The sequence below is a fragment of the Mesoplodon mirus genome (genome assembly GCF_964341445.2).
Source record: "Mesoplodon mirus genome assembly, chromosome: 1".
In the NCBI taxonomy this organism is placed as follows: Eukaryota; Metazoa; Chordata; class Mammalia; order Artiodactyla; family Ziphiidae; genus Mesoplodon; species Mesoplodon mirus.
This window is the reverse complement of record NC_138976.1, coordinates 7,860,427-7,975,101: the sequence shown is the minus strand read 5'-3', so window position 1 is coordinate 7,975,101 and position 114,675 is coordinate 7,860,427. Positions and strand designations below refer to the sequence as shown.

Here is a 114,675-nt window from a genome sequence, read left to right as displayed (position 1 = left end):
TCCCCAACTCGCTCAGTCCACTGCAGCTGGCGTCCTTGCTGTTCCTTGAACATACCAAGCACGTGCCCACCTCAGGGCCTTTGCACTTGCTGTTCCCTCTCCCTGAAACACTGTCCCCCTAGATAACCACAGGTCTCGCTCCTCATCCTTTAAGTTGCAGATCAAATGTTGCACGGCAGTGAGGGTTTCCCATCTCATTGTAAACAGTCCTCTCCCCACACCAGCAATTGGACCTTGGGCGCATGTCCCCATCTGACATACTATATATTGTTTATTCTGTCTGTCTCCCTCTTTACAACAGAAGTTCCATGAGGGCAAGGGCCTTGCTTTGTTTGCTGCTGAATCCCCATCGCTTAGCACTGTGCCTGGCCCATGACAGGCATTCAGTAAGTGCTCATGCAATGAATGAATGGACTTAACCACTGGGCTACACAGCCTGGGGTCTCATAGGTTGTGATTCTGAGTCTCCAGGGTGTGGGTGTTGGGGGCATTCTGAGCCCAGGGACAGGGTCTCTGAAGAGGGCAAATGACTCCCCAAGGATACAGGGAGGTGACCAGGGTCAGTGGTCCTGCCAGACTCTATTCTAGAAGAGGGAAATCCCTCAAAGTCTCCTTCTCTTTCCCCGAGGAAAGGTCCTGGTACCTGCCGCCTCCTGGGTGATGTTGACCTTCTTGATAAAACCCAACGATGCCCAAGGTCTAGAGAACCCGTGAAGACCACCTAGGAGGCAGAAGGATTCCACCTGGCCAGGATTCTAGAACCTCTGAGTTGTAGGGACTCTGAGTTCATAGGAAGAGAAACTGAGGCCCAAGCAGGGGAGAGACTGTCCAGCACCGCATGAACCACAGTGGGAAGCAGAGGCAGGAGACCCTGCACCAGACCCCCAGGATGGGCCAGAAGCAGGAGAGGCAGGCGAGGGTCTAGTCCTGTGCCCCTGCCTCGCTGTGTGACCTGGGGCAAGCCACACAACCTCTCTGGGTCTGCTTGCCAGAGAGGAAGCCCTGTGCGCGCCTGCTGCGCATGTCCAGTAGGGCTCTGCACCCCCCCAAGCCCCCCCACTGTGGAGCCGCCAGGCCTTCCTGTTTACTCGAGGCCCCTCTCGCGTCTGGGAGGCGACAGCCTTGGCCTCCTCTGCTCCCCGCTTCCGCTTCCTTCCTCTCCCACTTCAGTGCCTCCGGCCAGGCCCTCAGGAGCCCCGAGGCCAAGACTTAGGGGCTCAGTACACGGGAGGCATCTGAGGACACCTCCCTATCTGGAGGCCCACCCTGTCTGAGACCCTGGAGTTACAGAGGCACTGTACCAGTCCTCTGGATGGTTAGAATGTTCCAACATCTTGCAACAAGCCTGGAGTGTCCCCAGAGACCTCAAGAGTGTGACAGCTTCTGCTGTCTCAGATCCAATGCCATGCCGCCCTCTCAGCCCACCACTAGGGGCTGAGCACACGCTGACCCCAGAGATGCCCCCTCCTCCCACACCCTCCCTGGGCTCCCGCCTTCACAGAGCAGCTTCTCTCTGAGCTCCTCAAAGTGTGGGCCTCGGACCAGCAGCTGGGGCCTCCCTCCCAAACCAGACTTGTTGAATCAGAATCAGCTTTTTAATAAGACCCCAGGGAGATGTGTGTGCAGGTTAAAGCTGGAAGCGCTGCAGATCTGACCATCCTGTCCGGTTTAAAAACCCTTCCTGAGCCTCGCCTATTAGGTACTCCTGCCCCAAAGGCTTCACTCGCATCTACGAAGACTACAACTAACTTCCAGTTTACAGTAAATTCAGGGGACGGGGGAGCTAGTTAAACACCACCACGAAGAAGCAACAGACAAATCTGGAAGGAAGAATTTTCTGCAGGACAGCTGATCCCATCACAGGCCAATGTCAAAGAGTAGGAAGGGCGTTCTAGGTTAAAAGAGGTTTAATGGACATCACAACCAAATGCAGCGTGTGGTCCTGGATAGCGTCCCGGTTTGACCAAAGATACATTTTGGGGACAATTGGGGAAAATTGCATGTGGTCTGATTATTACCTATCACAGTGTTACTGTAACTTCGTGTTCTTGGACCTCTGAGTTGTGGTTATATAGGAAAGTGTCCTTATTTATTGGAGAGTCATGCTGAAGTCAGACTTCAGTGGTGAAATTTTCTCATATCTGTAATTTACTTTAAAATAGCTTGGCGAGGGCTTCCCTGGTGGTGCAGTGGTTGAGAGTCCGCCTGCTGATGCAGGGGACACGAGTTCGTGCCCCGGTCCGGGAAGATCCCACATGCCGCGGAGCGGCTGGGCCCGTGAGCCATGGTCGCTGAGCCTGCGCGTCCGGAGCCTGTGCTCCGCAACGGGAGAGGCCACAACAGTGAGAGGCCCGTGTACCGCAAAAAAAAAAAAAAAAAAAAATAGCTTGGCAAAAGTAAAACAATGAAGTATGGAAAAATGTTACCAATTACTAAATCTTGGTGATGGGTATATGGGTGTTCATTATATTATTTCCTCCAATTTTCACTTTGTTTGAAATATTTCATTAACAAACAAAGCTCTTTCTGAGCTTCCCGTTGCTCTTATGGGAAAGACGATACTTGAGTCAGCATTCAAGGCCCTGAGAGCCTGGCTGCCCACCAGTCACCAGGCTTGGCTCTTGCTACTGCCCTGCCTCTAGCCTGCACTCCTGTCCCTCTACGGCCTCAGCCCTCCCCACAACTGGTCCTCTCCACCTTTGAGGCTCCGCAGAGCTGTTCCCTCCGCCCTTCCACGCCCTCTGTCTCATGGTGAAGCAAGCTCCTCCGTACCCTCAAGGCCCCACTCCAGAGTTCCAGTTCAAGGAAACTCCCGCTACTAGGGACTCCTCTGAGCTCTGTGCACTGAGCTGCCCAGAGCTGGTCTGGAATTTTGTGAATACGGCTGCCCTCCTTCTGGGAGCCACAGCACAGCAGGCTGGGGGCTCGCGACACCATCTTTTGCCAGCATAGCCGTTGCTCTGGAAACGTGAACTAAGGAAACCCTCAGAGGGAGGCTCGCGGTGGCAAGGATGGGATGGTGGTAGTTACTGGAGCTGTTAAACATTTTGTGTTTTTTTCAAGGGTTTTTTTTTCTTTAGTGAATAAAGTGATTCCATGGTGAATAGTTTGGGTCAGCTTAGGTTTTTATAAACTGAAGACACACCTGAATTAATGAAGCTGTAATTTAAAAAAATGAAGATATTGAAGACAATTTTGTCAGGTGGATTTCTCTTAGCTTTTTATCATCTTGGGGGCGTGTTTTTCCACTCATCCTTGCGCTAATCATGACAACCTCGACAGAGGATGTGTGTGTGCACGAGTATGCGTGTGCATGCGTGTGTGTGTGTATGTTTTAGCCCAGTTTGACAGATGCGACTTGGAGACCCCGAGGTGGGCGGTCACAGAGTGAGTTGGGGCTTCCCGGCGCGCCCCAGGTGGCACGGGGCACAGAAAGGCCAGCTGCAGAGGCCTTCGGCCCGCACCCCACCCAGGGCCACATGATGCCTGCCTTCTAGAACCTACCTCCCCTGTGCTATCATTTATTGATTTCGTGTTCTTCTTTCAATAGACTCATCTTTTAAAACTTAAATACGTTTATTTTAAAGGAAAGTTTAAATAACTACTGTCAATGGAAAACCAGCCGCACTTGTGTAGGTAGAAGGGGACACACAGGGGCACCATCAGCCCCGCCCAGGATTTCGTTCCAGCTGGGGATGCCCTGCTGAAGGCTCTCTTGGTTTTAAAGGGAGCCAGCTGGGCTTGGGACAGGTGTTAGGGACATGTGAGCACCAATGGAGACTTTCTCCGTGATGAGGTCAAAGAGTCAAAGAGAACAGAAGAGGGGATTCTGGGGCGGCCCCAAAGCACCCCAGCCCTGCACCTCCCTGAGGCTGCTCTGGTCTCCGGTCCCACAGGCCAAGGTAACTGACCACCCACACCCCTTGCTCAGTGTTTTCTCATCCTAACCTTGGGGGAGGTTTGGGGGGAGGGGGCACTGATCCTAATTCAGATTTGGAAATGGGCTCAGGAAGGGCAGGTTGTGACCTGTCCAGGACCACATGGTGGGATATCCTTCGGGTCTCACCTCATCAGGGAGGCACCCCTGACCATGACCCCCCCATTCAATCCTGATGCCCTTTCCGGACCCTCAGAGCTTCTTGCACCAAGGAGGCCAATTCGCTGCCCACTCGGCCGGCTGATGTGTGCTGCCCCCACTGCCCAGGAAGCCCTCCCACAGCCCATGACCACACTGCCTGCTCCAGCCCAGTCCCCAGCAGGGGTTCGGGACAGAAAACACGCTCAGAGAGCTAAGGGGCTCAGGACCAAGGCCACACGACAAGGATGCAGAGGAACCCAGGCCAGGGCCCAGCTCTGCCTGACCACAAGTCCCCGAGAGCCAGGACCACTCCTCAGTCACCCAGTGTCCCCAGGCCTGGCACAGCCCAGGCCCAGCACGCCATGTGTGAGGAAGGGCCCTGCGTCTTCCAACGGAGCTAGGAGAGGGGTGCCGGCTGAGGTGGGCTGAGGGGCCCGAAGAGGAACGGGAAGGGGAGGGGCTGAGGACTCCAGGCTGGGGCGGCCACGCCATGTGAATCATCCCTGATGGAATCAAAGAAAAAGGAGTAAAACTGAATGTCCTTGGAAATTCCTTTAGTGCTCGGCTGTCCATGAAAACAGGATAAAGTGGCTTCCTCTGCCTGTACTCCAGCCAGGCAGGGTGGAAGCGCTGAGCTCAGGGTGGGAAGGCCTTGAGTCAGGACGAGGGTGGGGCCGGGCTCTGAGCTGGGGAAGGGGCTCCAGCTTTGCTACTTGAGGGCGTCCAGGTGGGTGCAGACCTGGGAGAAGACACTGTCCACGGAGCCTTCGGCATTGACCTGTGGGGAGATGGGCCGTGAGGGCAAGATGCCGGGGAAGGCTGGGTGCGCCCCACCGAGGCAGGGGGCTGACCTCTCCCGGAAGCCAGGCCAGGCTCCCCGAGCCCAGCCACAGTGGGCAGCAGCCCCTCATCCAACCAGTGGGGAAACCAAGGCCCAGACAGGAGGGCTGGCCCAAGGTCACAGCAATTTGAGGCCAAGCCAGGCAAAGACCCAGGTGGCCTAGGGCCCCCTCGGGCCCGCACCTTGCGGATGATGCCACGTTTCTCGTAGAAGGCGATCACGGGCTCTGTGGCCTTGTAGTAGGTCTCCAGGCGCTTCCTGATGGTCTCTTCATTGTCGTCCACACGTCCGCTGGTCTCTCCACGCTTCAGGAGCCGCTTGGTCATGGTCTCAGGGCCTGCGTCCACGTACAGCAGCAGTGTGGGATGTCCGATCTGCAGGCAGGGCACTATTTACAGGGGCCTCATTCCTGCCCCCTGGGGCCATCTCCTCCCCATCTTCCCACTTCTGAGGCCCCATTGAGACCCACTCAGACCTTCAAGCCCTTCCCGCAAGGCAGTCTGAGGGACCTTCCTTAAACCAATCTGCCCTGCCCCTCCCCTGCTCAAACCTCTTCCATGGCTCCCCAGTGCCCTCAGGAGAAAGTCCTAACTCCTTACCTGACCTACCCTTCCCACCCTCCTCATCTCGTGCTTCTCAGTCCTTTGCTCTCCTGGCTTCAGCCACACGGACTGTCTGTGGTCTGGGCTCTCACCCACCTCCTCCCTTGCCAGGCCTTTGCTCATGCCGGGAACCTTGGCCAGGAACCCTTTCCCTCAATACCAAGTGCTCGCCGTCAGATTTGAGCTAAAATCTCATTCCTCTAGGACAGTCTTTGCAGATGCCCACCCCCCCACCATCCCAGCTCTCTGGGACATGCTCTTCCAGTCCCCCTTTACTTCTGCCGCGAGCTTGTCTCAGGAGGGCCTCTGGTTATTTACTTAAGGTCCCTCTCCCAGCCAGGCCTGGAGCCCCCGAGGGCAGGTAGGTGCGTCTTATACCTGCAAGGCTGGATATGAACTTGACAGAGGAATAAGGAGGGCTGAGTGAAGGGGGCCTGCTGAGCTCTGGGGGTTCTGAGCAATGTCACTGTCATTGCAATAAGCATTTCATCCGCGGGGAAGATCTGCAAGGGCCAGAAGGCCGACCAGTCCTCCTTCGGTGAGGCCCAGGCGCCCCCTGGTGCCCAGAGCCGAGAAGACCAGGTGCCCAGCCCACACAGTAGCACTTAGAACAGCCCCAGCAGGGACAGGTTAACTTTCATTAAACCACATTTTCTAGATGTGACCCTGAGGGCCTGAGGCGACATCATGCAGCTGGTACATCAGGACGTGCCTCAGGGCTGCCTGGCATCTGATCTCAGGGTCCATGGCCTCCTAGTCTGAAGGAAACCCAGCCAATCCCCATTGCACAGATAGGGAAACTGAGGCCCAGACCAGGACAGACACTCTCTTGAGGTCTTGCAGCCATTTCGAGGTCAAGGAATATAATATCCTCCCTCTGGATGAGGCTCAAAGCTATGGAAGCCCAAAGATGGCCCAGCCTCACAGAGACAGGCAATGGGGATGGAGGTCCTGCCCCAGCCCCCTAAGATGCCCGGTCCTCCCCGCAGGCATTCCTGCTGCTGAGAAGCCTTCCCTGAGCCCGAACCCACGCTTAGAGGTCAGCAGACCTCTCCCTCCTCCTAGGCACTTGCAGTTTCATCTGTTTCCCCCATATGGCCTGTGACATCAGAGGTATTGGTGTATGTGTGTGCATCTGTGTGTGCACATATGTGTGCATCTCTGTGCGTCCCTGTATCTGGATGTACTGCATCCGTGCACACACGTTGCATGAGTCTGCGCGTGTGTACATTACATGTCTGTGTACATGTGTGCATATGCCTCTGGCCTTGTGCATGTGTAAGTGTCTGTACCTGTGTGCACATGTACGTGTGCTTGTATGCCTGTGGGCACATATGCCTGCACATGTGTGTGTTTGAGTGAGGTGCTCCCCCACTGTCCTGGGGGACACCCATGCCAGGCAGCCCAGAGTCCTCATCCTCAAGGCTTACTCTTTCCAGCCAGACTCCCCATGGCACCTGGAAGGAGACTAGACGCCCCTCTGTGGCATTCGAGGCCTCAGCCCGGCCTGAACGTCCCCACCCACATCACTGCCGGTTGCCCTGCCCCACAGATTCTGTTCTCCCCACATCAGCGTGACCCTTCCAGCCCTATCCATGCTGTTCCCTGCCCCTCTGAACGTGTGTTTATGGGGTGCCAAGCCCCACTTTTGAAGGATGCATTCTTTCTAATCCCCACGCAGCCCCTCAAGGCAGCTGCGAACTGTCTGTCCCTATTTTGCAGTTGGGGACACCGAGGTTCAGAGAGGCAGACTGACTGGCCCAAGGCCTCAAGCAGCTGAGCTGGAACCTGCAGCCAGGTCTGTGAATTCCCCAGCCTGGTGCCCTCTCTCCTTCCATTCATTTTCTTCTAGACTTCTAGAAAGACTTTCAGAAAGTCTCCCTGGTCTCCCTCCTTGCCCACCCTCCCACCCGCCCACAGTCAGTCTATCTCTCCCTCTGCTCAGGACTGCCCATCACAGCAGCCTTTGCCGGCTCATCCCATGTCACAGCTCCATGAGGCTGCACTTACCCTCCGCTCAAACTCTTCCCCCTGCTTCACCTCTCGGGGGTAGCCGTCGATCAGGAAGCCTTTGGAAGTATCTGCCTTGGCCACCATGGCATCTCGGAGCATGTCCAACACTGTTTCCTGGAGGCGTGGCAAAAGAAGACGGAGTCATGACCCCCTATTCTCCACCCCCTCCTCAGGGCTCTGCATGTTGCCCCACAGCTGGAAATGCCCTCTGGCCTAACACAGATTTCCCAAACAAGCCTCCCTCTCCAGGAAGCCTTCTGTGAACTGTGACAACTTGATGGATTGATTGAGTCATTCATTCATTCATTCATTCATTTCTTCATTCACTCAATAATATGACTGAGCCCCTCCTCCCAGCCTTCTGTCTGGGGCCTGAGGACACAGCTGTGAACAAAGCAAACCTTCCCTGACCTCCGCAAACTCACAGTCTGCTGTGGGGACAGACATTTACACAGTTGATTTATAGTTTCCAAGCATGACATGGGTTATACGGGCAAAGAAGGGAGGCTACTGGAGTATAAAGTTGGCGGAAGGGGGGGGGTTCTTAGCCTGAGTTTGAGGAGTCAGCAAGGTATGAAAGATGAGGAGGAAAGAACATTCCAGGCAGGAAGGAGTGTGATCAGTGTGAGGGGACAGAAAGGCCAGGGTGGTGGGAGTCTGGAGGGGTTGGCAGGGCAGGTCCTGGAGGCTCTTGGGAGCTTCTGGAAGGAACTTTCTGCCAAGGGCAGTGGGGACCCTCAGGAGGGTTCAGAAACAGGGAAGGTCATGGTCCGCCTTGCTGGTGTGTCATGGGCTTTGCTGGCTGGTGTCCACTCGGGGCCTCCCTCACCCCCCACCCCTCACCCTGCCGGGGCCCACTCACCAGTGGCACCAACTGCCCCTTCTCCATGATTTCCGACAGCATCTTTCCCCTGGCCGAGCCTGAGCTGACCTCAGCCCGCAGGAGGTCCCCGGTGGAGAGGTGGGTGTAGCCGTACTTCTGGACAATCTTCTCACACTGGGTGCCCTTCCCCGAGCCAGGCCCGCCTGCAAGCGCCCGCCCATTCAGAAGCCCCGAGAAATGGGACAGGGTCTGCCCGGGTCACCCAGTGAAGTGGGGGCAGAGCCTAGGGTGCAGCCCCAGGCCCAGGCTCCCACCAGGGCCTGCACAGCCCCTCCCTGCCTGCTGCTTCACCCGCCTGCCTCGGACTCACCCACCACAAAGATGATCTTGGTTTTCTTCAGCTTCTCTGTGGGGGAGAAAAGGGGAACAGAGCTCAGTGAGTCACTAGACAAGGAACCAGAGGTACCTCTGGGATCCCAGGCCTGTGCTGGGCCCCAGGCAGTTGCACACACACAGCTCATGGTCCCGTCAGAGAGGCCCATGAGTCAGCCCAGAGTGAGGGATAATGGGGCGAGGAAAACTCAGAGACTGGGACAGGTCAGGGAGAAAAGGGTGTTCCAGGCAGAGAGGCAGAGGCCTGAAGGCCATGGGCTCAGCACACGCTGTGAGGGTGACCCTCAGGGGCTCGGACGCCAACCCTCGCGGCCCCTCCCTGTGGGCAGCTGGACCGAGATGCCTGGTCACCTCGGGCGTTAGCGTCTTCCATGCTGCGGGAGTCTGGTGCCGAGCGGCAGACCCTCATGGTCCTGCTCCGCCGTGTCCCCTGCCCTTCCCCTCCCAGGCCCTGGGCCAGCCTGCCGCCTGCCTTCCCTGGGCGGTACCAGTGTGGAGTTGGCAACCACAACATACGTTGCCCTGGAGACGGTTGCTGGGGAAGAGGGCTCTGGTGGGCGCGTGGAACCCTTGCCCGGAGAGGGAGGGAGCTTACGTTTCAACCTCTATCTCAGAACTCAGCAAGACCGTAGCCCCACCAGAGAGGGGGGGAACCTAGGCCTAGAGGCAGGGGCCCGCTCCAGGGATGCCAAAACTAGGGCTGGGGCCAGGGCCTCTTCCCAGGCTGCCAGGCCTTCCCCGCTTCTCAGGGAAGTAGGAGCTCGCTGTGTGCACTTAGGAAAGAAGTCCCTGCCCCAGCGGGGAGGTGAGCTCGGCAGTTCCCCGGGGTCCTCCCAGCCACGGGGCTGGAGGTCTAGAGGAGCTGCCGAAGAACGACTTCTCTGGGTTCCCATCGTCTGCTGCCGTGTGATGGGCACAAGCCTGGGCGTGGGGGGAGGCCACAACCCAGTGGCAGCGGATGTTCAGAGGCCCAGGGTTGGAAGGATGACCACCGGCCTCAGGCCGCAGCAGCAGCCAGGACAGCTGGGTTCCTTTAAGAGCCTCCCAGGCCGAGGCCCAGCGCCAGGGAGGGATGGGTGGTGCTGCCAGGAGGTGGGCCAGCCGGGCTCTTGGCCCATGTCTCCCTCCAGGTCCCAGCCTGTAGGAGCCAGGGGGGCCCAAGACATCCTCAAGACCCACCCCCGCTGGTCCGGGAGAGGGGCAGGAATGTGCCATTGTTTGCCTTGGCATTTGCACCCTTGGGGCCTCTCCACAGGGCAGGCCTTCCCTCACCAGTGCCGCCCCCTCTCCAGAAAGAGCCAGAGATTCAGCTCTATAAATACCAGTGTAGGAGGTGAGCTGTGCGGCCCTTAGGAGCCTCAAGGAGGCCTCTTCCCTTCTAAAAGTAATCCTGGAGCTGGTATATCCCATGAGAGGCCTGAGGAGGATGCTGGAGGCCCCCAGATAGGCCCCTTCTAGCAGCCCCAGAGCCACGTCCAAACCCTCCCCGAATGTCTCCCGAAAGCACACCCCCTAAACAGATGGGCACACTGAGGCCCAGGATGTGAGCAGGAAAAGAGAGGAGCTTCCGTACCTTCCATCCTGCCGAGGTCTGGGGAGCCGAGTCAGCACTCTGCAAGACAAGGGCACAGGTTGGGGGGGTGAGGGGGATTCTCCTGCCTCTGCTCCTGCCCAGCCACATGCTGTGCTAGGCCCTGACCGTCCTCTGAGGGTGGAGGGGCTGTTGGGGGCAGGGAAGGCCCAGGAGGCTGGGAGGACTTCACAAAGTCCCCTTTCCTCTGGGTGCCTCCGCTGTCCTGTCCCTGCCTCCTCCCTCTGGAGCCAGAAAGCGGGGGCAGCACCGAGGGGCATAAACAGCCACACCAGCAGCCACTGAGCTGCTCCCCTTGCAATTCCGGGAAAACAGGCCCTGGGTCCTGCATCTGCCCGACAACTTGACAACACTCCCCAGGGCCAGGAGGAAGGCCCGGAGGCAGGCAGGTGGGAGGGGAGCTGCACGTGTCCTCATCTGGGATGAGGTTTGGACCAGGATGCTCAAAGGGACACAGAGGCCCAGGGTGGGAGAGAAATTTGCGGGGCTGCTCACGTGACCACAGCCTGTACGGTCCTCAACTGAGGGGGTCCCCAGGCTCTCACCCTTGCACAGGCCCAACTTCCACCCCTGACGTGGCCCCTGCCCACACCTTCCCTCAGTGTGTAAATCAAGCCCAATGCCTCCTGGGACCCCCCCGCTCTTCATCCACAGCCCCAGGGGTCTCCCTCCACCTTCCCTTCCCATCAGTGTCTTCAGAGTTACTGCAACACATCTTTGGCCCCCACTTCTTTACTCCCCACCCACCAGCCCTCCCCAAGGCCACCAGCAAACATCAGAGACACTCTTGCCTTGGCCTTTGACCCTCAACCCTTGGCCAGCATTCCTCCTGCTGGGGACATCCCCACCCGGGGCCCCTACTCCACCCTCTCACTTTTGGCGTCAGGTTCCCAGGACCCCCATCCTTGCTCAGCCAGCCCAGGCCTCCTCTCCCAGCCCCAAACATCTACAGCCCCTGGACAGGCCCAGAGACCCCACAGACCCCGAGCCTCTAAACAGTTCCTCCCGTGTCCCCAGCATTGTGCCCTATCACCCAGCCAGAGGCTGCCGTCAGAGTGAAGGCCTTTCTACCCACTCACATCCACCCCACACACGCAAGTCCCAGCCCTCCGCTCGGAACTTCCCTCCAGTCTGTGTCCTCACCGCCACTGCCGTGTTCCAAGCAGGGGACCTGGCCACTGCTCCAGCCTCCCGTGGGCCTCCTTACCTCCATACCCCACCAGGCAATCTGCAGGGTTTTCTCTGACAAGCATCAAACCACGTCTTTACCTGCTTAAAATCCTTCCATGTATGGCCCCTTCAGTCCCCAAAATAAACCTTAACGTAGCTGACCGGGCCCAGCGAGCTGGCCCCCAGCACCTTCTGCAGCCTTATCAGCCACTTCTTGAACTGCTTCGATCTCCCTCACCCACCACGACCGTGTCCCACTCCAGGGTCCGGCTAATGTTGCACCCAACACCTTGATGCCCTTCCCTAAGGTGCTGCCTAAGGTTTAGGACTCAGTTCAGGTGTCACCTCCTTCAGGAAGCCTTCCTGGACTCTGCTCTCCACTCCCACACTGGCAGGTGACCGTCGCCCAGCATCACACACACCACACTGTACTGGGCCTCTCTGTTGTATACTGCAGGCCTGTGTCCACCACACTGGGCCCTGGCTGAGCATAGCGCCGGGAGCCTCACTCCATCCTCACAGTCACCTTGTGAGGGAAGTGAGGCTTGGAGAGGAGGAGAGACTTGCTCCAGGGCCTGGCTGGGGTCACACTTGGGGCTACGTTTTCTGCTGCCCTGGGCCTGGCACCCACTAGGTCCTTTAGCAGCTTTGCTGACCGTCCCGCTGCTCATGGGGTATGAGTTATTACCTCTTTCCTGCTGAGTGTGCTTAGGAAGAGTAAGGGCTGCCAGTGCCCCTCTGTGGCTGGTGGGGGAGGGAGAGGGCTCCCAGGCCAGGGACAGCCTGCAGCGACACCCTGAGGAGTGTTCCCGACCCCACCCTGCCCTGCCCCCTCCTGGTAACCTAAGCCCCTCTGTCTTGCTGGCACCTGCCACTTCTTGGTCCAAAATAACTTGGGTTGTGAAGAGTCCTCACAGAAGCCAGGGGTCCAGGACAGAGTTGGGTTACGGGCTCCGCACTCAGGCCTTATAAGGTCCCCAATTCAGGGCCACGGAAACTCCTAATATGACTGGGTGGTCTGCTGAGGGGCCTGGGGAGCTGAGGCCCAATGGGACAGAGACTTCATCTCAATCACAAGGTGAGGCCAGGGCAAGACCCAGGTCTCCCAGCTTCTGACCAAGAGCAGCATTTCCAGTGGTTGGCAACTGGCTAGGGTTCAAATCCCAACTCTATCACTCAGCTGTGTGACCTTGGGCAGCTGGTGTACCCTCTCTGGGCTTGTACCCTCTCTGGGCTTGTATCCCCAGGCCCAGTCCTGCTGCTGCTGGAGGTAGGTAACTGAGCAGCACTCAGGAAAGGCCCCATGGGCTCTCCCAGGGCTCCCACAGGGCCCCTGCTTTTCAGGAGGCTGGGGCAGGGGGCCAAACACCCAGGGGGATTCCCGTCCCCCCAGCACTCAAAATGACGTGAGGGGATAGCTCCTCCCATCACCTAGGCTGCCCCTGCCCAGGTCCTCGGGGCAGGCAGTCCAGCCAAGTTCCCCCTCCCCAATCCCCAGCTGGGACGTGCCAAGGGCAGGGACCTGGAGCCCCAAGAGTGCCGGCAGGACAAAGGGGTGACTGTCTCGGAGGCTGGGAGGGAGAGCAACACACACACACACACACACACACTCACATCCACAATGGCACACACAGTGTGGCACAAATACCCAGAGCAGAGCCTGGGGAATACAGGCAAGCGGATGCACACAGATCACAACCATGGATACAAACACACAGCCACACAAACCCCGAGGATACCCTGACACACACAAACACGCACCCCCCAGGTGCGTGAGGCTTCCCCACTCCCCGCAGGGGCACCTCCCACACGTGCACAGGCACACACACGGGCACACACTGACCTGAGGGAGGGGTGCGGGTGGGCACCGGGGACAGTGCGTGCCCTGCCCGTCCTCGCCGGCCGCCCGCCTGCAAAGGCGACTATTTATAAGGCTGTCAGCAGCGCATGGCATGCCGGGAGCCAGCGCTCCTTGATGGCAGGGAGGGAGGGACAGAGGGAGGGAGAGCGGACCAGGAAGGGAGCGGGCACTGGACCAGAGCAGAGCCCTGATGGGAAGCCAGGCAGGCGCCCTCGCCGTGCACCTGCAGGTGGCTGTGCCTGCACACGCATAGGGTACTTTACAGCTTCCCCAGGGTTTTTCATTCCTTCGTTACCCCCACAGTGCCCGCATCGCTCCAGGGGGACGGGACCAGGCTTCCTGTATGACAGCTGGGGAAACATGCCCAGAGAGGAGAGGCTCTTTGCACAAAATCCCACAGTAAATCGGTGGCAGAGAGAGGCCAGAACCAGGGATGGAGGGCACCGAGGCATGGATTCTGGGGGCTTTGCTGGCTGGACAAAGTCCCCCAGCCCCTCCTCGGACCCTGCCCAGAGGCCCCTGGGCCAAGACCCACCTGGAACTCCTCCTCCTCTGTTGGAAGGGACCCAAGAGCTCCTCTGGGACAGTAACTTCCCAGGACTCCAAAGACCACCCACATACCCATCTCTGAGGCAGTGGCTGTGTAGATTATAAAAAAAACCCAGCCCTGATCCCATGCAGCTGCCAGGCAGCTCCCAATGAGGCTGTGTGAGGATGTGGGTCATTCAGAATCCTGAGGGCACCCAGATGGGGGACTGACAATCCTGATAAAAAAAGAACAGCTCCCATTAATGAGACTCAGTGGGCACCAGGTGCCGGGCAGAGCATTGGCCTCAGACTATGTCTGTCCATCCTTAAACACAGAGAAGGAAAGTGAGGTAAAAGAGCTTGCCTGGGGTTCCCAGGTAGAGGGTGATGTGTTTACCCAGCATTTTGCATGAGACCGGGACACAGCAACAGGTGCCCAATGATGTAGCAGAACAGAGATGAGAGCCTAGGACCTTGCAGCTTCAGAACTCAGGCACTTGACCACTAGACCACATCATGACCTTGAAGGCAGCAGCCCCAGATGGAGTGGGTTGAATTTGGAATTTGTCTTGCAGGCACAAAAGAGCCATGGAAGGTGTTTAAGCAAGAGGGTGAGACTATCAGAAGGGTGAGACCACCTTAGATGGGTGGTTTCTTAGGAACAACAGCAGTCTGGACACCAGGAGGCCTGGGCCTAATCCCAGCATGGCCACCTGTGACGTCAGACAAGGTTCTTATTCATTGGGAGTTTAGTTTCACCATTTGTGGGCGGGGTGAGTAGTGGGTCAGAGGGTCTGCCTTAGACATTGTTCGAAAGGCCCTCTCGAAGGCTGTAGGTGGTTGTGTGAACTGGCAAATTGATGATGGGGAAAGCAAATTGATGATGTCAATCAAACTTTCAAATGTGTCTTTCTATTCTTAGGAATCACACAAGTGGGCGCAAAAACATGTACAGGATGTTCTCTAGTGCCAGTGGAGACTGACTGATGGGAGGGACAGTGGCACAGACAGTCGGGCTGGGGAGATGGCAACTGCCCTAGAGTCAGCTGGAGAAAGGAAGCTGGAGGTCTGTGTAGCTGGTGGGGCAAGAGAAAGAGGCAAAAGGCCCAAGAGCACTGATCTTATCCCACCTTCATGAAAACAATTCTAAACATGCGGATGTGTATGTGCGTGTGTGTGTAAAATCTATCCCTAAAATTTTTTTTTTTGCATTTTAACATCTCTGAAATCAGGCTTCCCTGGTGGTGCAGTAGTTAAGAATCCGCCTGCCAATGCTAGGGGACAAGGGTTCGAGCCCTGGTCCGGGAAGATCCCACATGCCGCAGAGCAACTAAGCCCATGGCCACAACTACTGAGCCCATGTTCCACAACTACTGAAGCCCGTGCGCCTAGAGCCCGTGCTCAGCAACAAGAGAAGCCACGACAATGAGAAGCCCGCACACCACAATGAAGACCCAACACGGCCAAAAATAAAAACAAACAAATAAATAAATTTATAAGACAAAACAAAAATCTCTGAAATCGTTTTGTCTTATAATCAAATCAACTATATCTTTTTTTTTTTTTTTTTTGTGGTACAGCAGGCCTCTCACTGTTGTGGCCTCTCCCGTTGCGGAGCACAGGCTCCAGACACGCAGGCTCAGCGGCCATGGCTCACGGGCCCAGCCGCTCCGCGGCATGTGGGATCTTCCCGGACCGGGGCACGAACCCGCGTCCCCTGCATCGGCAGGCGGACTCTCAACCACTGCGCCACCAGGGAAGCCCCAACGGTATCTTAAAGTGGATGAACTACAGCAGAACTGAGAGAGCAGCTGTGTGCACAGGATCGCCTGGGTGAGGGGGTAGGACTTTCACTTCTTACTTAAAGGCTTCTCCATGCTTTTTTTTAAAAAATACAACAAGCATCTATAGATGTACCTTGAAGACATGATGCTAAGGGAAATAAGCCAGTCACAAAAAGACAAATATTGTATGATTCTACTTATACAAAGTATCTAAAGCAGTCAAATTCATAGAAACAGAAAGTAGAATGATAGTTACCAGGTGCTGAGGGGAAAGGGAGAATTTCAGAGTGGCAAGATGAAAAATTTCTGGGGATCTGTTTCACAACAGTGTAAAAAAACTTAATACTACTAAACTGTACACTTAAAAATGGGTAAGTGGTAAAATCTTATGTGTTTTTTTCCACAATAAAAAAACCTTAAAAATCTTACAAACTGAACAAAAAATATTTTAAGTAGCTGTTTTAATTATTTCATTTGCGCATGACCATGGATTTTCCACCAAGGCTGGGATATTAAAGTTTCAGGATTTTTCTCCCGGCTACAATCTTAAGAAAGAAAAAAAAGGAGAGGGGAAGGGAGGGAGGGAGGAAGGCAGGAGAGAAGTAGGGAAGGAGAAAAGGAAGGAAGGGAGAGAGGGAAAGAAAAAAAAGTACAGGGAAGAAAAATCTGGAAGATTAAACCCTAGACTGTCAACAGGGAATAGGACTGGGTGATACCCTCGCTTTCCATCTTACAGTGTTTGTATAGTTCAAGTTATTTTAAAACATAAAAAAAATACCTAAAACATAACCATACAAAATGAAACCAAGTCTTAAAAAACATTTTAAAATAGTCTAGCTAATAAAGAATTCCAATGAGCCAGCATTGGGGGATATATCTGGGGTGGCCACTCTCTGAGGTGCACAGCTGGATCCATGCGTCCAGCACATGGGGCTCAGGTGTGGGGCTGCCCTGGGCGGGCCTGGCTGGACCGCAGAGCATCCGCAGGAAACAGCTGGAGTGGCTGCTTCAGGCAGCACATGTGGGGTTTGCAGCTGGTGGGAGGTGCCCCCTCCTCCAAGGAGGAGTGGGGGGTAGGGGCCTCACAGGGGTCACTGGGTAAAAGAGTTCACGGGAGGGCCCTGAACCCCAAACTAGGAGGTGGATTTGGTCCTGACCACAGTGGGAAGCCAGTGAAGTTTTCAGAGCAAAGCTGGCCGTGATGAGGTGTCTTCAGGAAGTTAACTTTGGCCATGACTGGAGCGGTCTCGGCTGGGTCCCATCGGAGGAAGTGAGAGCGTGTGGGGTTGAGGACTAGACCCGGGACCTCCCGCCCTCATCACCCTCCATCAAAGCCCTACCTGCTGATGCTGAACCGAGCTTTCCTAGGGTCCACCCCCAGCAACCGACCCCTCCTGACTCCCTCCTGCTGACCTCTCTTCATGCCCACCAGTGGGGAGACAGGAGAGCCACAGCATTCTGGGAGAAATTCCCCCTAGAAACCTCTGCCTGGACCCAGATTCCCAGAAGCCTTTGCGTGGGGCTGGAAGCGTGTCGTATCCCCATATCCCCTTCCCATGCAGGGCCCTAGGCTCCCCACGTAATGACTTTGCCAGGAGTCTCGTCCCTCGGATACTGTCTGGTTGCCCCAGGCCTAGACCCTGCCACCTCCCAGCCTCCTGCCTGTCCTGCTGCTGTCGGAGCAAGGACGGCCTCTCCTAGCAGGAAAGGTCGAGGCTTTGCCCCACCTCAGACTGGCACTCACGGCCTTCTGCCATCTGGCCCCAGGTGGTCTCATCTTCCACTGTTCCCTCCTTCTGTGGCCCCGCTGCCTACTGAGCGAGGCCGTGGGTCCTCCCACTAGGCTTCCATCCAGGCCCTTCTTCCCACCTGACATCCGCTCCCTCATCAATTGCACCTAACACAGAGCATGGCACGTGGCCACCTATTGAGCCAATGTATACATGAACTGAGACAAATGCAGGGGCCATTCCCACTGGCCAGCTCTGTGGCCCCCATCCCGCTGGCCCAGTGCCCAGGAGAGCTCTTTTCCATCTCCAGCAGGCCACCTGCCCTTGTCTCACAGCCACCCTTTGTTAGGCCTCCGCTCCCAAGGGCATCTTATCTTCCTAAACAGGTTGTAATCTCCCCGAGTCACAGACCCCCTCGCTCTTGCCAACCTGGAGTGAACAAGCCCTTTAGCTGAGAGGACAAAGGCAGCAGTGAGGGATCCACAGTTCACACGCCGTCTGGCCCAGGGCTGCAGCCTCTCCTGGCTCCCTCCTGCCGGGGCCTGCATGGTACTTCGGCTCCCTGCCCTCAGCAACACCCCCCTGCAGCCAACCTCTGACCCCATCACCTGCCTCTCCCCTTCAACCCTCTGCTCTGGCCTCCTCCATCCCGTCCCCCGCAGATGCTTCTGTGACAGAAATGTCCTCTCCCGCCCCCCTTCTCTTCCTGCCGGAAGCTCTTCCCCAAAACCTCTGCAGGAATCTTCCTCGGGAAGAACGTCACCTCCTCCAAAGCTATGGTCGCAGCGCCCTGTGTTGCTCTGTGTGGCCTTTACTGCCCTGAACCTGTCGTGGGGCCCCTCCCCTCCCTCTATCTTGAGTTCCTTGAGAGCAGTGTCTGGTTTCAGCCAAGAGGGAACTGGGGCTCTGAGAGGGGCAGTGACTTGCTCAAGGTCACACAGGCAAGGGGAGGCCAGACTGGAAGAGCCAGGTGGGCTTGGCTCCGGAAGCCCACGTACCTCCAGCCCCCAGGGCTGCCAGGTCTCCACCCAAGCTGTAAAATGCATGACTCACTGGCCAGCTGACAAAGCTGGACATCCTGCTTGTGTGTGGGCTCCCAGCCTGGACAGTGTGGGCACTGTCCCAACGGGGCCCGAAGAAAGCAGAGCTCGAACCCACAACACAGGAAACGCAGCCGGAGCTTAGGTGTGTTTATTCCTGTACAAATCATTACAAAACCAAGTCCAGGGTAGTCGCCGGCCCCCACCCCTTGCCCCAGTGTGCGATGGCTCACTGCGGGCCTCCGTCTCCTCCACCTGACTCGACCCGTTCCACAGCCTCCTCCAGTCTTCTCTTCAAGACTCCAGAAGAGCAGGGATTAAACCCACCCCACTGAAGTGCAGCAATAAAGTGCCTGATGGAGAGGGAGGGGATAGAACTCAGGCAACAGCTCCCAGCCCCCTAGGGCCTTCCCAGGCCCAGCCGGGGAGACCCTGGGACTACTCCAGCAGCTGCAGACAAAGGGGCTGCAGGAAACCTCAGTTGGGCTGGGATCCCCCCTCTCTCAGCCCCAAGGGCTCCTCCAACAGGTGGAAAACCTCACTGCTGGATGGCAGAAAAGGGGGCCTGGCTCTTTAAGAGCCACGCTAATGGCAGCTGGGCGGAAGGGCTAAGAGAACAGCTGAAGGCTTGTCCCTTCTTTTCAGAGTCCCCCAAAGCCTGGGAGAGTTTGCGCAAAAATATCCTCAAGTTTCCAGGAGGAGGTGGGGAAGGGAACCCCAGACCCTCAGAGAGCGGAGCTCCCCGGCAAGGGGTGGTGGCTGGAGGGGTCCAATCTTGACGGAGGACAGACCCAAGGTGGTCGTTGGGGGAGGTGGGAGGGTTCTCAGACTCTAGAACCTGACACAGGCAGAAGGATGCCCAGACAGGGGGCAAGGGGTCTGTCCAAGGCCACTCAGGGCAGAGCCAAGACCCGGACACCAGCCTCCCACGCCTGGAACCCCCCGAACCCCACAGATGCCCCTGCCTGGGCTCCAGACAGCTTCCACCGCCACACAACCTCTTTCTGGTTCTGGGGAGTGAGGGGGCGACACGAGTTCCCAGCTCCTTGGGACAGGACCCCACTGTCCCAACCAATAGGAAGTGATTTAGAGTCCATCCTGGGACTCTGAACCAAGGCCTCATGGGAAAGGACACGACATTAGCCTCGGATTACTCAGAAATACCCTGATTGACTATGCTCAGACCCTGACTGGACAAGAAATACCCTTGACACCCGATTAACCACATAGAAGCCCAAATCCCTGATTGGCCAAGAGATACCCCCAGGCCCTGAATGGCTGGAGATTATATCCTCTTCAAGGCCGGAATGGCCAGAAGACACTCTGACCAGCCTTGATTAGCCAGACGATGGCCCTTGGTCAAGCGGCTGAGCGGAGATCCATTCTCCTGTGTCCCTGGTGAGAGTCCCACAGGCAGGGTGGCCTAGGTCCAGGAGGGGTGGGAGAAGGTGATTCCGTACAGCTGGGCCCAGGACGAGAAGACCCTCTTTTCCGTGATGAAGCGGTGGTGGTTGCCCTTGCGGCTGTGCTCATTCTGGATGTAGGTGACACACTCGTCCGGCCCCTTGGGCTCATAGTAGTGGTAGGGCATGCGCTGCAGGCGGGGCCGCTGGCTGGGGCAGAGCAGATGGGGCCATAAGGGCAAGGTGGGCACCAGCAGGACCCTGCCCTTTCCAGCCCCTGACCTGCTATAGGGCCTTAGTGGCAGAAATCCCTGCCCCTCCCTGGTCCTCAGTTTCCCCATCTGTGAAATGGGTGTAGGATGGACTAGGTGTGTGACTCTCAAACTTTCTTTTTTCTTTCTTTCTTTTTTTTAATGCCGTGGAAACTTTTCCTTTTCCCAAGAGGGTGGCAATATGGGGTAGTGGTAAGGACTGCGGGCTCTGGAGCCTGGCCCCCACCCCTTACTGTTCGTGGGAACTGAGGCCACTCACAAAACGTCCTGCTCAGTTTTTCTATCTATGAAATGGGGAGAATAGTGCACTTATCCCTTAGAGTCACTATAAGGAGTAAATGAGATAATAAAAAGCCATGCTTGGTACATGGTCAGCACTTAGCAAAAAAACAGCTGTCACCTGCTGGGCTTTTCATATAGTAAAAACGAAAATAGTTATTATTAATATACAAACTCTGGACTCTGGCTAAGCTTGGGATTGAGGATCCTGGGGTAGCTCTAAAGAGCCTAGATCTCGGCAGAGCAGTTTGAATACTATAAAATAGAGGCCCTTGAAGGCACCCCAGCCAAGGTTTCTGGAACCCCAGCTCCACCCTGTGGCCAATGGCTGGGCATCGCCCTGGGGGTGCTCACCTGCAGTAGTCGGGGGGGACCATGCCATAGACGTGCACATGGTCACACAACTCCACCGCAATCACCATGGTGAACCAGCCTGTGCTCAACCACGAGTGGGACTTTTCCCTGGGGGCAGAGAGGGGTCACGATGAGGGGGCATGCAGGCAGGGAGGAAGGGTCAACCCACACAGAGTTTTCCAGAACTCCTCCCACCCACTCATGGGGGCTTCCCCCCATTTCAGTCACCCCCTGTCCATCCCTGCTGTGGCAGCACGGGCAAGCTGGCAGAGGGCAAGCTGTCTGGACAGAGATGAGGGGTGTGGGGACTGCTCCTTTGAGGGGAGGAATAGGAACACAGCATGCTGGGAATTAACTCCTGGGGAGACTGGTCACACCTGGGCAGGCTGGGAGTAACCATGATCACAGAGCATGGTAGGTAGAAGCAGTTATGTACATGCTAGGAGAAAACTCCTAAGGGGAGACTAATCAGAGAAGGTGATGCCGGAAGTGACCACAAGTTCAGAGCAAGGCATGGAAAAAGTAACCAAGAACCTCAGGCTGTGTGCCCACTATAGCAGTCACTAGCCACATGCAGGCACACGTGAGCACTTGACATGTGGTTAAGATGTGCTGTCAGTGTAAGATACACACTTGATTCCTTAGATAGTATGAAAAAAAGAATGTAGACTATGTCACTGATCATTTTTGATACTGATTACATGTTGAACTGAAAATAGTTTGGATATATTTGATTGAGCGTGGTTCTTTGAAAAGTTTAAAAGAAAATAAACCTCTCATAAGACTGACAAAGAAGGGAGAAAAGACACAAATTACCAATATCAAGAATAAAAAAAGAGGATATCATCATAGACCCTGAAGACCTTAAAAGAATAATAAGAAAACTGCAAAAAACGACATACATGAATTTGACAATTTAGATGAAATGGGCCAATTCCTTGAAAACCACAAACTACCAAAACTCACTCAAGATGAAATAGATAACCTGAATATCCTATAACTCTTAAAGAAATTGAATTCATAGTTTAAAATCTTCTGAAAAAGAACTCTCCAGGCCAACAGTTTCACTGGTAAATTCTACCAAACATTTAAAGAAGAAATAAAACCAATTCTATACAATCTCTTCCAGAAAATAGAAGAGAAAATATTTCCCAATTCACTTTCTGAGGCCAACATTACCATGATACCAAAACCAGGCAAAGACAGTACAAAATAAACTACAGACCAGTATCTCTCACAAACATAGATACAAAGATCTCAACAAAATATTGCAAATCATGTCTAGCAATATATAAAAAGAATAAGACACCCACAACCAAGTGGAGTTTATTCCAGAAATGCAAAGCTGATTCAACATACAAAAATCAATCAATATAATCCATCAGATTAATAATCTTAAGAAAAACCATGTGAGACAATTCTCCAGCCTGTGGAAGGAAAACCACATTCACAGAAAGATAGACAAAATGAAAAGGCAGAGGACTTTGTACCAGATGAAGGAACAAGATAAAATCCCCCCAAAAACTAAATGAAGTGGAGATAGGCAACCTTCCAGCAAAAGAATTCAGAATAATGGTAGTGAAGATGATCCACTACCTCGGAAAAAGAATGGAGGCAAAGAGTGAGAAGATGCAAGAAACGTTTAACAAAGACCTAGAAGAATTAAAGAACAAACACCTAGAAGAATTAAAGAACAAACAAACAGAGATGAACAATACAATAACTGAAATGAAAAATACACTAGAAGGAATCAATAGCAGAATAACTGAGGCAGAAGAACAGATAAGTGACCTGGAAGACAGAATGGTGGAATTCACTGCCATGGAACAGAATAAAGAAAAAAGAATGAAAAGAAACGAAGACAGCCTAAGAGACCTCTGGGACAACATTAAACGCAACGACATTCCCATTATAGGGGTCCCAGAAGGAGAAGAGAGAGAGAAAGGACCCAAGAAAATATTTGAAGAGATTATAGTCAAAAACTTCCCTAACATGGGAAAGGAAATAGCCACCCAAGTCCAGGAAGCACAGAGAGTCCCAAGCAGGATACCCAAGGAGAAACACACTGAGACACATAATAATCAAATTGACAAAAATTAAAGACAAAGAATAATTATTGAAAGCAACAAGGGAAAAATGACAACATACAAGGTAACTCCCATAAGGTTAACAGCTGATTTCTCATCAGACACTATACAAGCCAGAAGTGGGTGGCATGATATATTTAAAGTGATGAAAGGGAAGAAACTACAACCAAGATTACTCTACCCAGCAAGGATCTCATTCAGATTTGATGGAGAAATCAAAAGCTTTTCAGACAAGCAAAAGCTAAGAGAATTCAGCACCACCAAACCAGCTGTACAACAAATGCTAAAGGAACTTCTCCAAGTGGGAAACACAAGAGAAGAAAAGGACCTACAAAAACGAACCCATAACAATTAAGGAAATGGTAATAGGAACATACATATCGATAATTACCTTAGACGTGAATGGATTAAATGCTCCAACCAAAAGACACAGGTTCGCTAAATGGATACAAAAACAAGACCCATATATATGTGTCTACAAGAGACCCACTTCAGACTTAGGGACACATACAGACTGAAAGTGAGGGGATGGAAAAAGATATTCCATGCAAATGGAAATCAAAAGAAAGCTGGAGTAGCAATACTCATATCAGATAAAATAGACTTTAAAATAAAGAATGTTACAAGAGACAAGGAAGGACACTACATAATGATCAAGGGATCAATCCAAGAAGAAGATATAATAATTATAAATATATATGCACCCAACATAGGAGCACCTCAATACATAAGGCAACTGCTAACAGCTATAAAAGAGGAAATCGACAGTAACACAATAATAGTGGGGGACTTTAACACCTCACTTACACCAGTGGACAGATCATCCAAAATGAAAATACATAAGGAAACAGAAGCTTTAAATGACACAATAGACCAGATAGATTTAATTGATATTTATAGGACATTCCATCCAAAAACAACAGATTACACTTTCTTCTCAAGTGCCCATGGAAGATTCTCCAGGATAAATCACATCTTGGGTCACAAATCAAGCCTCGGTAAATTTAAGAAAATTGAAATCATATCAAGCATCTTTTCTAACCACAACGTTATGAGGTTAGAAATCAATTACAGGGAAAAAAAAACGTAAAAAACACAAACACATGGAGGCTAAACAATATGTTATTAAATAACCAAGAGATCACTGAAGAAATCAGAGAGTAAATCAAAAAATACCTAGAGACGGGCCTCCCTGGTGGCGCAGTGGTTGAGAGTCCGCCTGCCGATGCAGGGGATACGGGTTCGTGCCCCGGTCTGGGAGGATCCCATATGCCGCGGAGCGGCTGGGCCCGTGAGCCATGGCCGCTGAGCCTGTGCGTCCGGAGCCTGTGCTCCGCAACGGGAGAGGCCACAACAGTGAGAGGCCCGCGTACAGCAAAAAAAAAAAAAAAAAAAAAAATACCTAGAGACAAATTACAATGAAAACATGACGATCCAAAATCTATGGGATGCAGCAAAAGCAGTTATAAGAGGGAAATTTATAGCTATACAAGCCTACCTCAAGAAACAAGAAAAACCTCAAATAAACAATCTAAACTTACACCTAAAGGAACTAGAGAAAGAAGAACAAACAAAACCCAAAGTTAGTAGAAGGAAAGAAATAATAAAGATCAGAGCAGAAATAAATGAAATAGAAACAAGGAAAACAGTAGCATAGATCAATAAAACTAAAAGCTGGTTCTTTGAGAAGATAAACAAAATTGATAAACCATTAGCCAGACTCATCAAGAAAAAGAGGCAGAGGACTCAAATCAATAAAATTAGAAATGAAAAAGGAGAAGTTACAACAGACACCGCAGAAATACAAGGCATCCTAAGAAACTACTACAAGCAACTCTATGCTAATGAAATGGACAACCTGGAAGAAATGGACAAATTCTTAGAAAGGTATAACCTTCCAAGACTGAACCAGGAAGAAATAGAAAATACGAACAGACCAATTACAAGTAATGAAATTGAAACTGTGATTAAAAACCATCCAATAAACAAAAGTCCAGGACCAGATGGCTTCACAGGTGAATTCTATCAAACATTTACTGAAGAGCTAATAACCCCCATCCTTCTCAAACTCTTCCAAAATATTATGGAGGAAGGAACACTCCCAAACTCATTCTATGAGGCCACCATCACCCTGATACCCAAACCAGACAAAGATGCTACAAAAAAAGAAAATTACAGACCAATATCACTGACGAATATATGTGCAAAAGTCCTCAACAAAATACTAGCAAACAGAATCCAATGACACATTTAAAGGATCATACACCATGATCAAGTGGGATTTATCCCAGGGATGCAAGGATTCTTCAATATATGCAAATCAATCAATGTGATACACCATATTAACAAATTGAAGAATACAAACCATATGATCATCTCAATAGATGCAGAAAAAGTTTTGACAAAAATCCAACACCAATTTATGATAAAAACTCTCCAGAAGGTGGGCATAGAGGGAATCTACCTCAACATAATAAAGGCCATATATGACAAACCCACAGCAAACATCATCCTCAATGGTGAAAAAACTGAAAGCATTTCCTCTAAGATCAGGAACAAGACAAGGATGTCCACTCTCACCACTATTATTCAACATAGTTTTGGAAGTCCTAGCCATGGCAATCAGAGAAGAAAAAGAAATAAAAGGAATACAAATTGGAAAAGAAGTAAAACTGTCACTGTTTGCAGATGACATGATACTATACATAGAGAATCCTTAAAATGCCACCAGAAAACTACTAGAGCTAATCAATGAATTTGGTAAAGTTGCAGGATACAAAATTAATGCACAGAAATCTCTTGCATTCCTATACACTAACAATGAAAGATCAGAAAGAGAAATTAAGGAAACAATCCCATTCACCATTGCAACAAAAAGAATAAAATACTAGGAATAAACCTACCTAAGGAGGTAAAAGACCTGTACTCAGAAAACTATAAGACTCTGATGAAAGAAATCAGAGATGACACAAACAGATGGAGAGATATACCATGTTCTTGGATTGGAAGAATCAATATTGTGAAAATGACTATACTACCCAAAGCAATCTACAGATTCAATACAATCCCTATCAAATTACCAGCAGCATTTTTTATTGAACTAGAACAAAAAAATCTTAAAATTTGTATGGAGACACAAAAGACCCCAAAAGCCAAAGCAGTCTTGAGGGAAAAAAACGGAGCTAGAGGAATCAGACTCCCTGACTTCAGACTATACTACAAAGCTACAGTAATCCAGACAATATGGTACTGGCACAAAAAGAGAAATATAGATAAATGGAACAAGAAGAAAGCCCAGAGATAAACCCATGCACATATGGTCACCTTATCTTTTTTTTTTTTTTTTTTTTTTTTTTTTGCTGTATGCGGGCCTCTCACTGTTGTGGCTTCTCCTGTTGTGGAGCACAGGCTCCAGATGTGCAGGCTCAGCAGCCATGGCTCACAGGCCCAGCCGCTCCGCGGCATGTGGGATCTTCCCAGACCGGGGCACAAACCCATGTCCCCTAGCATCAGCAGGCGGACTCTCAACCACTGCGCCACCAGGGAAGCCCAGTCACCTTATCTTTGATAAAGGAGGCAAGGATATACAATGGAGAAAAGACAGCCTCTTCAAAGTGGTGCTGGGAAAACTGGACAGCTACATGTAAAAGAATGAAATTAGAACACTCCCTAACACCATACACAAAAATAAACTCAAAATGGATTAGAGACCTAAATGTAAGACCAGACACTATAAAACTCTTAGAGGAAAACATAGGAAGAACACTCTTTGACATAAATCACAGCAAGATCTTTTTTGATCCACCTGCTAGAGTAATGGAAATAAAAACAAAAATAAACAAATGGGACCTAATGAAATGTAAAAGCTTTTGCAAAGCAAAGGAAACTACAATCAACATGAAAAGACAACCCTCAGAATGGGAGAAAATATTTGCAAACGAATCAACGGACAAAGGATTAATCTCCAAAATATATAAACAGCTCATGCAGCTCAATATTAAAAAACAAACAACCCCATCAACAAATGGGCAGAAGACCTAAATAGACATCTCTCCAAAGAAGACATACAGATAGCCAAGAAGCACATGAAAAGCTGTTCAACATCACTAATTATTAGAGAAATGTAAATCAAAACTACAATGAGGTATCACCTCACACCAGTTAGAATGGGTATCATCAGAAAATCTACAAACAACAGATGCTGGAGAGGGTGTGGAGAAAAGGGAACGCTCTTGCACTGTTGGTGGGAATGTAAACTGATACAGCCGCTATGGAGAACAGTATGGAGGTTCCTTAAAAAACTAAAAATAGAATTACCATATGACCCAGCAATCCCACTACTGGGCATATACCCAGAGAAAACCATAATTCAAAAAGACACATGCACCCCAATGTTCATAGCAGCACTATTTACAATAGCCAGGTCATGGAAGCAACCTAAATGCCCATCAACAGACAAATGGATAAAGAAGATGTGGTGTATATATACAATGGAATATTACTCAGCCATATAAAGGAACGAAATTGGGTCATTTGTAGAGACATGCATGGATCTAGAGACTGTCATACAGAGTGAAGTAAGTCAGACAGAGAAAAACAAATATTGTATATTAACACATATATGTGGAACCTAGAAAAATGGTACAGATGAACAGGTTTGCAGGGTAGAAATAGAGACACAGATGTAGAGAACAAACGTATGGACACCAAGGGGGGAAAGCGGCAGGGGTGGTGGGATGAACTGGGAGATTGGGATTGACATATATACACTAATATGTATAAAATAGATAACTAGTAAGAACCCACTGTATAAAAAAAATAAAATTCAAAAAAAAGAAAAACCATGTGATATCAGTTGATGCAGAAAAACATTTGATAAATTCAATATCCAGGAATGATTAAAAAAAACTCTTAGTAAACCAGTAAGAGAAGGGAACTTCCTCAACCTGACCACTTCCTCAACCCGTAGCTTCAAAAACCTACAGCCGACATCATATTCAATGATGAAAGACTGAACATTTTCCCCCAAGCCTGAGACCAAGGCAAGGATGTCTACTCTCACCACTTCCAATACAATTCAATGTTATATTGAAAGTACTAGCCAGTGCAATAAGGCAAGAAAAAGAAATAAGAGGCATGTAGATTGGAAAGGAAAAAATAACTGTCCTTATTTGCATGTCCTTGCATCATGATCATTTGCACAGAAAATCCCAAAGAATCTACAAAAATCTCCCAGAACCAATAAGTAAGCTTAGTAGGATTACAGGATATAAGGTCAACACACAAAAATCTATCATATTTCTATATACTAGCAATGAATAATGGGAAACCAAAAAAAATTTTTTTAATGCTATTTACAATAGCTCCAAAATTTTTAAAATATTTAGATATAAATCAAACAAAATATGTACAGGATCTATATATTGGACATATTGAGTTAAGTAAAAATATATTAAATTTAATTTTACCTGTTTCTTTTTAATTTTTAAATGTGGCTACTATAAAAATTTTAATTACCTGTGTGGCTTCCATGATATTTCTATTGGATAGCACTGGCTTAGCTTTTCTAGGGAGATTAGTCAGAGAAGGGCATACTGAGGGTGATGTAGCCTTAGAATAGAGCATGCTGGGAACAACCATGTGCTTAAAGTAAGATGTGCTGGGTATGGTCAACACTTTCCATGAGGCATGCTATGGAGCAGCTCTCCTAGAAAGATGCTAGGAGTGACTGTGCAACCTTAGAGTAGAGCATGCTGGGAGCCCTAGTCTCTCAGAGCCATTCATGCACCCCAGGGGAGACGAGGCCATGCAGAGCGTGTTGGAAATGACTCATGCTAAGAGCTGGACATGAAGCCAACTCCCCTAGGAAACCTGACCAGAAGGTGGCAAGAAGTGACCACACCCTCACAGCAGTGCATGCTGGGAGCAACAGGCCCTCTGGACGGAGCGTGCTGAGAGGGAGCACAGGGCTGGCCAGAGGGAGCGGGCAGGAGGTTGGTACCTGTCCTTGCCTGTCTCACTCCGGAAGAGGTCATCAAACTGGCGCATGCGGCCAAGAGAGACGGCGTAAGCCTCCATATTGGGGAACACCAGGCCTGCCCGCTGGATGACGCGCACGAGGCTGCCCTGGGGCTTCTGCATCTTGTTGGGGGGACCCCAGAAGATGAACACGGTTTCAGGGGTCCGGTTGACGAACTCCTGGGGCCTCCGCAGCACACGGAATACGCTGGAATGGGCCACTACGCGGAAGGTGGTCTTGTTGCCCACATCGGCTGAGTAGCCCGTGGTGGGTGCGTCATTCATGCGGATTGTGCACTCGGCCCGCTCGATCTCAGGGCCCAGCTTGGTGCCCAGCAGGTGGCTGGAGCTGGTGACAATCACACACTGGTGGCACCGGGAGGGCAGAGTCTGGGGGGGTAAGGAAAGCCAACACTGTTATGACCACTCAGTGCCAGGCGCTGTGCTCCGTACATCCAGACCTCCAGGAAGCAGGAATTAGGATGTTCATTTTAAAGACAGGGAGACTGAGGCCCATTCATTCAACATTCAACAAATCTTTATAGCAAGCTGGCTAATGGCCAAGTACAAGGGACAGACAATGAACAAAAGAGACCCCACTCCTGGCTTCAAGAAGCTCACGGGTGGGGAGACACGGTGTACAAGTAAACGATAAAATAATGCCAGGTGGTAAGTGAAACACGCTGGGAAGGAAATAAAATAGGGGCAGGGGATCAGGAGTGGCAGGAGTGAGAGCTGCTCTAGAAAAGTCACCTGGGGAGGCCTCTCTGAGCTGACACCTGAAGATTGAAAAGGAGCCATGCAGGGGAAAGTATTCAAGCAGGAGAAACAGCAAGACCAGAGGCTCTGATGTGGGAGGACCATGGTGTGTTGAGAAGCAAAAGAAGGCTGCTCAGTTGGGGCAGAGTTAAGGAACAGAAGAACAGAACAGCCATGCAGGGATGTCCCCAAAGTCATACAGCAGAGGAGTGCAGGGCTAGGATTTGAACCCAGGTCTATATGGCCACGGAGCCCCAGCCTCAGCCTCCCCAGAGAAGACATCCTCCCCAATGCACCCATGACATTTTCAGATCACCCATGAACAGGACACCACCTTGTCAGTAGGAAAGGGTGTGGAGGCTGCCCTGAGCCTCTGTTTCCACATTGGTGAAATGAACGGGTTGGAACCACAAGCTATCTGAAGCCTATTTTCTGCCCATGGAATTCCCATGCACCCTTCAAGGCTAAGCTCAGGTGCCACCTCCTCCAGACAGCCTTCCCTGAGCCCTTACTCTAAGATCAAGCAACATGTCCCATGTACCTCAACCGATGGCTTTGCCAGCTTTCCTGAGCTCCTCCTTTCTGGCTTCTCCTATGAGGCTGGAAACAGCTGCAAGCCAGGCTCTGTCGCGTTCCCTGCCACACTGCCCACACTCAAGCCATTGCACTTTCTCCTAGGCTCCACCTTTTAAATTTCTCTTTCAAGCGTCCTTAGGGTAGAAAAAGTCTCAACTGGGAGTTGATCTGTCTCTAAACACCTGCTAATGGGCCCTTTTCCAGTGAGACTATGTTCAGAGCCCCAGGACCAACACACTGCATGCAAAGACCCCGAGAGATTTATGAGGGTTTTAGTGAGGGAGGAGAGAGGTAGGCAGGGCCTGGGGAGACCTCCTCCTAGAAGGTGGAGTCCATGCTTGAGGCCAATAATTTTCTCCCTGACCCCAGGGAAAACATTAGGGCTCAGAGGACTACAGGGTGAACTCCACAAACACAACCTGAGTTTCATGGTTACCCAAGGCCAACAGAAGCGCCCCAGCATGACTGTTGGCCTCTTGACACAGCCGTAGCTCATCAGGCATTGGGGCAATACCCTGGCTCCTCCCCTCCCTTGCTGTGTGGCCTTGGGCAAGTGACTTCACCTCTCTGAGCCTCAATTTCCTCATCTCTTCAAGGGAGATCACGCTAACCTCACTGGGCTGGTACGAGGATTACCGCTGATCACAGTGCTCAGTGCACAGCAGGCAGTTGACAAGGGGCAGCCATTACCGTTACTGTTGTTGTGTTGTCAAGTACCCTAGTGTCCTACTCCGAAAGCCTATGTAGACTCCCATGCAGAGACAGAGATCAGTGAAAAGCAGAGAGACTTTTCCAAAGGGATTCTGACTCAGGAGATGATAGGATATTAGCACTAAGGGTGGGACCTTGGAGAAAACTGAGGCCCAGAGAGAGACAGGGTACTTGTCTGAGGTCACACAGCCAACAAGGGGCTGAAGGCACTGGACCCTTGGGATTCACCCTTTCCCTTAGGAGGGATGGTGGACGTAGAGAGAAGAAGTGGAGGAGAAGAAGGAGGTGGGAGCAGCGATGGTGGGCAATGGGGAGGATTAGCCTCCAGGCAGCTCCCAGGGAGCTTCCCAAAGCAGCTGCCCTACCTTGCTGCCGAGAATGGGGATGTAGCCGTCGGTGATGCTCCACTTCTTGAGGTTGACTGGCCGGCGGGAACGGCCCCGCAGGGAGCCATAATGAAAGGCTTCACTGGTACTGCTGGAGCTGTAGAGGATGAGGATGGTGATGAGGGCAAAGAGGATCACGAACACTGCTGACCGCTGCTCCTGGAGAGGGGAGAGGCCAGTGAGGGCCCAGCTGCCCGGCAGGCTCCTTGCCACCCACTGTGCTTGCTGACTCCTGCTCTTCATTCCAGACCGGTTCAAGCACTACCGCCCCCAGGGAGGCCTCCTCCAGCCCCCTGAGCACCGCCTATCACGGCACCAGTCACGCTGCATTCAAAGAGCCGTCCCCCTCAATTAAACCATGAGTTCTGAGGGCTGGGACTGAGTCAGCCTCGGTCCCCACTGTATCTCAGCTCCCAGGGCAGGGCCCAGAGCACAGAAGGTTCTCAGGGTTTGCTGGGTTAGATTGGAAGTGTGGGTCAGAAGGATCCTTCCAGCTTGGAGACAGGTGGGACATTCCAAGGAGAGGGTCTAGGTCTTCCCCCAAACAGTAACTCTTTATAAGTGTTTACCATTCCTTTAAACCTGAAGGGAAAGGATTTGGTCAGGAATCAGGATGCATGGGTAGTCAGTACACCAACATATGGCAAAGGGCAGGAAAGTGATATCTGAAGTGTCCACTGGTATTTATTTGCCTGGGGTCTGCAAGGCTAGGTGGGACCCGGGAGTCCTGGATCCTTGTGCTGAGCCCCCTGGGCTGGTTATTAATGTATCGCTTCTCAGCTCCAGGTTTACTCTTTTTGCCTGCTCTGTGAAAACGGATCTGGGCCCTTTACAGGTTTTTCCTTGCCAGCGAACTGCATAATAAACTTTGTCCGTAGAGGGCGCCAGAGAGACATGTCAGGAGGAAGGGAGTCTGCTTCCTGGTTCTGGGGGCTTTGGGCCTGGTGCCGGTGCACTTGCTTCTACAGCACGCACGCCTTTCTCCCAGTGGCCAGCAGCTTCCTCCAGCATCCAGCCTCAGGCAGTTTTTTTTTTTGTTTTTTTGTTTTTCTTTTTGCGGTATGCGGGCCTCTCACTGTTGTGGCCTCTCCCGTTGCGGAGCACAGGCTCCGGATGCGCAGGCCCAGCGGCCATGGCTCACGGGCCCAGCTGCTCCGCGGCATATGGGATCCTCCCAGACGGGGGCACGAACCCGTATCCCCTGCATCGGCAGGCGGACTCTCAACCACTGCGCCACCAGGGAGGCCCCTCAGGCAGTTTTGAAGCAGAGTGCCTCTGATTCCTGCTGCGACCACAGCTGCTCCAGAGTTGCGCTCATGTGGCACACTCAACCACAGCAACACCCAAAAAACGTTAAGCTTCCCCTCCCTGGAGCAGTTTTACTTGATGCTTGAAGTGTCTCTTGGGAGTTATCTCCTGTGAACAGCCTTCCCTGTAGCCTAGCAGGTGGATTTATGACAACTTCCACAGCACAGCACCACAGTGAGTTCTCTGCCATCCAGTGGGCCATAGCTGTGCCCTCTCCAGCCCAGCAAGGCCTGGGTCTCAACCCTGGGTGCGGTAGCAGCCCCCCCCCCCTTTTTTTTTTTGGCGTGCCACACAGCTTTCAAGATCTTAGTTCCCCAACCAGAGATCGAACCTGGGTCCCAGCAGTGGAAGCACCAAGTCCTAACGACTGGAAATTCCCAGTGGCTGCTCCTTATACCTGCTATTCCTGTATTCTGTAGAGTTCTAATCCCCTGTTACTCCAATGCCCAATTAAAATGAGTAATTCTTCATATTAAACTTTCTCTATTCAAATTACTGTGTGGTTTCTCTTTCTGGATTGGACCCAGACACACCCAGATCACCCCACCCCCAACCCCCAGGCTCTGCCAAAGTTGTAGTGCAGCTAGGAAAGGGGTGTGCAGGGCCAGGCACATAGTAGGTGCTCAGGAAAGCATAAATGAATGGATCATGGGGAACCCTGACACCCTCAGAGTGATGCTCACAATATCATGTCATTTTTGACTCTGACCACTGCCCCCTCTCCCAACCTCCCATTCACCTTCACTCCCCACCCCCACCCCCTGCACAGCACTCCACAGGCGCCTTCTCGGCCAGTCCTTTACCACAGATGGACCAGTCAGGTCTAGGAGGACAGAGGTGGACCTGGGCCCAGAGAGAGGCAGGAGCTTGCCCAGGCCACACAGATCAGTGGCCACAGCAGGGCTCACACCAGGGTCTCCCAGGCATCAGCAGCTTCTCGGCAGGGAAGAGAGACTTGTAGCGCCTGGGTCTGAGGCAGGTCCAAAGGAGCCCATTTCACGGAGGGAAATAAGAAGCCGAGATGGGGACAAGAAACGAAGGGGGACTTACTTTGTTGCTACTCATCTCTCTCCGGCGTCTGCTGAGGGGCAGGGGCCAGCGTCCTGCAGGTGGCCCAGGGGGTAGGGGTGTGGGGTCACACCTGCAAGCCACAGAAAGAGTTAGTGGCCTGGGTGCCCTCCTCCAAGTCCAGCTGGTCCTAGGCTACACCCTCCCCACCCCTGCCAGCCCTCCTACCCACCCATGACTTCAAGGCTCAGGGCTGTACCCATTTTGCAGGTGGAGACACTGAGGCCCAGAAAGGGCAGGAGCCGGCCTGATGTCATACAGCCAGGTGGTGGCAGAGCCCTGCCTCTGTCTCTGCCCGTGCACTCTCCCACTCTGCTTGAAGGCAGCTGGCAGGCCTAAAACTGGCTCCCTTGCTGGGGGGGCCTGCCCCCCACCCAGCAGGAGCCCCATTCACACCCCTACTCTAAACCCTGTCTTATGTTCCTGAGGCCTGGGAATAACATTCCTTGTAGGTCCCCAAACTCCTCTACACTCATACCCTTCCAGGCCTTGCATAAACTGGCCCCTCTGACTAGGACACCCTCCACTATGTTGTTCATGCCCACTCATCCTCCCAGCCTGAGGTGGGCCAGGAATGTCTCCTGCATGCCACCTCCCCGCTGAGAGCTCTCTGAGGTCGCAGCTGGCACAGGGCCTCACATTCTCTGCTGTGTCTCCAGAGCCCTGGAGATGGGTGCAGGAGGACTGCTGAATGACTTCATTCTTATCTTTTTTTCCCCCTTTGTTCATTAATAAGATCTTGGGGGTTAACGGCTCAGACTCATCTGTCCAATGGTTATAATCACAGCCCCACCCTGGGGTGCGGCGGGGTCCGGGACCACACAAGCCCAGCTCTGCTCCTCACTCCCCAACGCCCCCCCAATCCATGCAGGACGCAGCTTCTCTGCAGATCTCAATTTCCCCACCTGTCAAAAGGGAGTAAGTACTTGTGTCCAGCCACCTCCAGCAGATTCGAGGCCAGAAGGCACTAAGGGAAGGAGAGTGCGCAGAAAGAGAAACTGGGGCCCAGGAGCTCCCCAGCTCCGTCCTTCCCTCCAGGGGCCTCCCATCTCCCGCCACTATCTCCGCCCCCAGACCTAGCAGCTGTTTACTCCTACACCGACACCAGGAATAGCCAGAGAACCCCAGGCCAAAGGAGGTGCCCCCACGCCGCTCCTGATTGGTTGGGTCTTAACTCCGCCCACCACCCAACCCCGCCCCCTCTCCTCGGGAGCCCCCTCCTCCCAAGCCCAGCTTCAGATTTCTCCGCAGCCAGCCTTCAAAGCCAGGCAGGGAGGCCCCCCGACTCTCACCCGGACTCTCACAGGGTCCAGTCCCTGCGGCACAGATCAGGAAACTGCGGCTCATCAGAAGGGAAGAGAGGCTTGTTCTTAGATTCATAGCCCATTAAGGCAAAAGTCATCCAGATCCCTGGGTAGTCCCCATCTACCCTGACGCCTCTAGCATTCCAGCTGCCTCTCTGAGCTGAGCCTCCCCTCTCACTACCCTTTCCTTCGGATGCCCCAAGCTCCAGACACACTAGAGCACTCCAGTTCCCAGGCCCACCCCCCACTTTCCCACCTTTGCCTGAGCAGTGCCCTCAGCCAGGACCACTGTCCCCCTGGTCAGGCCCGTCACAATCCTGCTCTGAGAAGACCATGGTCAGAACAGCATCTCATGTTCAAGTGCGAATCCCGGTTCCACCACTTACTGGCTGAGGGGCCTCGGGCAAGCCATGTGACCTCTCTGAGCCTCAGTTTCCTCATCTGTGAAATGGAATAAGAGTAGGTAACTCACAATGTTGTTAGAAGGATTCAAGCAGATGTGGCAAGGGAAGCACAGGATTTGAAAGTGCTTCATCAGTCCAGCAGTTGTTAGTTTTGTGGTTATTCATTGTTCAAGGCCTGCCTCTCCACGAGCTTGCCAGACAAACACTACCCTGCCCTCTGATGCATGGCCCAGCAACTTCCCTCTAACATCAATAAATGCGGAGCCCTTGCTAAGCATCACCTACTCACTGAATCTTCCTGGCAATTCTTCATAGCAGGGGCTCTTATCCCCATTTCACAGATGAGGAGACTGAGGTTCAGAGAGGCAAAGTGCCTTGCAGAGCTGTCCAGAGCCTGCTGGGGTGCCTTATTTCCAGGCTTGTTTCCAGGGAGCAGCCCAGGGCTGAGCCTGACTGGATCTCTCTCAAGGATCCCCCAGGGCTGGCATTGACCAGAGGCCACTGAGTGCGTTCCCAGCACCTGGCCCAGCACGGGAGAGCAGGACTGTTGGGAGCGACTTGCTCGGGCTAGGGAGGTAGCAGCCCAGAGCTCTGAGCCAGGATCGTGGACTCAGCCCCAAGGTGGGCCGAGCCGGAGGGCTGAAACCGTGAGCTCGGGCTGTGGGGCCACACCCTGCCCTGTGTTTGGGGGCTTTGCTTCTCCCAGCTCGGGGAGTCCTCCTGCAGGCTCGGGACGCCCCCACGAGCCGCGTGGGAGGAGAGCTCCCGGGAGAAGGGGGAGGGGGGCTTCTAATTCCAAATGGGGGCCTCCGAAACCGTGGGTGCACCTAGGAGGGGGACGACTCACCCTCTGTGCCCCGCTTGCGCTGAACCCCCCAACTCCAGCACTCGGGGGGTACGGAGCTCTAGCCTCAGCTGGGAAGAGAAGGGAAGCAGGACGGCGGCAGGGTCCCCGAGCTCTGATGGGGTAGTCAGCGGCAGGAGGCCCCGCGAACCCCGCGACAGCCCTTGGGCGCGGGGACCGGGATCTCCAGGCGCGGTTGCCAAGAGTGAGTGGGTCTAGGGGAGCCCCCGGGGCCCCCATATCAATCTCCATCCCCAGCGGCTCCTGACGGCCCCACCACCACCAGGGGCGCAGGCAGTGCCCCCCGCCCGCTGCCCGCCCCCGCGCGGCGCCAGCTCACCTCCCCCGGGGAGCGTCCGGCTCCCCGCGACCCCCGAGCCCCCTCACATGGCGCCGGGAGCCAAGAGCCGGGGTCCGCGCCACTCTGGCCGCCCAGGCCCCGCCGCAGCCCAGGCCCGCCGGGTCCTAGCGCCGCCGCTCGCCGCTCTCCGGTTCAGGCCTGGGAGGTGGGCGGAGCCTTCGGGGGCCGCGGGTGGCCCCGCCCCTGGGCGGTGCAGGCGGGGATGGGTGAGGGGCGGACGAGTTCCGGCCCGGGGCACCCGAGCGCCTCGCTTACTCCTCTGGGCGGCCTGTACTGACAACGACAATAACAACAGTCTTCCGGAGAACATTTAGTGTGGGTCAGGCCCACTTCTACCTCGCTTTATTGTTACCACGACGGGGATGGGGAAACTGAGTCCCAGAGCACACTGCGCTTGGAATCAGCTGAGTTTCTCCCTGGGCATCCCTACCTCGGGCCTCCAGAGCCCTGCACCCAGTAGTCACCCTGGGTGAACTCAGGGATCCACTCTTGGGTTCAAGTTCAGCCCTGCCGTCTACTAGCTGTGCGGCCTTGGCACGTTACTTAACGCTTCCCCTGCTTCCCGGAAATAGGGAGAACAACCTCACAGGGTGTTGTTAGGATTAAAAATGTTACATTACTCCTTATAATAATTGTGGTATTCATTACATCATTTTATGCGATAGTGAAAAATAACTTAAGTAGCCTGGACACCTGGTTAAATGAACAGCCCCGCTAACTTGAATGATGCAGATCAGTAGGCACTGACAGGAAGAGACGTCCAGGAAATTTACAGGATATGTAATAAGTGAAGAAAGCAAGTTTTTTAAAATGCATCTCTATAATCACTTTGGAAAACAAAGTTGGAAAATTTTGCATTCTGCTCCTAGGTATATACCCTGGAGAAATTCTTGCAAATGTATGTAACAAAGCTCATAGCAGCAATGCTTGAAATAATACAAAACTGGAAACAACTCATATAGCTATCAAGGAGAATGGAATTTTTTTATTACATTAGGATACGTTCACATGGTTAAATTATTATATAGCGGGGGTGGGGGGGAATGACATGGATGAATCTTACAGACATGGGGAGTGAAAAAGCCAAGTCCTGGAAAACAAATGAAACTACACAATATACTGTTTAAGCATACAGCAGGCAGTAGGCCGCCTGTCATTGGACAGGAGGTAGTTTTGCCTATCAGAGTGATTAAAGTTTTAAAAGCAAAAGTCAAGAGTACAGCAGTCTCTGTGGGGAGGGATGATGGAGAGGAGAAGAAAGGCAGGGGGTGCAAGTTATAATAACAAAGGTCTGGTCTTTAAGTGGGACATGAGTTCAAGAGGTTCATTATATGTGTTTTATTTTATTTTATTTTTAAAATTATTTATTTATTTATTTTTGGCTGTGTTGGGTCTTCATTTCTGTGCGAGGGCTTTCTCCAGTTACGGCAAGCGGGGGCCACTCTTCATCGCGCTGCGCGGGCCTCTCACTATCGCAGCCTCTCTTGTTGCAGAGCCGGGCTCCAGACCCGCAGGCGCAGTAGTTGTGACGCCCGGGCCTAGCTGCTCCGCGGCATGTGGGATCTTCCCAGACCAGGGCTCGAACCCGTGTCCCCTGCATCGGCAGGCGGACTCTCAACCACTGCGCCACCAGGGAAGCCCATATGTGTTTTATTTTTACAAGTATAATGCATGCCGTCATTCGGGTGTAACACAGTATTCTAAAAGTTGAAAAAAAGAAGAAAGATAAGTCAAATGAAAATAGAGACTTTTGCCTATCATAGTGATTAAAGTGTCAAGAGTGGTTATTTCTTGAATGATAAGATTATGGGCTGCTGTCTTCTTTTGGCTTAATTGTATTTTCTGAAATTTTTAAGATAATGGTCAATGTTTTTATATTTAAAACTTTATTTTTAATATAAAAAATGAACTGCATGTATAGCATGATTCCATTTTTTACACAACTGTCTATGCATATATGTTTGTAAATGCACACAAAAGGCTTCTGGAAGAATCCACTCAGGACTACTGGCAGTACTTTCCCCTGGAGAGTGGATGTGGGGAGAGTGGGGTAGGTGCTATTTTCACTTTCTGCTTCATAAACTTCCAGGTGGTGTGCATTGGACTAATTTGGGAAGTTAATACCACTTTGTTTTTAATTAAAACAAAAGTCAGGGGGCCCCCAAGGTCCAGCCTCCAGGCCATGGAGGCACTGCCCACCAGGCAGTGTGGGGGGAGTGCAAACAGCCAGGGGTGCATGCAAGGCTTCCTGCCTCCCTGGTGTCCACCTCCATCTGCTTCCTGAGCCTCAGCCCCATCCTCACCCCAGCCCTCCTCGGCGCCTGACCCACCCTGCTGGCCACGGGACAGAAAACCACGGAGCAGGAGGCCTGGCAGTCAGGCAGGACACCTGATGAACGGAAGTGATGGGAGGTCACAGGCAGGTTAGAGGGGAGGGGTGGAGGCACCCAATCCACCCCTCGCCCTTCTCCCAGCTCCAGGCCAATGGCCTAGACTCCGGAAATAAAAGGGTGCCGCAGCCCAGCTCCTGGACCAAATCCGGACCTGGAGCTCCCCCGTCAGGCCTGCCGTGACTCTGGGGCCAGGCTTGCTCCAGGAGGCTCTGCTCTAGGGCTAGCTTCCTTTTCCTGGGCCCCAAGAACAAGCGGACTTCCCTGGCGGTCCAGTGGTTAAGACTCTGCACTTCCACCGCAGGGGGCACAGGTTTGATCCCTGGTCGGGGAACTAAGATCCTCCATGCCTTGCGGCACGGCCAAAATAATAATAACAATAATAACAACAAGAACAACGATTCGAAAACCCACGCAGCTCCATGTGTGTCGGGTGCTTTCTCCTGCGCTAATAAGCACTTTGCAAACATACCTCGCTGAACCCTTAAAATAACCTGTGGGCACTGCTGTTACTCCCACTTTCCAGAGGGAGAAAGTGAGGCACAGAGGGTACAGAGGTGCCCGAGCTGGGATTCCAGCAGACCTGTCTGCTGAATAACCACAAGCCTTTCTGCCCCCTGGAAGCCCTAGGCCTGCCTCACACGCACGCCATGGACGGCAGGTTGCGGCCAATCCTGGCGCTGCTCCCCGACCCTGCCTGCAGCTGGGCAGCTGGGCAGCCGGTCCCCCGCCCCAGAGTCGCTCCCCCATGGTCTGATGGAGGTGGCCTATGCTTCAGCCCCTCCTGCCCCAGGATGGCGGTCCAGGGTGTGACTCTCCCCTTCTCACCCCTTAGCATCTTTGCATTGTTAGGATTCTTCCCTTCCATGGGATACCGGAAAAAGGCCTCAGAGGCCGCTGGACAGTGGGTCTGGAACCAGGAAGTACCTGGTTCTTCTCAGACAGAGGCTGGAGTGGTCAGGCTGGCCCAGGTGACGCTGGACATGGGTGCCCACCAGTACCTAGGAGAACCAAGGTTCCTGTCCTCTCCTGGCTAGATGAGGTTTGAATGTGAGTTCCTGACCTGGCCCGAAGTTCCTTCTGAGGAGAAGCTCCTTAAGATTCCAGGCTATGAAACTCACCCAGCTTCCCTCTGTCCTCAGGAGGAAGTAGGGGGCGTCCCCAGCAGGCCTGCTGAGGAGACAAAGGAGCCTGGGTGTGACAGGAAAACAGAGGCCCAACGAGGGGCTGCACGCCAAGGTGCCCCACCCCGACACATTCCTCAGGGCTGGGAGGAGGCTCCTGTCCCCCAACTCACCTCCCAGAAGATGTAGGAACTGCAGTGGCAGAGAAGGGGGTCCAGAGAGCTGTCAGCAGGCCCAGATCCAGTCACCAGTCATCTTCATCTGCCTGGAGGAAGTAGCTGGTGGATCGTCCCTGCCGGGTCACCACCCCAGAAGGACAGTATCTGGGCCAACACAGCAATAAACATCCTACCCACCCAAAGGCAGGGCCAAGACAAAGGTGCCTCTGCGCACTGGGCCCCAAGGGCTGGGCCAGCCTCTCCCAGGCAATGGAACAGGAGGAGGAGGCAACCTGCTGGGAGGGGGTGGAGTTGGAGTCCTAGCAAACCCAGCAGACCCTGGGCCTTGCAGACGGAGGATGACGCAGTGAGCAGACACAGCTGATGGGAGTAGGAAGTCTTCCTGCCCAACCACCACCACCGAGGAGGGCAGGGCTGGGTGAGCAAGGGTGACCCCATTGAAAATGATGGCTCCCACATATCAAGTGCCAGCCCTGGGGACAGGCACTTTACGGATGCCATCTCTCCCAGTTTGTACCATCCCGTGAGGTAGGGACTACTTTAGTACCTTTTACACATGAGGGAGGCACTAACCTGCCAGGGTCCCGCGGCAGGAAGTACAGCCAGAACGAGGCCAGGTCTGACTCCAGAGCCCTCCCTCTGGGCCCGGAAGTTCCCCCACCAACCCCTCTGCCTGCCAGGTTACATTCCCCCCTTACCTCTGCCCACCGCCTGCTCACAAACACTTGCCAGCTGCCGGGCCAGCAGCTGTGGCTCAGCTGCCAGCCTGCTCCCTCCCACGGGCGTGCTCCCTGCCCCACAGCCCAGGGCTCTCCTCCCACACCTGCAGAGGCTTCTGGGCACACCTGGCACCCAGTAGGGGGAGGCAGGGCACAAAAGGCAGGTGGGCCAGGTGCCAGGTCTCCAGTCTCTCCTGAGAAGGCTGGGGGTGGGAGAGGGACTGACCTGGGTCACCCAGACTCCCTGGCACAGATGGCTACATGATTTGTGAGGTCCAGTGCAAAATGAAAAGGCACAGCCCCTTGTTAAAAAAAAAACAAAAAGAGGGGCTTCCCTGGTGGCGCAGTGGTTGAGAGTCCGCCTGCCGATGCAGGGGACACGGGTTCGTGCCCCGGTCCGGGAAGATCCCACATGCTGCGGAGCGGCTGGGCCCATGAATCATGGCTGCTGAGCCTGCACATCCGGAGCCTGTGCTCCGCAAAGGGAGAGACCGCAACTGTGAGAGCCCTGTGTACTGCAAAAAAAAAAAAACAAAAAAAACAAAAAGAATTTCAAGTGGCAACAGCAGAACACTGAGCTAAGCGTGGTGCCCCGGGGCAGTTTCTGCACAGGTCACCAGCCAATGAAGTGGCCAAGCCCCGGAGCTGGAAGCTAGAACCCTAGGGCTCCATCCCAGCTGACAGCCTGGGGTCCAGGCCCTCCGTTAGTCTCCTGGTCTCCAGAAGAGGAAGGGAGGGAGGAGGGAAGTTAGGAGGGAAGAAGGGAGGAGCGGGGTGAAGCCTCCGTGGGCTTTTTCCAGCCCCCTGGTGCAGGGCCCAGACACTCAGGTGCAGCTCTCAGACCTTGGATTGCACCCTGGCTCAGCCAAGCAGCTTCATCTCACCTGTAAAATGGGCTATAACCCTAACCCACCCCAGCGCAGCTGTACACCCTTGCTACCTGTTCACTGGTGGATGTGCTTTTCCACTTTACAGGTGACCAAACTGATACTCAGAGAAGGAAAGCCCCAAGCCTGCCCTCCTCCTTGCTTTCTAGCAGTGTAACCAACCCCAGAGTTAACCCGGAATTTAACTGGCCAGGCCAGTGGAATTTGACCCTGGACCAGGCAGGCAACATGATATGGAAGAATTTCTTCCCACCCTGACTCTCCTCCCACTGGGTACAGGGTAGGGATCCCATGGAAGCCTCTGAGCTGGGGTGTTCCCTAGGTCAAGTGCAGTCATGGGGTCAGACTCCCTGACCTGGTGGGGAAGTGGGTAGGTTCCTGGGGAAGAAACATGCAGGCAGATTAAATGGCCAGAAGCCCAGCCGGCTGTAGGTCTGCCCTCAAGACAACAGGTCATGGCATTGTGGTGGCGAGAGGAGCCCCAATCCCCACCCCCAGACACATGACAACAGCCAGGACAGGCTTCCAGAAAACATGTTTACCCATACACTCCAGAGGTGGCCCTGGCAGTCACAGTTCAAAGGCCCCTTCGCCCAACAAACCCCAAGCTCTGGGTTGCCCTGACCAGGGCGACAAGCCTGGGAAGTGTGGCACCAAAGGCAGGTGGACAGGGAGTGCAGAGAGGAAGGGCCAGGGCTGGTGCTCGGTTGAAATTCATGGTGCTGGTGAATGCGGGGCCGCCAGCCCCGGGAGCAAAGGCCACCGGACAGACTCAGAGGTGGGACGAACCCGACTCAGATTACTCAGTGAGCAGGGGTAGGGAGGAGGGTGCAAAGGTCACCACGGCCCTCGTCTTCTCCCCGTAAGTCTAGAGGCCTGAGATGACTCCAAGTGTCCCCAGGGTAGGGCAGGAAGGGAACTTCGGTCTGCTCAGCACATGACAGGAGGCAGGACCCATAAATTAAATGTCTTTGGTGGAGTGTGGTCGGAACAGAGGCCTGGTGAAGGCCTTGTGGCTGGCTGGGCGATGGGGCTACTGGGTCCTCCAGGACGGGTGGGCGAAGACGATGGGCCTCTTCTTGGCCCAGCGGGAGAACACAGCCTTCTCAGTGATGAAGCGGTGAGCGCTGCGGGGTGCCCGCTCGTGTGCCAGGTACATCTGACACTCGTCCAGCTGGCCCTTCTCGAAGTAGTGGTAAGGCACCGAGGGGTGGCTCTCCTCCCTGCGGGCGGGGAACAGGGACGAGCGTGAGGCACCAGAACTCGCCCGCCTCCTGCCAGACCCTGCCACCTGCCGGACACCACCCTTGCCAGGTACTACAGGCCACAGAGCCCCATGCTTGGTCCCAGGGGAGGCCAGAACCAAGGAGGGACAGGGCAGCCCCTGAGGATCCCAAAGGCCAGGGTTCAAGCCCTGGCTCTGCCTCTTGCAAGCTGGCTGACTCTAGGCCAAAGTCGTACGCCGTGAGCTTCAATAACCCATCTGTAAAATGGGGATGGTGATTATCTATCTTCTCGGCTGAAACCACAGGTCAAAATATGCAAAGCGCCTGGTGCTGGGCTCTTGGTGAGGGAGCCCTCATTCCCCGCAGCATGGAGCTGCCAGCCCTGCACACCCAGCTACTCACTGGCTGTCTGGCCAGGTGCCATGGCAGAGGGCACACGGGCTACTACCATCTCACCCACGTGCTCAGCAAAGAAGTTCCAAAAAGAACAGAGGGTGAAGACGTGGGACCCTTTCAGTTCAGTTAGTTATGTTAGTTATGATAACGTTGAGATATATAATATCACAAGTCAGAACTTAGGTGTCATAGATCACTGGCACCATCAGCCCTGATGTCATGGTAGGCACTTTGGTAGATTATTCTCTCTCTAAACCTTTCCATAACCTTCTGAGGAACGTGTGATTATTTTCTCTCTTGGACATGAGAAATTAGAGGCTCTGGGAGGTGGCGGCCAGGCCCAAAGGCCACACAGGCAGAGCGGAGGCTGGTATCCAGCCTGTTCCAGAGGCCGGGCTCCTTCCCACCCTGTGCCTCGGCCACCCATTGGGAAGCCCACGCACCCTCCAGCATGGACAGGGCCCACGCATGGTGCCCTCCCGCCCGGCGCCTGGCTGGCCTGACCTGCAGTAGCTGTCGCTGACCATTCCATAGACCACGATCTCCTCACACAGCTCCAGGGCGAGAATCATGGTGAACCAGCCGGTGCTGAGAAAGGAGCCTGACTGCCTCCTGGCAGAGAGAGGGAAGCAGTCAGCCAGCCGCAACCCCCAACTCAACTGAGAGCAAGGTGGCCCCAGCCTCAGCTCTCTCAAGGCACAGCACTGGTTCCCCTCCCAGCCGAGGGCCTCTCACCTTGACGCCCACAGCGGGGCTCTGGGGGTGCCTGAGGACGGGGCAGCCCCAGCCCAAGGCCAGCAGTGGGCAACAGGTGGGGGTGGGGTGCAAAGCCGGGTCCGTTCAACTCTTCCCACCCACAGAGGACTTGAGCAAACCACCCCTCTCCCAGTGGTGGTGCGGTAGCCCTGATCACATCCTGTCCACAGCTAAGGGACTAAGCTTGGGGATGGGGAAGAGGGTCGTCTGGAGTCAAATGGTCTCCCATTTGAATCTGCTCTGTGTCATCAGGTTTGCTCGTGAACTTCTCTGAGCCTCAGTGACCCATCCGTGAAATGGGGATAATTATGGGTGGTTATGGAGAGGGAACACTTGCAGCCTAGCTCCTCCCCCAGGCCCCAACACCCAACTCAGAGCAAGGAACTGTGTGGCCACCCCAGGCCTCGACTCTCTCAAAGCACCAGCACTGGTCACTCTCCCAGCCGAGGGCCACTCACCTCCACCTCGACCGAGGGGTTGTGGGGTGATTCAGTCACTCAAACTGAACACCTCCCAAGCCCTGTGCTGGCCTGAACCGGCCCCGCCCACTGCTAACATTCTCAAGGGAGGGGGCAGCTGGGAGAGAACTGCTGGGAAGACGAAGAAACAAAAGAATGGGATGAAGGATGTCAGGTGGTAGATGCTCCTTCATTTGGGGTCAACGTGACACTCCATCCACATCTGGAAGCGAACAGTCATTTGTGGGAAGACCTGGGGGAAGGAACGGCACGTGCACAGGACTGCGGCGTGGATGTCTGAGGAGGCCCAGACGGCCCGGGTGGCTGGAACAGGGTAAGCGAAGGAGGATGAGGTCACAGAAGCAGGCAGGGGCCAGATCACGTGGGGCTTGTAGGCCAGGGGAGGGAGGAGGTGGGAGTGTGGACTTTACTCTCCCCGTGATGCGAAGCTGCTGTAGGGTGAGGGCAGGTGGCTGATGGGATGAATTCCCTGGGGCAGTTGGAGCTCAGACTGCAGGGGGTGCTGCGAGGGCAGGAGGGGATGGTGGCTTAGGTCAAGGTGGCACCCGTGGGCACGGGAGGAGATTCGAGAGCCCGTCGTACGTGGCGGGTGATGAGACAAGGGGAGTCGAGGGTAAAGCCCAAGTGTTTGTCTGAAAAACTGGAGGCTGGCGGCCATATTTTCTGAGCTGGGGAGGTGGCGGGGAGGAGCCCGTGCGTGGAGGAGGGGGCCACAGGAGTCGGGGCGCTCTTTTAGGCGTGTGGTAGAATGAGATCTTGAGGGCAGCGCCTGGTGCATGAACAGGGCTGTTAGAACTGTCACTGTTGCTTTCCTTATCGGGAAGGGACGTCAGAGACCAGTTCAGGTCTCAGAGCATCCCCTCCAGAGAGAAGAGCTCCCTGACGCGGGCCCACACCAGTCACCCCACAAGGCGGGCTGGCGAGGCCGAACGCCCCTCACCACCCTTTGGAATTCCTCATCGCTAAGATAACTCGAGAATGACAGCCCTCTGATTCCCAGCCCCCATCAGAGGGCAGGACCATGTCCGCCTGTACCACTGCTGAGCCCCAGCGCCTGACAGAGCAGACCCTCGATGGACCAGAGGCTGCTGGAGAAGGCAGGCCCCCAGCCGCCAGGGAGACCCCAGCAGGCAGGCCCCTGGCTCACCGGTTCTTGCCCGTCTCGTCCTGGAAGACCTGGTCGCAGTAGGCCATCATGCGCTCGGTGAAGGTGTACACCTGCAGGCCCGGGTACGTCCTGGTGAGCTGCAGCAGCACGCGGTAGGTGCGGCCGCCCAGCGCCCGGTCCATGTGTCTCCCCTGGCCCCACACCACGTAGACGGTGTCGCGGGCCTGCTGGAAGTAGTGGGAGTAGTTCCGCAGCAGCAGAGGCACGCTCGTGTGGGAGACGACCCGCAGGGTGCTGCGTCGGCCCACGTCCGCCTCGAAGCCCACGGTGGGTGCCTGGTTCATGCGCAGCACACACTCCGCACTGTCGATCTTGGCACCCAGGCCCGAGCCCAGCATCTGGCCTGAGCTGGACACCACGGCACAGCTGCGGCACGGCTCTCGGACCAGAGGCTGCAGGGGGAGGTAGAGAGAAAGAAAGTCCTGGGGGGCTTCCCTGGTGGCTCAGTGGTGAAGAATCTGCCTGCCAATGCAGGCGACACGGGTTCGAGCCCTGATCCGGGAAGATCCCACATGCCGCGGAGCAACTAAGCCCGTGTGCCACAACTGCTGAGCCTGCGCTCTGGAGCCCGTGAGCCACAACTACCGAAGCCCACGCACCGAGAGCCCGTGCTCCGCAACAAGAGAAGCCACCGCAATGAGAAGCCCGTGCACCGCAACAAAGAGCAGCCCCCGCTCACTGCAACTAGAGAAAGCCTGCTCGAAGCAATGAAGACCCCACACAGCCAAAAATAAATAAAATAAAATAAATTTATATAAAAAAAGAATGGAAACTAAAATAATTCTTTAAAAAAAAAAAAAGAAAGAAAGAAAGTCCTGGGCACACAGCTTCCACCTGCCTGCTCCTCCACCCAGGAACACCCCCTGACCACACTTGACATCTGTATCAGTAAAGGGATGTAAGTCTCTTTATCAACCCATTTTGCAGATGAGGAAACCGAGGCTGGGCAGCTGGAGTGACCTTCTCAAGGTCAGACCGATGACAAGTGGCAGAGCTAAGATTCTGTGTTCAGGGAATCTTCGTGCTTCCTCATCAGCCACATTCCTGACCCTGGTCTCTATTGCTGAGGCCCTAAGAGGCCCTACATTGCATTTCCTCATTAGGGTTACATAAGCAAATATTTATAAAGCACTCAGAGCAGTGCCTGGCACAGACTGGGTGTCACGTATGTGTTTGTTAGGTAAATATGAACCTCAGCTCTTAGGAATCACGCTTAGGTCACTCCCTCCTCTGCCCCAGTGCCATTCTCATTGTCCCAGTTTATAAGTAAAAGCAGTCTTTAGTGCCCACGACAACACTGGGAACCTCTGGTTCTGAGCCTCAATCCTGGCTCTGCCCTTTCCTAGCTGTGGGCTTAGGCAAGTCACTTTGCCTCTCTGAGCCTCAATTCCCTCATCTGTAAAATGGTGATGAAAATAGCATCTACTTGACCAGGTTGTAAGGAAGGATTCAATTAAAAATGCCTGGAGAGTGATCAGCACAGACCAAGGGCACAGTAAGGGTCCAACCCTCACCTCATTATCCCCCAAGAGGCGGAAGCTGAGCCAACAAGCCTGCAAATATTCACTGGGTGTCAGGGGTCAGGGCTCCCAGAAAAGGACTTGCTGCCTACTCCAGGCCTCCATTCCCTCCTGGGGGAACACAGGTTTATGGAGGCGTGTAAAGGATATGGGAACATTAATTCTAGTCAATAAAAGACACAGCGTTGTAGCCCACTCAGGGACATTTTATGTCTGACATAATGTTGATTTAAGAACTCGAAGCCCCAGTTTCCACGCCCCAGCGATAAACAACAAGATTTCCTTATTCTGCCTTCAGTTTGAGCCTGACCTGACAACTGGGGTCTGGTCAGATCCAAGGTCACCATCAGCCCCAGGAGGTGTTCTGCTTGTCCTACACAGGGTCTTTAAGACAATTAATACTTAATTTATAAAAATCAGCCCTTTTGACATTCCAAACTTAGATTTCGTGCTCTGCTAACAAACTTGGGGGACTTGCCTGGTGGTGCAGTGGTTATGAATCCACCTGCCAATGCAGGAGACACAGGTTCCATCCCTGGTCTGGGAAGATCCCACGTGCCATGGAGCAACTAAGCCCGTGTGCCACAACGACTGAGCCTGCACTCTAGGGCCCACAAGCCACAACTACAGAACCCACGTGCTGCAACTACTGAAGCCCCCCCGGCTAGAGCCCGTGCTCCGCAAGAAGAGAAGCCACTGCAATGAGAAGCCCACTCGCCGCAACTAGAGGAAGCCCGCGCGCAGCAACAAAGACCCAACGCAGCCAAAAATAAATAAAAAACAAACAAACAACAACAACAACAAAATTCAGAGGATCTGGCCACCCTGGGCCCACGTCACCATGAGCTCTGAGCATCTGCGATGAACGTTGGCCATGACCATGGAGCTGGGAGAGCGTCCACCCAGCCCACCTCGCCATTTGTCCCACCTGGCCAAACCTGTATGGCACTTGAATTTGTCCCCCCCGACCCCAGCTGTTTTTGCATCTTGATCAAAGATTTACACAGCACCCGTTCTAAACACTGTCCATGAATCATCCAGTTGGACCTGCACAGGAACCCTACCGAGATAGGAACGGTAATGACAGCCTTTTACAGATAAGGCGACTGTGACTCAGAGGGCTGAAGGCCTGAAATAGGTCTCCTCCAAGCCAGGGTCCCTGAGCACACCTCCCTCTGACCAACGTTCAGAGAGCTGTCAAACTCCGAACTGGGAGCTTCCTGCACCAGGTGTCATTGGGGGATGCCTTTGAGAAACATACCAGATGGGGCCGTTGAAATCAGGGTGAAGGGGGTAAAGTGCTCCAAACCTCGCCCAGCAGAGCAAGCATGGGGAGGTGTGTGCCGTGGGGCAGGGGCCTCAGCTGCCTTGTCACCCCTGGGCCCCACTGTCCCTGTCTCCCCCAGAGGGAGAGCTCTGGGGCTGATATGACTTTTATCTGTGTCATCTGTATCCCCAGCAGCAATCAGCAAGGCACCAAATACACACTTGCTGAACAAACGGATTGTGCATAGACAGGTAAATCTCAAGATGCACGCATCACCGTGATGTGATGATGTCTGGCTCCCCTCGCTGGACTGGGAGTTCCAGGTGGCCACCCTGTCTGACTCACCTTTTTTTATCCCCAGCACCCAGCTGAGAGCAGCCAGGCAATTATTTGTTGAATTAAAAAAAAAAGACATTTGGGAATTCCCTGGTGGTCCAATGGTTAGAACTCGGCACGTTCACTGCCATGGCCCACGTTCAATCCCTGGTCAGGGAACTAAGATCCTGCAAGCTGCGTGGTGTGGCCAAAAAAAAAAAAAGACACTTCCTCTTACAACTTGAGGCTCAGAGAGGTAAAGTGACAGGTCAGCTTGTGAGCAGGAGCCAAACCCAGGGTCCAGGCTGGCCTGACATGAGCCCATTTCTCACAACCCCAGAGAGTTGGGGGCACCCTGGTAACCTCGGTCGGGCCTGCCCCCCACATGTTGCCCAGCCAACTCACCTTGCCATCTGGCACACTGCTGTAGCCACTGAAGTGCTGGGGCCCTGGCACAGTGGGCCTGGAGTTGATAGAGAGGTGGGAGTCCAGGCAGGAGGCCAGGCAGAAGGGCAGGCAGGCCCAGCAGCACAGCAGGATGTAGACAGCGGAGAAGCCCAAGGAGCACAGGATGATGAGTAGGAGCCGACCCTGGGGGAGACAGTTGTCATGGGGTGGGAGTGGGGGTCGCTGGGACTCCTAGAAGCTTCTGCAGGGGTGCTGTACCCCAGCCTCAGGGGTCCAAACCCCAGCTCAGTAGTTCCCAGAACATCAGCAGAGGCCACTATCTCTGTTAACCAGGCCTTCCTCTGGGCTGCCAGGCTCAGAGCACATGACCCTGAGGTGAGCCCTACTATTATTCCTATATTCTAGATAAGGGAACCAACTTGGGGTGAAATGCGTAGCTCAAGGCCACACAGGAAGAAAGTAGCAGGGTGGGGCCTCAAAACCAGAAACCGTGCTCTTAACCAGAAGCTGAGGTGTACTGTGCAGCCTTGGGTATAACTCTCCACCTCTCTAGGCCTGTTTCCTCTTTGAAATAGATAATGCCCGCAGCGTGAACTTACTGTGAGGACAGTGGCCAAAGCACTACCATGAAGTGCTGTGCACATGAGGACAGGAGAGTGGCCCATCAGAAGGGCAACCAGCTCCATTCAGACCCTGGGATGAGGCTGCCTGCGTGCCCATAGCCCATCCCCTCCCCCAGCTGACTCAGTGGCCATCCCCCTAGCTGATGATCACGATTTGGGTCAGCAGACCGGGTGAGTAAAGGGATGGTAGAAAGGGATGTGAGGGGAGCATCATTCAACGAATGGTTTCAATAACGGAAAGCTGCAGCCCAGAGGCTCCCGCCTCCAGAAACCACGTGCCAAAGGCCATCTGAACCAGGAAGCCCTCCTGGCCCACTGCCCGGCGGGCAGACTTAATGAGTACCCCCCACCAAGCCTTCCAGGCGGGGTCGCCTAGTGGGGGACACAACCCGGGCCTGCCATTGTGTGCTGGGGCCACCTTGGTCACCACCTGTGTCTCTCTGGGTGCTAACTTTCTCCCAGCCTACCCAAGGCACAGGTCCCTCTGCCGCCCCTCAGAAACCACTGAGCGGCTGGCTGGGGCTCTGTGAAAACCAGAGGTGAAAAAGCAGCCCCCCAGCTCCCCCAGGCATATCCTGCCAGAGGCCTTTGCTATTCTGCCCACAAGCCACTTCAGCTTCTAAAAATAAATCTCTGTGTGGCCAGCTGTGCGGAGGAGGGGGTTCAGCCCCTGAGGCCTCAGGCTGTGCCTGGCACCTGGTCCCCTGCTCACAAGGGACCCAGAGACCTTGATTCAGGCAGCCGTGGCTGACTTCCCACAACATCCAAGGCTCTCACCAGGGGCTCCTGAATAAAATCAAGAGCAGCTAAACTGAACTTTCCCAACATATCCCAGTCCCAGGTAGACAGACGCCTCACCTGGCTGACCTTGGATGCTCACAGGAGGTAAGTACTATTATCCCCATTCTACAAGGAAGAGGGGCAAGGCCCTGAAACCAGAGATGGAATGCCACTTGCCTGGGGCCACACAGCCTGCCAGATCAGGGCTGGCCTTTGAGGCCAGTCTGGCCTTCTCCTCAGCTCAGGGGCAGTGGAGTCGAAAGTGACAGTCAGCCCTGGGGTGGGAAAGGCTACTGAGGCTGCTGTGCCAGAAGCCACCTCCAAGTCCCCGGTGAGCCTTCCGACTTCCGCCACTTACCGGAGCCTTCATGCTGTCACTGCCGCTCAGCAGCCGGGTGGCTGCTGCCTCCGGGGATCAGGCTGGGAAGGGATGGGAGCCAGGGACCTGCCAAGACCCAGACACTCAGAGCTGGGTCCCAGGCCTCTGAGGAAACTGCCCAGGGAAACTGAGGCAGGGGAGGGTACAGGCCGGGATCAGGGCAGATGGCTTCTGGGAATCAAACGCCTTAAAGTCGCCAAACACGGGGAAGCACTGTCCCCCTCCTAAAGGAGCTGGAATCAGTGACCCTTGGGAAACCTCCAGCCAACCCAGTCCCCATTGCACAGATGGGGAAGGAGAGGCAGACGAGAGGAGCCCTCGGCTCAAGGTCAGCCCTCGACTCTGGGTCGGACAGAAGCAGGAGCCTGGAGCCTCGACGCCCATCCCATCTCTCCGACCTCACTAATGGAGAGGCCTGGGGCGGGACAGCACGAGGGATTTCCACCCCACTGCCAGATTCCACCACCCCCTCACCCGGCCGGGCGCTAACCTGGAGGGCAGGTTGGGACGCGCCGGCTGCTCCCGATCCGCAGCTCCGAGCTCCATGACCCGCGGGCCGGACGAGCCGGGCAGGAAGCCGGAGAACAGGGGCGGAGGCAGCGCCGTCTCCGCAGCTTCTGGAGGCTAGAAACTGAAAGGGCGGTCGCTGCCGGCGGCAGGGGCGGGGTTTGCCGGGACGGGGAGGAGACAGGGGCGCTGGGGGCGGGGCTGAACGGCGGTGGCGGGGCTTACGAGCGCGGCCTGCGCGGCGTGAGTGGGAAGTACGCGGCTGGCAGTGGCGGAGAGGCCTCCGGGACTGGGGGCCGGGCCTCGGCAGCTGGGGGCGGAGTCTGAGCTCTAGCGTCTCCCCTCTTCTGCCCTCCCGCACGTCTCCCAAGCTCCTGCGGGAGGTGGGTTGGGCGGTCCCCGTAGGAAAGGGCTAGAGGGTGTCGGAGCCAATGTGCCGTGGCTCCCTTGTCGTCCGGACTGGAGTTTCTCCATTTATGAAGTCGGGCGGCGGGGGGCGGGGAGGGGGGTGGTGCGGGACGGTAATTAAACGGGGTTTTAGGCTCAGGCAGCCCCGGGTTTCAAGCTTGGTAGGGTTGCCAGATTTAGCAAGTAAAATACAGGATGCCCACTTATATTGGAATTTCAGCAACAGCCAATAATTATATTAGAAATCTGAACTTCCAGTGTCATTGGGCGTCCTGTATTTTCTCTGGCAACCTTACCTGGACTACCTCGGGTGAGTTCACCTGAGCCTCAGTTCTTCTCCTCTGTGGAGTGGGGGTGATGATAGCACCTACCTGATGATAGCATCTCCCAGTGAGATGGTGCAGAGGCATCTTGTGGCAGAGCCAAGATTCAAAGCCTGGGCAGTCACTGCAGAGCCAGGGCTCTGACCACCTACTTTCATCTCCCAAACACCCCCCTTTTGCTGCAAGATCCAGCGGTAAGACCAGGTTAGAATCACAGGACTGGAGATATAGAAAACATAACCATGGGACCTCCCTGGTGGTCCAGTGGTTAAGAATCGGTCTTGCAATGCAGGGGATGCCGGTTCGATCCCTGGTGAGGGAACTGAGATCCCACATGCTGCAGGACAACTAAGCCCGTGCCACAACTAATGAGCCTGGGTACTCTAGAGCCTGTGCACTGCAACTAAGACCTGATACAGCAAATAAATAAATAAACATTTAAAAAAACCAAAAAAAACCCCCAAAACCATAACCAGTATTCAATTCATGAGTCACTTGGTTTATTGCACACAACACAGGTTAGTGGGAAAAATAGAAAAGGGGGTAACAAACAACTCCAAGGAGAAGACTGGGAAGGTCACATCTCAGCACGAGCGAGCGGCGGGCTTTGGTCCAGCTGAACCAGAATCTCATGACAAATGTGAGTGGGAAGTCCCCTTCTGCTCCAACAGAGCATCCGTCTGGAACAGCTCTCAGCAGCATGGAGTCCTCCAGCAAAGAGCCTTCAAGTTGCTCAGTCTTGTGGTCTCATTTTAAAGGATCTGCCTGTAGGGTGTAACAGTTATGCCCCAAAGAATCTTGTCTCTATCAGTCTCTGTGCCAGTAGAGTCTTCCTGAGGAACCAAACAAATTCCTTATCTAAAGCAAAACTACTGGGACTTCCCTGATGCTCCAGTGGTTAATACTCCACGCTCCCAATGCAGGGACCCCGAGTTCGATCCCTGGTCAGGGAACTAGATCCTGCATGCCACTGCACGCGAAGATCCCACGTGCCAAAACTAAGACCCAGCGCAGCCAAATAAATAAAGGAACACTGTTAATTTTTTTTTTTTTTTTTGGCTACGCCAGGCAGCATGTGGGATCTTAGTTCCCAACCAGGGATGGAAACCATGCCCCCTGCAGTGGAAGTGCAGAGTCTTAACCACTGGACCACCAGGGAAGTCCCTAAAGCAACACTATTAATTTATGACACTCAGACACTTGCAGTCCTGTACTGGACAGTTCACAACAACTAATATGGAAGTTCACATTGGCCACTGTGACTCCATCTTGAATTATTGAGCTTAAATCCTATGAGTTTCACACAAGATGAGGAAGAATCATGGTACAAAACACCCCCCTTCTCAAAGTGTCCTCCAATTCGAAGCCAACTCATTGTAGGGCCCCTGCAGGTGCTGAAATGTGTCCCATTCGAAGGCTCACCTGGGGTCCCTCGGGGATTCAAAATCAAGTGCTTTCCGGGGCCAGATAGGATTGAAGGGGCAAATAGGAGGCAATTGGGAGAGGTGGGCCTGGGGTGAAGTGGAGAGCATACTTCCCATCTAAACTGTTTTTCTTTTTTACAAAATGCTTTGAAAGAAAGCATTGAAAGAAAGCTCATCTTACCACACGCATCCCCTTCTGCAGGGCCCTGGCCTGGGAACCAGCCCGGGCTCGGGCTCTGGTCCCATTTCAAACTCTATTTTCCTATTTCTAAGAGGTTCTGGTGTGGGCACAACAGCAGGGTATCTGTGTTGGGTATCTGCACCCAGATCAGCAGCTTTCCAGGGCTAGCACTCCATATGCAAAGCCAAATTCCCCCAAGCCGGTGATCTAGGCCTCCATGCCTCTCCCCATCCTGTTGGGGGCTCTGTTGAAGCAGCCCTGCCCCCGGGGCCTCCGTTGAGCACAAGCCTTCCTTGTATCCCCGACTCCAGCCAGTTCAGTCTCTCTCCGTGGCCCCAACCCCAAGGGGAAAATGATATGTTCCCTATGGATTCATTGATCACCCACAATGGCTGGTGACGATTCCTTCCCCAGAGAGGCAAATCCTTCCTTGCTAAGGCCACATGGAGACATGGTCAAGTTCCTGTCTTGACAAGCCCAGACATGCCCAAATGTCCTGGGCTCCCAGAGTAGATGAGGATCATCCATCCACAGTGGAACTGACACTGGGAAGTCCCACAGCCTCAGATGAAGCTCTTCAATTTGGTTTTGGCAAAAGTCCTCTCCTTACTCTTCTTCATAGAATAAGGAGGCCCTCCTGCATCCTTCTTAATCACCGTCCACCCACCCTGGCCGCAGTTCCAATCTCCAGTTGCATTGAGCTCGTTCCTACTTCAGGACTTTTGCACTTGCTATATCCTCTACCTGGTCTTCTCTATTCAGATGGCCAGCTTTTTCTTGTCATTCAGCTCAAATATCACCTCCTCAGAAAGGCCCTTGCCAACTCTTCTATGCAACACCGCACCACCATCCTTCTTGTCCCAACCTGATTTATTTTTTTCATAGTACTTGTCACACTCTGAAATCATGCTGCGTACTAACTGGTTTTCTTGTTTATGGTCCATCTGCCCACCAGCTTCTAAGCTCCATGTGGGCAGTCAGGTCAGTCATGTTCTTAGGGCATTTCCAACACCGGCACAGTGCCCGGCACAGACTCAGTGCTAGATAATGTCTGTTGAATGAGCCAGTTTGAAGAGCCAGGAGTCCTGGGCCTCGTGAGACCTTGGACAAGCCACTTCCTTTCCAGCCGCAGGCCCTGCCTCAGCCCATTGCCAGAGACCCAAAGTGGGTAGGGGCTGAGCCATCCCCATCTATGAGCGTAGGGCTCGGGCCCTGACTCAGCCCCGTCGGATCCAGATCCCAGGGAAGTGTAGGGCCAAACCCCAGTTTCCTGCTGTGCTGCCCTTCCACCACAGAGTCTCCACCACCCACCCACCTCCTTAGTGATGACTTTAATGCACTCTATGTCTCAGCTTCCTGCTGAGCCAGAACAAGAAATGCTCTGTGGCTTGTGCCAGCTCAGAAAGGTAGAGTCACCCAGACAGCTCGGGGTGATGTCAATTATATTTATGTATATATATTCCAGGAACCCGCACTCCAGCCCTGCAGCATAAGATTTCCCTTTCCTCTCCCTTCCCCCACCAGCCATTTTTCCTCCTTTTCTCTCAAGGCCAATGGAATGGCAGTGGTGGGTGTAACTGAGTGAATTTCCCAAGGTCTGGAGTCATCCAGTCCAGGGATCAGCCATTGGCCCACAAAGCCCCCCACACCACATCACTGTCCCCCCAGCCCTGAACTCCAACCACAGTGTCATGTTTTTCTCTCTAGTGCCAAGGTCTCTCTTACTCCAGCTCTTTGCTGTGTCCTTGGCTTGGGACCCTCCCAGAGCTGCATCTGACTCTTCTGGTCTCAGTGAAGGGGTTAGAGCACACCCACCCATCAAATTATTAGGTAGAGGCTCCTTCCCTGAGCTCCACAGCCTCATGTTCCTTCACAAGGCTTTGTCACACAGGTTGCTTTTGTCACTGTCCCCCCCGACTGTGAGTTCTGTGGCAGTGGAATCTATGCATCTTGCTCCACCCCACGTCCCCATTTCCCAGCAGAGGGCCTGTCACATAGCAGGTGCTCAATAAATATTTAATGAGTTAAATGTTTCCATGTTAACGATTAGACCACTGAGGCACAGAGAGGTTTAGCACCTTGTCCCGATCACACAGCCAGGCCCCAGAGAAGCTCTAGAGGAAAGGGCCACTTGGGCATGGTCGGATTGGACTGGGGTCAAAGGCAGAGTTGGAGTTTCCTGGAGGAGGGAGAAGGAAAGAGCAGAGGCTATGCAGGCAATTTTCTTCTCTGCTCCCAGTGACGTCTCTGTGTCCAGGTCCCTCTGTCTGACCACCAACCCCTGCTCCCATTTCACAGATGATAAAAGTGACTCCCAGAGGAGGGCAGAGCTTACTCAAGATCAATAGTGGACCGCAGTCTAACGTTTCCCAGAGCTGAAGCCCCCCCCCACTCCCCCACCTCCTCCCACCTGCATCCTAGAGGAGCAGGAGTGAGGGGGGCCACCCCAGAGGGAGGCCAGTGGACCCTGCTTGAGCCAGGGCGGGGGGTTGGGAGGCCCGTGTTCTTGGGCTGGCCTTGCCACTTACCCGTGCATAAGCCCCTTAAAGCCTTTGGGCCTCAGTTTCCCCATCTGGACGACAAGGGGGCTGGGATTGGTGGCTTCAGCCTCCCCCCTTCCCCAATGAGGACAGGGCTGCGGGAGCTGGTGAGTAAGAATACAGTCTCCTGAGTCCAAAAGGCATAGTTGAGTCCTGGTTCCAGCATTTATTGCTGAATGATCTTGCTCAGTCCCTTCACCCCCTGAGCCTTCATTTCATGGTCTGTAAAAAAAAAAGAATAATAGCATTTTTTTTTTTTTGAGGATTAAATGAGCTAATGTAGGGGAGTCCCTGATACAATGCCAGGCACAGCATCCCCAGCAAAATGAGTTCATAATATTAATTAGGGGATGATGCCCTCTGGAGGCCAAGAGGAGGAACAACAGGCGAGGAGAGCCCGACCCGCTGCCCGGGCCAGGCTGGAACCCGCGTCCCCAGCGGGCGACCATTGTCCAGGTGGGGAGAGCGCGGCTGGGCGCCGGTCACTCGGTGTGCGCCTCCACCCACTGGCAGAGGCGACGGGCGTAGCGAGTTGGGCTGACGGTGGAGAAGGTCCGGCCTGGGTAGCGCAGCGTCTTCCACAGGTGCTCCAGCCGCTTGCGGAGCCCGTAGACTGTGGTGAGGTCCACGAGGCCCAGGAAATAGCGTTGCTCTGGCCCGTCCAGGATGTGTAGGGCGTTGGGGGCGTCGGGCAGCAGCCGGCGGTTCTGGGTTTCCGGCTCCTCCAGGCTCTGTACCCCTCGCATGGACCTGGGGGTAGACAGGAGGGTGAGGTTACCACCTCCTCCAGGGAGCCCCAGCCAATGGACCCTGTCAGCATGGCCATGCTGCCCCTGGGTCATTCCCACACCTCCCGTGTGCCCGGACCTGTGATGTCAGATAAACTGGGCGGCTGAGTAAAATGCAGTTGACGGTCTAAAGCTGAGCTGTCCATTATGCAGCCACCAGCCAGCCATATGTGGCCACTGAGCACTTAAATGTGGCCAGTCCCAAATGAGATGCGCAGTAAGTATAAAATACATACTGGATTTCCAGAACAGTGTGAGAAAAAGAATGTAAAATATCTCATAAATGTTTATATTGATTAGATGATGATATGATAAAAGTTTGGATGTACGAAGTAAGTGAAATATGTTATTTAAATTATTTTTACCTATTTCTTTTTTACTTTTTAAAATGAGGCTACTAGAAAATTTAAAACTACATGTGTGGCTCGCATTAAATTTCTACTGGGTAGCGCTGGTCTAGAGCATTTGGGTCACACAGACTCTGGCTCTGCACTTATGTACCACATCACTTTGGGTAAGTCCCATATTTGGGTACTTCCTAAACTGCTGTTTGGGGTTATCCAACCCTGGAAGTTTCAGGGTGGCAGAATTGAAACCTTGCAGACAAAGTCCAGGCCAAGTTTGCAGATGGTGTGTCTTTTTGCCTCAAACTGTATTCCAAATCAGAAGGTGCCTCTGGCTGGGCCCCCAATCCCAACCAGAAGCAGACTCAGTCCCCTAACGTTGTCCTCTTGTGATGGTGGGAGTTTGGGAGTGGGGGTAGGGGGGTCGCTGAGGGCTTTATCCCTGCCCTGCCCAGGTCTTGGGGGAAAGAAACCAATCAAAGAAAGCCCCACCCAGGCACCAACCAATCAGAACCGAGTGGTCTGGGAGCCAGAACAGAGTGCTGATACTCTCTGCAGTGCCAGGGTTAACCTGGGTGTGGTGGGTTCTGAATGAGGGGCTGGGAACTGGGTGGGGGTGGGGCTGTAGCTGTGACCATTTACCAGGCAGTATGGAGAAACAACCATCGTATGCACACTTGGGTTTACCTGCTGAATGACGGCTGTAATCTGGACACCATCTGGGGGTAGAGGGCAAGGGAGAAGCTGACCTAGGTTGGATGGGCAGACTTGGTGGATTCTGTGCCCCATGGCAGGCATTCCACCATCTGGTCAGGATGTGCCCACCAAGCCATTACCTTGGGTTGTGCCCAAGACTCACCCATCCCAAGGTCTTCCTCCAAGGGGTGGGGATGGGGGCTAGGTGAGTGGACATCATTTTTCACTTGTCTTGTCCACCCACTGGATCAATGAACTTATTTCCTTGAAGTGCCTGTCTTAATCCCTGAGTCATTCGGTTCAACCACAGATGTGGGCCTTGGAGGACTGAAATCCAAGTAACTAACCAAGTACTAACATGAATCCTCAGAAGTCATTCTACAACTTCACTTCCTCTCTCTGAATCTCAGTTTCCACATCTCTAAAATGGGAATGAGCCCATCCTCTCAATGAGGCTCATAGTCAGCATGCAAGTATTGGCTGCATGGAAGAGGAAGGCAACAAGATGATGGTGCCAGTGGTGAGGACTTCGGGGTCCTCAAAGTGAAATGACCGAGTTAAGGGGCAAGGGCTCTTTCTAAGGCAAAATTTAAATAGGTCTGAAACCTTCAATGGCTCCACATCTCCTTCTGGAAAATGGGCAGAGTCTTCAAAAGCCCAACTGGATCTCACCTGGTCTTTCCTCTGCTGTGATCCATCTGTGCCTGCTACCCCTGCCGGCCAGGCTTCTCCAGCCCTCCACGCTACACACACACACACACACACACAAACACACACACACTCTGCACTTTCCAGTCTTCGAGCCTTTGCCTGTGCTGTTCCCCCACTACACCGTCTGTCTTTTCCATGTTCTCATCACCTCATTCTTGCTGTTGCCTCTGGGGGGCCCACCTGGCTGTGCGGAAGATGAGGCTACTGCCTGGGCCCCGCTCATCCTCATGGAGACGCTGAAAGGCCATCAGGAGGCTGTAATCCAGCACGTTGAGCTCCCGGAGGAAGGCGGTGTCCAGTTCCATCTGGCGGAGGAGCCAGCTCCGCTGGGGCCCTGCCAGAGCATCAGTGCCCCCACCTGAGTGCTCATTGTGTGCCAGGCAAGTTTCTGAGGGCTCCACACACATCTGCCCTAGAAGGGCAGATGTCATTACTGTCCCACTTCACAGATGAGGAAACTCATCTGTAATTTGCCTTGGTCACCTAGCTAGAAAGCTGTGGAGTCAGGATTCTCTGCCTGACTCCAGAATCTGGGCTCTTAAAGACTCAGGCAGAGAGCAGTTCCAAGGACACCCTTCTAACTTCCCTCTAAATGGAGGAAGAGCAGGCAGTGACCGCCCCCGTGGCTCACCGAGGTTGATGGTCTTGCCCTGAAAGTTGAGGTCTTTCAGCACCAGGACAAGGGGGCTACCCTCAGGGGCGGGCTCCACCCAGCGGCTCACCTCGCAGCCCTTGATGTCATACCTGGGAAGTGAGGGGTCGGGGAGACAGAATTCAACCTTTTACAGACTTGAGACATACAGGGAACTCACGAGGTAATAAGAAACAAGAGCTTCCACTGGGTGACTGTCCAGATTCTCAGCACAACCCCAGTCCGTTACTGTCCCCATGTTAGAGATGAAGAAAAAACCTCAGAGAGGTTTTTTGTTTTGTTTTGTTTTTAACTTGCCCAAGACCACACAGTGAGTAAAGGGGAGAGCAGGGATTCCAACTCAGGCCCTTGAACGTCCAGTCCAGACTTCACCCCTGCCTGTGACTGCCTCTTGGCACCTTGTCATCCCTGGGGTATCCCAGACAGAGGGGCCCAACCCTAGACGCAGCAACAGAGGGCATGAGTGAAGTCCGCGCCCTGGGAGAGCACCAGCGTGGAGCTCGCAGGCAGAGGCAGGGCTAGGAGGCTCAGAGGGCCACCTGCAACCAGAGGCTAGTTTGAATCCCTGCTCCTCACGTAGTAGCTGTGTGGCTTTCCCCTCCTCAGTTTCTCATCGACAAAATGGGGATGATAAGGACAGCTACCCCTCAAGAGTTGTTCTGGGAATAAGGAAGATGATGAATGCAAATGGCTCAACACAGCGCCCATGGCATACTGAGTGCTCAAGAGATGCTGGTCCTGGGAATCACTGTCTCCGACCCGTCAGGAGATCTTGGTAACGTCTCTTCTCCTCCCTGCGCCTCAGCTTCGCTGTCTAGTGAGTGTGGGTGCTTCAGGTGGCACATTCCGGGTGGGGCGGGGAGGCCGACTCACCTCTCGGAGATGCGGCCGGTGGGATAGAAGACGCTCTGCATGATGATGAAGTATTTCTGGAGACGGGGGTAGGGAGTGAGGGAGGACAGGATCTCACCCTCCAGCCGCCCCCTCCGGCCCGGCCCCCTCGCCTCGGCCTCACCCACCTTCTTTCCCTGGGCCACCCGCAGACTGTGCACTCCTGGAAAGGGAGACGGCGTCAGGTAGAGAGGCCCCAGACTCGGCAACGCCGGGTGCATCCTGCCCCAGTTCCAGGCCACGCCTCCTTCTCGCGATCCGCCGCATCCCGAGCGTCCAGGCCACGCCCCCAGACCCCTTCCCCAGTTTGGGGTGGTGTCCCAAGTCGACCCGCTTCTAAATTTAGCCCCAAAGATGCCGAGTCCCCCAGGCCTAGCCCTGCCCATATACCCTCCTCCCGGGACTATTCAATCCCAACCCCGCCCTCTTTGGGCCCCGCCCGAGGTCCTGACCCCGCCCACCGACCCCGCCCTCCTGCGTTACTGTCTAGGACCCGCCCCCCCACTGAACTCTGCCCCCAGCCGGCCCCGCCTCCTGTCCAGTCCCCTCCACCCTGCTCAGGCTCTGGTCCCCTATGCCCCCCGTCCTGGAACCGCCCACTCCCTGACCCCCTCCCCTTCTCACTCTCTTCACCCCTCTCCTCGCCCCGCAGTCCCGGGTCCCTGGCCGGTCATACCCAGCAACCGCGCAAGCAGCGAGTGTGGGTGCCGCTGCAGGTGTTGCACGTAGCGGGGCAGGTGGGCGAGCAGCGCCTGCACCTCCCGGCGCCGCAGGGTCTTCAGGAAGAAGCGCTGGTCGTGGCTGGGGGGCGGGGCGGAGAGGTCACTGACCAGGTGGGGCAGGAGCCGCGTCCGCACCGCCCCTCTCGCCTCCTGCCCTCGCCCCCAGTCTCTCCTCCTCCGTCTGACCGCTATCCGGCCCTGACCCACCCTGACCTGGCCACGCTGTCTCTCTCCTCAAGAGCCCCCCTCCGCCCCGGACACCTCTCCCACCCCTTCCCCACCCCAGCCGCCAGCTCACGACAGGAAGAAGCTGGCCTTGCTCTTGGAGGTGCTGAGGAACTGCAGGTAGGGGCCGCCGGGACCCAGCGCAGCCTGATAGTCCTCCTCTGCCAGCCCTAGGGAGCGCCGCAGTCGGGCGAAGGCGGGGCCAGCCAGGGTGCCCAGCTCGAAGCCCTGCGGAAAGGAAGAGCAGCCCCAAGAGTGTCCCTGGGGCCCAGGTGTGTGCAGTTGGCTCTGGCGCGGGAGGGTCACGGTAAGCACACCCTTCCTGCAAAGCCCCGGGGCAAGCCATCATTCCCACTGCACAGATGGGGAAACTGAGGAGAAGAGCAGAACACACCCCCTCCCATGCAGCACTCTTGGGCTTTCTACCTCGTGAACCTGGGTCAGGACCTCGGAGAAATCGTCCTCCGTGGGCAGCCCCTGTAGCAAGGAGCAGAGGGGCTCAGGGCAAGTCTCAACCCCCCAGCGCCAGCCCAGGGTCTCCAAGCATCCTGTACCTGGCCTCACTCCCGTTCCCCCCAGTTTGATTCCTCCAGCCAGTGGGGACCACTCTGGGTGTGCCTGAGTTGGGCAGATAGACTGCCAGCCCTCCCAGAGCTGGAGGGAGGAGGAGAGTAACCCAAGGCAGGTCCTAGGTGTGTCTCATTCACTGCTGGGTCCCCAGCACCAGTCTCTGAGTTAGAGCCTGACGCATGTGCCCAGACACACGTTGGCCAAAGTGTCGCCAGATGCCCTCCCAGTCAAAGGGGATGGCCTAGAAGCCTAGGACTGTCTGACTCAGCCTGGGAGAAGCAGGATCAGAGAAAGCTTCCTGGAGGAGGTGCCCCCTACGCTGAAATCTCAAGGGTAGTGGAGAGGAGGAGGAGGGTGCTCACAGGAGCGGGAACAGCAGTGGCGGCTACCAGGAAGGGAAGGGGAGCCTGAGTGACTGAAGCGAGGAAGGATGGACTGGGGAGGAGGCTGGACAGTTGGCCCTTGGTGTTGAGCCAGCAGGACCGTGAGGCCAGGCTGAGTACTGGGGAGCCATGGAAGATTTTCAGCAGGTGATGAGATTTAGAGGACTCCTACTCTCTCCCTGGACCTCCAGGTCCCTGTGCTAGGACCTGGCTCACAGGATGTGGTCACACTGTGCACACATATGCACACACACAACAACACACATGCTCACCCGGGCCATCCAGCTGCTGAGCTTGCAGTGGGTGACCCTTTCTGCTGAGCCAGCCTGGCCCCAGCCTAAGCTCTGGGGAGGATGGGCTGGGCTAGTGGGGTGGGGGCGGGGTCCCTTCTCAACCACACACCCTGGCAGAACCGGGAGGGCCTCAGAGACCAAGGAGTACAATCCCTTCCATCCATTATACAGAGGTGACACCGAAGCCCAAAGAGAGGAAGAGACCCACCTAGATCAAACATCAACCACCCGGGTCAGGGGCTTCCTCGCACTCCCCACACACCCTGGGCTTTCTGGCTTCCTGGCCTCAGCCCCCACCCCAGAATGTCCCTCCCTCCCTGCACCAAGCCCCTGCCTTCCTCTCCTTCTATCTAGCCCACTCTGTTCCCCAGCCCTGCAGTATTAGCAGGACGGGGCATCAGCCTGGTCTTGCTGTCGGTGCTGTGGAGGTGCACGGGACAGACTGGCCACTCACCGTGGGTGGGTGGTCCATGGACACTTGAGTGGCAGCCCACAGCCCTGCCTGCATCATACACGTCAGCTGGTGCAGCTCATGCCCTGGGCCAATCTCAAACAGGCCTAAGCGAGACTGCTTGTCTCGTAGACGCCAGAGGAGGCCACGGCGGCCAGAGCTCGAGGTGGCAGCTCTGTGTCCAGCCTCTGGGGAGGGGGCCAGGACCTGGGGTGGGAGGCACCAGAAGCAATGAGCCTGAGGCAGCAAGCATCCCACAGGGGAGAGACCCTGGTCTGAGTCCCACATCCACTGCTTGTCAGCTCACCCCTCATCCCTCTCTGCCTCAGTTTCCTCAGTTGTAAAATGCAGATAAGGCTGGTACCCACCTCACTGGGTGTTGTGAGGGGACAGTACCTGGCATGCAGTCAGCACCCAAAATAGTGATGGTTATTTTCAGTAGGCAGAGCATTTGTTCTGCGACCTCTCACTAGCTTAGGTAGATCACCTAACCTTTCTGCACCTCGTTTTCTCCTCTGTAAAATGAGAACTATAATAACTCCTTCGTGGCAGGTACTAACTGTTGTTACTGTTGAGTTTGAGCATCCTGCACAGGAACTCCTTATAGTAGGAGCTGTGATGTCAGTGATTCCGTCATCTATTCCACTCGTCTATGCCGAGGTCCTCCAGGCCAGCGCGGAGGGTCAGCACGAAGCTGAGATCATAGCTGCTGACCCCTTCGCATTGGGCGCCCACCATGTGCCCAGCACTGTCTGAGAGCTTGACCTCCTAACAGCCCTATGAAGGAGAAGCTTTTATCATTGTCTCCATTTTCCCGATGAGGAAACTGAGGAAGTTCTCAGGGGATACCCGCCGGACTCCCCGTTTCAGACCTGCGGCCCCATGTGGGGCGTGTCCCAGTCCCGCCCAGTGCAGGACCCCTTCTGGGTTTGGATGGAGGTGTGTTCGCCCTGCACGGGGAGGGGAGGCCCTGGCCCTGCCCTCCAACCCTTTCCTTTCCTGTCCTCTCTCGGGTCTGCACCTACCTCGTGGGGCCCCGGGCTCGGCGCGGCCATCGCCCCCGCAGCAGCTTCCCCGGGCTCTGGCCGCGTCCCCAGCTGCCGGGCCACCCCGCTGCAGGAGCCATGCCCCGCCCCTGCTTCTGGACCGACCAATCGCGTGGTGCCGGTCACGGCTGCACCCAATCCGAGCCGGGGCGCGGGCGACCGCCTGCGGGTCCCGCCCCCGGGGCTGCAGCACCCTTCGGACCGCGGTCCAGGGCTGGGCAGGGCCGCCGCGCGTTGGTTAAGGTCCCCACCGGGGGAAGACCCCACATTCCCTTCCTGGGGTGGGAGACTCAGGTCTCGGGGCGCTCGGGGAGGCGGGTAACTTAAATCCAGTCCCGCCCACCCACCCTGGCGTGAAATTCCCACCGACCGTATTTCGGGTGAGGAAACTAAGGTCCAGAGAGAGAAGTGACTACCTCCAGGTCACACAGGAAGTCAGGGGCATGCATTCATTCAACACTTATTTTGAACATTCACTATGGGCCAGGAGCAGTGTAGGCCGGGGTGGCGTGGGGGGGAGGCGGATTTTAGTGGTGAGTGAGAGGGAGGGAGGAACACAGCTGCCAGCGTGAGCTTTTAAAAGCATAAATCGCATGACGTCACTCGCACGTTCTAAGCCTCCAGTGGCTTCCCACGGCACTGGAACAAAGTCCAAACATCTCGGCGTGGCCCCAGGCCCATCTGCCCACTCTCCAGCCCCATCTCAAATCACTGTCCCTGCACCCAGCACACGGTCACAGGGGCTCCCTGCTGGCCCTTGGCCACCGAACTCTTTCACACCTCCGGGCTTTTGCAGGTGCTGTTCCCTCTGCCTGAAATCCTCCCCCACCTCCACCCTCGACTTGATTTGCTTTATTCCTCATCACCTTGCCCGACCCTAAGTGTCCCCTCCCTTCGGTCATGATCACATCGCTTTATTTTTCTTCATCACACTTAACACTGTCAGAGACTGTCTTGTTCATTTATTTGTTTATTATATCTCCCCTCCCCCACCCAGAGTGGGAGTGCCAGGAGGGCAGGAACCATGCCAGGCTCCTTCCCTGGCTCAGTACCTTGCACAAACCAGTGTTTGAGAAGTACATGCTGAACCAATGTGAGTAGGATGTGCAGAGAACCTCAGTGAGTCCCAGGAAATGAAAGGCCAGTGTGACTGGAGTGAGGAGAGCTCCAGCGAGCATGCAGGCTCTTGTCGGCCGGCCGTGGGAGGGAGAAGAACGGGAACCCAGAGAAGCACTGTTAAGTGTGTGAGAAAGATTCTCAGAAAAAGAAAAAAAAAAAGCTCAGGGACTTCCCTGGCAGTCCAGTCGTTAAGAGTCTGCATTTCCACTGCAGGGAGTGCGTGTTCGATCCCTGGCTGGGGAAATAAGATCCCGCATGCCGCGTGGTGCGGCCAAAAATTAAAAAAAGAAAAGATGCTCAGATGTTTTCAAAAGCCCACTGGTTGTAGTGCAGTCAGATTGGAGGGGGCCATTGTGGGCAGGGGAGAGCAGTGAGGAAGCCTTTGGTGATTTAGGGCAGGGGACGGTGGCTTTGCATCTGGAAGGTGACGGGGGAAGGGGAGAACTGACAGGATTTGGGGTCATGTGGATGGGGGGGTGGAAGAGGAAAGCCAAGGTCAGTGATGTCTGCCAGGCTTCTGGCTGTGGGTCAGGGATACAGGATGATGATGCTAAGGCAGGGCACGACGGGAGAGCCAGATTTGTGCGGGGGGAGAGTGGGGAAGTCTGAGAATTCAAATCATGACAGGATGAATTTGAGGTGTCACTACGACAGCCGATGGGGATGTCCGGTGGGCAGCTGGTGCATGTGCAATACATTGGGGCTCAGAAGAAAGCTGGGCTGGAGGTGAGCCTGGGTAAGGATGAGGTCACCCAGAAGAGTGTGGGGTGAAACAGCCTGTGATGAGTTCCAAGGAACCCACCCTCTGGTGGCAGAGGAGCATGAGTGCCAGAGAGCATAAAGCAGGAGAACGGGTCATCCAGCGTCTGAGGGTGTACCCAGGGGGGAGGTCACCGGCCAAATGTGGCAGAGGGGTCAAGGAAATATGCTTTGGATTTAAAGACTGGATGTCACGGGTGGTCTGAGTGCAGCCTCCCTGAAATGCTGCCAAGCACAGCAGGGGTGAGGAAATGGAGGAAGCAGGGGTGGATACCCTTTTGGGAAGTTTGGCCGTGGAGGGGAAAGCGCAGGAGAGACCCGGAGGGAATTACTGGGTTGATGGAGGGTCCCTTAAACGGAGCCTGTAACATGTTCATTTAACACTGGGGGACCTTGTTGAAAGGCAGAGGCTGTTCCCTTGAGAGGGATCATCAGACAGGAGGTTCCTGCTATAGCAGTGGGAGAGGACAGGACCCAGAGTCCAGGTGGGCAGCTCTGCCTGGACTGGAAGATGGAGAGACAGACAGGTAAGGACAGGGCAGGTGTGCCTGTAGTTGGTCTCTCTTCTCTCATGAGGGGGACACCTTTGCTAACTGGAGGAAGAATGAATGTCCAGGGTGTGAGGGGTGGAGGCTCACACTGTGATGGAGAGCTGGCTGCCCAGTGGGGAATGGTGGGATTGCCAGGGACGAAGGCTGGGGCCTGTGCCAGTTAACCTGAACACAGTGGAACCAGCCCTGCTCTGGCTCATAACAGCCCTCTGCTCACAGCCACGCTAAGTTGGGCTGCTGGGTACAAGAGACAGATGACAGGCTTGGCTTTTCGGGGACTAGCCTGAGGGTCCTTAAAATACCAGTGCCAGCTGGCTAGGCTGGCACGGGGGAGACCTGGTAGAGGCTGATGTGGCGTCTGGCAGATCGCCGTGCCTCCACAGACTCCCCAGCCATCAGCTGCGCCAGGCCAGACCCATATCGGTCCCGGTCCCAGTCCCTGCTTTATCCTGTGTCCAGCACACAGATGATCCAGGAGGCATCTGAGGCACCAATTGCACAAACCAGGGTCTCCTGACCTGAGACCAACGCAGAGGCCAGCGCCCAGCCCCTCTCCAGCCCGAGTGGCCCAGTCCCCTGGTCAGGGATGGCACTGAGACAAACACACCATCAACGTTTATTGTTCAGCTCTCCCCAACAGGCCAGCACTGAGGCTGGGGGGCTGGGCCTCCGTGAGAAGCGGTCAATCCAGGGGCCCCCCGTGTGGCCACCCTAATGTGCTCTGGGGCCTGTCAGGCCTCCCCCTAGGCTTTCCAGGTCCAGAAATCCTTGTGGGGTCTGGGGTATGTCAGACCCGGGAAAGCTGCCTTTGTGGAGGAGCAGGACATGGGGGGAGAGGTCATGTGACGCCCCAGGACCTGCCAAGTCCAGCAACAGCATGTGACAGTGAAGGAAACTGAGGCAAGAGTGTAGAAGCCAGAGGAAAAAGCGACAGGGAGTCTGAAAAGTGAGGTGGGGAGGACCAGCATTTTCCAGGCCCTGAACCTGAAGAGGGTGAGAAGGAGACTTCCAGGGACTCCTCCCTCCTGGCTTCTGGAAGGGTGAGCAGGGGCTCTGGTCAGTCAGGGGTGAGTCCTGAGCAGCTCCATCCCACAAGGGTGTCTGCAGGGTAGCCAGGCTTGAGGGGCCCTCAGTGCCTGGATGGGTCCTGTGGGCCCCCACCCTTGGTCTGCCCTGGAGAAGAAGCAGAGAAGGGGCCGGCAGCCTCATCCGTGCTGGGCCTTCACTGAGCCTTTTTGGTCACCTTCTGATTCTTCAGCATCACGTAGGTGATGAACACGCCTGGAATACACAGACCAGAAAGGTCAGGAAAGAAAGCGAAGGGCTGCTGGGAGGCCAGAGCAGGACACAGCATAGGAGAGTGACCCACACAGGGGGCCAAGCACCTACCCAACCACACTCCAGGCCACCTGGTCATCTCCCCAGTTGTTCATCAAGCCACACATCCACCCATTCATTCAAAAAACATCAGCCGGGTGCCTACCACAGGCAATTTGCTGAGTTTAGCACTTCCAATTCTACAGGGAATAAGATCCACCCAACTATCCATCTACTCACCCACCTATCCACCTACCTACCCACTGACCCACTCAGCATCCATCATCCACCCATCCCATCATCCAGACATCTGATTGTTGATGCATCCAAACCACTTTCTTGAGCACCAACTCAGTGCCACAGCTTGTGCCGGGGGCTGAGTACATAGCAATGATAAAGCAACAGTCCTTGCCCCTTAAGAGGCCCACACACTAGACCCTGGGAGACAGACAGGTGCAGGGATCTTGAACCAGGGTGACCAGGGGGTGAGAGGTGATGGAGGTGTGAGCAGAGTGATGGCGGTGGTGGAGGGAGCACGAAAAAGGGAGACATCCCACTAGAGTCCAGTGAGCCTGGGGCATCGGGAAGACTGACTTAAAGCCCTGAGGGATGAACAGGGAAACCCCAGGGGATGAGTTGGGGGCAAGGAGCCTCACGGAGACGTACAGCCAGTGACAAAGTGTAGCAGCATGTTCAGGGCTGGGAGAGGGTCATGGGGTCCCTCAGACATGCTGCCCAGGGTTGGGGGAACTTACCCACAAACAGGAGCAGCAGGAGGCCGGCAGCCAGTGGGATGGCAATGGCATAGGCTTGGGGCAGGAAATACTTGTGGATGACATGCTGACTGTCGATGAATGGCTGGCATCGAGGGCAAAGCTCTGGTGAGCATTCCCCGCCCTGCTCAGCTCCCCAAGCCCAAACATCCCACCTCCTCCGTCTCTGGGGCTGACCCCATCAAAGCACTGAGACTGCATTTTCTTTTCTTTAAGATGATGGCATTTGGGGTGCCTTGGTTTGTTCCCTTCCTTCATTTATCTAATAGTTGTGTACTGGGTACTTGCCTGGTGCCTGCCCTAAGTTGGGGCTGGGGACCTGGCAGGGAACAGAAGACAAAGGACTTGCCCTAAGGCTCCCAAAGCTTAGCAGGGGCAAAGGGTACATGAGGAATCCTCGAATGATTCCCAACCTGGGCTCCAAAGTCTTCTTTACTAACATTTTTCTCCAAAGGATACCAAGTTCTGCAAGATTTTGCCTTCCAAACACTACACTTTTAAAGCAGTAACCAAGACATTTTCCCACAGGGAAAAGAAAAATCCTACAGACTCTCACAAAATCCACTGGCACCTGTCATGCCCAGGGGCCCGCAGGATAACGAGAAGGACGAGAACTCCCATCAAAGGCAGAGCAAATCAAGGACAGGACTTTACAGTGTAGTGGTTAAGTTTTCCACCTTGGGCCTGAGGCTTCCCCCTGAGCTTCCGCTTCCTCGTGTATAAAATGGGGGACACCGCTAGCATCTTCCTCATAGTGCTGTTCTGGAGCTTTCGTGAGGTATGCAGGTAAAGCACCTAGCACAGCACCTGTCACATTGCAGCTGCTTAAATGATGTTAGGAGTTGGCCTCAAGATCCAGGGATGGGAGGTGAGAGAGGACGGGGCAGCACACATACCAAGAGAATCACCCAGACGGTGTAATAGGTGAAGATGATCAGGCTAACGGCGACGAGGCCGAGTCCCACCACCTGGTCTGTTCCCGTGGCCTGCAGAAAAGAGAGAACTCAACTGAGGCAGTGATGCTCCATTTAGGTGCACTAATGAAGGGGGGCGTTGCAGCCTGGTTACGCCCATTCCCTCAGCGGACGTATCTGACGTGGCGGACTAGGTCAATTTTAGGCCGGGACAGAGCGCCGGGCCAAGGCCTATCACCCGTACGACGGCCCGGCGGGAGAGCGATGCCGGATCCGAGTACTCAATCCCTAGCTCCTGAGCAGACCCAGGACCCCACCCCCAGACGCCCCCGTTCCCCGCACTCAACCCCAAGCTCACCATTTCCCCAGCGTTGCGGGAACTGGGTCAGCAAGCCTCATCCGGTTCCGGATCCGGGCCCTTCTGGCCTTGGGCCGCGGGGCACGCCGGGAGTCGTAGTCCTTAGGCCTGTCCAGGACCACGTCGCTCGAGACAGGCAGGCACCGCCTCCCCTTTGCATGTCGGGAAGTGTAGTTTCTCAAGGGCATTGTGGGCCGCGTTCCCGAATCTCTAGGAATGGGACAGAGGGCGGCGGTGGGCGGGAACCCAGTCTGGCTGGCATTTGTGGTCTCAGTCCTGTCGAACTCGCCCGAGAACAAAAGCCCGTCTCTCGGTGTCCCAGAGTCCCAAAGCCAGAGCGGGATGGGGATGGGTGGCCGGAAGTCCCATATTTCCGATGGGGAAAATGAGGCTCAGGGAGGGGCGCGCTCTTGCGCCCCCTCAGACCACAGTCTGAGTCAGTGGTGTAGCCGACTTCAGAACCTGAGGGCCCTACTTCCTGGTCCCGAGGCCCTAACTTGTCTGTTGAGGGTAGGGTGCAGAAAAAGTTCACCGACCGGCCTGGGGTGGGAGGATGGGCTGGCTGGGGCCCCCAGGGATGGGGAGGATTTCGACTGGCTGTGAGAGGGCACCCCCTTACCATGCCAGGCTTCCCTGGCGACCCTTCGGGTGTCCTCTCTTTACTGCATGAATGAGGCTAGGGTGACCCTCCCTTCCTTCACCGTCTGCCTCTCGGGCCCTGGGTGTCCTGCAGCCCAGACAGGTCTTCGGACTGGGCCGGTGTGTAGGACCCTCCCTAGGCTTGGAGGCCAGATCATCTTCGATGTCTCCTCCAGCTCCGAGGTCCGGAACACTGTCTCCTCACAGCTCATGGGGCTGGCTGCTTCTCCCGCATCAGGTCTCACTGGGATGCCACACATCCCAGGGAAGTGACCTTCACAGCTGGGCAGGGTTGCCTCCTCTGTGCTCCATAGCCCCAAGTCTGGCTCCGGGATGACACTTATCACTGCGTTTTAATTAGCTGATTTACTTGTTGAGCTGGCCCACGTGACTGCGAGCTCCCTGAGATTAGCATCTGTGGTCACTGCTGTATCCCCAGTGCCCAGAGTGAGGCTTGGCACCAGTAAGGGCTTTGAATCAGTCAACCAGCTTTAAAATTTTGGTGACTTCTGGAATGCTACAGAGGACAGCCTTTGGAGACTCCAGGCCTCCTGAGGGGTTGTGTGGAGGCTCTCCGTGTGTTATCTTCACTTGGGGGGCAGGGGCACACAGAGATCGGGTCTGAACCGGGCATGACGTGCTCCTGCTGGCAGCATCTGTCTCCTTGGGTCGTCCAAGCCCATCACAAAGCTGAGAGGGACTTTTTTCCCCCTACCACTTTGTATACTGATTTTTCACTAAGTATTACTGTGTCCCAAAGGAGCCACCTGTTTTTCGCCTATAGCCCAATTCCTTCCCTCTCTGTCTCGGGAGAATTTGAGCTCAGCCAGGAGTCACCTTTTCCCTCCCCAGGTGTGCACAGACCAGAGGAAGGGACTGAGAATCAGCCTCCAGGGTTGACAGGGACCATGAGTGGGCATCAGCACTAAGAAAGGGTGGGGACAGTGCGGTGCTGTGGCAGGGACAAGGCCTGGTAGTCTGGTCCCTTCTGGCTTGTCCAAAGCCCTGAGGATTCCTGCCACTTCTGAGCTCATTAAAGGCCCAGGGTGACTTGCCTTTCCCAGAGCTTGGCTAAGTCAGCTCTTCTGGGGCAGGGAGTGAGGGGTGGTCCCGGCCTGGAGACGGTGCTGGCCTGTGGCTTTAGAGAGGCTGGGGAAACGCTCAGCACCTCCCAGTGTCTAGCTCCCTAGGAAGGCCTGTATACCCACTTTCTCATTTGATTCACAACCCCATTTGCAGCTGAGAAAACTGAGGCACAGTTGTTTGTCCTCAGGCATGCCTGTTAGAGGCTCTAGGGAGGTTAGAACTTGGGCTCTGAGGTCAGAGCTGCCACCTCGTTAGGTGGGAGACTGGCAAGAAACTGCCCTTCTGGGCATGTTTCCTTCCCAGGAATCTGTAGTAGTAACAGTGGTGGTAATTGTGATAATTAGTGTCAGGACTTTGAGAACCCCGGCCACCATCTCCCCCACCTCCCGCAGGTCACCTTATACATCCTGCTTCCTTCTGATGCTGTCTGTGACCCCGACTGCAACTCAGTAAAACAAACAAAAGCCAACATGCCATAACAAACAAAAACTGCAACATTTAATTTTTTTCCCCCCAAACCAAGACACTGACACTAGGCTGATTTCCCTTTACAATGTTATTTTCTACAATAGAAGCTGGGACAGAGATACAAACACAGCCCACTGAATCGGGGGGTGGTGGTGTAACATTCTGTTAGAAAGGAGGGGTGTTAAAAAAAAAAAAGACCTCCCCTCCCCCCCATCTCCCTCCTCACCTCCCTAAAGAGAGGAAGCCATGGACATTCTCCATCCTGGCAGATCATGCCACGTGGTCAGTTTGTGGGGTGACCAGAAAAAAAAAAAAACTAAAAATATTGTAGACCTTTATTTCTTTTCTTTAAATCTCCTAGTAAAAACGTTAAACTGTCTTTCAAGAAGATTCCAAACTGGCATTGCATAGACCAATTCCTTTCCAAAAATATCTCTAATATAATCTTTCTATCTCTCTCTCTATATATAGGATTTTAAGTCCGGAGCTGTGGGCACCTAATGGGAATTCACTGAGCTTGAGGGGACCAGAGGGCCGAAGAAAGAGTTCCCACGTGGGGATGAGGCCAGGGCTCCAGGCCTCCGGCTCCAGCCAGCATTAATTTGGTTGTGGCCGAATTCTGTTAGTCCAATTACCCTGGCCCAGGGCCTAGCGTGGGAGGGTGTGGCAGGCTCTGTCTCCTTCTGGGGTGACTGTCAAGTTCAGACCTCGCCTAGGGTGGGGCTGGGGTTCTGGTTTGGGGAATTCTCCCCAACAGCACCAAAGCCAGCTATTTTATGTCTAAAGCCCCAGAACTCTGAATCAGACCCCAAATACACCCTGAATGCGTCTCCTCACTGGGCTGAGGTCATGAAGATACAGAAGGGAAGGACAGCATTCCCCCATCTTCTGGGGGTCACTTCAACTGGAGACAGTGCGGCCAGCTCCCTTTTAAAGTGCCAGGTGTCTGTGGGGCAGGAAGGGACCCGCAGAGCTGACCAGAGCCTTCTCCAGCCAGAGCAAATGCTCCATCCTGCCTCAGCAGGCACCTTCTAACATTCATTTTCTAAAAGTTAGGTAATTAAAAACAACAAAAACCCTAGAAATGCTCTGGTCCCAACGCCAGGAGGTTCCAAGACCAAGACTCCAATTCTTGCCAGTGGGGCAGAGGGCAAGGACCCCTCCCAGCCTGGGGAGGAGACGCCCCCATCTGCCCCCACCCAGATCCCCAGCCCTGCTGGGACCCAGCCAGCAGGTAGGGAGAGAACAGAACCACCTCCCCTCGCCTGGGGGAGGAGAAAATACCAAACTGTGAACTCTAAAAACGAAAAGAAAAAGGAAGGAAGGAAAGAAGGAAAAAAGAGGGAAAAAGGAGGAAAGAAAAGGAAAAAGGTATCGGGCCAAGTAAACACCAGCCTGCTGGGTTTATACAAAATGAGTGAAATTTAAGAGCGGCAGGGGGGTCTGTCCAGGGACTGGCTGGCAGTCAGAACCCATCTTCAAGCAAGTAAGGAGGACTAGGACGGGGAAAGTGCTGAGAGCAGAGGATTTAGGGAGGAGCGGGGGCAGGGCCAGACTGCCCCCCGCTGGGAAAACCCCATTAATGGACCCCACCTCGCCCTTGCCCAGAGAGGGGATGCTTTCAGAGGATGGCTGAGGCTTTTCTGGCCAGGAAGCCAGCTCCAGGCCAGGCCAGTCACAGCCCACCTGCCTCTCCAGCACTGGCCCCGGCCTGGGCCAGCTGACCCTGAGGGGAGAGAAAGGGTGCTTTGCCTGCCAAGCCCAGCCCAGCCAGGCCACTGACCTCCAAGGGCTTGGGAGGCACCTGCCCTGGCTTCCTACTGGAAGCCAGCTGCTCAGGACCCAGTCCCGGGCAGAGGGGAACCACTGTCCACGCTCAGACCTTTCTCAGCATGGGGCTCAGGCCTGAGCTGGAGCTAACTGGAGTGGGGAGGGGCAGTGCCACGTTCCAGCCGGGCTGCTAGGGCTGGGCTGCTGACTGCACAGCAGGCAGCGCCCAGGAATCCTTGGGAAGGGCTCAGAGCACAGGCAGGTGAGGGCCAGGGCGCTGTGCTGGAGACAAGCGTGTGCAAAGTGCAGGCTGCCAGGGCAGCAGGAGAACATTCGTTGCAGGGGGAGGTGGGGTCTCAATCTGGAGTGTGGGTGGGGTTTGAGGTCTTGGTTCCCAGGAGGAGGCCGCCAGCAGGTCCCCCGGGACACAGGGAAGGGACAGCTGAAGCACTGAGCAGTCAGAGGGCCATGGTGGCAGGATTCCAGGGGTGGACTGGCCCCCCCAAGGGCAAGGGAGCAATGGAGCAAGGCCCTGCCAGGGCCACTGGCTGGGCCAGTGCTCCTGGAGTGAGCAGGGACACAGAACAAGAGGCCCCTCAGCCACAAGCATCCTTGCATGTGCAGGAGCTGCTGCATGTCCTCGCCGAGGGGCCAGGTGGGTGTCCAGAGGGGCAGTCCCCGCCGAGTTTGTCTGGCCCACCTGCTTCACGGGCCCATGTGTCCTGCCCTCTAGTGGTTCAGAGGAGAATATTCACAGTGGTGCCCCGGGCCCGGGCGGACCATGAGCGTCCCAGCAATGATGGGAGGTCAATGGAATGATGCTTTGGGGCTGGAGTGCATGGAGCAGGCACAGATGAAATGCGGCACAGATGGTGATCCGAAGGGGAAGGTCCCTTGTGGAATGACTTGGGTCTGGACGTCTGTGAAGGCAGGGCCCTTCTCCAGCCTGGACGCCCGCTCCTCAATGGCTTTCAATCACGACTGGCTCATAGACCCCAGAGGAGACCCTGCGGGGAGAGACAGGTCAGCTTGTCATCCTCGATGGTCCTTTGCGCCAGGTCCTTTGGGCCAGGCCCTTGGGAGTACTTCACAAGCAGGCCCCATTTTGCAGAGAAAGAAACTGAGGCTCAGAGAAGTTGAATCACTTGCCCAGGGCAAAACAGATGTTAAGTATCGGAGTCTGTAGGAGTGCAGAGCTGGCACAGACCATGCCCCAAGCCCTCCTGAGCACCGGCAGCTCTCACGCTGGGGTGTGCTGCGCCCATCCTCACGACAACTCTGGCAGGGAGGGTCTGCAGCTAGCCCCACTTGACAGGTGAAGAAACTGAAGCTCAGAGGGATTATGAGGCTTTTCTAAAAGCGCAGTAGAAGGTTGGGGAGCTTGATCGGCTCCTCTCCCCACTGAGGGAGGCCAGGGCCACCCCTGGGATTGTGGACATTCAGGGCTCAGCATACAGCTCTGCAATGACCTTGCTGCCAAATAGATTGGTTCTTCCCGTCCTGCATCTCAGTTTCCTCATCCTCAGAGGGGGCTAGAGAGGGATGTCACAAAGCCCCAAGGAAGTGCCGTTTTCCTCTTGCCCACCCCACCCGGGGCAGCTGAGGCGGCCAAGGAAAGATGGCAGTTGCAATTTCAAGCCTCAGCCAGTAGGGGTCAGCAGAGGAACACCAGAGGGCAGGTCTGGAGACCCTGCATGGCCCAGCAAAGCCCCCTTCTCGCACGGGCCGGAGATGTTAAATGGGCACTTTCCCACCTGGCCCACAGGAACCAGGGGAAAAGGCTTCAGCACAGCCCCGCAGGTGGGAAGCTCTACCACTCACTCACTCATTCATTCATTCAGTGAGCCAGGCACACAGCACGCATGCTGTAAGTGAATGATCATGAGAGGGCACTCTATAAAACCGTAGACTTCAAGTCCAAGTTTGATCCTACCACCTCCTCGTCTCTGAACATCATGCAGCAGAAATCTGTGTTGCTCACTGACGTATCCCCAGCACCTAGGGATAGCTCAGTACCTGGTGTGTCGCTGGTGTGCAATAAACATTTGTTCAGTAAATAAACGAGTCATCATCATCATTTTTTTAGGAGTTCCCAGATCCAGGAGGAAGGGAAAGGAAAGTAGAATCCAAAATAAAGATGTATTAAGCCCCTGTTATGTGCCAAGCCTTGTGCTAGGCACTTACCAAGGTTCCTCAGAACCCCCAAAACCAAACCCAGGGCCTTTGTCCCAGGTTTCCAGGTAAGGTGGTGTGGTCCACATCATTTGACAGATGGGGAAACTGAGGCTCAGAGAGAAGTGACTGGTCCAAGGTCACACTGACAACAGTTGGCATTCAAAGCTAGGTCAGTGGGCTGCAGAGGCCATATCCTCTCACCACTATGCCCCAGAGCCACACTCGTGACCCACCCAGAACCTCCAGCCCTACCTGTTGGCCAGCTGGATGCCACTCAGGGTGGTGGAGCCATCGCGGCTCACGAACAGCCGGAGGTTGCTGTCTGTGGGGACACAGGGAAGGATGGGGGCTGAGCGGGGCGGCGCCGCCAGGGAGCCCCCGGGCGTCGTCCCTGGCCCGCCGGCACGGGCAGCTCACCCTCAGTATTGCTGCCGTCCGTGAAGTCCTGGCTCTGCATGATCTTCTCCACGATGTCGTCAGCGTCAATCCGCGTGTCATCCACCCAGGTCGGGTGGCTCTCCACGGAGTCCTTCTTCCTCCTGGGGTGGGGCGGGGGGCACAGTCACACCAGTCAGGGCAGCAACAGGCACGACGACGACAGGACCAAGCACCCGCAGCACTCAGGATGCTCAAAGTGCACGTGAGAGCTGGTCCAGACTGTATTCATTTAACCCTTACATCAAACCCTATGTGCGGAGGCTGCTACGACCTGGTTTTACAGAGGAGGCCACAGAGGCCCTGAGAGGTTAAGTACCAGCCTCTGAGAGGCTGCAGAGCAAGGGTGCAGACGGGGACAGAGGGGACACTAAACCGCACGCAGCAACAGCTCACTGAGCATGCGTGCCAGGCCGGGGCGCCGCGCCTGTGAGCGTCAGCTGGTTGAATAGCCACGCCCACGCCACTGCGGCAGGGGCCCCCTTGTCCCCCTGTTACAGATGGAGAAGCAGAGGCTCAGGGAGCCACCGGCGGGGTCTGCTGTCCAGGAGCACGTATGGTGAGACTTACCGAAACGAGCGGTCTGACAGATGTGGGGGCCGGGGTGGCCGCGGCGGCTTCTCGGGGGCCCGGTGCTCACGCTCGCCGCCCTCGGGACCCTCCACAGCTATGCTGAGGCCGCCCGAGGCGCTGCTGCTGGTGGACGTGTTCCGGCGATGTGTCAGGTCCGAGAGGCTGGAGGAGCGCGAGTGCTCGGTGCTGTAGCCTGCGGGGCGGTCGGGACGCTGATTACCGGGAGCCGGGGGGCCGGGGAAGGTGGCAGGCCAAGGGCAAGGGGCGGGGCGGGCACTCACCAGAGATCTTGGACTGCTGGCTGGCGTAGCTGGAGTTGCGGGAGTGGCCGGAGTGGAACACCTCCTCGGGGCTGGAGAGGTTCTGGTCCGGCTCCTCTGGTACCCCTGGAAGCCGGGTAGGGGCAGGGGTTACCAGTGTGCCCGCCCTCGCCCTTGCTCGTCCTCTGAGTGTGGCGGGGGGGGTGGGGGGCTGGGGGGTGGAGAGCACATTATGTATTTCCATTTAAGAGACTGAAAAGCTGAGGTCCAGGGGAGCAGCAGCAACCTGCCCCGAGCCGCAGGTCACCACTCGAACCCAGGGTCATTCGTTCATTCCACAAATATCTGTTGGGGACATCTTCCATGCCGGGCGCTCTACTGGGTGCTCGGAACAGGAGACGTGGTGTCACAGGCACCCGTGGTGGGAAAGAAGAATGTTGAACAAAAATGACCCATGATTAACCACAACTGGCGAATGGTGCAGAGTAGGGAGCATATGGGGGGGTCTGACCCAGCCTGGAATCAGGGAAGGCTTCTCTGAGGAGGTGGCCTTAATGCGAAACCTTCAGGATGTGTGAAAGGGAGCAAGCCAGAAGGAAGCAGCATCAGGGGAAGGGCCTTCCAGACAGAGGGAAGGGCATAAGCAAAGGCCCTGAGGCTCGAATGGGCTTGGGTCTGTGTAGCTGGAGTGGAGTGAGTAAGGGGGTGTGGGAGGCGGGGAACACACTTTCAGGCAGTGACAGCAGGAGATTCCAGGGAACCAGGCAGGGTCTGCCCAGGGCTCCATGAGTAACCACCCCCCCACACCAGTCCTCCTGGTCCACATAGGAAGCAAGGACTCATCCATCCTCTCTTCAGAGATGAGCACACCCAGGCCATAGCATGGACCCCAGGCCTGCCTGTGTCCCCACCCAAAGCCACATGGCTTTTCAAGTCAGCAGGTTCTCCGCATCTGAGGGGTTGCAGAAGAGGGAGAGCGAGAGGCAGAAAACCAGCTATAGAGGCTTGTAGGGGCTCAAATCCCACCCCCCGTGGGAGAGGCACCTCTTCTACTTTGCACAAGAGGCCCCATATTTGCTGGAGTGGCCTGGTCCCCAGATCTCTCCTCTGGGGACCCCCACCCTGAAGCTGGAGAGAGCAATGGAGCTGGGGAGCCCCCATTCCTGCATGCAGCCCCCAGCTCTGGGCCACACTAGGCTGGGTGTGCAGGAAAAATGGGAGTGGAGGGAAGCTGGCCCTTGGGGTCAGAGGGTCCCTCACTGCTCCCATCCCCTGGGGGCAGAATCACCCAGCAAACAGGGCCTGAGGCCCTGTGCCCTTATTACCCTTGTGGCACAAATTAGGGCCGCCGCGTGCCACCTTGCTTACTGATCAGCTAAGGGGCAGTCCTCCTCCCAGCTCTGAGCTCACCCCCTGGGAAGGGGTGCAGAGGCCAAGGCTCATGCTCGGAGGGGCCTGCTTCACCCCGCACAGCACTCAGGGTTGGCGGGTGGTGCAGGCTGGAGCTTTCTCTCCTGGTATCACCTCCCCCTCTCCATTGCCACACTGATTCCTCTGGGGATTCAAGCTCATTTGCATTTTTCATAATATTAGTAATAATGATAATTTAACAAAACACGTGCTGGGAAATACAGAGGACATACTATGTGCCAGGCAAGGCACGCACGTACGTTTGCTCAGTTCATCCCCAGAGCAACCCAAGATGTGATTGCTACTGCTGATCCCATTTTGCAGAGGAGGACGCTGGGACCTGGAGAGGCAAAACAGCCAGTCAAGGTCACGCAGCAAGTAGCAGAGCAAGAGCTCACAGGACATCCCTCTGCCAGGAACACTGCACACCACACCCCAGATTCAGCTCAAATGACACCCCTTCAGGGAACTTTCCCCGGTCGTCCCCAGGCGGACACCTTCTGTGTCTTTCTGACACCTCTCGTCACAGCTGTAGGTGGACATGCATTTGACATATTTATTGTCTCATTGACACCTGTCTCTCCTGCTGGGCCAGGGACCCGGTTAGTCTCGGTCCAGGGCGCTGCTGTGATCCTGGGGCCACGCACAGAGCCTGGATCACAGGAGGGGCTCAGACGCCTGCCTAATGGAAGCGTGGGTGGGTGCACGCCATCCCACTAGCCTTCCCCTCTCAGCAAGCATCCCCCTTAGGACCTAGGGCTATGGGGAGGTAAAAGCCTTCGGCCGTGGGAGGGGTAGGGAGGGCAGGTGAGGAACAGTACCTGAGCTGAGGATGGTGGGCCGGGCCTTGGGGGGCCGGGACCCTGTCAGGGAGTTGGTGCCACTGCCACCGCTGCTGGTCCCGCCACCCTTACACGTCAGCTGCAGGGAGGAATCCTGGCCTGGGATGGAAATGGACTTGGCAGTGGACGGCGGCCTTGGGAAGACAGATGGGTGTGACCGGAGTGCCCCACTTTGGGGTCGGAGAAGACAGGGGAACCCAAAAGCCTGGAGGAGGGGACAGTCCCTTGTCCCCCCTCCCCGTGTCCAGGACAGAGCCCCCACCCCTCAGGCGCCCTGCACCAGCACTCACGTCTTGAAGCAGGGGTCTCCAGAGAGCAGGAACATTCCAATGGTGATCTGTGCAAAAGCCGGAGAAATCAGCCACGCCCCATCCACCCCCCAGCCCAGGCGCCCGGCCTCCCTGTGGCCTCCCTGCTCTGGCTTCAGATGGGCTTGGACTCTGATCCTATCTCTGTCCCTTGCTGGCCCTGGCGAAGCCACCAAACTTCAGTGAAGCCCAGTTTCCTCGTGCAGGGGACAAAACTGATCCTAACGCCTACCTCGTGGAATAGTGGAGAGGATGCTGGCAGCTGGCACGGGGTGAGTGAGGAGGGAAAGTCAGCTACTGTCTTTGCAAAACTATAACTAGACTGTGAGGCCCTCGAGGGAGGAGCCGCAGACACTCCCCGTCCTCTGCACCCCTCGCAGCCCTCAGAGCAGGTGAGCAGGTGGGAGGGAGGCTCTCGATGCCTGCGCGGCGGGGAGGGGTTCACAGATTCCAAAACAGAGGGCAGGGGCTTGTGAAAGTTTGTTGAATAAAGTAAAACAAGAAGCCATTAGAAATGTAACATCCACTCGGGCAAAGATTTTGGCAATGGTCTGAACAAGGCAAGGTTTGGGTCCCCAAATCTGAGCTGGGGCGGAGCGACAGGCAGAGGGGTGATGGGGTGGGAGAGAGGTGCTCAGATCACAGGGACACCTCTGACAACAATGGTGACCGCTGGGGTGAGGCTTTGTTTTTAGTGGATTGTTTCACTTGGCCATGATAGCAACCTACAAAGTACGTGATGGCCCTAGGCTGTAGACGAGGGAACTGAGACTCAGACTCAGGGGAAGGGACTGCTCAAGGCCCTGCAGACAGGATGTGGGGGAGATGGCCTTGAACTGGAGGCCACCTGGCCCTGGGGCCTTGATCTGGCCTGAGGATGCACTGGGCCACTGGGGCGAGGCTGAAAGGGCTTGGCTCTCACAACAACTAGCCTGGACCTTTTCAGGTGCCTCTGGTTTCTTCGGCAAAAGGCCCAGGATGCCCCAGAGCCCTTGCCTGCCACCCCTTGCCCGGCTCTACCAGGCATAACATGCTCCCGCTGGGTCAGCTCGCAGAGGTGTGGTTACAACAAGACTGTTTTCTCAGCCAGGTGGAAGGGTGTGGGGACGAGGAAGAGAGGCATGCTGGCAGCGGATGCCCAGATATCTCTGTCCCAAGAGGCCAAAGAGGCAGCTGCCTGGGGGGAGGGTGATGCCCCGGCTGGAAGCCTTGCCGTGGCTGGGCCCTCTAAGCAGCTGCCCGGCTCTGCCAGGTCCGGGGATGGCAGTCCATCTGCTCACTGATGCTCTGGGAGCTCAGGCTGCCTCATGACGTGTGGGCAGTGGTTAGGAGCTGGACCGCAGGGTCAAGTGCCAGCTCTGCTTGTGACCCAGGCGGATGATCTAACCTCTGTGCCTCAGCCCCCTGTGGTGAAAAACGGGCCAATGATAGATACCACACCCCACGGGGCTGTTGTCAGACACCACGAGATAAGGGGTGGTAAGCACTCAGCCATGCTGAGCTCACCGAAAGTGCTCACCAAAGCGTTAAAGAGACTATTGGGTCCACCCCTGACCCCTGATTGTGGACGGGGAAACTGAGGCCAGTGCCTGAGTCAGGCCTTCGATGGTGGTTTCCTGACCCCAGGGCCCACGTCTTTCCCAGGGTCTCTCACTGCCTGTCTGGGGTGAGAACCTGTATTCTTAACAACCGTTCAGGGGACACTGACAAGGAGCACATTTGCCCCCGCCCCTTGGTGGGAGGGGGCGGATGGGGCAGCAGAGCCCTGGTACCTTGAGGATGGAGTTGTCCTGTCGGGTGTTCTTCGTGTCGTATCCCTCCAGCAGGCAGCAGCGCACCGTGGAGCCCGAGCCTGCGAACTCCGCCAGGTTCAAGTCGGCAAAGCCCAGCTGTGGGGACAGAGGAGAGGGTGGGAGGCTGAGGGGAGTGCGGGCGCATGGCTGGCAGCCCAAGGGTTAGCTTGGCAAGGTGGGATGGGGAGGGGAGGCAGGGCCCTCGGGCCCACCCCACGGCCCGGAATGACTGTTGCATAACCGGCACCCAAGGACAGAGGCCCGGGCTGGCGGCTCCAACGTGGCAAAGCCAGGAGCTCACATCCCTGAGCTGCACAAAGCTCCCTTTGTGCCGTGTCCCAGCGTGCACCAGGGCAGCGCCCAAGATGAAAGGACATTGTTGTCTGTGACACAGACGCATTGTTCCCTGGGAAACAAGGCCGTGCTGTGGGAGCCACCAGGCCAGCGGACAGGAGGGGAGGGAAGGCCCGTGGGAACTTGGCGTTGGGCTGCGAGGGTGGAGGGCACTGCAGGGTGAGCAGGAGACCCCGGCGGGAGCTGGAGTGAGGGGCTGGTGGGAACTCCCAGCTGCTCCTGCGATGCAGAAGGGAGCAAGGGATGCGGAGGGAAGCGAGAAAGTGTGAGAACATGGTGTATGAGCTGAGAAGGCCTCCTGGGTGGAAGCCAAGTCTGCCAGACCTGGAGGGTGAGGTTGGGGGGATGCTGGGCTTGGCGACTTGGAAGACGAACCAACCCAATCAGGGACATTCATTGAGCACCTGCTGCATGCAAGTCTCTACTGCAGAGCTTAGGGCACATGCTTCAGACAAGGAAACTAAGGTTCAGAGCGGGGAAGTGACTTGCTCAGGGGCTCACACACCTTAACCGGCAGAGCCAGAACTGACATTAGGCCTGATCAGCGTCAAGTCTCACCACCTTTCTGGGCCTCAGCTTCCTCCTCTGATTAAGGGGAGCTGAGCCTGTGGTGGAGATTTGATTAAACAATGGAAGGGAAGGGCCTGGCAGGTCTGACATGTGACATAGCAGGTTTGTGGGGGGGAGGGGGAAGGAGGTGGGAGTTTCGGCTGTTTGCTGGCAGTTTCTTTCCTGGCTGTCCTTCACGCACATGCATCAACGGGAGGAGAAATCTCCACTCCGAGAGCATCTTCCACAGCCTGGTTCTAGCCACCCTGCCCTCTGCTTCTGGAGAGGGCATCAGCGCCCTGGCCAAGGCAGAGTACAAGGCCTGGTCCACTGAGCTTCCTGGGCTCTGGTCGGTGGGAAGGAACACGCCCTGCACAGCACCTCCCTCGGGCTCTCCATGCAGAGTGAGGTGAGGCAGAGGCATGTCCCCTCTGGACTGACTGAGCCCACCCCCTGCTGCAGGGCGCCTCCCCAGGCCGCAGAGGGTGGGCGAGAGTCCCCACGAGAAGGGGGCTCAGGGCAGAGCAGGCTGATTCAAAGCCAGAGGTAACCCTTGCAGAGCCGTCTTCCCCCACCTTCCCCAGTGGAAAAGGTTTTAATGCGTAGGCCTGAACTGTCTGTGGGCACAGGGAAAGCCCGGCAACCACACAGATGTGCAACAGCGGGGCCTGGCCGAGCCCTCTTCACCCAGCCAAACGATGGGCCCCGCCACTGTTAGACAGCAAAAGGAAATTTGTGATGACACAAAAACATGCCCATGATGTACTGGTAAGTAAAAATCCAAGTTGTAGAATCTGTTTAGAACAAGTCCCTCTTGTGAATTTAAATATCATATCACCTGCGTGTGCGCAAGTACACACATAGGGTGCTCCTTGTATGATCCTCTAAACCACATGCACACGTTTTATTCACTGCTCTGGATGTATATTTCATGCTTTTTTTTTTTTTTTTTTTCTTAAAAGGTCTGGAAAGACCCTAACAAATCAAAATGGTGGAGTCTGAGGAGGAGGCCTAGAGAGAAATAGGGTGGAAACCACCCTTTCACTCTGAAAACCTCTGTCCCATTTCTGCTGCAACAAGCATCCACTGCCTTTATGTTAAGTGTAAAGACTATCAATAAAGATATTTCAAAAAAATAGGGACTTCCCTTGTGGTGTAGAGGTTAAGAATCTGCCTGCCAATGCAGGGGACACGGGTTTGAGCCCTGGTCCGGGAAGATCCCACATGCCGAGGAGCAGCTAAGCCCGTGCGCCACAACTAATGAGCTGCGCTCTAGAGCCCGTGAGCCACAACTACTGAGCCCACGCGCCTAGAGCCCGTGCTCCGCAACCAGAGAAGCCACCGCAGTGAGAAGCCCACGCACCGCAAGGAAGAGTAGCCCCCGCTCACCGCAACTAAAGAAAGCCCGCGCGCAGCAATGAAGACCCAACACAGCCAAAAATAAATTAAAAAAAAAAAAGATATTTCAAAAAAATAATATATCTCATGGAGGGCAGGGCGTCTTCTGTTTGGGGCAAGAGAGGCGGCTGGAGGTTCGTCTAGGAGCTTCTCTCATGCCTGTCCCATCCACCCATCCCGTCCCACCCCACCGCCCCTTCACATGGCCCCGCTTACCTTGGAGTAAGCCTTCCCACCTTTCAGCTCCTGCATGGGAAACAGACAAAGACAGCAGGATGACTAGGGGATCCCAGGGACCTCATGGGTCTCCCCAGTCCACCTCACCCCCCAATCTGACTCCCAGGGAAGGAGGACAAGAAAAGGGGTTGACTGACTCACTCAGGGCATGGGCCTAAAGCCAGCAGCCCAGTGGTCCTACCAGCGCCCCCTGGCCTCTCACCTTGCGCACCGACACACGGAAGATGCAGGGGTCCAGCAGGCCGGTGGCCGGGTTGGCACTCATCTTACACACGAAGGTGAACCTCTTCCGCCACCGCACACAGTTCTCTTGCACCTCCTCCCTGCGGGTCAGAGGGACAGTGAGCGCAAGGGTACAGGGTCCACTTTTAGGGAGGTGAGGGCCCTGCTACCTTTGGGACGGGGAGGGAAACTCTCACTTTTCACTTTGTATCACAAAGTGACTGTATTTTCATAACAAGAATCTGCTTGTTGTACGTGTTATAAAAAAACCCAACAAAAACATAAAAATAAAAAATGAAAAAAACACAAGGCGAGGGTGAGATCAGGCTGGGGGCGGCTGTCTGTTTCCAGCACTGCCTGTCTCACCCCCAACCTTGCTCTGGGGTCTTGAGTAGCTCCTTTGGCCGCCATTACCTCCCTCCAGCTGGACTGCCTCTGGCCCTCTCAAGTGAGCCTCACAGCGGTGTTGCCAGGATGGACTCCCAGCCCTTTTTACAGATGAAGAAACTGAGGCCAGATAAACTGCCCAGTCCTGCCCAGCCAGGAAACAGCTGGCCCTCAGCCCAGTGCTGCCTGGCTCCAGAGCCCCCTTCTTCACCAGTAATAATAACAATAATAATAACAACAAGAGCTAACGCTCACACGGTACTTCTGTGTGCCAGGCACCACCCAAAGCACTTCACAAAACCAGCTGCCGCAGGAGCCTTCTCCAAGTGCTGGCGATCCAAGGTCACGCTAACCCTCCCAGCAACCGTCTGGGGCAGCTACTACCCGTAGTCCAAGCCCACGTTCAAAGAAACCGGGAGCTCTAGGGCTAAGACCCCGGCCCGAGGCCCACCACTGGCAGAGCAGAGCAGGGACTTGAACCCAGGCAGCCTGGCTCTGGTGCCACGTGCCCAACCCTCCCCACTGGGTCAGGGCAGGGTGGGGGAGGGGGTGCTGGCTTTCCAGCCCCTGGAGCGCCTCCTGGACCTGAGGAGCATGACCAAGCCCACCAATTCTGCACCCCCCGCACTGGGGAGGCACCCTGTGCCCTGGGGGTGAGTGGGAGCCAGTGGGAGCAGTCCCCCGAGCCTCTCCAGCTGCCTCAGGAGCCGGTGGGCCCCGGGGGTGGCAGCGGCACGTGCTGGAAATGAGCCCCCCTGCCACGGCAGGACGCGCTCAGGAAGGGAGGGGCAGGCGTACGAGACATGATCTCCAGCCTCATCCCACTAACAGGAACGGCGCGTGGACAGCTGAGGAAGTGACTGCTCCACACCCTGGAGACCAGAGGGGCTCGGGTTAATGGCCAGACGGGGGCCCGTGGGCGGAGGGTCAGCACAGGTTGAGCATCCCCTGAACACGGGCTGGCCTGCTTCTCACGGCAACACTGGAAGGAGACTCTGTGCCACCCCTTCTACAGCTGAGGGCACTGAGGCTCCCGGAGACCACCCAAGGTCACACCCCCGGTGATGGACAAAGCAGGATCTGAACTCAGAACGGTCCAACTGCAGAGTCAGAGCGCTCAGCCATCACCGTGGTTCACGGGTCAGGGGCTCGGGAAAGCCTGGCAGACAGAACCCCCTGGGGTTGTGGAGCCAGCAGCGCCCTAATCTGAACCCGAGGCGTCTACCCATGTCTCTGAGTCCCAAGTATGTGCCAGGTGCTGGATGCTGTGGTGGACTTGATTCACAGACTGACATCTGACAGTCAGCCCACTGATGACTCAGTGTCACCAGGACAGGGTGGGGGAAGGGGTGAGTCAGGGAAGGTGACTGGCTGCAGGGAGGTGGCATTCAGGCTCAGACCCGAATGAAGAGGGGGGAGTGGCAAGCGGGGGAGACAGTTCCTGGCAGAGGGAATCGCATGAGTGAGGAACAAACATACTCTTGGTTTCTCGGCCGATGAACGCGCCCGAGCCAAGCCTCTATGAGGAGCTCCTTCCTAGCCCCACAAGTCTTTGAGGATGGGACCATGGCTTCCCCACATCCTGCCAGAGCTGTGACAAGAAGCAACAGGACTCAGTCGGGCAGACCTGGGCTCGCAGCCTCACAATCACTGTGCAACCTGGGCTGGGGCTAGTCACCAAAATGCTCTGACCTTGTTAGGAAGGTGAGCCCCAGCAACCCCTGCAGACTGGGGACAAACAGAAAAGGTCAGGGCTAGAGATGAGGGGGGGAGGAAGGGACAGCTCCCAACCCGCCAGTGGACATGGGCAGGGACCCTCAGGAAGCAGGTGCCAAAGGAGGAGTGGGAACCCTGGGCTGGAGCATCATCTGACCCAGCCACGGCGGCTCTCCTCATTCATTCATTCATTCAAGTAACTGAGCACCAGTCGTGTGCCAGTCCCTGTTCTATGCACTGGGGCCACAGCAATGACTAGCTTACATTTTGCTGGGAGTGGGAAGGAAGAACGAAAACTACCTCTTTTGGCAGATGACTTAATCTTGTATGTAGAAAATCCCAAGGAATCCACTAAAAAAACTATTAGAATACATGAGTTCAGCCAGGTTGCAATATACAAAAATCAGTTATTTCTATATACAGTACTAGTGAACATCCACAATGAAATGAAGAAAACAATTTCATTTACAATAGTATCAAAAAGAATAAATTTAACAAGAGAAGTACAAAACGTATACTCTGGAAAACTACAAACTACATTGCTGAAAGAAATTCAAGAAGATCTAAATAAATGGAAAGACATCCCACAGTCGTGGACTGAAAGATTTAATATTGCTAAGATGATAATACTCCCGGGCTTCCCTGGTGGCGCAGTGGTTAAGAATCCGCCTGCCAATGCAGGGGACATGGGTTCGAGCCCTGGTCCGGGAAGATCCCACATGCCGCGGAGCAACTAAGCCCATGCGTCCCAACTACCAAGCCTGCGCTCTAGAGCCCATGAGCCACAACTACTGAGCCCGCGTGCTACAACTACTGAAGCCCGCGTGCCTAGAGCCCGTGCTCCGCAACAAGAGAAGCCACCGCAATGAGAAGCCCATGCACGGCAATGAAGAACAGCCCCTGCTCGCTGCAACTAGAGAAAGCCTGCATGTAGCAACGAAGACCCAACACAGCCACACACACACAAAAAAGATGATAATACACCCAAATTGATCTAAAAATTCAATATGATCCCTATCAAAATCTCGGCTGGCTTCTCTGCAGAAAATTGACAAGTTGATCCTAAATCTTAGCAAAGGACCAGAATAATCAAAACAATCTAGAGAAAGTAGAACATAATTAAGGGATTCACATGTCTTGAATGCAGAACGTCTACAAAGCTACAATAATCAAGAAAGAGTGGTTCTGGCATAAGGATAGACACATAGATCAATGGAATAGAATTGAGAGTCCAGAAGTAAACCTTCACATTTATGGTCAGTTAATTTTCAACAGGGGTGCCAATGGGGGAAAGAACAGTCTTTTTAACAAATGTTGCTCGGACAACTAGATATACACGTGCAAAAGAATAAAGCAGGACTCACTTCTCACACGGTATACAATAAGTAATTCATAAGTTTAAGAGCTGAAACTATTAAATTCTTAGAAGAAAACAAAGGGGTAACTCTTCATGATCTGGTATTAGGCAACAGTTTCTTAGATGTGACACCAAAAGTACAAGCAACAAAAGAAAAATATAGATATTTTGAACTTCATAAAAATTTTAAAATTTTGTGATTCAAAGAACACCATCAAAATAGTGAAGACAACCTACAGAATGAAAGAAAATATTTGCAAATCATATATATGATGAGATTTGTAGCTAGAATATATAAAGAGCACTTACAACTCAATAATAAAGACAAACAACCCAATTTAAAAATGGGTAAATGATCTGAATGGACATTTCCCCAAAAAAGATATATAAATGGCCAATAAGCACATGAGAAGATGCTCAACATCATTAACTATCAGGGAAACACAAATCAAAACTATATAACGAGTTACCACTTCACACCCACTAAAATGGCTATAATCAAGACAGATAATAAGTGTTGATGAGGATGGGGAGAAACTGGAACCCTCGCGCACTGCCGGTAGGAACGTAAACTAGTGAAGCTGCTTTGGAAAACAGTCTGGCAGTTCCTCAAAAGGTTAACCATAGAGTTACCATACGACTCAGCAATCCTACTCCTAGGTATATACCCAACAGAAATGAAACATATGCCCACACAAAAACTTGTACACACACAAATGTACGCAGCAGCATTATTCATAATAGCCCAAAAGTGAAAGCAACCCAGATGTCCATCAACTGGTGAATGGATACATAAAATGTGGTATATCCATACAATGGAATATTATTCAGCAATCAAAAGAAACTGAGCACCTAAACATGCTACAATGTGAATTAACCTTGAAACATTATGCTAAGTGAAAGAAGCCAGTCACAAAGAACTATACATTATATGATTCCATTTCTATGAAATGCCCAGAATAGGCAAATCCATAAGAGACAGAAAGACTGATGATTGCCAGGGGATGGGGGAGCTGGGAAAAAATGGGAACGACTGCTAATGGGTATGGAGTTTCTTTTTGGGGTGATGAAAATGTTCTAAAATTGACTGCGGTGATGGTCACACAACTCTGTGAATATACTAAAAACTACCAAACTGTACACGTTATTATTATTTTTTTTAATTTATTTTATTTATTTTTGTTGGGTCTTTGCTGCTGCACGCGGGCTTTCTCTAGTTGCGGCGAGCGGGGACTACTCTTCGTTGTGGTGCACGGGCTTCTCATTGCAGTGGCTTCTCTTGTTGCGGAGCACGGGCTCTAGGCGCACGGGCTTCAGTAGTTGTGGCGTGCAGGCTCAGTAGTTGTGGCTCGTGGGCTCTAGAGCACAGATTCAGTAGTTGTGGCACACAGGCTTAGTTGCTCTGAGGCATGTGGGATCTTTCCGGACCAGGGCTTGAACTCATGTGCCCTGCGTTGGCAGGCGGATTCTTAACTACTGCGCCACCACGGAAGCCCCCAAAGTGTACACTTTAAATGGGTGAATTGTGTGGTCTGTGAATTACATCTTAATAAAGCTGTTACCAAAACGAAAACATGGTAGTTCAAATAAAGAGAGAAAAATGGAGAAAACAGAACAAGGAAGGTGAGTAGGGAGTACTGGATAGAGATGAGAAGGTGGGGGCTGCTACTTTGGGCAGGTGGTTAGGGAAAGCCCTTTGGCAGTGACGTCTGAGCAAGGTCTGGAGTGAAGTGAGGATGTGGGCTGAGCAAAGACTGGGGGAAGAGCTGTCCTGATGCATGCACAGCAAGTGCAAAGGCCCTGAGGTAGAAACAAGCTTGGCAAGTGGAGAAGCAGCATGGGGGCCAGCGGCTGAATGGGACGGGGGAGGGGAGCAGAGGGGACGAGGCTGTCGAGGGAACAGGGGTAGGTCATGCCGGACCATGGCGAGAACTTTGAATCTTCCTCTGACAGTGCCTCTGTCTTGCCATTATGGATTCCGGTTTTAGGCAGAGGCTGAAAGCAGCCCTGAGGAGGTGAATGGAAGGGTGAAAAGAGCAGAATACTTCCCAAGCAGCCAAAGGCCCAAGCCTGAAAGCAGGGAAAGCTAGGGGGCAGCCAGGGCTCCCGTGTGGACCCTCAGATCTCCGCCTGCCCCCTCCACTTGCTCGAGCCAGCCAGGAGTTGGAAGCAGCTGCTGGAGCCTGAGGAGGAAGCTCACAGTGCTGGGCGTGTTGAAACACCCAGAGGAATTAGGATTAGTGTCTGGGAACAAAAGCCGATATCGAATCGTGGGCGCTCTCCCTTCCCCTTTGTGAGTCTGCCATGGGAACACCCGGCCAGGAAGCCTGCTTGACCGTGGTTCCTGCAGGCCTGGCCAGAGAAAGCCACGCGGAGCCCTCCCAGGCTCAGGTAACAGGCTGTTTCCTCTCCCCCTGTGGGAAGGTGGGCAGGGGCAGGGCTCACGGGATCAGCCCTGGGCCTCCCTCATGTTTCCACAGGGCTCTAAACACACACTCTTAAATGCCACCACTCCCATGGGAAGAAGCTCAGAGCCTCGCCCTGGCCCACCCAGGAGGTCACAGCAAGGATAAAAACAAACACCCCAGCAGTGGCCATTCCCTGTGGGCCTACTGTGTGCTGCCTGGAACTCTTGAACGCTGCAAGTTGGGTGTTATCGTGGCCCACTTTACAGATGTGGAAAATGAGGCTCAGAAAGGCTGAGAAACTCACCCACAGCTACAGAGTGGTGAGGAGCAGAGCCCGGCCTTGACTCCAGGCCCATCTGTGTCCAGAGCCAGAGATGGCACAGCCAGGTCTCAGCCCTGCAGCCGCTTCCAGAGCCTTCTGAAGACAGGGAGCTGGGCACCCTCAGTCAGGTGGTATGGGGTCTCAGGCACAGGGCAGGGATAATGGGGGGAGATGAAAGATGAGCACAGGCTCAGGGGTGGGGGTGAGGGGGCATTCATTAAAAAAAAAAAAGACAGGAATTAAGATGCCAAGCAGGGGACCATGAGCCCCAGGTGGGAGCTTGCCAGGCCAGGTTTGAGGGAATCTCAGGGGCTTGATTCATTCAAAAATCTCTTATTAAGCAGGTGCCAGGTACTGCTGAAGGCCCTAGGGACATAAACAGTGAACAAAACAGAAATTCCTGCCTTCAAGGGGCTTATAGTCTGGCAGCAGGAAGGAGACAGACAAAATAAGGCAAAAACACACAGATGGTGGTAAGTGCTATGGAGGAAAAAGGAACAGGGAAGGAGGCAGGCAGTGCCTGGGTTGGGGGCGCCTGAGGGAAAGACGGCCAGGGAAGGTGTTAATGGGAAGGTGACGTCTGAGCAAAGAGCCGAAGGGGGTGAGAGTGACCCACACAGATGCCTGGGGGAAGAGCAGTCCAGGCACGAGGAACAGTCAGTGCAAAGGCCCTGAGGTGGGAATATGCCTGACATGTTTAAGAAGGCACGAGGAGGGGCTTAGGAGGGGCTTCCCTGGTGGGGCAGTGGTTAAGAATCCGCCTGCCAATGCAGGGAATATGGGTTCGAGTCCTGGTCCGGGAAGATCCCACATGCCGCCGGGCAACTAAGCCCGTGCACCACGGCTACTGAGCCTGCGCTCTAGAGCTCGCGAGCCACAACTACTGAGCCTGCGCGCCACAACCACCGAAGTCTGCGCGCCTAGAGCCCATGCTCCGCAACAAAGAGTAGCCCCCGCTCGCTGCAACTAGAGAAAGCCCGCGAAAAGAAGGCATGAGGAGGCTAGAGGCCAAAAAGCCACCCCAGGAACAGCAAAGGCCCACTGCAGCGCTGCCAAGAGCCCTGAAGGGTGACTGGGATCCTGAAAGCTGAGCACCGCTTGACACCAGCCATGACCTCGATGGACTGTGGCCCTGGGGGCAGGGACAGGGCCTGTGTGGGAAACGTGGATCTCTGCATACATTCCCCAACTCCCCAGGTGCAGTGAGCCAGAAAGAGGAAGAGCGTGAAAAAATTACAACAAATGAGCATCTATGACGAAAAACCATAAAGAAGATGCTCATTAAGAACACACGGGGGCTTCCCTGGTGGTGCAGTGGTTGAGAGTCCACCTGCCGATGCAGGGGACACGGGTTTGTGCCCCGGCCCGGGAAGATCCCACATGCCGCGGAGCGGCTGGGCCTGTGAGCCATGGCCGCTGAACCTGCGCGTCCGGAGCCTGTGCTCCACAACGGAAGAGGCCACAGCAGTGAGAGGCCCGCGTACTACAAAAAAAAAAAAAAAAAAGAACACACAAGACTGTGCATCCGCCCCCACCCCAACCCCCGCTTGCCCTGCTAACGTGGCTCAGGACATGCTGAGAACTGAAATGTAAAGATGATGGCACCAAGCCCAAAGAGGACACCGTCCAGAGCCCTGGACTCCGGGCTCCCAAGCCGAGCGGCTTGTTCCACCTGCAAAGGGGCAGGAGGAGACAATGGCTGAAGGAAGGAGGGAGCTCGGAGCGGGTCTGGCTAAGGTGGGGTGAGGAACCGCAGGGCCACTGTCTTCGTGTCTGTCCAAGAATTGTTTCTGTAATTGAACTTGAAATTGAAAAATGAGAATAGGGTGTGAGGTTAGAAGAGCTGGTCAAAAGCAAAGGGATTTGAATGCCCATCTGCCTGATTCAAGGCCTGGGCCCACACTCACCCTCCCGGCAGGACCGGGCACCCCTTGGCAAGAGATGAAGATGGCCTCCCTAGCCTGGGGTTTCAGGGCTTGAGTCCCCAGCTCCATGCTGCCAGGGATAGGTAATTACAGAGACTGGGTTTTCAGGGGAGTTTCGTTTTTAGCTTTAAGATACACAATTAGATGTCCAAATCCCAGAGAGGCAGGGCGAGCCCTCTCCACCCACCGCAGCCCGCTGGCAGAATTCGGCTCTTTCTGGGTTGTCCTGAAATAGAGCGGAGCATCCTGCCAGGCTGGTGTCTCCCTCGGAGCTCCCCTGGCCCCAGATCCCGACCAGGGCCTCTGTGATGCATCCACAAAGCCTCACTGTGGACACCGGCTCGGTGCCAGGCCCACGTGGGTGTGGGGACACAACGGGAGCAGACCTCCTCAGGAGCCCCCGGCTGAGTGGGGAGACAGACTCACACAAAAAGCAACTGACAACTGCCACCAGCCTCCAAGGAAGTGGAAGGGGCTGCGAGGAAGCGGAACAGACTGGGGGCCTGACTTGGTCGGGGCAGTGACGCCATAGCTGGGACCTCTAGGCTGCGGTTGGCTGGGCGAAGACGCGGGGAGATGGCCCGGGTGGTGGGAAGAGTCCAGGAAGACCCAGAAGGAAGGAGGTGGCTCTCAGGAAGAGGTGAGAGAAGGCCGGGGGGAGGGGGGTAATCAGGCAGGTGAGGGTAGGGCTGCAAGAGTGACCCGGAGGCCCACCACTGGGAGCCTGGACTTCATCTGTGAAAGGGTGACGCTGCCTACCGCGTGGGGCTGTCGCATGACCCTGCGGTGCCGTGTTCAGCTCCTTTCTCCACTGCTCACCCAGAGGGGCGATGCAAGGAATTCTACCGGCACGATGGGTGTGTAGTAGCCACATCTTTCTAGCACCTGCCCTACCATATGTCAGTGACCCAGAAAGGCAGCTGGCCACCGTCAGGGCCCCACACAGATGGCACCTATCTGCCACCACTGCCTCCCCAGAGCTCAAGACAGAGCTGCACAGAGCGGGACCCTCGCTCTAGAACACTCGCTCCTGCCTCCCAGGTTCATCTTTAATTAATCAACAGTAAAACCCAGTCCTGTTCATTGAGCTTGTTCTACAGGACATGTGTTTTATATACATGAGCAACGACCACAATCCTAGCAGGTATGTGCCAGTATCATTCCCATTTTACAGATGAAGAAACTGAGGTCCAGAGAAGGGCAGAACAAGCCCAAGCAAGGTTGGACTGAACAATAGGGTTGGATGCTGACCCAAGGCCACACCTTCACCTCTTCCCCATGTTGGCTCCCTTCAGAAGCAGGAAGGTGAGTGGACACCTGGGAGGAGGGAATGCTTCTTCCCAGGGCCCCAACAACTCGAGACGCCTCAAAGGCTGTGAAGGGCAGCAGACTGGGTTGAAGTGAGCCACCATCCTCGGCCTCTCAGATGGGGAAGTTTGGGACTCCCAGCAAAAGGCCACCCCAGAGTCCAGGTGCCATGGTTCCCCGAGGGTGGCTCACTGCCATTTCCCTAGCACCTGGCCCAGACCAGCCTCACTGCCCAGGAAATGCAGCAAGATCTCAGAGCTTTAGCACCCCCCAGTCTCCATCACGCAGGTGATGAGGGGTCAATTCCATGGGAGCCACCTCCTGGCCACAGGCTGCCCACGGCCCGCAGGGTCCTCACAGACAGGGATCATCTGGGGCCCCTCCCCGGAGTCGGAGTGAAGGCACAGCCAGCAGTGGTCTCAGAGCAGGAAGCTGAGAGAAGGGAAGCCGGGGTACCAGTGGGGAGCTGTGGAAGGGCTCCAGCCTGCCCTACCCTCAGTCCCTCACCTCCTCCCCAGCAGCCTGGCTGCAAGTACTCGTCTGCACATCTGTCTGGTCGCCACCGTATACCCGGCACAGAGCTTGCCTGGCAGGGGGCAGCTCAATTGTGGCCACTATCTACGGACGGGGTTGGCGAGGCCTGGGAGGACAGAGCTGCTCAGACTCGGGTCAACACTGAAAACTCCTTGGCTTGTCACAAATGAAGATTCCCAGGCCCTGCCAGAACTAGACTCTGTTATGGCAGGGTTTCTCAACCTCGGCACTACTGACATTTTAAGCCATTCTGGTTCTTTTGGGGGGGTGTCCTGTGCGTTACAGGATGTTTGGCAACATCCTGCCACAACTCCAGCTGTGACAACCAAAAGTGTCTCCAGATATTGTCAACTGTCCGGGGGCAAAGTCACCCCTGGTTGAGAACCACTGCTACAGGCCTTGGACTGGACTTTTGTTTTGTTTTGTTTTGTTTTGCGGTACGTGGGCCTCTCACTGTCGTGGCCTCTCCCGTTGCGGAGCACAGGCTCCGGAAGCGCAGGCTCAGCGGCCATGGCTCACAGGCCCAGCCGCTCCGCGGCATGTGGGATCCTCCGGGACCGGGGCACGAACCCGTGTCCCCTGCATTGGCAGGCGGACTCTCAACCACTGCGCCACCAGGGAAGCCCTGGACTGGACTTTTTAAACAAGCTCCCAGGTGATTCTGAGGCAGGAGCTGGGCACCTGGCTAAGCGAGGGCATATCTATGAGAACTGAGTGGGACCCCAGGGACTCCCAGCCCCACTGCCCTCCTGTGTTCCTGAAAGGGCTGGTCCCCGGATTCCTCCCCCTCTGCCCCCATGATGAGAGATAACCAGAGCAACGCTCCATCGCATGAATCCCTCCCCGCTGGGCCGGCAGTCACAACAGCCAGCCTGCACCTCCTCAGCCACACCCACTCCGTGATCTCCCCAACCTTGGCCGGGTCCCTGGAACAGCGAGCAGTCACAGTGATGCAGTCACAGTGATGCAATCAAGGCTCCCGGCTGATGAAACCCAGCCCAGGCTGGGAAAGGCGAGAGTCTAATAAGGAAACAATTTAAATTGACAACATCTGCCTGTGCTTCCCTGAAGAGAAGAAAGTACAGCCGCCTGGGGAGGGGCCCACCCCGGGGACCAGGCAAGGCATCTGTCCAGGGGCTGCAGGGCGGTAGAGCCTCCATTCCAGTGACGTGGCCAACGTGGCCGCCCAGCAGCATCTGGCTCCTGCCAGGAATTCAAGGCTGCACGCAGGGGAAGCAGCTTGTTGCAGTTCTGACACAGCCAGCCCCTCCTCCCGTGACATGAGGCAGCAAGAAGTTCCTAGAAGTCAAGCCACTCAGGCCTGGTGGAGAGGCATCAGTGAGGAGTGAGGACTCTGGAGTCAGAGGCACCTGGGTTCCACTCCTGCTCTGACCAGCCCGGTAACCTGGAACTGCATCAAATAACCCAAAGTGGGTAGACGCTGGCTTCCCCATTTTACAGACACAGGCACGCTGCCTCCCTGGCTCTGCCTTCGCAGAGGTGCCTGGACCCAGAGGCAGGCTCTGCAGGCAGCTCGAGCTTCCCTATCACCCAGGCGAATGTGTGGGCATGCTATTCTCCACTGATGCACAGCCCAAGAGGAAAGCAGGCCATTGAAAGGAATCCGAAGTAAACTGCTGGCTTTGACCAAGTGCAGGTCCAAACCCAGGCACCTGGGCGAAGGTGCCCCCATCACCAAATGTGGCCCAGACTGGCTCCTGTTTCCCGGGTACCCTTCTGTGTGCCAGGTGCTGCTCAAGCATGTACCCTCTGCAGACACGATCAGCACCCACTTCACAGATGAGCAAATGGACACTCAGGGAGTCCGCAGATCACTCAAGAGGTGAGGGGTGAACTGCACCTCCAAGCCCTACCTCAGGAGCCCACCCCCCACCCCAGCCCTGCAGGACCGCTGGGAAGATGCTCTTAAGATAGAAAAGCTGTTCTCAGGGGACAACAGCAGCCGTCAGTGTCCCTGCGCTTTGTGGGCTGATCCTTCACGAGTCTCAATACCAGGGAAGAGGCGGCCTTGAGACCAGTCTTGTCCTAAAGGAGGGGTGGTCATGAGGTCAAAGCGTACCGTCAGTGGGGCATGGCACTGGGCCAAACTCGTCAAGACCTGCTGGTGTTGGGCACGAAGCCTGGTCAATCCAGGGTCGAAGGGAGAGTGGGGAAATGTTCCTATGAAAGTCCATAATGTCAGCTTCCTGCCTCCTGAGCATTTCCCACTTATCGGGCACTGAACTAAGAGCTCTCCCTGCCTGACCTCCTGGAGTCCACACCCCAAGCCTGGGAGGTAGCTACCATCATCCCCATGTCGCAGGCAGGGAAACTGAGATTCAGAGCACAGAAGCCACCGACCCCAGGTCTGGCTGGGAGAGGGCCGTGATCTGATCTGAACCCGTAGCTGTCTGACCTCAGAATCTTAAACTGGGCCCAGGCCCTAGAAATTCAAAGCAAGCAAATTCAAAGCCGCAGCTGGGCTATAGTAGCAACGTTCCCTCCTCCGTTCCAGAACCCACGACTGTAAAACACGGAGCTGTGGGGTTGGCTGTGCACAGGGAATTTCCCTTCCTGAGCCCCTGAGATCCCCAGCGGGACCACTCACTCACAAGACAAGGGTACAGGAGGCAGATAGGCTGGAGACCAAGGCCAGGATCTGCCACTCACTGGACACGACCTCTCTGGGCCTCAGTCACTGCCCTGCCCTGTCTCACGGGTTTGCTAAAAGGCCTAATGAGAGAACAGGGCCTGGCACATACCCAGAGGACACTCACACTGAAAGGGGGACATGGCCGCTACCATCGAAAGTAACTCTGAGACAGATGGTCCAGCAGGAAGCCAGGGCCCTGATGGAGGCCCCACTTCCCCACCCCAGGACCATGGATCAGGACATTTCCCCAGACCTTGAACCTGGCTGGGACGTCCTGGGAGGTGGACGGGCAGGTAGCCCAGGCGTGCTCAGGCCGCTCCTGGCTGACTCACGCTTGGGTGGTGTTTGAATCACCCAAGGAAGGGAAGAAACGGGAGGGAGGTATCCCCATCCCCGGAGCCCAGTTCCTTGAATAGCTGGACCCAAGTGAGTCACAGGGATGTCCCTGACCTCTGAGCCCCTACCCAACCCCATAGCCTTTTCTGATAGCACCCTCCCCACAACGACTGCAGACAAATTACTTCCTCTTCTGGACATGGGTCTTATTCATGGTGAAAATGGAAGGAGGCGGCCATGTCCCAGAGCGCAGGAGTCCTGGAGGCAGGGCCTTTGTTTCACTCACTGCTGCTTCCCATGTCCTAAGGGTGGCACCTGGTACATGGGAGGTGCTCAGTAAGCCTCTGATGACTAAATTAGTGACATTCATGGCGCTGCTGCTCCCAATAAGGGCCACCCTAGACCTTCTTGCACTGATATTTCCACCTCCAGGAAAGGGGCCTCCAGCTGTGGTCAGGTCACGTTCTCCAGCACTCTGTAGTCACTGAGGGGTCAGAGGTCATCACCATCTCTGGATCTGCCCCCAGCTGTTCCCACTGCTCCACACCGCATTCCCCACAGCCCCTTGGGACTTCTGAGGTGACCGAGGAATAATCAGGGGCCACTCAGCCAGAGTCACGTCTCCTCACAAAACCAGCACAGACTAAGACCTGCTTTGCTGGTCATCTTCAGCAGCTCTCTGAGATTCCAACCACAAGACAAAGGGCTCGGGGTCAGGTGGGACCAGGAGGCCCTGACTCACCAATCTCCACCTCCTCCCCAGACAGCTGATTCTCCTGCAGACTCATGGACTGACCCTGGGCTAATCGCTGCCCCTGCCATTCACTTAGTCCACACACATTAACTGAGCACTTACTACGAGCCAGGCCTGAGTGGGACACTGGGAAACAAACCTGGGCCTTGGTCTTGTCTGCATCCAAAAGGGGCATGGCCATTCTCACCCAGGTCCATGTTGATTCCTCGTTGGCCGACAGAAAACCCTTAGGAGGTGCTGGAGCCCTGGGTCAGGCCTTCTCCCGCATTCAGGGAGAGGACCCAGTCAAAGGTCCATCCCCAAAGACAGCGGTCAGGGCCAGAGCAGGCAGGAGTGGCTGATGCCTCCCCTCCCACACCGTGCTCAGCACTTCTTGGAGAGCTGATGTGTCTAATGGTCTCCCCTGGTTCATGGGCCCAAGGTCAGGGGCCATGGCTGTCTCGGCCAATGCTGGACCCAGTGCCCAGTGCAGGGCCAGGGCAGCAGCCTGGCTCGAATCACAAATGTTTGCTGAATGGGTGAAACACAGGAAGAGAGAAGAGAAACAATTAAGGGGAGAGCAGGAGGAAGGTGAACCTTTCCTTCCTGCTCCCACCACTGGATCCTCTCCAATGACTGCCCTGCATTAATACCAACCACTGCCAGCCTTTCCTGAGCACTTACTCTGTGCCGGGGGCTATGCTGGGTACCTAACGGGGGCGTGGGGGCAGGGGGGTGGTAACCCACTTAATCCAAGCACCAAGAAGGAGCTTATCACCCCATTTCACAGAAGAGGAAAGCGAGGCTCAGAGAGATCCGGTGGTCTGGCAGCCTTGGGAGCCCGCCCTCCTTCTGAACCGCCAAGCCCCACACCCAGCAGCCCCTGCCAGGGTTTGCAAGAGGCAGAAGGAAAATCCCCAGCCAGAGAAGCCTGCTGGCAACTGCTGAGTTAAGGCTCATAAGTGATGCTTATTGGGTAGGGATGGTTCAGGCTGCCCTGCCAGAAAGACCCTGGAAAGACCTGAGGACCTCCTCCAGGGTCTCAGGTGCCCAGCACGACCAAAGGTGTGGGTGTCTCAAGGCCTTTCTCACACAGACACGTGCACACGTCAGTGCACGGCTGGCTGGCTCTCAGAGCAGTCCTGTGTAACCAGCCTTCTAGAAGCGGGACTTCACAGGTCCCAGAAATCCCCTCCAGACATGACCGCCACCCCAGTAAAGACAACATCATCCTGACTCGTATCAGGATGGGGTTTTTTAATCAGAATGCTTTTGAACTTTATATAAACGGCACCGCACAGCATGCTCTTGTGTCTGGCTTCCTTCCCTCGAGGTTGTTTGCGACACTGTCCTTGTCGTGAGTAGCAACGGCTGCTGCGTAGCAGGCTCGAGTTTTGTTTTTAATCATTCCATGATGACAGAGGTGGGAAACGGCTCCGCTCAGCTGACAGCCACCTCCCCTCCTACAATGTGGAGTCCCAAGTGGTCAACCCCATGGCTGCCCTTGGGGGTTCTAAAATACAGCTCTGACTCTGATTCACACCCTTCTGTGGATCCCTGGCCAGAGAAGTCCAAGCCCCTCCCCGTGGCCTCCCCCACTCCGAGCCCCCAGGCCACTAGCTCTTCCCTGCTCAGCACTCCTGCCCTTGCCTCCCTCTGCCCTGTGCTGCTCTTCTCTCCCCTCTCCCCCAACCTATTCACCTACTACTGTCCCTGGGACGGAGCCCAGCATCCATTCCTGGGTGGGGCACTTCAGGGCAGGGCACTGTGGGGCGGGGCTGGAACCCCGGGAAGCTGCATGGGGGCCCCACACACAGAAGGTGCTCAGGAACTTGTCCCTGAGGGACTGGGGGTCGGGGAGCCGCAGGTGTGCTGCCTCTGTGTATCTGCAGAGAGTCCAGCACTCGCTCAGAGGAAGTGGTGGGAAGTAAGGGCGCCTTGCGTGCAAAAAGGGCGCAGACTTCTGCCTTCCCCAGCGCCCTCCCCAGCACATAGTCTGGTTTCGGGTGCCGGGCCCTGTGCAAACAGGTCGCCCTGATCTAGGGAGTCCTCCTGCCCCCACGTGGGCACCCGCACCCCATTTGATGGAGGAGCAAGCCCAGGCTGAGAGGACAAGGCTGTTGGCCATGGTCACAGAGCCAGTGAGTAGCTGCCGAGGTGCCTCCCGGGGCAGGCACCAGCCCCTGCCTGCTCCCCATCCCCCTAGGAGCATCCCCACTCCACACACAGGGTCCACCCGACACAACCCATCGGTGCGGCCAGCTGCCTCTCAATCGCAGCCTCTGAGCCCAAGGCAGTGCCCAGCTGCATGGTATGCAGGCGAGGGCTGCTCCTGACACGCGCTGATACCTCCCGCACGGGGGTAGGGAGGGGCTGGGCCCCAGCAGCTGGCGGTGACTGGCACTTGGTCCGGCACCAGCAGCGGCCACACTGGTTCGGGGCCAAGGGAGAAAAGTTCCAGCCCTGCGCCAGCGCCAACCCTCGGCAGGAGGCCCCAGGAGTAAGATGCAACAGAGGTCACTCCTGCCCACGGTCTGGGGCAGGAGCTAAGATGCATGGTCCACAGGGGTGTACAAGGCCAAAAGAGGCCAGGGAAGGCCTCCCAGAGGAGGTGGCTCTCGGGCTGAGCAGGAGTTCAGCCAGGTGAAGAAGCGGGGGAAGGGAGCTTGAGGACAAGGCAACTGCAGAAGCAAACAACTAGAAAAGTAAGGTGTGGTAAAAGTCAGAGAGCACCAGGGGCCTGCCACCCACCGAGGGCCCCTGGCTTCCTCCCCTGCTCCCCCGGCCGCCAGCAGAGTCTGCCCTCTGCCTCACGTGGGGGGCAGTCTTCTGCCTGCCAGAGTGGGTCCCAGAACTGGCTGTGCAGAGGGCCCCTTCCTGCAGGCAGAAGCCCCCTACACCCTAGTCCCGCCCCACCCCAGGAGCACTCCAGCTCTCACTGGCTGGCTCGGAGCCAAGCACCCCAAGACAGGGCAGGTTCAAGCCAACAGAGGCAAGAAAGTGCACAGGCCCCACTGGGGACCCTGAGCTCCAGCATGAGGCTCAGCTCCTTAGACACTAGGTGTGTTCCTCACCTGCTTCCCACCCCTCCAGAAGTAGCCTCTCCCACAGCAACCCTAGAATCATGAGACAGAGACAGCACCCCAGTCAGTCCTGGCCCACAGGGAAGTTCCAGCTGCCACAGAAGGACAACTGAGGTGTGCCATCCAGCCCACCACCTTGACTCAGCCAGGGATGGAAGGATGGGCGGCGGCGCATCCAGTGCCTCCACCACGTGCCAGGAGCCGAGCTGGACGTTTGACAGGCGTTATCTCACATGGTCCTCCCCAGAACACTGCAAGGCAGACACCAGCAGCCCCTGAGGCTTAGAGACTGAGTCCCTTGCCCAAGGTCAAACAGGAGACAAGAGGCAGAGGACGGGAATGTCCTCCCCAGGCCTGTGCAGGGCAAGCCACCAACCTGACCAAACAGGCGGCACGTCCTCTTTCCTCCCAACTGCGGGCTGGCCACTCCCAGTTGACATCTGGGCAGACGGGGGTGGGGGGTGGTGGTTCCAGGCCTGCATTTGAGAGCCATTCCAAGCCCAGACCACCAAAAGAAGCTCACAGCAGAGACCGAGGGTTTGCAACGACAGTCCTAAGCAGACACCAAGGCCAGGCACAGGCTGGGCAGCTTCAGGCCTCACCAAGGCCACCAACGGCGCAGTGTGACCTCGTGGAGAGCCAGAAGGCCCAAGGGTGATAGACCTCAGGTCACAGAGCACATCTGAGGCCCTGGGGGCGGGTCTGGTAGCCCCAGAACCCAAAGCACTTGCCAGGCCAAGTGGATAATGAAGAGAGACAGCCCTCGCCCTCGCCCCAAATTAGTTCCAGGTCTCGTTCTAAGCAAATCTGATGTCTCTCCCCTGCTCACACCTTCCCGTGGCTGTCTGATAAGATGAGGATAAATCTATATTGGTTGCCATGGGTGCTATACTGCTCCTCCCAGCAGCGGGCAAGTGACCGCAGGGTCACCACACAGCAGTCACCAGACTCCACACACTGAGTCCCCAGGCTTGTGAGGCCCGTGAGCAGACATGCTAGCAGCTATCACGAGGTCCAGGCAGGGCTTCGCGAATGCAAGTCAGGACTTCCAGGTACTGAACAAGCAGAGTTCAAGGCCACTTGGGGCCCTCCGACACACGGTGTGGTTGCTACTAAGAACCCCTGGCCAGAGTAGCTCCCAGAACAGAGATCAAAGTGAGGAACAGGCCTCGGGGAACAGCCTTGGCTCCACAGGGCCAGATCACCTTGGGTCAGGGCTCTGCCACTGCCAGGCTGGCAGGCAGGTGGCAGGGGCTGCCAGGGTGGCACCTGCCAATGGTGTGGCCAGCTGGCGGCAAAGGCTGGCCTCAAGGAGCAGACACCAAGGCCACGCACAGCCTGACCCCGAGGGAGCCCACAGCTGGCCTGGTGCCATAGCCTGGCTGCCATGGGTGGTCTCTGCAGCCTGCCAGCAAGACGTCTCTCCACAAGCACCCGCCTCCTCAGGCCCCAGCTTGTGCACGGAAGGCCTTCCACTGGGGCCCTGGGGAGCGGGCTGGCCTGAGCAAATGAGGGAGGCAGACCACCGTCAGGGATCCAAGGGCATGCAGGGGGTCAGGAGGAGCCCAGAGCAGGCAGCCCACAGAGGAGGCAGCGCAAAGCCCCTTGGGCCACTTGCTGCCACGTGACATCGTTGCTCGATCTTCTGATTTAAAAGATTTTTGTTTATGCTGTCAAAAACTCTTAGAGCACAGTATAGGGCAACAAAACCCCAGCCGCGTTTGGCCACTGTGCACTCTCTGAACTTCCATCTTCCAGCACCTACTAAGTTCTGGGTGTGGTGCCAGGAACTTGAGGACAAGGAAACCCGCCCACCTCCTCTCCAGTGTGCCCACTCTTCTCCCTCTGCCTGCCACGGCCCAGCCAGGCCACAACTCCAACTTCCCTTACCGAGTACCAGTCAGGCACCCTGGCATCTTCTCCACCTGGCAGCCAAGAGCCAGCATCCTAATCGGCAAACCAGGCACACTGCCCCCCTGCCCCTCAGCTGGACCCCAAAGCCAGGAACTGTCCAGCCCAGCTGCCCCCATCTTCATCTACTGCAGCCAGCCCCGTGCTGCCCCTCTCCATACCCCAACCACGCCAGCCCCTTGCCTAGATCACTGACCAAGTGCCTTCCAGCTGGGGGCCTCTGCCTGACCTCTTCCCAAACTCATGGAGCTTATGCTTTCAGGATGGGGCACATCACTGTGATAGGGAGGGCTCTCCCTTCGGCCCACAAGGCTCCCATGAAGGGTCCCTTCCTCAGGGAAGCCCTTCCTCTGTGATGCCCGCAGGCACACTGCCCCCACCCCATGGGGAGCTCCATGGGAGCAAGGCTGTCTGGTCCCGGTCACCTCTGAAAGCCCAGGACCAAGAGGGTGCTCGGTAAATGTGGAAAAGGGACCTGCGCCTGCCAGCCTCCTCCCCCTCCTCCTCCTGCCCCCACCCCACTCGGTCTCCAGAGCTCCCGACCTGTGAAGGGAAGTGGATGCCCTGCCTGCCTTAGGGTCCCACTGCACCTCCACCTCCCTGCACCCTTGGGCCCAAGAGACAGAACTGTGTGTCCATCTCCACACGACCCTCCCTCCGCATTAAGATGTGCATGAGAGCAGGCCTCGCAGGGCAGCAGATTCAAGTGGCAGCTGCAGCCTTTTCCAAGGAGGGAGGGAGAGGGCCTCGGGGAAGCAGAGGCCCAGCCAAGCCTGTGCTGTGTGTGTGCAAAGACCTGGCCTCCCCAGGCCCGGGCACAGGGCCTCCAGCTGCAGAGCTGAGCTGTCCAAGGTCTTCTTCACGCCCCCCGACAAATCCCAAACGTCCCTCAGAGGTCTCCCGTCCCGGCCTGCTCAAGGCCAGGCCCACAGAGAGAAGTCAGTACCTGTACTGTGAGCAGGCATGCCCTCTTTCAAAAGGCTGCCCAAATAAAAACCCCACTGAAGAGACAGTTGAGAATTCAAAGCTGCCAAAAAGAAAGGACGGGTGGGAGCCTGCCCAAGTCACACAGCCTGCTTCTTAGACAGCCTGGCACCCAAGTGCAGCGCAGCAAGAGCCATCGGAGGGGCCCCTCTTCTCTTTCTGGCCCAGGCTGCCCCTTCATGCAAAGAGGGGTACTGCACAGGGGACAGGAGTCAGGGCCAACCAGAGCCCATCCGGCTGTGCCATTAGCCCCTCCTACGAAGTGACCCTGAACAAGTGGCTTCCCTGCCCCCAGCCTCCGTTTCCCCATCCACTGGCCAAGGAGGCTCGCTCTGCCTGTCTCCTCCAGAGAGGACTCGCCGTAAGGTAAATCAACGCCTCCCTCTCGCTCCCTCCCACCACCAGCCACGTGCATGGGGCAGGCCACAGGACCAGTGCCAGCTGGGCACAGAGACCTCTCAGGATGTCTGGGATTCCTCCTGCCTGAAAGACAGATTGGCTCAAGGCTGGAAGCCTGTGCCCAGCCTGCCCTAGGGAGACCACAGCCTGGTCCACTGCTTCCCGACTCACCAGACTTGGCTGGGACGCATCCCTCCTGGGACCCCTAGGAAAGCCTCCCAGATGCCATTTGGATGCGTCTGCTGGAAGGCCTCTAGGCAGAGACATTGGCAAATGCCCACGGTGCCCCAGTGCCAGCCCGTGCCTGGCACCAAGTCCACAGCAGTGGACTTCAGCTCCACCCCCACCTGTGGCCCCGAGGCCCCTTTTCCTCAGATCTCACAGGATCTAGCCCAGTGCCTTGAAATCATCCAAATCTGGATTTCCCTGTACCACCCAACCCACTAAAAAGAACCTCCTTCAAAGGTCTGAGGACATGACATGAGGCTGTAGCTGCTTCAAGCCCTCCGCCACCAAGGCAAGGCAGGGCCTTGGAGCCGGACCTGCCCACATTTAAATCACAGCTCTGCTACTCTCTCGCTGAGTGACACGGGTCTATCACTTTAGGTCTCTTGACCCCAATTTCTTCATCAGCTCACGGGGTGGTTCAAGGACTCAGCTGATCATGCATTCGAGGTGCTCAGCAGGTCCCTGGCATCTAATAATGCACAATCAAAGGCAGCTTAAACCCTAATGATAAAATGGTTATTTTCCCAGTTGCATTTCTAGCCAGATGACCTCTCCGGATGGCCGAGAGGATGAACAGACACAGCGTGTGCAAAAACGCTCAGCACGGCACCTGGCACGTAGCACTGAACGTGGTAGCTGTGAGGATTATGGCTCACAAGGCCTCAGAAAGATGAGGCTGGGGAACAGCGCAACGTACCACCTGTTCTACCTGCTCAAATTGGGTCAGGCTGGAGCTGTGTACCCAGCTGTTGCCATGGCACCCAACACACAGGGAAACACTCTAGCTAGGAGGGTGGCTGCTGCAGGAGTGGGGCCTCGGGCCTGCTTTGCTCAGACACCACCCACGCTGCCACCACCCCCACTCCCTGGGACATGTCGGGGGTCTCCGGGGTTACGGACAGCGTGCTAATAAACTGAGCAGGTCTCGTCACCCCTGACCCTACCCCACCTCCAAAACAATAGGGCCTTGGCCCTCTGGAGAGGTGGGCTGTGAGGAGGGGCTCCCAGGCTGCAGACCAGGGTGTGTGGGATGGGGGTGGAAGGGTAGGAATCCAGGAACCCCCATCTCCTGGGCAAAAGCCAAAGCAGCTCTAAAGCAGCCTCAAGTCCCAACGTGTCTGTTCCCTCCAGCCACACATGCCCAGCAGCAAACAGGTACCCAGAGCTCACTAAGTGCCCAGTTGTGTGGGGTTCAATGTCAGCTCTTCCCTCCTCATGCCACTCAGGTTTCATCCAGGATGAGGGCTGGGAAAGCCTGTTTAGGCAGGCTCAGCCGGGTTCAGGGAATCCATGGCCCCTTGCCAAGAGGGAAGAAGGGGAGAGGGAGGTGAAATCCAGACACTGTGGGCTGAGACCTGGAATTTTCCAGACTTTCCCGGATGAGGGGGCAGGTTTAGGGCAATTGAAAGGCGGACAGGTAGGGTGACAGTGGCCCCAGGGCCTGGGAAGCCAGCTGAGACCTCAGCCTGGGGCTGAATACTAATTCTTCAGCAGGATCCAAGACCCTGCCCCCAGCCCTCAGGTCAGATGTAGGCTCTCTGCTGACTCCACCTGGTCCCCCCAAGACCTAGGAGGGGCTGGGGCCTGGGCCCCTCTACCACAGTACCAACAGCTGCTGCAACAATCTGCCTGGTCAGACATGGTATATACAGCACCCACTCCCCATCACAACTCTAGGGGTGGGCACGACCTCTCCCATTTCACAGAAGAAGAAACTAAGGCTCCAAGGCAGAACAGGCTAAAAGCACATCCCGAGTTTGAATCTGGGCTCTGCTGTATTAACGCAGAGAAATCACTCCCTCTCTGAGCCTCTGAGCCACCTCTATAAAATGGGAATAACAATACTACAGGCCTCCCCCAACCTCCACTCCGCTCCATGGCAGAGTCAACAGGTTAAGTGAGAGGTGCTAGTGAAACAGGGAGCAAAGCACCAATAATTGCTGGTTCTTGGAATCAGAGAGGTTAGGTAACTTGCCCTAGGTCACGGGGCCACTCACTGGCTGACCCCAGGCCCTAGCTCTGAGCACCACAGCCCTTTCCCAGAAAGGCTGGGCTACTCTGTGGGTGGCCACGGGATCACAGGCTTCCCAGGCAACGAGGACAGCCTCCCACCCCCACAGCAAAGGGCAGCCCTCGTCTGAATTCCTCAGATAAGCAGCTCCCAGCCTGAGCGGACCCAAGTGCACAGAAAAAGCACCCCACCCTGTCCCACACTGGAGATTCCTAAATCTGCGTTAGGCTGTATGCATGCCTCCTTTCCCTCCTCCCAGCAGAACATTCGACCACCAGATTCATCCAACAGGTCTCCAAACAGGCCAAGTTCAGTTGACAACTGCCTCCTTCGAGGTCCCTGGCAAGCCACCTACTCCCTGTTTCTGGGCCTCCGTTTCTCCATCTGTAACAGGCACCCCATCTCAGAACTGTGAGGCAGCTCCAGCTAACTGGGCCCACAAGGAGGCCTGAGGAGCAAAGGGACAGACCAAGGAAGGGAGCCAGTGGGTCACAGGCACTGGGCCAGGCCCTGCACCCCATTCTCTCTGCGGAAACGTCTTCACAACTCTGACAGAGAGACCTGTACTGGGCCCACAAAGTGGCCGAGCTAGGACTCAAACTCCCATCTGTCACACTCCAGGACTATGTGACCCCAGATGGGCCCAGGCAGTGGGCGCAGCTTGGGAACTCAGCCGCCCTCAGCAATGAGCCGGGCAGCTGGACCTGCAGGATGGGGAAGAACACAAAAACTAAACTTAACCGAGCCCCTTTCTTTCAGAGAGGGCAGCAGCCTCCTTGACAAGGGCATTTGCAATGCAAAGCAGTCCAGCTCCAGCCAGAAGAGGACAGTGACTCAGAGGGGGCTGGGCGGGCCAAAATCCAGCCACCACCCTCCAGCCAGACCAGGAGTGCCTGGGGCTGGACCTTCCCAGGAGCCAGGGAGTGCCAGGGAACCTGTGGCTGGCCCGGGCTCTAAACCATATGACAGCCCGAGTGGCCAGCTGGGTGCAAGATGCCCTGGAACACTCCTCCCCCCTTCTCAGCCCTTCGAGGCCAAACCCCGCTGGGCTCTTCATACAAGTCTGCAGAATGGGCCTACTGTGGGCTGTGTGCAAGGCCCCATGAGGGGGCTGAAACAACAGGCCCCCAGGTATCCGGCTGGTCACCTGCAGATGGGTGCCCAGCACCCTGCCAGCTTCCTCAGGCCCAGACCTCCCAGATCACAGTAGTCCTGCCTTGTGCAAACCTGCCTCAAACACACATAATCTCCAGGACTCTCTGGACCCCAAGAGGCACTTCCACACTCGCCAAGTGACTAGATCTGGCTCATTATCCCCCTTCCCTGCAGGCAGACCTGCCTCAGCTCCTACCTTGACGACAAGCTGACAAAATCCCCGCCATCCAGCAGCCGGACCTTGCAGAAGAGGACCCCGTTCACAAAGGGGACCGCAGTCAGCTCCTCCAGGGTGAAAGTGGTTTGGAATTTGAATTTCTTCTTCTTCATCAAAAAAGCCATGAGCGAGTTCCCTGAGTCTGAAGCCCCGAAGGCCAAAAAAAGGGGGGGAGCCAGAAATCCCCAGGATTCCTTTCCCTACACCACACCCCCTCCTCAAAACACCAGAGCCGGATTCCGCCCAGATGGTGGCTGGGGCGGCAGAGCGGATGGGGATCTGAGTCCGGAGGGCCCTGGTCTGAACTACCAGTCCAGTTCGCAGGCCGGCTGGCTTCACCCTCGGGGAGCTGGGGCTTGGAGGTGTTCGGAGTGGCCGGGGGCTTCACCGGCATGTAAACACTGGGGCATGGCCCAGGAGTCAAGGGAAGGGATGGCGGGCGGCGCGCGAGCGGCCGCGCTGGCGGACAGCATCCCGAGCCGCGGTCCCTGGGGAGCTCATGCCGCGCGACTGGGCGAGGCGGGCGGACCGGTGAGACTGAGGGCTATGGGCGGCCCGGTGAGGCCGAGGGCGGCCCCGCCCCCGCCCCGCTGGCGGCCGGGGGTAGGCGCCCACGCCGCGCCCACGCTCCCGCTCCTGGGTGCCAGGCAGCCGCGCAGGTAAGTCCGGGGAGGCTGAGGGCACCCCCAGGGGGCGGCCGGGAGCTCTGGGGGCCTCTCCGGGAGGCGCGTCGGGGACGCTCCGGGCCGGGAACGTCCGGCCACTGCCCCCTCCCGGCGGGCACCGGGCCGGGCTCCAGGCAGCAGGGGCGCCGCCTCCTCCTCGATCGCGGGTCCCGCTCCGCGGGCCCCAGCGGAGCTGAGGCGCCCCTCCGGCCGGCCGGTGGCGCCCACCTCACCCGCCTCACCCGCCGCCTCTAGCCAGCACCCCCGCGAGCAGCAGCGCCGCCGCCTGCGATCCCGACGCCACCGGCCGCCCGACGCTGCGCGGCCCAGCTCGGAGAATGCCGAGGCCCAGAGCGGCCGCCCGCGGAGCCGCCGCTGAACGCGGGAGGGGCGGGGCGCCGGGGGCTCAGCCCGCCCACGAATGGGCGGCCCGGCGGGGCGGGCGCGGAGTGCGATTGGCGGACGGCGGCGTGGGGCGGGACTCGCGGGAGGCCGAGGCAGCTCGAGGCGTTCGGACTGGTGCGTCGCCCATCTGGGCCCGCCTCCTCGGTCTGGGCGGAGCGGAGAGAAAAGGCTAGGGGCCCTGGGGAGGCAGTGGGAGGTCGCGGGGCGGAAAGCCGGGGCCGGCAGGCCGGCAAGGAGGAGGGCGCGAGCAAAAGAAAAGGAGAAACAATGACGAGAAGAAACAATATGAGCACTATGGCTGAAGTGGCCCTCCAGTGTCCTCCCAGACTTGAGTTCGTTGACGACTAGATCAGGCCCGGAAGGTAGCGAGTCCCATTTTTCAGAAAACACACCCAAGAGAGGTGGCCGGAACTAGACCATGCAGGTGTTTGGCTTCGAATCTCTATTTCTCAGCACTGAGGAGGGAAGTGCCTGCAAAGGCTTCGCCAGGGCTTGAGTTAAAGCAGTTCGTCACGCAACCTGTGATAGAACCATCTTCTCCCTTTCCAGGCTTCTATCAAAGCCTTTTGTTGTTGATTAGCTTCTTACCTAGTTATGGCTGGTATCCCTGCCTGCATTAACTGCCCTGGACACAGAGACCAATTCAGGAGCTTTTAACTTCCCAGGCCTTCAACATATTGCAGTTCATTGATTCAGTCCCCAAATGTTTAGGTGCCCCTGAGCCAGGCTCGGATTTAGGAGTGAGACTGGTGGGCCTGCCATCTCCAACCTCGCCAAGCTCAAGATCAGGTGGAGAAGCAGACAGGGACACAGGCAGAGACAAATCTGGTGGATGAGGACTGTAATGGGGGACTTAACAGGGAGCTCAGTGGAGGCAGGGGTGGAGGGGAGGGGGACTCAGAATGCCTCACAAAGTTATCCAAGCCGCTGGCAGGACGCATACCCTGAGTCAGGCAGGGTCCAGGCAGAGGGAGCCTCAAGAGGCCTGGCGGCCAGAGACTGCAATGCCCACAGAAAGCTGTGAGTACCTCCATGCTCCTGCACTGTGGCTCTTTGAGAGATGCAGGAGGCGAGAGGTATGGCTGGAAGGCCTGTAATGGCTGGATCTTGCAGAGTCTTGTAGATCAGAGGAAGGAGGGGAGCTACGCACACGTTTTGAGCGGGAGTGACCCAGACAGATTTGCTTTTTGTTAGAAGAAGCTTGCTCTGACTACAGGTAGTGTGGAAGAGAAAAGATGGGAAACGGGTGAGGGGCCTGTTGTGGTGATCCAGGCCAGAGATGATGACAGCGGAACCACAGCACTGCAGGAAAACTGGAGTCTGAGAAGCATTTGAAAGACAAGTCAAGTGCACCTTCGGATGAGTTAGGTTGGGACATGTATCTGAGGACTCAGATTTCTGATTCCTTCCTGATTCCCAGCCGTAAAATGGGTGGCAACCTGTACTTCTCTCCAGTTTGTCCCATAATTTGAAAAACACAGTTAGCCAGATAGGAGAAGAATGATAATAGCAGCTCCCAGTACTTTTATGTATCCCCATGTACAGCCAGGTAAGTTGAGGCCTGGAGAGTTTAAATTACTTGACTAGGGTCCTGACCCTGGAGCACAGGCACTAGAGTGCTAAGCTGTGCTGCTCACACTGGGGTAGGAGTGGGGGTTCTCACTAATCCTGGCTGGACCTGCTCCACAGGGGAAAGGCCTGTGGCTATCTGACCCCAGAAGAGGATTTCAGAGGAGGGAGCCAGCCAAGGATGTCCCAAGGCCCGGCTGACTTCTCAGCTGTGACCGTGAGTAACCCCAGGCCTCTCCAACAGGAAGCAGGGTGGGCCTGGCTGCCAGACTTAGCTCGGGTCGGGTATTTATCTCTCTGAGCCTCTGGGCTGGGAACCCAGGAAGTTTCCCTTCCCTCACTTCCTAGGTGGGTCCTGGTTAAGGGAGAGAGCTAGGTGCCAGGACAGGGTGCTGCATTTGGGGCGAGACAAGCCTGAGTTAGGATCCTGGTTCTGCTGCATATTGGTAGTATGGCCTTGGTTCGAAACACCAAGACTCAGGGACTCCAAACTGAGAGGGGGTTCAGTACGGTCTGGCTAGGATCGCTTGCCCTGGAGCCAACAGAACTGGGTCCGAAATCTGGCTGACACAACACCGACCACCTGTGTCACACACACTTTGGGTGTAGTTTTGCATGCATAGGAAGGAATCTTGAAGGAGACACTCTAAACTTTCTCATCTCTGAGCCACAATTTCTCCGTCTATAAATTAGGAATAAGAATATCAACCTTTGGGACTTCCCTGGTGGTCCAGGGGTAAAGAATCCACCTTCCAATGCAGGGGACAGGGGTTCGATCCCTGGTCAGGAAACTAAGATCCCACATGCCGCGGGGCAACTAAGCCCTGGTGCCACAACTACTGAGCTTGCACTCCATAACTAGAACCCGGGTGCCTCAAACAACAGGGCCCATGCACTCTGGACCCCGCCTGCCACAACTAGAGAGAGAATAAAAACCCACACACCACAACCAGAGAGAAGTCCACGCCACAACTGGAGAGAAGCCCGCGCCGCAACGAAGACCCTGCGTGCCACAACGAAGACCCGATGCAGCCAAAAAAATAAAGAAAATAAAGAAAGAGAATAAATAAATATTAAAAAAAAAAAAAAAAAAAAAAGAATATCAACCTTTCCAGAAGAGGCTGTGCTTGCAAAAGGCTCAGGCCTGGAGGGACATGGGGATCTGAGTTAGTAGTCAGCAGGGAGCTCCAGGCTGGCACTTCCTTACTTCTCCAGCCCCCTAAATTCCCAAGCATAGCCTGTCCTTCCTCCCTGAGGCCCTGACCGGACATAAGAGGAAACCAGTACCTAATAAGATAATTCAGACAAGTAAGTGGTCTGGAAAAGGAATCCCAGGAGAATTTGAGAGAGGATGATCGGATTGGGAGTCCTGATTTAGATGATCAAGGAAGGCCTCTGCAAGGCGTTATCTCAGCCCAGACCTACATAAGAAGGGGGCCCCAAGCACAGGAAGCCCTGGGAGCAGAGGCAGGAGCTGGCATGTTTCCAGGACTCTGTGTGCCTGGAGGGGAGTGTGTGGAGGGAGGAGAGAGAGGCGTGGAGTCAGGCAGGAGCCAGCTCACGTGGGCCCTCTGGGCCTGGGAGGAGTTTAGATTTTAGTCTAAGCCGGAAAGGACACCATGGGAGGATGTAAGCAGGTTGGTGACAAGATCCAAAATACCTTTATGAAAGTCCTTTCCAGTTTGAAAGTTGTTTCCGGTTCTTTCCGTTCTTTGGAGAACGGGCTGCTCGTCAGCAGGCGAGAAGAGAGGCAGGCGGACAGGTGAGGAGGCTATTACAGCCATTCCAGCGGGAAACTGGTGGTTCAGACCACAGTGGAGCCAGAACAGAGGGAAGAGAGAGGGAACAGCTGTTGAGAAGTGATAATAGTTACCCCCTAGAACTGTTTGAATATTCCCAGGATTTTGAATTCAACTGAATGGCACCAGGTTCTCCTAGTCAGGACGTAAGTGAGCATAAGCAGTGGAATAGGAGTGAGGGAGGAGTAGAGGGGAATGGAGGAGCCGCCTGGGACATCAGGCTGTAGAACAGAATCACAGCGGGAGAAAGGGGGGGTACCCTTAGAGAATCCTTACCTTTATCTGGCCCTAGACAAACTCTTGTGATGCTATCTTCTTCTCTCTCGTTACAGCATGAGCTTCACAGGATCAGACACCTCACCCATGGTGTCCCCACATCCAGTTCATGGCCTGTCACATGATAGACAGTCAATAAATGGTTGTCCAAGGGATGGATGCATATATATCATGCATATGCATATATCCATACATATGTATAGATGCATATAGGAAGGGATAGATGTGTGGATGGACGGATGCGTGGGTAGATGGATGACTGTAGATTTAACCTTGTCACCTCCTATTTTAAAACTCCTTGGTGTTGCCAATAACTATCAAAATTCAATAGGCACAAGTCCATTTAAAGTAAGTTACCCAGGGATTCCCTGGTGGCGCAGTGGTTGAGAGTCCGCCTGCCGATGCAGGAGATGCGGGTTCGTGCCCCAGTCTGGGAAGATCCCACGTGCCACGGAGCGGCTGGGCCCGTGAGCCATGGCCGCTGAGCCTGCGCGTCCGGAGCCTGTGCTCCGCAACGGGAGAGGCCACAGCAGTGAGAGGCCCGCGTACCGCAAAAATAAATAAATAAATAAATAAATAAATAAGTTACCCAATAGCAATACTCACACGTGTGTACAAAGTTACATGTGCAAGATGGCCCTGCACCATTATATATTATACGAAAATATTGGCAGCAGCCTGATGTCTGACAGTAGGAAGAGGGGGTCTTTGAGGGGAAGGACTGTGTTTTGTGCCTTGCTCCATCCTCAGCACCTGGGATAATAGCCAGTACCCAATAGGGTTAAATAAATACATATTTGTGGAAGGAAGGGAAACATCATCAGTGAGATGCTGTCCAGCTGTTGAGAAGGATGCTGGAGGTGTGTGTGCCGAGGTGGGAGATGTCCACCCTATCGTGGCAAAGCAAACACAGACAGTACTCATTTTTGTCAAGAAAAATAGATCTATGTGTGCATAGAAGAGAATCCTTTCAGGGCACAAACCTGTGTCCCCTGCATCGGCTGGCGGACTCTCAACCACTGCGCCACCAGGGAAGCCCATAGAAAAGAATCTTGAAGGATACACTAAATTGTTACCAGAGGCTTTCAACTAAGGAGAGGGTTTGGGGGGAAATGTTTATTATTTTAATGAATATTCTGGGATATTGTTTGGTTTTTGTAATATGATAGATTTATTTTATAATTTAATAATATATAATTATAAGGATATTATTAACAAAAGGCTTCCATGCTTGGCCAACACCCTCTGGATAAAGTAAAAGTTTCTTTTCTTTTTTCTTTCTTTTTTTTTTTTTTTTTTTTTTTTTAGGTAAGAAGTGGATTTCTTTAGGGAGATACACATTCCATAGACAGAATGTGGTCCATCTCAAAAGGTGAGAACGGCCTTGGGAGAAACACACTCCACAGACAGAGTGTGGGCCATCTCAGAAGGCGAGAGCGAGTCAAAGGTTCTTAGAGAAAAAAAAAAAAAGGTTCTTAGCCAGGCATTCAGTCCCCTCTGAAATCAACTGCTCAGCCTCTCCCTGCCTGCCCTGCTCGGACCCCTTCATCCCTGCTCAAAGGTCCTGGCCTTGTCCTCTTGCCCACCTGGTGACACCTACTCAGTGTCAGGCTTCAGCTCAAGCA

General features: G+C 55.3%; 7 protein-coding genes and 1 long non-coding RNA gene across 15 annotated transcripts; 1 reads left to right on the top strand and 7 right to left on the bottom strand.

Moving 5' to 3' along the window:
* Positions 1 to 4,617: 4,617 nt before the first annotated feature.
* AK1 (adenylate kinase 1) lies at positions 4,618 to 13,462 on the bottom strand. 2 transcript variants are annotated; one of them, XM_082621286.1, is made up of 7 exons: positions 13,355 to 13,462; positions 10,324 to 10,362; positions 8,728 to 8,763; positions 8,397 to 8,560; positions 7,532 to 7,648; positions 5,102 to 5,293; positions 4,618 to 4,856 (listed from the first exon to the last, which is right to left on the bottom strand). In XM_082621286.1, exons 2-7 carry the CDS (start codon positions 10,328 to 10,330, stop codon positions 4,788 to 4,790), a joined length of 585 nt encoding a protein of 194 aa, XP_082477412.1. In that variant the 5' UTR covers positions 10,331 to 10,362; positions 13,355 to 13,462; the 3' UTR covers positions 4,618 to 4,787. The 2 variants fall into 2 exon arrangements, with proteins under 2 accessions (XP_082477412.1, XP_082477411.1); XM_082621285.1 differs by lacking the exons at positions 10,324 to 10,362; positions 13,355 to 13,462 and adding an exon at positions 9,102 to 9,204.
* A 5,122-nt stretch (positions 13,463 to 18,584) lies between these two features.
* On the bottom strand, positions 18,585 to 36,713 carry ST6GALNAC6 (ST6 N-acetylgalactosaminide alpha-2,6-sialyltransferase 6). Its single transcript, XM_082621312.1, is given in 9 exon segments — positions 18,585 to 20,067; positions 20,763 to 20,870; positions 28,851 to 29,257; positions 31,279 to 31,458; positions 33,658 to 33,748; positions 35,236 to 35,247; positions 35,249 to 35,269; positions 35,271 to 35,420; positions 36,568 to 36,713. Coding segments are annotated over 8 exon segments (1,053 nt in total). The 5' UTR covers positions 35,315 to 35,420; positions 36,568 to 36,713; the 3' UTR covers positions 18,585 to 19,877.
* An 832-nt stretch (positions 36,714 to 37,545) lies between these two features.
* LOC309807989 lies at positions 37,546 to 40,934 on the bottom strand. The gene is made up of 3 exons (XR_014294701.1): positions 40,276 to 40,934; positions 40,100 to 40,151; positions 37,546 to 38,288 (listed from the first exon to the last, which is right to left on the bottom strand). It is a non-coding gene; the product is annotated as an uncharacterized lncRNA (long non-coding RNA).
* A 1,471-nt stretch (positions 40,935 to 42,405) lies between these two features.
* On the bottom strand, positions 42,406 to 51,849 carry ST6GALNAC4 (ST6 N-acetylgalactosaminide alpha-2,6-sialyltransferase 4). 3 transcript variants are annotated; one of them, XM_082621796.1, is made up of 6 exons: positions 51,695 to 51,827; positions 51,184 to 51,270; positions 49,420 to 49,605; positions 45,892 to 46,304; positions 43,953 to 44,121; positions 42,406 to 43,110 (listed from the first exon to the last, which is right to left on the bottom strand). In XM_082621796.1, exons 2-6 carry the CDS (start codon positions 51,193 to 51,195, stop codon positions 42,994 to 42,996), a joined length of 897 nt encoding a protein of 298 aa, XP_082477922.1. In that variant the 5' UTR covers positions 51,196 to 51,270; positions 51,695 to 51,827; the 3' UTR covers positions 42,406 to 42,993. The 3 variants fall into 3 exon arrangements, with proteins under 3 accessions (XP_082477922.1, XP_082477921.1, XP_082477923.1); XM_082621795.1 differs by having other exon boundaries at positions 44,014 to 44,121; XM_082621797.1 differs by lacking the exon at positions 51,184 to 51,270 and having other exon boundaries at positions 44,014 to 44,121; positions 51,695 to 51,849.
* Positions 51,850 to 56,978: 5,129 nt separating this feature from the next.
* On the bottom strand, positions 56,979 to 64,429 carry PIP5KL1 (phosphatidylinositol-4-phosphate 5-kinase like 1). Of its 3 annotated transcripts, XM_082620559.1 has the most exons (10): positions 64,339 to 64,429; positions 63,317 to 63,520; positions 62,043 to 62,093; positions 61,690 to 61,844; positions 61,346 to 61,470; positions 60,798 to 60,832; positions 60,652 to 60,707; positions 59,758 to 59,870; positions 59,307 to 59,460; positions 56,979 to 57,337 (listed from the first exon to the last, which is right to left on the bottom strand). In XM_082620559.1, the coding sequence occupies exons 1-10, from the start codon at positions 64,366 to 64,368 to the stop codon at positions 57,070 to 57,072; spliced, it is 1,191 nt and encodes a 396-aa protein (XP_082476685.1). In that variant the 5' UTR covers positions 64,369 to 64,429; the 3' UTR covers positions 56,979 to 57,069. The 3 variants fall into 3 exon arrangements, with proteins under 3 accessions (XP_082476685.1, XP_082476683.1, XP_082476684.1); XM_082620557.1 differs by lacking the exon at positions 64,339 to 64,429 and having other exon boundaries at positions 63,317 to 63,715; XM_082620558.1 differs by lacking the exon at positions 64,339 to 64,429 and having other exon boundaries at positions 60,652 to 60,686; positions 63,317 to 63,715.
* Positions 64,430 to 67,384: 2,955 nt separating this feature from the next.
* Positions 67,385 to 70,239, bottom strand: DPM2 (dolichyl-phosphate mannosyltransferase subunit 2, regulatory). Its single transcript, XM_082628785.1, has 4 exons — positions 70,151 to 70,239; positions 69,775 to 69,864; positions 68,861 to 68,963; positions 67,385 to 68,069 (listed from the first exon to the last, which is right to left on the bottom strand). The coding sequence occupies exons 1-4, from the start codon at positions 70,151 to 70,153 to the stop codon at positions 68,011 to 68,013; spliced, it is 255 nt and encodes an 84-aa protein (XP_082484911.1). The 5' UTR covers positions 70,154 to 70,239; the 3' UTR covers positions 67,385 to 68,010.
* A 2,112-nt stretch (positions 70,240 to 72,351) lies between these two features.
* Positions 72,352 to 108,949, bottom strand: EEIG1 (estrogen-induced osteoclastogenesis regulator 1). 2 transcript variants are annotated; one of them, XM_082624328.1, is made up of 12 exons: positions 108,316 to 108,641; positions 95,732 to 95,896; positions 84,650 to 84,770; positions 84,427 to 84,456; positions 81,889 to 82,005; positions 80,099 to 80,145; positions 79,788 to 79,942; positions 77,578 to 77,682; positions 77,294 to 77,489; positions 76,706 to 76,827; positions 76,541 to 76,610; positions 72,352 to 75,120 (listed from the first exon to the last, which is right to left on the bottom strand). In XM_082624328.1, exons 1-12 carry the CDS (start codon positions 108,459 to 108,461, stop codon positions 75,075 to 75,077), a joined length of 1,320 nt encoding a protein of 439 aa, XP_082480454.1. In that variant the 5' UTR covers positions 108,462 to 108,641; the 3' UTR covers positions 72,352 to 75,074. The 2 variants fall into 2 exon arrangements, with proteins under 2 accessions (XP_082480454.1, XP_082480453.1); XM_082624327.1 differs by lacking the exon at positions 95,732 to 95,896 and having other exon boundaries at positions 108,316 to 108,949.
* Positions 108,745 to 114,399, top strand: LOC309805982 (uncharacterized protein; the record flags this gene model as incomplete). 2 transcript variants are annotated; one of them, XM_082624345.1, is made up of 4 exons in its annotated part: positions 108,745 to 108,995; positions 111,096 to 111,192; positions 112,876 to 112,920; positions 114,359 to 114,399. In XM_082624345.1, 3 exons carry the CDS (start codon positions 108,745 to 108,747, stop codon positions 112,891 to 112,893), a joined length of 366 nt encoding a protein of 121 aa, XP_082480471.1. In that variant the 3' UTR covers positions 112,894 to 112,920; positions 114,359 to 114,399. The 2 variants fall into 2 exon arrangements, with proteins under 2 accessions (XP_082480471.1, XP_082480472.1); XM_082624346.1 differs by lacking the exon at positions 114,359 to 114,399 and adding an exon at positions 113,107 to 113,196.
* Positions 114,400 to 114,675: the final 276 nt, after the last annotated feature.

What these genes read in the sequence shown, in the direction of transcription:
- PIP5KL1 (XM_082620557.1), bottom strand. Translation starts at nt 63,601, where the DNA reads ATGTGGGACTCAGACCAGGGTCTCTCCCCTGTGGGATGCTTGCTGCCT. An exon ending in ACCGGCCGCATCTCCGAGAG is followed by an intron (nt 59,871 to 60,651) that starts GTGAGTCGGCCT and finishes CTCACTTCCCAG; the next exon opens with GTATGACATCAAGGGCTGCG. An exon ending in CTCATCTTCCGCACAGCCAG is followed by an intron (nt 57,338 to 59,306) that starts GTGGGCCCCCCA and finishes GTCTACCCCCAG; the next exon opens with GTCCATGCGAGGGGTACAGA.
- AK1 (XM_082621285.1), bottom strand. Translation starts at nt 9,159, where the DNA reads ATGAGGGTCTGCCGCTCGGCACCAGACTCCCGCAGCATGGAAGACGCT. An exon ending in CAAGATCATCTTTGTGGTGG is followed by an intron (nt 8,561 to 8,727) that starts GTGAGTCCGAGG and finishes GGGCGCTTGCAG; the next exon opens with GCGGGCCTGGCTCGGGGAAG. An exon ending in AACGTGGCATCATCCGCAAG is followed by an intron (nt 4,857 to 5,101) that starts GTGCGGGCCCGA and finishes ATCTCCCCACAG; the next exon opens with GTCAATGCCGAAGGCTCCGT.
- DPM2 (XM_082628785.1), bottom strand. An exon ending in CCGTCTGGGTGATTCTCTTG is followed by an intron (nt 68,964 to 69,774) that starts GTATGTGTGCTG and finishes CCTCGATGCCAG; the next exon opens with CCATTCATCGACAGTCAGCA. An exon ending in CCTGCTGCTCCTGTTTGTGG is followed by an intron (nt 68,070 to 68,860) that starts GTAAGTTCCCCC and finishes TGTGTATTCCAG; the next exon opens with GCGTGTTCATCACCTACGTG.
- EEIG1 (XM_082624328.1), bottom strand. Translation starts at nt 108,461, where the DNA reads ATGGCTTTTTTGATGAAGAAGAAGAAATTCAAATTCCAAACCACTTTC. An exon ending in AGGACAACTCCATCCTCAAG is followed by an intron (nt 80,146 to 81,888) that starts GTACCAGGGCTC and finishes GCTTTTGCACAG; the next exon opens with ATCACCATTGGAATGTTCCT. An exon ending in GGACGGCAGCAATACTGAGG is followed by an intron (nt 76,611 to 76,705) that starts GTGAGCTGCCCG and finishes GTGTCCCCACAG; the next exon opens with ACAGCAACCTCCGGCTGTTC.
- ST6GALNAC4 (XM_082621795.1), bottom strand. An exon ending in GCAGTGTGCCAGATGGCAAG is followed by an intron (nt 46,305 to 49,419) that starts GTGAGTTGGCTG and finishes CTCCCCCTGCAG; the next exon opens with CCTCTGGTCCGAGAGCCGTG. An exon ending in GTCAGCGACAGCTACTGCAG is followed by an intron (nt 43,111 to 44,013) that starts GTCAGGCCAGCC and finishes CCCCGCCCGCAG; the next exon opens with GGAGGAGAGCCACCCCTCGG.